The sequence below is a fragment of the Ranitomeya imitator genome, chromosome 9 (genome assembly GCF_032444005.1).
Source record: "Ranitomeya imitator isolate aRanImi1 chromosome 9, aRanImi1.pri, whole genome shotgun sequence".
NCBI classification, from domain to species: Eukaryota; Metazoa; Chordata; class Amphibia; order Anura; family Dendrobatidae; genus Ranitomeya; species Ranitomeya imitator.
The window spans coordinates 28,981,188-29,094,947 of record NC_091290.1 but is presented as its reverse complement, the minus strand read 5'-3'; the positions used below and the strand labels follow the sequence as shown (position 1 = coordinate 29,094,947).

The 113,760-nt window shown below is 42.6% G+C and overlaps 1 protein-coding gene across 1 annotated transcript; it reads left to right on the top strand.

Moving 5' to 3' along the window:
• The first annotated feature begins 2,084 nt into the window (after window positions 1-2,084).
• LTBP3 (latent transforming growth factor beta binding protein 3) lies at window positions 2,085-86,922 on the top strand. Its single transcript, XM_069739287.1, has 24 exons — window positions 2,085-3,013; window positions 6,675-6,965; window positions 10,068-10,282; window positions 34,883-34,988; window positions 39,279-39,371; window positions 41,016-41,138; window positions 43,692-43,850; window positions 43,947-44,171; window positions 46,414-46,433; window positions 47,547-47,613; window positions 50,203-50,298; window positions 51,286-51,411; window positions 56,963-57,094; window positions 58,798-58,926; window positions 61,499-61,627; window positions 61,725-61,853; window positions 63,538-63,705; window positions 65,573-65,656; window positions 76,215-76,343; window positions 77,150-77,287; window positions 78,343-78,498; window positions 79,068-79,151; window positions 84,961-85,092; window positions 86,654-86,922. The coding sequence occupies exons 1-24, from the start codon at window positions 2,770-2,772 to the stop codon at window positions 86,803-86,805; spliced, it is 3,327 nt and encodes a 1,108-aa protein (XP_069595388.1). The 5' UTR covers window positions 2,085-2,769; the 3' UTR covers window positions 86,806-86,922.
• The last annotated feature ends 26,838 nt before the right edge of the window (window positions 86,923-113,760 follow it).

The window sequence follows — 113,760 nt, the reverse complement described above, 5'->3', positions numbered from 1 at the left end:
CAGAGCACAGCGGTGACGTCACTGCTGTGCTCTGCTTTACGGCCGGCCGGCGCTGACACAGTCAGTGCGGGAAGCTGACGCCGGGGGACGTGACAGACAACGGAATGTGAGTATGTACTGTTTTTTTTTTAACTTTTACAATGGTAACCAGGGTAAATATCGGGTTACTAAGCGCAGCCCTGGTTACCAGTGAACACATCGCTGGATCGGCGTCACACACACCGATTCAGCGATGACAGCGGGTGATCAGCGACCAAAAAAAAGGTCCTGATCACTCCCAGCGACCAACGATCTCCCAGCAGGGGCCTGATCGTTGGTCGCTGTCACGCATAACGAGATCGTTAATGATATCATTGCTACGTCACAAAAAGCAATGATATCGTTAACGAAATCGTTATGTGTGAAGGTACCTTTACCGATGTCAGTAGGAATGTGTATGAAGGGGGCTGGCTAACTGGCTCATTTCAATAGCTAAGACAGACTCCTTCTATGTCTCTGTATTGGGTTTCTCTACTTACAGCTATCAATTCTTGAAGGAATACCGCACAAACAGCTAACAAAAGACAAAAGTCCCTTGAGCAGCAAGAAAGATTGCTGTGTGCACACGTTGCAGATTTTTTGCATTTTTTTAGCGTTTTTCGCTATAAAAACGCTAAAAAAACGCATACATTATGCATCCCATCATTTAGAATGCATTCCGCAATTTTTGTGCACATGATGCGCTTTTTTTTCGCAAAAAAAACGCATCACGGTAAAAAACGCTGCATGTTCATTAATGTTGCGGATTTTTTTGTGTGGATTTCCCACTATATTATTGCATTGGGAACCTCCGGAAAAATCCGCAAAAAAACACAGTAAAAACGCAAGAAAAACACGCAAAAAACACATGCGGATTTCTTGCAGAAAATGTCCTGTTTTGCTCAGGAAATTTTTGCAAGAAATCCTGAACATGTGCACATAGCCTTAAAAAAAAAAGTGACGGTACTGGAGCAGGAATCCTACAGAAGTCATGTGCAAGTTTTAGAAGAAGCCTCGTAATGCCATTGCCAGCTGATCAGCATGTGGGACAAGGGATCTTGGATTGTATGAATTTTCATTGGTAGAACATAAAATATAAAAGATTTTTCAAGGGAATAAAAAGTTTGTTCAAAGATCAAAGTGTTTTCTGAAGTTCCTATCTTCCGGAGCACACTGCTCCACAGCCTCCCAGCTTTCTGCTTACTGGGGGCGGTATGCTCATGAAGATAGACAGTTCAGGCTAGCGGCATGGCTGAACAGCTGGTTCGAACTGCAGCATTAGGGGAGTGCAGAGCTGCTGATGCTGACCAGATCCAGTAGTCCCACTAGCTTCAGAGCAGCACTTGCAAGCTGTATAGAAAACAGCTTGCAAGTGCACCCTCCTAGCCTTGGAAACGAGCCACCTCAGAGGTGGTCGATAACCTTGGCGATGAGAAAGCCACTATAGCATTAAAAACCCCTTTGTCCTAGAAAATGAAGAGGATTTAAATAGCAAAATTGCTTATGTTTACAAACACTTTGCAATTTTGATTACCCAATTAATAAGATAACTCCTTTAAGAAATACATAATAGAATTTGTGCATTTTCAGCTATCCAAACATTACTATAGAGGGGGATTCATTATAGCAGATTCCTTTTAATAATATGAGGGATGAAAACATTTTTCGAAGGATTTTATAAACATTCTTTATTTCATTTTATATGGTGTAAAATAATGAATAAACATTTTATTATACGTAGAAAGTTGCACAAATTTGATACACTGGACTCCACATCCCTCTGTAGGAGACAGAAGTTTGGCACATTTTTCATTCACAATCCCCGATGTCGTGTTCTGACTGTCTAATTGCTTTACCTGAATCTTTACCCCAACAACTGTTCTCAATAGTTAGATTTTAGTATTGTGCCACCAGGTTCACACTTAGCTTTTTCTCTTTGTGTCTCTGAACTTTTACTCTAAACTTTTCGCTCTATGTAACTTTTTTTTTTGTTCTCCCTCTTTTCCAGACTACTCCCACCTTCAGTGCCTGTCCCTCCTCCCCTGCCTGCCTCTCTTACTCCCTTTTTCCCCCTCCTCCGTCTTCCTGTTTTCTCACTCTCTATTTCTTCCCTGGCTGCTCTCAAGACATTGCTCTCATCCGGAAAAACCTTTCTACCAGAGCCTCCGGCTTCAGTGACTGTCACTGTCTATGTGTATGTCTGCATCTCTCCGTGAAAACTTTCCCTTTGTTTCTTTCCTCCCTCTAGTTGGCTTCTTTTTTTATTTTTCATATCTCCTCTTCCCATTCCTTCGTCGTCATTTTTCACATTCCAGTCTCCTTTTCTTTTCTTTTTTTTTTTCTGAGCCAGTCTATATTTTACTGGTAGGTAATATTCTAAGTGTCGAAGGCTACGTTAGATCTTAGAAGCAGGTATTACCTTAACTCCATAGTCGTTATATGGGACAATATAGTGACAGCAGAGACAGATATGTAGGTGAAGAGACTTTGAGCATCTGTCCAGAAAGTATACGCAGCTAGCTAGGAGGTTCGGTAGAGGATTCTTCACTATGCACAAGGACACATAGCACTCTGCTGTGCTTTTCGAGAACAGTCAGGTCAAGTTAATTCTTCGACATGAAAGTTAAGGTCATCATGAGAGGTAACAGGCAATGACAACCGGTGACATCGAGGTGTCGAATAAACAAGACTAGATACACGTAGACAATCAAACAACGCACAGGGAAAGTTCTTTTAGGGGGAATTTTGAGCATGGCTCCTACACGTTCCTGCCCTTCTTTTTCTATCTTGATCCTCTGGTTGGGAACATTTTTCTGTTACTTTTCTTCGACTGCTTCGCGTGAGCGCTTCAAGGTGGTGTTTGCCCCCGTGGTCTGTAAAAGGACATGTCATAAAGGCTATTGTCACGATGTCTGCAAACCAGGGAGCAACATGACGCTGATAGCGGAGAATGGAGGTTCCACAGACACCCTCACCGGCTCTGGATTTCGAGTGGGTGAGTATTTGTTCCAGTCTTGTCTATCGAAGGGCATACGGAGAGCAGTTTAACCCATAGTGGCTTCTTTGCTTTCTAGTGGCAAGGAGATAAGAAACTTTACTTTTATGCATTTTACTTCCAATTCTATGCATCCAAAACATACCGTTGTGTGCATAGGTGCGAAGAAGGTCTCGACGTTGAGCAGTTATACTGTAAAAGGAATGCTAGACATTGCACACAATACGGAAATAATGGTTTTCACTGCAGCCCACTGATTAGAATTGGCTGTCCTCCAGCAGGGTTGGCACCATGACACAATCCAATAGGAATTTCCATGTCGGTGATGATAATGATAGAGAATTGTAAAAAGGCATAAAAATATACCTGGGCTACAAAAAGGAAATGCATTTCTGAAATCTTCAGTAAACACTACAGTCGTCCCTGTCGTGTGATTAGGCCATCAACTTCTCTTCTTTCCTGTGTCGCAGTTTTTATAGTAGTTGATTACAGTCATTTTGTATAGAAAACGGGGTTAATTGTAACCTACATTCGCTTTGTCGATTTTTTTAAGGCTTAGATTTTAATGACTTACACAGTCTTGGACACTTTTAATTATTTCCATTATTCACTCTCTCTGTAAAGCACCAAATAGTACATTAATAGCAATAATTGACAAACAGTTATTACATTGAACCCCCAAAGAAGAGAATAGCAAATATAAGGGAAAAGTGTTAACCAGGCCTGAGAGGGAACCTGCTTCCCTGAATATTCTTTTTTTTTTTTTTTTAATCCTCCATATGCTTACAGAAATAGGGTCCTTTTTATTTAGAGAGCGGTGCTCACAGGGTAATAATGCAGATTAACCTAAAGACACGCCCCAGAGGATCCTGTGAACCACGCCCCCTTTAAAAAGACTGTAATGATTAGCAGTTAATGTAAAGGTCCATATTTCTGGAACCATAAGGCAGATTTTTTAAAAAAAAAAAAAGATGGGATTATTCAAGAGAACAGTGGGAATAAAATAAGAGCAAAAACTGACCACTTTTGACAGGTCCAAATTAAAGAGATCATATTATTATCACATTATTACATTTGAGAGATTCTAGTTATTATCTTAGACAATCCCAGCATTGAATATTGTTATACTGGCTTTAAATTGAATATGCAAGGAAAAATGTTTCGGACATCCATGTAAGAAAGGGTTCTTTACAGTTAGAGCTTTCAGAATGCGGAATCCTATACTTTAAGAGATAGTAATTGTAGATAAAGCACCCCAGAGTCCTGGTCGTTGCAGTGATGTTGCTCTCCCACCAGGGGGAGTGGTTACGTCTGATGGCACCAAAGGAGTTAAACCCTGCCAGGTATCACAGCGACACACACATTTCACACTCCAGTCCACCAGGGGGAGCTAAGGGTTCTATCTACTAGGCCACTCCTCACACATGGGTAAAACTGGTGGGTTGGAAAGGAAGTTAGTCAGTTGGAGGAGAGAGGAGTTCCTGGCTGGAGACTAGTGAGAAATGTCTCCAGGCCGAGCTGGCTGGAGCAAGGCCCAGTCAGATCCAGACTACAGTCTGAGGAGGAGGACAGAAGGCACAAGGAGCTGCGCCTGCACCTGATTGCGGCAGCCTCCTAGGAAAGGACAAGAAGGGAAACGTGTCATAGTGAGTGAGAAACAAAGTCGTAGCAACAGGTGTAACAAATCAGTGGGAGACCAGCTAGAAGCAGGCTGCCTCCCCCTGAAGCGCAGTGCCGGTGGCCGGAGCACCAAGGGAGTAATAGACTACGCTTTACTTCAAAGACCGGCAGGGCAGTCAGTTCCAAGCTGGCTGTCCGACCTAAGAGCCTAAGCAGACAAGGTCACAATGCGGAGGAGGGGCGACACTAGGGTCCCTATAAAATAGCCTCAGGCCACCATCGTCATACGGGTTTTGTCCTATCCATCTGAGGGACAGGAGAAGAGTAACAAGTGTGAGGACCCTATTAGGAGCTAATGCAAGTAGGGACCTACTACGTTACTGTGCGCAAAGGGAAGGCTACTGATTTCCACCTGGCTCAGGGGACTCTGGAAGTGCCATCAGACCGGCCGGACCCTGCCGACCCTGTAACCTGGTACCCCGGACTGTGGATGCTGAAGCCTCCAGTAAAGGTAAAGAGACTGCACCCACTGTGTCCTCGTTATTCACCGCGTCTCGCATCAACCACCATCAACATCTACACTACTGGGAAGCCCTGGGGACATACTTCACCTGTGGGAAGGTATACCATCTAGCTGCCATAACATCACCCCAGTGGACCCCTAAGCAGCGTCGGTCACCCTGACCAAATACCACAGGTGGCGTCACGAACACTTGACAAACTTACATCACCTTTAATTGGTCGTCCCTTAGCAGGGCCACGGACCGGGTCGGGCCACCGTGACATCCCCAGACAGAAGGGACCGACGGACCCGGTACCGAGTACCCCATTGCCCTGCGCCTGTGGGCGATCCATAGATACTTAGCACTAGAGTGTTATTTAATGAAAAGTGTCATTGGGATGGTTATACATAACTGATCTGAGAAAGGTGTTGCATGTTTTGATGCATTTTTTAAATCTATGTAACCATGTATTTCTACCATATTTCCATCTACCTTTATCAAGGTGTAATAATAGTTGCAATTGGACATTTCTTTTTCGTGATTGGTTTTCCAAATGACAAAACTCTATTGATCTCATTGACGCAGCTTATTTATTCATTAAAATTGTTCCTAAATTTAAAAGTAATATTTTTTTTCTTTTAACAAAAATAATTATGCGTTTTTGAAAATGTGAATCTGAGATATCTGTACCATATTTCGATTAGATTTTGTTATTGATTTTAATTATATTTAATTTGTTTGGCGCTCATGCTGATGAGTGATAAAGTATACTTTCTATTATTTCTCTTTTTCTTTATTCCGGTTTGATTTATACGTGTGGCAGCTTTAAATACTTTTTTTATTTTAAAGAAGATAAAAATAAATTCACCCTTTTATATTAGATTACGTCAATTTAACCCCTTAGATGCTGCAGTTAACAGCTTAACCCCCTAGATGCTGCTGCAGCCAAACGGTTAGACAGAGAAGAGGCTACCCTTCTATGACTCCTTCGGCCGTCCGCAACTTGATTGTGTGATGCCAATGGTTTGACACCGCTGCACAGCCACAGGCCGGACTTAGCAGGAAAAAAAAAAGTTAAAAAAATATAAACAAAAATATACAAACCACAAAAATCTAAATAGCCTCCCTTTTTCCATTTGTCATATAAAACATTCAAAACAATGAAAAATAAATGTATTTGGTATTGTCGTGTATGTAAAGGTCAAAACTAACAAAAGGTCATTTATCTCATCCCTCCAAAAAATGGAATAAAAAGTGGTAAAAAGGTTGTATGTACGACAAATAAAAAACTATAGATTTGGTACTGCAGAAATTGTACTGATCCATAGAATAAAGTTCAAGTCAGTTTTACTACAAATTGATTGTTGTAAAAACGAAGCCCAAAAGACTGTTGAAAAAAATGTATCTATATTATATGGTGAATTAAATGGTACCATGAAAAGTCTCCTGACTTCATTTAGGGCTCATTAAGCTTTATACTAGGATGTGATTGTGTTGTTATTAGGGAGTTTTATATGTCATTTTTCTCTTCTTCTCAGTGGTTTGCCCCATACCATGCATGAACGGTGGCCAGTGCTCCTCCAACAATCACTGTCTGTGCCCTCCAGAATTCACAGGGAGATTTTGTCAGTTCCCTGCTGTTGGAGGAGGTGTGGGGCGAAGTCCGAGTGAGACGGGTGAAGGAGAAGGAATGGAGGCATCCTCCGGGAAACATGCAGTCTATGCTGTGCAAGTCATTACAGGAGAAGATGATCCTGAAGGCAAAGGGATGAAAATTAGCCAGTCTGCCCTTACAGTGCCACTGGGGCCTGGACACAGCTCTGCTGAAGGTATATATTTTTTACAAGCCTTAAAAGCTGAAAATGATCTACAAAATCCAAAACCTAAGTTATATCATTGATTCGAAAAATTGCAAGTCATCCAAAGACCAAAGGATAAGGAACAACTAAATGATCACTGAGGGTCCAACTACTAGGACCTCCGGCAATCCCGAGAGCAAAGCTCGGGAGCCCAGGAGCAAGTCTTGCAGAGCTCCATCTTGAATGAAGAGTGGGTACACATGTTTGACGTCCACTTTATTCATCATCTATGTTCCTGCCAGAAAACAAATTGAGCTGTAGTCGGCTTTTTTTGGCAGTCCCATAGACAATGAATAGAGTAGAGAGGGAGCATGTGCATCACTGATCCATTCAAAGTGCGTCTCCTCAGAGCACGGTTTCTGGATTCCAGAGCTCTGCTCATGGGTTACATCTCTTTGTTCTCAGAATCGATGGAAGCACCAGTGGTCTGACCCCATGCGATCAGTAAATTATCTTAAGGATAACATAGGATTTTGGGAATAACCATTTAAAGCTATTCTTTTGGTCATACCTTAAAGAACCAGGTCTGTTCCCCTCATAGTAAAATAATTGCCGGCGGCTGTCATGTGCTCTTTTTGGTGCCGCTCCAGTCCCGCTTCGCCATTTTGCTTTGTATTGGTCACAAGCTCTCAATGTAAGTCGCATACTGACTGTCATGGTTCCACCCCTCAGTATGTCTGGGATGCAGTTCCTGACAACTCGGCCATCCAATCTGGTATAGGGCTGTCCTGAAGCTGTCAGTACTTTGATTGACAACTTGGCCATTCAGTCTAGTACAGGGGCGTGGTGAGCTGTCAGTGTGTTGATTGACAGCTCAACTGTCCAATCTGAGACTGTGAGGTGTTAGCTGTCTCCAAGTGTTTATTATTCCAGGTAATTGCCATGCTTCTTAATTGAGCAGTGTCTCCCAGAACTCAGATGTACATTCAGCTTGTGAGGTTTGTGCTTTCCTGTGCCTTGAGTTCTGTATGCTTGATCTGTTGCTTGACCTTGGACTTCGTTCTGACCATCAGCCTGTTTAACCCCTTCAGCTCTGATCTGTTATGCTCCCTGTGCTGATCTTGGAACGTTACCAGACTACACTTTTGTCTCTTCCTTCTGTTTATAATGTACTCTCCTGGCTTCTGACCTTGGATTCCTTGACCACTATGACTCGCGACTTGGCCATAAGAAGTTACTAGCGTCGCACTGACCCTTAGTTTTACATTGAGAAATGACCTTCAGAATAGCCCAGCAAACACTGGAGCGATCCGGCAGGTCACATCCAGCAGAAGAGGACTGGAGAAGCACTGAGAACAGCAGAAGATGGCGATTGGTAAGTATTTTACTACAAGCAGGAAACATACATTAGTGATACCACTCCAGGGATGAAATAAGAAAAAAAATCAAGGGTGCTTTAAATACTCCCAATGAACAGCTGTAAAATATGGGGGATGTGGCAGCAAGTGTTCAATTCTCTTGCAGTACTACCACACATCGTTAGGAGTCACAGAAGTTGTTCATGTCATACATGGATGTGGAGACACAGCAATGTATCTTAATTAACCAGATGACAATTTGTCATGCAAACCAAGAAGAAAAGACTGTTATCTATAAGTTGGCTTTGGAATTTATGTTTTGGTCAAGAAAACAGACTTTTGCTTGTGTAAGCCTGTAATATTGACATTTCATATAACATATTGTGCTCTTATCTTTGATGACTATTGATGCTTGCTGATATGCTAATTATGCATTGTGCAGTCTGGATAGCTTGGTGACTATGAAAACAGAGGTGAGGTGCAAAAGCTATGCAAATAGATTAAATAATCAAGTAATGCTACTTGATGTCATCTCCATTCTCACACTTTATGTCAACACTGAATGAAGGATACTTGTTAAGTACAAAAAGAGGTTACATGCCACTATAGACAGAGACAGCCAGAGATTCTGCCAAGACATCCAAACAGCTAATGGACCCTACAGGACTGCTGCCAATACATCATGGCTCCATCAAGAGGGACATGGATCTATCATTCTAGAGGACACAACCTAGGGGACCTCGGCCACGGTTGGAAGAATACAGATCTGCTCCATTAACCATCATTGAGCCATGGATACGTTTGGAAAAAGCCAGGAGTGGGACCCGCCGGTCACCTAGCTCCATGGAGATGTTCAGAGAAACCAGGTTGTGACCCTCGCTTCAACTGGTCTTGTACCTCAATGAACTGTCATCTTCCTAAGCTTGTCATTACCTCTTCTCTGTGTGTGCCACAGGTGGGGTAGTCGACCCAGGAAGATGAAGCCAGGTTGTTACCCTTTGGTCAACTGGCCTTGTACCTAGACTGTCATCTTCCTACGCTTGTCGTTACCTTCTTTCTGTGTGCGTGCCACAGGTGGGGTAGTCGAGCCAGGGAGCTCTGAAGTAACAACTGCTATTATCCTGACGAGTCAGCGGAAGGGTGAGACTGTAATGTGCACCATCTTGGGGTATTTTGCTGGGACTGTTCTATTTGTTAGCTGCCTGTTTTGTGGTTCAATAAAGCATTGCCACACTGTTTTACCCTCACCCTGTGTTATCTGAGTAGCATTATGCCGACATTAAAGGGAGCGCAGACATTCTGTGGGACAATCCCTGGTCCATGCGTTTTCGTATAGCGGACCGGGGTGCCTGCCGATCCCCCGTGTCTCCACAATGGACATCTTGGGTCCAGCAGAGCTGTAGACACTGCTCAAGGTTCTGCCTAATCGATGCCAAGAACCACCCTCTGATAACAGAAGATTGAGTGGCACATGGCCTACCTTGCATTCAATCAAGTGGTGTCGGGAGTCACAGTGGTCAGACCTCCACTGGTTAGACCCTGGTGGTATATCCTAGCAGTAGGTCACCTTTGTATTTGTTGTATCAACAACTTTAAGGCAAACTATTGTACTGGAATTTTTCATGTATCGAATAGATTTTCAGAAAATTGATGAACATTTTAGCCTCTAAGAGGCTCATTGCTTTACTTTGTCCATGTATCACCATCCTTTCTTGTTTTCCTATGTTTTCCACCTCATTCTGAAGTATACATTTTTTATTCTTTCTTCTCAAAGTTCAAGTGCTTCCACCTCTATTAAATGTCCGAGTTCATCACCCTCCCAATGCAACCATCCAAGTTCATCGTATCGAAGGGCTTGGAGCTGAAGGAACAGCAGGAGGTGGTGGTCAACACTTACTCCATCATCCTGAAGGAAAGGCAGCACCATCCCGTCCTGTCACTTACAAACCTCTAGGACGATGTTTTCAAGACACCCTACCCAAACAAACTGTAAGTAATACTGAGAAAAAGTAGTTGGTGAGGAATCTCGTATTCAAAGCGTCTATACACTAAATCTGGTCATACATGAGAAAAGTTGGTTACAATCCAACACGTCATAGAATATTGTTTGCTATAAAGATCCTTAACATGAAAGGGCATGTGTAAAAAAGTATTCCTTATAAGTTACATGCATGCCTCTGATCCTCATATATTTAAAAAAAAATGGGCATCCTCTACGTCTAGAGGAAAGAAAGTTTAATCAACATCACAGATGGCGATTCTTTACTGTTCAAGCAGTGAGACTATAGATTCCTTACTGCATAAGCAGTGAGACTATGGATCCTTTACTGTACAAGCAGTGAGACTGTGGATTCTTTACTGTATAAGTAGTGACGCTATGAATTCTTTACTGTATAAGGAGTGAGACTATGGATTTCTTACTGTATAAGTAGTGACACTATGAATTCCTTACTGCATAAGCAGTGAGACTATGGATCCTTTACTGTACAAGCAGCGAGACTATGGATTCTTTACTATACAAGCAGTGACACTATGGATTCCTTACTGTATAAGTAGTGACACTATGAATTCCTTACTGCATAAGCAGTGAGACTATGGATCCTTTACTGTACAAGCAGCAAGACTATGGATTCTTTACTGTACAAGCAGTGAGACTATGGATTCCTTACTGTATAAGTAGTGACACTATGAATTCCTTACTGCATAAGCAGTGAGACTATGAATCCTTTACTGTACAAGCAGCAGAGAGACTATGGATTCTTTACTGTATAAGCAGTAAGACTATGGAACTCTCTGCCACGTAATGTTGTAACTCATTAAAAAATACAAGGAGGACATTAGATTCTGTGATGGGACATTGATCCAGTGAAATAACCTGATTGCTATATGCAGAGTCGAGAAGGAATTTTTACCCTAACGGGCAATTAGCACCTGCCTCATGGACTTTTAGCCATCCTCTGTATCAACATGTTAGGCTATAGGTTGAAATTTATCGACTCTTTTTCTACTTTCAACCTTAAAAATTATGAAACTATGAAATGTCATAGCTATAGCTTATGTAATGTTGCAATGCGATTGACATCTGACCAGTTGGGATTTATATTAACATACGACATGGAAAAAGTGATTAATGACAACAATTTTCTCTGAAATTAAAGATTTTTTGCTTAACTACAGAGTGTATAGTCTATTGCCGTGCTAGCTTTTAATTTTATTAATGTTGATCTGGCCAAGAGTACCTTTAAGCCCCCCATACACATTAGAAAATATAAGCAAAACCCGATGATATCGATAGATCCGGCTGACAGTCTAATGTATATGGGGGTCCTCCATAATTGATGTTGGGAAGACAAGAATCTGCCTTGTCTGATTTTGGGCTGCTGGTCCTTTTGAGATAAGCCACCGCCAGAGATGTCTGGCAGTGATTCTCCCAGTGAACAAAGGAGCGCTCAGCAAAGTAAGAGCTCCTGTGTATGGAGAGTCGGGCGAGTTTGCTGCCGGCTGAACGATCGGTTGAACCAACGTTCGTCTGTCAGCTATCTCGGTGTACAGCCAGTTTTCCAAGTAAAGATTGTCCAATTTCTGTCCAATCAGACTCTCCTAGTTCCCTGCCATGGTTGTTCTCCTTTAGTTCAGTTGGTGCTTTGTGCTGCCCCTTTACACCTGCCTGTCCTTGGCCCTTTGGTCTGAGATGGTGACTTTATTCACTGTGGCTCCACCGTGGTTCTTTCTCCATTGCTCATGGTACGGGCGATGGCCAAGAAAAACTCAGTCTTACTGGACGTCAAAGAGCAAAGCACTTTCCGTTCAGATATCTACCATTAGGTCTAAATAACCATTCCTGGCGGGAAAGACTCTACACACTTATTCTTCCAGTCTCATATCCTCCATCGCCATACACACTTTGCGCCATAGACATATCACAGCATTTTCCATTTTTTTGTGAAAAACTATTGACCCTCGACATGCCCAAAACTCAGTGAAGAACGAGCACCAATCACATAGCAGGAAAAGTTTATGTTAAAGTATTGAACTTTTTGCTACTCTAAGAGGAAACGCAATAAGATTGGATACTCTTACCAACATTTGTGGTCACCAACATGGCGGAATACTTTACATAAAGGGGGCAAAGAAAAGCCTCACAACAAACAGAGAAAATTATCACATGGAAGAGAATGACCACTCTCCTATATGCCCATCGATTTACTGAAGGTTCCCACAAGTGTCAAAAAAAAGAGGAAATTTTCCACCAAAGACTCCAAGACTGCATTTCAGACAATGGTTTTTTTGATGTACTGAGAATGTTTGATAGATTATTTCTTATTTCAATATAACTTTTCACCATTTTTCTACTGTTAATACATTCGATGAGAACGTACAAACATGAAAATTGTCATTTTTCTACATTTCAGTAATTTGTTGGAACGCCATTGCAGAAACCGTTTGTCTAACTCTGCGACAAAGGGAATGAAATGACGGCCAGCTGCAGAATGGCGCCTTTGTCTCGTACAGTGTTGTCAGATTCACTTAATTTAGTTTTTGATGCATGCATGACTTAGTTTTAAAATGAGCCTGAGGCTTAGTTGAGTTCACATTAGTATGACACAGATCTGTGCTCCCTCCTGATTTATGTAACCAAAAACGAGATTAGAGGGACCAGATGGACAAGACGATAAAAGGATAAACTTTGTAAACCTTTCCTTTCTGCTACCGCTATCAATTCTGCTTTTCAGTGGAAAACATAATAAGGTAATGAATCACTATAATAAATATTGCCAATATAAATGGAGGCACAGTTATCTTATCGGCACTATTATAATACAGCTTTCTGAATTAGTGATACTTCTGCTTAGAATACATAGGGATAGACCGAAATAATAATTCTCACTAAATTAGAATATCATCAAAATGTTAATTTATTTCAGTTCTTCAATACAAAAAAGTGAAACTCATACATTATATACTGTAGAGTCATTACAAACAGAGTGATTTATTTCAAGTGTTTATTTCTGTTAATGTTGATGATTATGGCTTACAGCCAATGAAAACCCAAAAGTCATTATCTCAATAAATTAGAATAATTAACAAAAAACAGCTGCAAAGGCTTCCTAAGTGTTTAAAAAGGTCCCTTAGTCTGTTTCAGTAGCTCCACAATCATGGGGAAGACTCTGACTTGTCAGATGTCCAGAAGGTAGTCATTGACATACTCCACAAGGATGGTAAAGCCACAAAATGTCATTGCTAAAGAAGCTGGCTGTTCACAGAGTGCTGTATCCAAGCAGATTAATGGAAAGTAGAGTGAAAGGAAAAAGTGGGGTAGAAAAAGGTGCACAAGCAACAGGGATAACCGCAGCCTTGAAAGGTTTAACAAAAGGCCATTCAAAAATGTGGGGATGATTCACAAGGAGTGGACTGCTGCTGGAGTCATTGCTTCAAGAGCCACCACACACAGATGTATCCAGGACATGGGCTACAAGTGCCACATTCCTTGTGTCAAGCCACTCATGACCAAAAGACAATGCCAGAAGCGTCTCACCTGGGCCAACGAGAAAAAGGACTGGACTGTTGCTCAGTTGTCCAAGGTGTTGTTTTCTGATGAAAGTACATTTTGCATTTCACTTGGAAATCAAAGTCCCAGAGTCTGGAGGAAGAGTGGAGAGGCCACAATCCAAGCTGCTTGAGGTCTAGTGTGACGTTTCCAGAATCAGTGATGGTTTGAGGAGCCATGTCATCTGCTGGTGTAGGTCCACTGTGGTTTTTTTTCAAGACCAAAGCCAGCGCAGCCGTCTACCTGGAAATTTTAGAGTACTTCATGCTTCCCTCTGCCGAAAAACTTTTTGAAGATGAAAACTTCATTTTCCAGCAGGGATTGGCACATGTCAACATTGCCAAAAGTACCAATACCTGGGTTACAAACATCACTGTGCTTGATTGGCAGCAAACTCGCCTGACCTTAACCCCATAGAGAATCTATGAGGTATTGTTAAGAAGATGAGAGACACCAGACCCAACAATGCAGACGAGCTGAAGGCTGCTATCAAAGCAACCTGGGCTTCCATAACCCCTCAGCAGTGCCACAGGCTGATCACTTCCATGCCACGCCGCATTGATGCAGTAATTGATGCAAAAGGAGCCCCGACCAAGTATTGAGTGCATTTACTGAACATACATTTCAATAGGTCAACATTTCTGATTTTAAAATAATTTTTCAAGCCGGTGTTATAAAGTATTCAAATTTACTGAGATAATGACTTTTGGGTTTTAATTGGTTGTAAGCCATAATCATCAACATTAACAGAAATAAATACTTGAAATAGATCACTCTGTTTCTAATGACTCTATACAGTATGAGTTTCACTTTTTGTATTGAAGAACTGAAATAAATTAACTTTTTGATGACATTCTACTTTAGTGAGAAGCACCTGTAGGAATATGCTGAAATAATGCGGCCTGTAGTCTTAGAGAATCAAATTCCCATGTACATAAATATGAATGTTCAATATGGGAATTTGTCTAGGAATAATCATTTCTGTCTAGGGGTGTAACCATGGCAAGAGGCTATCCACTACATCTAGATCTATCATCATAGATGATGATTATTTACTGTAACAGCAGTGAGACTGTGGAACTCTCTGTCACAGCACTCTGTGATGTTTATTTCATTGAAAGAGGATCATGGTTGATTTTTCTTGAAATAATATCCCAAGTTAGAGCCCTTTCACACTGCACTCTTCGCCATGTTCCTTTGGTCCTTGTGACCGCAAAAAAAAGTCTGATTTCCCATTTATTTCTGTCTACTCTGATATAATCTAGCATACCAGAGGAGAGAGAAATGAGGTCCCACTAACCCCCCCCCCCCCGGTACCTCCAGTGTCCCAGGACCCTCCGGCTCTGTCCCACGGCATCTTCTTCTGGGAAAATGTCGGTCACATGCGCCGTGCTCTCGCAGAGATCTTCCGGCCGTCACCCAGCAACAATAGATATTTCCTATCGGTTCATTTTGATCACTATGATCACAGTGATCAAAATAAAAAAGTACATCAAACCCCACCTTATCACCCCCTTAGTTAGGTGAAAATAATAAAATAAAAAAAATGATTTACATTTTTCTATTAGGGTTAGGGTTGGGGCTAGGGTTGTGTTGGGGTTACGATTGTGGTGTTGGGGTTAGGGTTGTGGTGTGGGGGTTATGGTTGGGGTTACGGTTATGATTGTGCTGGGTTAGGGTTGTATTGGGGATGCGGTTGTGTTGGAGTTGGGGTTAGGGTTGGGATTAGGGATGGGATTATTGTCAGGGTTAGGGCTATATTAGGGTTGAAGTTAGAATTGGGGGGTTTCCACTGTTTAGGTACATCAGTTGGTCTCCAAACGCGACATGGCGCCCGCCACTGATTCCAGCCAATTTTGAATTAAAAAAGTCAAATGGTGCTCCCTCCCTTCTGAGCCCTGCCATGTGCCCAAACAGTGGCTTTCCCCCGCATATGGGGGGCATCAGTGTACTCAGGAGAAATTGCACAACAATTTTTGTGGTCCATTTTCTCTTGTTACCCTTGTGAAAATAAAAAAGTTTGGGTCTAAAGTAAATTTTTTGTGAAAAAAATTAAAATGTTAATTTTTTCCTTCCACATTGCTTTAGTTCTCGTGATGCACCTGAAGAGTTAGTAAACTTCTTGAATGTGGTTTTGAGCACCTTGATGGGTGCAGTTTTTAGAATGGTGTCACTTTTGGTCATTTTCAGCCATCTAGACCCCTCAAACTCACTTCAAATGTGAGGTGGTCCCTATAAAAATGGTTTTGTAAATTTTGTTGGAAAAATGAGAAATTGCTGGTCAACTTTTAACCCCTATAACGTCTCAAGAAAAAAAAATGATGTTTCGAAAATTCTGCCGATGTAAAGTAGACATGTGGGAATTGTTATTTACGTATTAACAATTTTGTGTGATATGACTCTCTGATTTAAGGGCACAAAAATAAAAATGTTGAAAATTGCAAAATTTTCCAAATTTTCGTTTTTTCACAAATGAACGCAAGTCGTATCAAAGAAATTTTACCACTAACATTTAATACAATATGTCATGAAAAAACATTCTGAGGAATTATAACGTCATAAAGTGACAGTGAATTGTAAAAATTGTCTTGGTCGTTAAGGGTTTAATAGGCTGACACAGTCAACGTGTTCTCTGTAGTGAATCATTTTTGGGCAACTACACCTACTGGAGGTGGACACTCAGACGCAGTAAACTGTGTCTGAGTATCTGCTTCCAGTAGGCATATGCGTCCAAAAATAATGCACGGCAGAGCGCACTTTGACTCCGTTGGCACAATTATAGTCAATGGCCTGGTTGGCGAATACACCCGAATCCCATTTTGTGGGGGGTTCGGACTTAAGACCTGACAGGACCAAGGAATGTAGGACAGAGGCAGTGTAAAAGCACCCTTAGGCCAGGTTTAGACGGGCGCATTTCACTCTCTGTATATGGACTGCAATGCCTGTATTGACAAGTATCCTGACCCGAACTTACAGTCTCTTATGTGCCTATGAGGCTGAATGTTTGTATCTGGAGACCAACAGTCAGTCCTTGCATGGAAGTCCATATACACACCGTGAAATCTGAACATCTGTTGCTGGCCAAATATGTACCAGATTTCTGGAAACAGATCAATGATCCTGGGATTCATGGATATTTGGAAATGGGAAGAGATTATTCCCCTATGAAGAGATTATTCCCCCACTTTCTCATATGGAGTTTTTCTGCCTGCCTTAAGATCGCCACAAATGGTGGCACTTGGAGGATTTGGGTATTTTTCCACTTCAATACTATTGTTACCGTACTTACAGTATATCGCATGTACAAAGATGCACAAGGAAGAAACAAGCTTGAATCTTGATCAGACAACCCCCTTTAATACAACTATGAGCTAAAAGGAGGGGAACACAACCTTGTAAATAGATTAAGTTGACTGTTGCACTAAAATCTACGGTTTCAATAAAATTAAGCAGTGCTGTATCCTGCAAAAGTTTATTAGTGACATTGTGTTCTGTCCCGATTCTGAAATCTACCTAGTAATGGTTACTAGACTGATAAAGTAGAGATGGAGACACAGAAATAGGCTCACACTGCTCCTGTATGGCATGGGAGGTGAGACTAGAGTGCAGAATTTCCCAGCCAACAGGTTTTGTGGGGGAAAGTACTCATAAGTAAAGGCTGCAGCTATGAATTTTGGATACTAATTAACTTACAATTAGAGTTTTCGGAAATCCTAGTTAATTGGCAAAGGAGTCGTCTAGACAACTTGTAAGGATCAGTAGTAATCAGAGTTATTTATTTTGATTGGTAGTTGATCAAATGAGTCATGAATTCCAAGAAAGAGTCATGGCTCCTTCTTGGCCGACTCAAAACCTTTTTGAAGCTGCAGATCTGGTTAACTTTGCTAACCCATTCCCGATGACCGGAAAGCTGATTCTGAAGCCAATGGAGTGAAATCAATGGTTTGCTTTAATGAGATGTGATATATTACAGTTTGTTTGCTTTAAATAGTTTGGGCAATGTGATGATATAAAAAAAAAAGCTTAAAGGTCGAATTTGTAACTTCTGTGAAAGTTTTTTTTCTTTAACTTGGGACCAATATTTGTAATGAAAGGGCAAGACCTCTAGATGATTGTGTAGGATTCTACCTGGGAGTTACATCTCCAGTAGAAATTGGAATTAGAGAGCTTGCAAGCATTCTGGGGTCCTATGTCACCTAGTTAATTGTTACACACCTCACCAAGGTCTGCTAGACTTTCTTGTGCTCCACATCGAGCTTTGCAAATAGTCCGACGGGCACCCATGTGTTTATTTCCTAGGCCTATATAAGTCCTTCCAAGATACACACACCTGTGTTTTGGTATTAAGACTTTCTAGTATGACTTAGTTTGTCTGTGCCCAGTCCACAAGATGCCTGTGGTTTCCAGTCACTGAACTACATATCTGAGGCTTTCAGTACCACGTGCTAACTGTCTTCTTGAACGTCTCCTATCTGCCAGTGCCTTCCATGGTTTTCAGACTTTTTTCTTACTCCGAAGTTCTATCTACTACCTGTTCCTGGTCTTCTAGGGGCCTCTGCTGCATGTCCACCAGTTTCCAGGATGTCTCCTAGCCACCTGCTGTTTCAATAGTAATTGGACTTTTGTTGTTACTCCAGAGTTATTTTTACTACCCATCTGCAGTCTCCAAGATGCCTCCTGTCTGCCTGTGGTTTCCAGTCCTTGAGTCTCTAGTCTGCATGCGGTCTACAGTAACTCTTCATTCTGCCTGTGGTCTTCACTAACTATGCAAACTGTTTACAGTCTTCAGGACGTCTCCTGCCTGTCTGCAGCTTCCAGTCCATATCTATCTGCAACCCTCAGTATCTCTGTTAAAGGTCTTCTGTCCACTATCTGTGTCCTGCGTGCCTCACCTGCTTGCTACACAGATGCTTGTGACCTGTATGCCCACTTGGACCTTGAACTTAGTGGTTCCACCTGACCCACCGCATTATGTAAATGAATAACTTGTAGTGGCTTTCATGAGGGTGTACGAAAGAGGAAAATCTGTGTGATCCCCGTTCTTCTTCCCATGATAGATGAGTATAGGACTGGAGGATGGATGGCGATCACAAAATTATGGTACAGTTTGGATATCTTGCTATATGTTATGTTTTTTTTGCAAACAGAACCTTCTCCAATTCTGTTGTGTCACATTTGGTATATTTTTTGGACAAGAGTTTGGAACAAGTGACCTTAAAATGTCAGTAATGAAGTGAGTTGGGAGCTTCCAAACAACTCACGGAGAGTGGATTTATTGGGGACACTATCACTGCCAAGCAAATGCAGAAAGTCACATTTGTTTAATGTGTCCCACATGTCTTCATAAGGTGAGTCCTTGTTTTTAAGGAGACAGCTAAAAGACAAGGAGAGGGAGGGAGCATTACATCTGGTGGGAGATTGTTACCGACTTTTACATATCTCTGCACTGTCAAAGAATGACTATCATTATAGAACCACGTCTTTTCAGAGGCTGAAAAATGATATGCAGCAGAACAGAATGAGTCATTTACAGATTTTTTTGGTGCATGGTGAGTCACAATGACCAAGTATCCTGTGCCATATAAACGCATAAATATATATATGGATGCAGCAGGCATAATTTTGGTAAAGGAATAGACCAATTAAGTAAACTGGTGCGGACAGACCGCTGCCCGCACTGGCAGTAGAACGTGGGTGGTTTCAATCCTGGCTAAGCTGTTAGTGGTCTCTTAAGACTAAGAGGCTTAGTGTCAAAAATATATAGAGTTAAGAAGTGGAAAAAGAATACTATAAAACAGAGTGTGGGACTGAGAGGGTGTATTTTAATTCAAATATGTAGAAATATACAGAAAACATATAACACGTTCTGTATAAAGCCACGGGAAGAAGAATTGGCACAAGAATAAAACTGATCTAGTGCTGAAAATACTGAAAAATATTTAGAATTGAGAGTCCTCAGTGGCTGATACCTTTTTAATGGCTATCTGAAAAGATGGCAACAAATTGCAAGCTTTCGAGACTACTCAGGTCTCTTCATCAGGCATAGACTAAAATAAATTCTGGAGAATCACATATTTATGCACAAAACATCACAGAAAAAAAAACAAAAAACAAAACATGGATAAGACAGGTGACATGAAGCAGAATTACCATGGGTGATAAACAGTTATGTCCATAAATATTGGACCAGTTCTTAGATAGGGAATGTTTTATTGTCCTCTGATTGGGGTCTGGTTCTGTTGTGATGACCCCACGTGGTCTGAAGGGAAAATTCCTTAGTTCCTTAGTTGATGTAAAAAGACATAAATCCATGCGACATATTCATTCCTGCACTAAGACTGTCAAAGGTCATCATCAGTTTATATTCCCATATTCTTCTGTCTCTTTGAGATTTGAAGTTACCTTTTAAAACAAGTAATTTCATGTCCATAATGTTATGATTGGGGAGACAAAAATGTATTGCCACAGGTAGATCCATTCTTTTTTCTCTTATTGTATGGCGGTGAGAATTCATCCTTGTCCTCGGTTTCTGCCCTGTCTCCCCCACATACAGGCCCCCAGTTGGACATTTAGTACAAATAATTAAGTACACCACATTAGAAGTGACGCAGCTGAAAGTACCTGGTATCTTGTAGTCCTGATGTGAATTGAGGATCTTTATCTTGTCCGTGGTCATTATAAATGGACAGGTTTTACATTTTTTCTGATTGCAAGGAAAGGCACCTGCAGCTGTTGGAGAGGACAGGGAGCTTCTGACAATGATGCTTCTTAGATTTGGGGGCTGCCTAAAACAGTAGTGGGGGGGTCTGGGAAAATGGATTGTAAGCGGGCATCTTTTTGTAGTAAAGGTTGTAATTTCCGTGCAGCTCCCCTTAGCACCTCCAGATTTGGATTGTAGGTGACTACTAGAGGCACCCGGTTATTTTCTTCTTTAGCTTTGTAATGTTATTATTATTATTTATTATTATTATAGCTCCATTTATTCCATGGCGCTTTACATGTGAGGAGGGGTATACATAATAAAAACAGGTACAATAATCTTGAACAATACAAGTCACAACTGGTAAGGGAGGAGAGAGGACCCTGCCCGCGAAGGCTCACAATCTACAAGGGATGGGTGAGGATACAGTAGGTAACGATAGAGCTGGTCGTGCAGTGGTTTGGTCGATCAGTAATGTAGCAGGTGATTCCTTGATATTCTGGTGGCTCTTGTGATTTGGTTTTCAATTGTTCTTGGATGGTAGCCCTGATTCAAAAAGGTCTTTCTGATGCGAACAAGGTGTTCATCCCTATCCATGGGGTTGGAACATATACAATTGTATCTGATGGCATGGCTGTAGACAATAGAGTTTTTTTTATGTGTTTTGGAAGGAAACTGTCCCATTTAAGGTATGTTGGGCGGTCAATTGGCTTCTGATACAAAGATGTCTCTATTTTATTGTTCTGCAGCTTAATGATGGTGTCCAAAAAGTTAATTTCAGTGCAGGAGTAGTTGAGTGTCAAGTTGATGGTAGGATGAAATTGATTAAACTGTTCATGGAACGTCTTTAGCTGTGGCTCAGACTCCGTCCAGATGAATAAAATGTCATCAATCTAGCGGTAGTAGGCCAGAGGCCTGATGGGACATGAGGACGAAAAGTCGCTCTCAAGCTTGGCCATGAAAAGATTTGCATACTGTGGGGCCATTTTACTTCCCACTGCTGTGCCAGTCTCCTGTAGATATATCTTCTTGTCAAATTCAAAGTAATTATGGGTGAGGATGAATTTTATAAGTTTGACAACAGAATCTGCATCAGTCACTGTGTTTTCCAGGAAGAATTTGCAGAAATATAATCCATCCTGTTGTGGGATATTGGAGTAGAGATTCCACATCCATGGTGGCCAGGATGGTTCCTTCTGGTAGAGGACCTATTGCTGATAGTTTATTGAATAGGTCAGTTGTGTCCTGAATGAAGCTGGGTGTATCCTTTACCAGGGGTTTAAGAATACCCTCTACCCATCCAGATACCTGCTCAGTAAGGGTGCCCACACATGAGATAATTGGTCTTCCTGGATTTCCAGATTTGTGGATTTTGGGAAGCATGTAGAATGTCCCTGTTCTTGGACTTTCTGGTATCAGGTCATTGGCTCTTATGTATTCGTCGGGCAGACAAGATACTAACTTGTTTAGTTCCTTGTAATAATCCTGTGTAGGATCCGACTCCAATTTTTTGTAGTAGCGTGTGTCCATAAGTTGTCTGTTTGCTTCTTTCATATAGTCTGATGTGTTCATCATGACTATTGCACCTCCTTTGTCAGCAGGTTTGATGATCATTTCTTTGTTGGTTTTCAGAGACTGTATGGCCTTTCTCTCCTGGGCACTGATGTTGGATGCTTGTCTCCTGTTAGTAACTATGATGGTGGATTTTATCAAATGTCTGAAGGAGTCTATATAGTTATCCAAATGAGGGTTGCGTCCAGGTGGAGGTGTCCAGTCTGACCTCATCTTGGTTGTCAGGATCCCTTTTCCTTCAGTCCAGGTGGTTTCTGAATCTTTTCTATCATTGAAATAGTCCCTCAAGCGAAGTCTCCTGAAAACATGCTCCATATCACTGCAGAGTTCAGTTTTATTCAGGGCCTTAGTAGGGAAAAATGAGAGTCCTCTGGAAAGCACGGCCAGCTCCACTTTGTTGGATTTATAATCTGAGAGATTAATGACACAGTTAGATGCTTTTGTGTCTGGTATGGAGTGGTTGTCCAAGTTGTCAGGTTTTGGCTTTGTTTTGCATCTGTCTTTATAGAGTCCTGAATTGAGGCGCAATCTGTGCAGTTTCGTTTCCTTGTTATGAATCAGAAGAGCCTGTAGTTTGTTGTAATATTGTTGTAATTTTTGTTCTGTGTCTTCTGTAAGTGTTTTCCTCAGAGTTTCAAATTGCCCTTGAACTTTACTCTTTATGCTGTAGCAGACATGTAGAAGGTGATTCCTTAATCTCTCAGAAGTCCTGTGACAAAGGTTTTGTGCATAATGGGTATTGTAGGTATGAAGAATTGGGTTTGTAATCCAGAGTCCTTTGGGAATTAGATTCTCCTTTTTGCATTTAGATAGGAAAAAAATGTCGCTGTCCATTTGTGCACGTTTCTTCAGAAGTGGTTTTAGTTCCATAAAGATGCGGTACAATCTGGTATCCTCCATTTTGATACAGGAAAGACGTATACTGAAAATACTGAAGACACTCCCAGCAGGTTTTTTTTTAAGGCTATGCCAGCTTTCAACTTGGGGTATGGATTTATTAGTTGCAAACATCAAGCAGCCCACACGAATTCAGGGAAGATGTTTTTAATTACGGAAATACCTTTTATAACCTTCGTACACATCCAATTGCATGTGGAGAATGTTTACAATGTATGGCCCCCTTTGAGTGCTATTTTACATTTAATCTATGAAAAACGTTTGTAAAAGGGAGAGCCAACAGTTTTGTAGCTCATTCCGCCATATGGCATTGAAAGCATTTTCTGTCCAGACAACCGGACCACCCACTTATCTGTGTCGACCACCATCGCTTTTCAAATTCCGGCAAATTCTGAGTTGGAATCACTCTTTTACTATTCTGCAGGATGAAATATCCCTGCATGCCCTGATGGTTTAAAGAAGCACTCTTAGTTTCTTTTTAATTCTATAACTGTACTCTCCACGTGATTGTCTATTCTGTTATACACAGTGCACTTATTTCAGTTTACAGTTCAATCTTCTGTTTTTCTTCTCTTCAGCCTTTATGCTCTGCTATAAATCCCATGTTGCATGAGATCATCATTAAATGACCAGCTAGAGCCAGTACAATCTATATTTGCTGAGATCAGACTGTAATCACCTTTCCTTCTATATTCTTTTAAATAAAATAATAGATTAGAAACGATACAATCAGGTAGGATCATACTGGGTATCATACATTATAACTGTGTGACAGGAGCTGTGCAATCATCATCAGAATCTGTGATAAGAACTTCTGCCCCCTACACCATCTGTAGTGAGAAAGATTGTGGTAAATAAAATAACTAAATACGGTGAAAAAAAAATATTTTGTAGGGTTTCACTCGCTGTTAGGAAGCTGTTAGCGTTCACATGTGAAGCTTTACTGAATTCATAAAGCCTCCATTGTTTTTAAAACAAAACAGCCTCTTCTGGGACAAATGTATAATAATAAAATAAACAGTTTATATGCCAGTCGGTAACAAACACCAAGGTGAGCTCACCCATCCAGATTAGTATCCACACATAATGTGGATCCAACCGATAATGCAGCGGATAAACAGGGATTATTGGCAGATCGAGAGGGTGCGGTGGAATTTTTTGCGGACTGTAACCTTAAGGACGAATTTCAGATAATTAGCACGAAAACTTTGGAAGCTAAAATCCACTCATTTGCTGAAAGAGAAATCCGATTGTTCTGGACTATAAAATCTTTAAAATCCTACATAGATTGTGAACGGGTCCTTAGAGGACTGCTGGTCTTTAAGGAAATCTCTCAATTTCAGGATGACCCTGCCTTCCAAGAAGAATGGGAAAAAATCCACCTACAATGTTCACGTAGTCTGCTTCATCTTGTGACTTCGCAAAATGAAATAGAATATTTAACCCTATGTGACCAACTAGAAAAATCTAAGTGGGAATTATCAACATGCTTAACCGATAGGCAATATAAGGACTTCTTGAATAAATTGGAGAGAAAATTAATATTGCTACAAATAGAGATCAAGCAAAAAAAGAAAGAAACATTTTTAAGAGACAAAAATGATTTTGACACAGGCCAAATTTTTTCCTGGAATAAAAACAAAAAGCGAACCTTTTTTTAATAAGAATCGCACTTCAAAAGGAAAAAAGAATTATAATAATGAAAAATTCAGTCACGTCGGATGGATTACTGATTCCGAGTCAAGTGCAGCTGAGGATACGAGTGAAGATCAACTTAACACTCCACCGACGGCGGGACCATCAGCCCCTTCAGGACGAAGATCAGACGAGGGGGCAGGAAACGCAAATCCCTGGAAAAAACGCAAGCAAGTGTCTTGGAGACGGTAACATCTAAAAAGAACGATCTTCAAATTGTAAACTTATCCAAGAGAACGCTGACAGCAGACCATATTGCACTGCTTTCAAAAGGACTTAATTTTTGTCTACCCGAAAAATTAGACTTAACGGACTTTAAAATCGAGTTATTTAAAAGTGTAAGACAACTTCACCTACAAAAATACTTTAGCAAGGATGAAAAACAGTGTACACCTTCCCAACCCACAACTGATAATAATTGGTACATTAGGTTTTATGGTATACCCACCTACAAGTTCGACAGATTCTGATGATACCTCTTTGTTATTGAGCATTAATGATCCCTCTATACTACAAACTGGTAATATTGATAAAACCTCTACTCCCCTAAATGCATGTTTTAAAGGAGGAGTGCCTTCAAATTACATGCCCCCAATTACACCAGGAAACATTATCGATCTTTTTCAAGATCTAGTCATGACGGCGTATGCCGAGTATGGTTTCCCATTGGGCGTAATCCTAAATACCGCCAAACCCATCCAGCATACTGTTCCAACCCAGTCTTTGAATAATAACACAATCATTTATATTCTTTGGATATTTTGGCCACAGCGGCCAACTTTTATTAACAAAATTAACATAAACAGTATTATAATCAGTATGTAAATTTGAGGGGAGGGTTCTTGGAGCTAAAAGATCTGGCAAAACCCCCAAATGAAGATCGACCACCATGTTACCCTCAGCCATGCATCACCAGCTCGAGGGCACCGTACATCCCGTTCCGGGAAGAGAAAAACCACCAACAGCTCCCAGGGTAAAAACCCCGTCCAGAGCCCATACCAAAATGCCAGATCAAACCCCACACCATTTTCAATTACCTGTAATTATGTTCCAATTCCTTCCCCCTACCAATCAGCGTCAACTCCGAGAACCCCCCACCAACACCGCCACTGTGACAATAACACAAATAAAGATATGCAAAATTATACCCAATATTCCTCCTTCATAACTATACATATATGTATATACACACATATCCTCTTTTCCTTTTTTTTTTTTTAGATAACTTACATAAATAAAGATATATCTATATATGACAGCTCCCCTCCTATGAAAAACCCAGGCCAAAAACGCAAAGGGGAGGGTGGGTGGGTCTGCTCGCTTCTGGTATAGGGGATAGAATGGCGGTTTTCCCGCACTTTTCCTCCCTAGATCCCCCCTCCTTATAGCTCCTTCCCCGCTACAATCCGCCTATCAAAACCCCCTTGCATTATTTAAAACCTCCCAGCCAAATGCGGTCATGGGGGGCCTCCATATAGCTGCGCCTTACTCCTGCCCCCGACTTTAAAGATGTAGTGGCAATATTTTACCACACACCCAATTAAAATCTGACTAGTGGTGAATCAAAAGATTTGGGAGAATTGAGGAAATGGGACGATACAGTAATTAGGAGGGCAGATAACGGGGGCAATCTGGTTGTTCTAGATCGAGAGTATTATGTAAATGAAGCTCTCTCACAGCTTAATGATCACACTACATACTGTCCCTTGGAGCATAATCCTACTCAGAAATATAAGGACAAATTAAGATCATTGCTGAGAAAATATGTAGAAAAAGGTGTCTTATCAAAGAAGAGAGCAGAGAATTTACTGTACTTCACGAATTTCCACAATTCCCACATTGGTATAGCATACCTAAAATCCATAAATGCATTGAAAAAACCGCCGGGACGGCCGATAATATTGGGTATCAATTCTATAACAGAGCCGTTATCTCAATATATGTTGATTGGCTATTAAAACCTCTATGACCATCGATCCCTTCTTTTATTAGAGATTCTGGAGATTTTGTCCTTGCACTAAAAGAAATTGATTGGCAGATTAGCTTTTCGCTAACATCCATTGACATAGTGAATATATATACCCGCATTCCTCAAAATAAGGGTATCGAAGCCATTCAAAAAATATTAAGAAATACTGACACAAATCCAGATCTGACTGCATTCATTGTAGAGGGCTTGGATTTTGTTTTATCACATAATGCCTTCAAATTTTTGGACAAATGGTACGAACAGAAAGTCGGGACTGCATGTGTGTTTGCAAATTTATTCTTAGCAGCCTTCGAAGAGACATACATAACTAACATATCTAATCAATTTTTGAGACATATACGATTATACCTGAGATTTGTGGATGATATTTTTATAATATGGGATGGCACAAAAGGAAGAATTTGAAAATTTTGTTGATTATCTAAACATAACGAATGTGGAAAATATGTAATTCACGGCCTGCTATGGTTTTATAGTCTTGAGTTTTTAGACGTTAAAGTCGATATTATTGACAGTAGCATTAATACACAAGTATATAGAAAACCTACAGCGACAAATAACATGTTGCATTATGATAGTGCACCTCCTGCACACACAAAAAGAGGGCTGCCATACAGCCAGATGGTGAGATTACGAAAAATTAATAACAACCAGGAGATTTTTAAAAAGCAGACTGACGATTTGAAAATACGATTTGTGAAAATCCGTCGCTGTTGTTAGATGAGGCTGAAAGTCGTATAAACAGGACGACACAAATGTATATATTAAAAAGGAAGAAGAAAGTGCACTATAGAAATGGAGTCACAAATCCAAAAGAGAGATTCGTTTTTTGCTTTAAACACAATACTATGGATAATGCAATACATTCAGCAATTCACAGGAATTGGGTCACCAGATTCAAAGAACATTATAACTCCATAACCTCTGGCAAAGGGTGTTTAAGATTAATTCAACATATGAAGGAGAAGCATAATTCTAACCCTGACTTATTAAAGTTTGCTGGCGTCGAAGTGGTTAAATATCCCATACAGGGAGGCAACCACAATAGAGTATTAATGCAACATGAAGCCAGATGGATAATAGAAACTGGTGCACAGGGTCCGATTGGTCTAACTGACAGGTTAGATCTATCAGTATTTTTGTAAAATGCTATTAATCCGCAATAATGATGTTATCACGTGTTTTTAATCATGCACATATGTTAATGTTTTGCACTTTATCTATGCATCCTTGCGTACACACGTCAAAAGCCTTTAAAAGGAAATTACATGTGCTAATGAAGCACCTGGACCCATTGAAGCGCAAACCGCGCAAAAAGGCCGTCGTCCACCTTCCTCTCCCCGCATCCCTTTGAACACCTGCCGCTCCCGTGGATATTGTTTGTTGAATCCTTTATGGTGCAATAAAGATAACGACTCTACTCTACGACTCTTCAATTTCCACACATGTTTAGACTCTGGCTTCAGACTACAGCAACACAAGAGGTCTTCCCACTTCTACTCCCAGACTAGGAATGAAGCAGCTGAGTCACCTAAAATAAACTGTTCAGATCCCAAGATGGAGACATGAGAACAACTAGTCCCACCCATCTTTGCTGACCGTTCCTAAAAACCTGGACCCGTGCTGCCCTATTAAAAAACCCTCTCAGCACTAGCCTGCTGGAGCCTGCTATCCTGGTTTCACATCACCAAGGCTAGCCACCTAGGTGACAAATATCTCCCATCAAGGATTTTACCACCTATTCTTTTTACAATATACAGTACATACACAGTCCTGTGCAAAAGGTTTAGGCAGGTGTGGAAAAACTGCTGCAAATTAAGAATGCGTTCACAAATAGAAGTACTCATCAATTAACAAAATGCAAAGTGGAGGAGCAAAAGAGAAATGTAACTCAGATCAATATTTGGTGACCGACCTTTGTCTTTAAAACAGAATCAGTTCTTAGGCTACGTTCACATTTGCGTTGTTGGGCGCAGCGTCGTCGATGCATACCAACGCATGCATCATGCGCCCCTATCTATAACATGGGGGGCGCATTGACATGCGCCGTTATGCGTTGTATTGCGTTTTACGACGCATGCGTCAATTTGACGCACCAGACAGGGTGCGGAGAACGCTACTTGTAGCTTTTTCCCTGCGCCAAAATTCATGACCATTACTATTTTATGTCAACGCATGCGTCAAAAAATGCAGCGTTGTGTATTGCGTTGTTGGTTGCGTCGACGACGCTGCGCCCAGCAACGCAAATGTGAACGTTACCTTAGAGGTACACTTGCATACTGTTCTTGAAGGAACTCAGGAAACAGATTGTTTCAAACATCTTGGAGAACAACGGACCTTCTGTGAATATCGTATGTGCAAATCCTTCTGTCTCTTCATGTAATCTCAGACAAACTTAATGATAGAGCTCTGTGGAGCCAAACCAACACTTCCAGAGCTACTTGTTTATCTTTACTATTTTTAATGACATTGGCTGGATGTTTGTGGTTGTTGTTCTGCTGCAGAATAAATTTGATGCCAATGAGATGTCTCCCTGATGGTATTGCATGATGGATAAGTATCTGCCTGTATGTCTCAGCAACGAGGACACCAAGAAATGGGCAACACTGAAGTACGTACGTGGCGTGGTCAGCCAAGGAAACTTAGTGCAGCAGATGAAAGATACATCGGTAGAAAATCGGTAGATGTCCAGCAGTTGCATCAGCTCACAGCTGGGAGCAATCAGTGGGACTCAGCTACAACCATCTACTGTTCGAGGATGTCTGGCCAAAAGTTGGCTTCTTGAAAAAATTGCAGCCAAAACCCATATCTTTGACATGAAAAATCACCATATAGCCTTATTTTGACACAAGCTACTTATTCTTCTGTATCTAAGTTTTATTACCTATGATCACCTCACTCTTCCTTATACAGATCCCATCTTTGCTCCTCAAGTTTTGCTTCTACTCTTCTCCATGCCTTCACGTATTTTTTTTCTTTTTCGCTGTAGTCATTTATTTAGCGACATCTATCTGCCTTCATCCCTTACATTTATTTTTAGTTTTATAGACATTCCTTAATTTGGTCTGATAGCTCTCTGAGTATTTGTGACACATGAAATCATGGTAGAAAAATGCTAAAAATAACACCAAGTAGAACAGCAAACATAGCCTGTGCTACTTTTCCTTCATGTCACCATGCTTCTGGCACATACTCAGTGGTACAGAGAAGGAGAAGGTCATTCAGACAGCCTTCTTCTATTCCCATAGCCTTTGCTGGCATCATTTCCCAAATCTTACTAAAGCAAAATCAATGCATAAACCATTGTTTGTTGAACAGGGAACTACCCCTTGTGAAAAGTAATGCCAAATAGAACAAGACCTCACAAGCACAAAGTTTGGGCTCTAGTGGAAGTAGTGTGAAAAGTAGCCCAATATTTGTGCAGTACCAAGCTCAATCCTATTAGGCTACATTCACATTTGCGTTGTTGGGCGCAGCGTCGGCGACGCAACGCAACCAACAACGCATGTACACAACGCAGCGTTTTGCGACGCATGCGTTGTCTTAAGATCCTACAGATCAGGAATTTTGGCGCAGGGAAAACGCTACAAGTAGCGTCCTCGGCGCTCTCTCTTGTGCGTCTATATGACGCATGCATCGTAAAAACGCAATACAACGCATACCAGTGCATGTCCATGCACCCCCCCATGTTAAAGATAGGGGCGCATGATGCATGCGTCAGTATGCGTCGCCGACGCTGCGCCCAACAACGCAAATATGAACGTAGCCTTAGACAGTTAATGTACTAAAAATTAGACACTTCAAGAACAGAGTACTAACGTGTATTTACACTGGCCAACCCTCAGGTGTTAAAAGACCACCAATTCGCTGTCATCTAAAAGACTGTCTTGACAGGTTAATTTCAATTCCATATTCACAGAACGATCATTAATACGATCATTCTGTGAGTATAGAATATCACTGTTCTCGGCAGCACATGTTTACCCATGATTATGCGCTAGAGAGAAGCGAGATTTTTAAGCATGCTTAAAAATTATTTCAACTAACAAACCTTTTTCTCATTCGTTTGGGTGATTTGCAGCCGACTTAGACTACTACTCGATTATGAAAAAAGGAGCATTCCTGAAAAAGTTTTCATGTTTGCATCCATCATGCACTGGGCAAAGCTAACTGACAATTCATTGTGGTTTCAAGGGATCTACTATTGATGACCGTTATCAAATTGGTGGAGGTCTGACACTTGGCACACCCAACAATCAGCTGTTATTAGCAGTAAGATGTAAACATTGAACCAAGCTGAATAGCACAGCTCCATGCACTGCGTAGTGCTCGAAATGGAGAACTGCAAATCAGTTCCTACTCAAAAGAACAGTCTCTGTTCTGCAGTACCTGGCAGCGGCTGCTACACATTGAATGGAGCTCCATCTGCCAAAAGTGCTAAAAAAAGCTGATCGCTGGGGATGCCACTGGTGCGACCCATCTGATGTGGATGATCTATCCTGAGGACACGTAATCAATGTTAGATGCCTCCCCAAAAAATCCTTTCAAATTGGTTTCTTCAGTAAGCACAGAGCCAGCTGATAGGGAAAGCAGTATTCGATGGTCAGTACCCAAAATAGGAAAGTTGGCTGCCACGTGGTGAACTGTGTAGTCTTGTCACTGGTGTAGTGTCCCTGCCTGCCAAGTTCTCTTGGAGGGACACAACAACAGGAATTTCCAAATTAAACATTCCTTACCCTGCCCCTCCAGGCTTGTGAAGAGAGAGCCGGAAGACTGGCAACAGACTGTACATGGATGAACAAAAACAAGAAATGTAATACAGTGCAAAAAAATTTATATTCCTACTAACTGAAGTAGCGTGTCCTGTCAGTAATGTAAGTCTTACTAGCTCCGACGGTATCCGTATCCCCCAAAAAATGAAACCCTAAAAAGGTAGGAGATTTGGCATTGTACAAAGCACTAAGGGACATTAAGACTCGTTCTACACATTAGGCTACGTGCAGATTTTATTTGCAGATTTCTCCGGACACAGGCAAGGGATCAGTGCATTCTGATCACTATTCATATCTTAATTGACATCGCCTTAAATTAATCACAGCATTGCGGAAGACCAGCCATGTTCAGTGTCAGTGTGCACTGTCATCGCTGGCTCCTGTCTGCAGCACAGTACTCAGCGGTGGCCACAGTCAGGAACCAGAGATGAGGACGTTCGCTGACACCACAGGAGCCAAGTGGCGCACTGCTCACGAAGTGTCAGTGTGCGCTCTTCTTGATGGCTGATGCTTGCAGCCACCCCTCGATATTGTGCTACAGACAGGAGCCAGCGATGAGAGTTCACACTGACACGGAGCACGTCTGGGCTCCTGCAGTGTCCGTGTGGAGGTACAAAGCCCGATTGAGTTCAGGTAGTGCATAGAAACTAAATACCGCAGTGTTTTGTTTTTTTTTAGCTGGCAACTAACCCACTAAAATCTAAACTACAGGTATGATGACTATAGAGGTTAAGTCACCTAAATACTGTGGTGGTTTCTAAATACGGAGTTTATTCAGGTAAAATCTGCACCAAAATCGCTGCCGCCTCACCAACCACCCGAGCTGCCGCCTCACCACCACCAGAGCTGCCGCCTCACCAACCACCCGAGCTGCCACCTCACCACCACCAGAGCTGCCGCCTCACCACCACCAGAGCTGCCGCCTCACCACCACCAGAGCTGCCGCATCCCTGACCTTCTGTCTCTTCCCCAGTATCCCGTTGAATGTAAGTCCGCAAGGACAGGGTCCTCTCTCCCCTCTGTACCAGTCTGTCATCGTAAATTTGTGTACTGCAAATTATATCCATAACCCTGTATGTAACCCCTTTCTTATGTACAGCGCCATGGAATTAATGGTGCTATATAAACAAATAATAATAATAACATGTGAACTTAGCCTTTGATAACTGTCCATTCGAACTTTTTCCGCCAATAGTGACCTCTCCAAACCGCCATACACATTCAGCTGAGCGGTCACTGACCGCAGGAAGACAACTGACACCGTGGAAGTGGTGGAGAGCCGCTGCTAGGCTTGGGAGGATAAAATACTCATTTTTGTAATTAATCATATGACAAAGTTTTCTAAAACAAGTCAACACCTTTAAGTTGTGCCTCTTTTTTAATCCTTGTAGACAAAATAATATGATTTGCCAAGAATAATTCAGCATTCCGGTACCATGGAGAGATAATTGTAATCATGTTTCCCTCTCTATCCAATACATTCTGAATCAGGAGGAGACCATAAACGTGAATGAAATTGTTCCAAATGGCAATTAGGTGTTACTTCAGCCTCACGAGGAACATGAAAACTTAAGTTCAAGGATCACAAATATAAGTTTTTGAAAATGCATGTTTAATACAGATAAGGGCAAATAGTTTTATTAGAAGAAATGAAAGATCAAAGTTATTCTACGGCTACGATATAAAAAATACTTACTGTGACTTGTTCTGATGCTACAGTCATGGCCATAAAATGCAGAGGGGTCAAAAGTTAATATCCCCTAATATCACCTGGAAATAATAATTGCAGAAAGATGGTTTAGGATATCTGTAAATGTGAGTAAATAGTCAAAGACATTTTCAATATGCCGTGACACATAGAAAACTTGTCCCAGACTGATTTTTGGAATTGTTTTTTAATGGAAGATGGCATATTCTCATGTATCCTATTGACAAAGCTTCCAGTTGCTGTTCTTCCACATTACTCATGCAGAATGTAGAAGGGTTTCCAAAAATGTTTTTACAGCATTTACTACTTTAATTGCCTTGCTCTATCACATAAATTCAGATCCCGCCATGTGAAACTTTTGTGCATTAGCCGCAAATATTTTTTTGCAGACAAATAACAAATGTGTGACTGATGTGTTATGAATGTAATTTAGTGTAGGAATGTGTTCACATTGTGCTTTTTTCCCACATTCATGGGGATGGCGTCCGAACCCCCCCCCCCCCCCACAGAGCGGGATTCGGACTTATGCACTGATAAGGCCAGAGACTGTAATGGTGCCAACCAAGTGAACGTGCACTATGACATGCATGATTTTTTGGGGTATACACCTACGGGAGGCAGACGTAGTAGACCGCATCTGGGTTTCCGCCTCCAGTGGGCGTATATGCCCGAAAATGATGCACGACAGAGAGCACGTTCGCTCTGTCGCCACCATAAGGCTGCTTTCACATTCAATTTAGTTACACGTTTAGTGGCCCCATCGGACAAACGTCCCAATCCCCCTGTAAAACGGGATTCGGATGTATGTGCCACAGGGGCCATAGACTATAATGGTGCGCTGATGTGCCTCATTTTCAGGTTTAAACACCTACTAGAGGTAGACACTCACATCTGGGTGTCACTCTCCAGTAGGCGCACAAGCCCGAAAATGATGCACGTTATGTCAGCGCATATGCCCAAATCTCGTTTTGCAGAGGGATCGGATGCAATCCCCGATAGGACCCATGAATGGGTGCCTGAACACAATGTGAAAGCATCCTTATAGTTTATGGCCTGTCGGCGCATATGTCCGAATCCGTTTTTTTTTTTTTTTTTTGGGGGGGGGGTTCGGACACAAGCTAGAAATGTAAGGGTGCTGCCACATTAAGCTTATCTTCACATGGTGAGTCCTGTCGGCGCTTGTGTCCGAACCTCCCCCCCCCCAAAAAAAAATCGGATTCGGACGTATGCGCCGACAGGACTTACTATGTGTAGATAAGCTCAATGTGAAAGCCCCCTTACATTTATAGCAATTAAGGCTACATGCTGAAAACCATATACTCTTCACCTGCAGTGTTAAACATTATCCCAGAATGCTGCAGAATGTATGACCTGCAGTATGTAACACCTCCCCGACAATTCACAGACGGCAGCGAACACTTACAGTATATACAATATGTGCATACCGATTGCTCTGCATGTATCTTGTGCAGAAAGACAAAAATAAGCTATTTTATACGGTTTATGGAACAGGTAAAAAAAAAAGTAAAATGAATCACAGTAGTAGTATGTTACCGGTTGTACGCCTTCATAGGTTCAAAAGTTATGGACTCCATTGTTTTCTTTTTAATGGGGTTCAGGCTGTGGTTCAATGGGTCCGTTCAACCCTAATAATTATGTCTTGCATCCTAATTATTCTGTTTGATTTAATGTTTCCTCCTATTGCAGTGTGGCTCTAACCCTCTACCTGGACTAACAAAGGAAGAGGATTGTTGTGGCAGTGTGGGAACATCGTGGGGACACCATAAATGTAATAAGTGTCCTCAGTTTCCATGTAAGTATAAAGTAGAATTAAATAGCACACTTATTTTTAAATGTGTCTATTTTTCATGTTCAATTGGACACACAATGCAATAGTGGCTGCAGAGTGGAAAAAATGTTTGTTTTTTGTTTTTAATTTCACCTATCTGTTAGGAAGATATTAGCAATCGAATTATTTGGCACATTATGAGTTAACTTTTTTTTTTTTTTTAAGTCCAAGTGAGTTATTTGATACATTTCACTAGGGGTGTGTACTTCTTCTCCCTGTATGATGCTGACCAATCATAAGCAGGCAGCCACACACTAGAGAAAGAACACACCCCCACTATAGGTTAGACCAGGTTTCTCAGCGTGTTAAGTGTAATCACTTATGTTTGATATGATGAAGCAGCTTGTAATCTCTCTGCAGTGAGACCAGGGCGGTCACTCCATCTCACACAGGAGCAGCCTGTTCTGGTCTACTCCTGTGTGAGATGTAATGAGACCCTGTATGGATCTGCAGAGCAGTTACAAGTTGCTGTGAGCACAAGAGACAGTAGTGTGATTACTGACAACTCTGGAAAGGCAGTGTTGGGGGAGGGGCAGTACAATAGTGCTGAAATTGCTATAAGAGGCAGAGATCTGATAGCAAGGATTGTAATGTGACATAGATAAAATCAGCTGTACTGCCCCTCCCTCACAGGGACCTTATCTGAAAGATGGTAGTCATCTGTGCTTTCTAATCATGCAGGAGGTAAGACCAGAGATCAAAGCTGTCTGTCATATATCTCACACACTGAGAAACTTGCTCTTAGCTATAGCAGGGATGTTCTGTACTGTGTGGCTACCTGTTTATGATTGGTCAGCATCATACAGGAAGAAGTGCAAACCTCCAGTGAAAACGATCTGATATCTGAGCTCAAAGTTGGTTTAAGACGTATAGGCAATGCATTGCTCCCTGGGCAAATAGACTCTTCATAGAAGAAGAGAGCAGGTTCTCTTGTGCAACATTGGAAGTAGCAAACCCGGAAGGCAATATTGACCCATGCAATTCATGTGACTAGGCTGTTTAAAGATTTCTATAAATGATACTTCTAATAGGTGGCACCACAGAACCTGGTCTCTTTCTCAGTGAAGAAACAGTTTCCAAATTTCATGGCCTTGACATTCTGCTCAGATGGAAGAAACACTGTTTGTTCTAGCTTTTTCCTGTTCGGACAGATTCTGAACTCTGCAGCCAAATAACGATTGTCAAGAGGCTGCAGTGGTCATTTGATCCTCCTGCCAAACTATAAGTTTAGGAACCTGGCAGGATGGTACCAGAAGTGGTTTGATTGATAAATTAATGTTTGCCTCTTTTTTATTTCTTCTAAACCACCCTGAGCCAATTAAAAGTGTTGTCTCATATAATTAAATTGTTAAAATTGCAAAGTGCGCTGAAAAATTCAGAGCTGCTGGTCTCCAAGGCAAGGAGTGTGATCTTTTAAGCTGTTTGCTACAGTATGTACCTTGCCCACCACCTGAAATAAAGCCGAAAGCGGTATATACTGTTTAGTATAAAATGTGCTGCTTACCCATGATATGTAAGGATAGATGAGCCCACCACACAGCCCCGACGCGCGTTTCGTGTAATTGGTTTCTCAATGGGAAGATATATTGGAACGGATTCAGACTCTACACTTGATAAACATTTATTCAAAGTGACCTATAGGTAGATCCTCATTTTAGGTGTAGCCTTAATGGTTTCATAACAGAGACCTACCTTATGAATTGTTAGTTCCCATGCCTAGACTATAAAATGATGAATATGAAATGTTACATACCACAAAAGCAGAGTAAAAATGCACTTTCCTATTGTACAGTCATGGCCAAAATTTTTGAGAATGACACCAAAATTTTATTTTCACATGATCTGCTGCCCTCTGGTTTTTATTAGTGTTTGTCTGATGTTTATATCACATACAGAAATATAATTGCAATCATATTATGAGTACCAATAGGTTATATTGACAGTTAGAATGAGTTAATGCAGCAAGTCAATATTTGCTGTGTTGACCCTTCTTCTTCAAGACCTCTGCAATTCTCCTTGGCATGCTCTCAATCAACTTCTGGACCAAATCCTGACTGATAGCCGTCCATTCTTGCATAATTAATGCTTGCATTTTGCCAGAATTTGTTGGTTTTTGTTTGTCCACCCATCTCTTGATGACTGACCACAAGTTCTCAATGGGATTAAGATCTGGGGAGTTTCCAGGCCATGGACCCAAAATCTCTATGTTTTGTTCCATGAGCCATTTAGTTATCACCTTTGCTTTATGGCAAGGTGCTCCATCATGCTGGAAAAGGCATTGTTGGGCGCCAAACTGCTCTTGGACCGCTGGGAGAAGTTGCTCTTGGAGGACATTCTGGTACCATTCTTTATTCATGGCTGTGTTTTTAGGCAAGACTGTGAGTGAGCCGATTCCCTTGGCTGAGAAGCAACCCCACACATGAATGGTTTCAGGATGCTTTACAGTTGGCATGAGACAAGACTGATGGTAGCACTCACCTCTTCTTCTCCAAATAAGCTGTTTTCCAGATGTCCCAAACAATTGAAAAGGGGATTCATCAGAGAAAATGACTTTGCCCCAGTCCTCAGCAGTCCACTCCCTGTACCTTTTGCAGAATATCAGTCGGTCCCTGAAGTTTTTCCTGGAGAGAAGTGGCTTCTTTGCTGCCCTCCTTGAAACCAGGCCTTGCTCAAAGAGTCTCCGCCTCACAGTGCGTGCAGAAGCACTCACACCAGCCTGCTGCCATTCCTGAGCAAGCTTGGCACTGCTGGTAGTCCGATCCCGCAGCTGAAACAGTTTTAAGATACGGTCCGGGGGCTTGCTGGTCTTGCTTGGGAGCCCTGGAGCCTTTTTGACAACAATGGAAGCTCTCTCCTTGAAGTTCTTGATGATGCGATAGATTGTTGACTGAGGTGCAATCTTTGTAGCTGTCATACTCTTCCCTGTTAGGCCATTTTTGTGCAGTGCAATGATGGCTGCACGTGTTTCTTTAGAGATAACCATGGTTAACTGAAGAGAAACAATGATACCAAGCACCAGCCTCCTTTTAAAGTGTCCAGTGATGTCATTCTTACTTAATCATGACTGATTGATCGCGAGCCCTGTCCTCATCAACACCCACACCTGTGTTAATGGATCAATCACTAAAACGATGTTAGCTGCTCCTTTTAAGGCAGGACTGCAATGATGTTGAAATGTGTTTTGGGGGTTAAAGTTCATTTTCTGGGCAAATATTGACTTTACAAGTACAGTAATTGCTGTTAAGTTGATCACTTTGACATTCAGGAGTATATGCAAATTGCCATTAGAAAAAATGAAGCAGTAGACTTTGGAAAAATTAATATTTGTCTCATTCTCAAAATTTTTGTCCATGACTGTAGAGGGGCCAAACTAAGGGAATCAGTCTTTATAATTGGAAGCAGATGCGATACAGACGAACACAGCCAACATGTAATTTACATGATTATCCTGAAAATGCACATTATGCAACATGATGGAGCGGAAGCATTGAATCAGGACCTCAGATAAAAGAAATATAACACTTGTGAATATTACATACATTTTACGTGGAATATCTTTATCTTACTCTATACATTAACACAATTCAGACCTAATATTCAAAAGCACCATAATGTTAAAATCCTAATATATCAAAAACTATAAAAACTTTCAAAAATGGTCAATAATAAATTACCGTACTTGACTTTATGGATATATTTCTTGGTCAGAGACTGTAAAGCAGGCGTACTGTAGATGAGCTGCCAAGGAAAGGCTGATACCACATAATGCCTCGAGGGATCAGCTCAGGATATTAGGATGCTGCTTGAATCCGAACTGGAGTAAAGTTACTATTTTGTCTCGTATACACTTTTTACTTTTATCCTTTTTTTGCTCTTTTTTTTGCAGCTTTGACCTTATTGGATTCTGTATTTTAATGTTGTTACAGGCAACTGTTAAACTAGAGTTGAGTTGAGTTAAAAAAAAAAAAAAGTTCCTGAAAATCGAGACCCATGAAGAAAAAAGGTTCAAGAAGGCTTTGGCAGAGTAGAGCCGGTAGAACGCAGATCACTTTCTCTGCTTATACATATCCTTTCCTCCATCCCCTCCCTTTCTTTTTTTCTCACTTCTCTCAGAATTTGGATTCAGATTTTCCAGAGCTGTTGGAAGTAAAATACATCAGACAATAGCGAGGGGGATGGAAGGGTGAATGAGGTGTTTTTAACTATTTATGCATAGTGTATATAACTTTTTTTTTTTCACTTTTTTTTTTATAGATTCTGGCACACAGAAAACTGCACCATTCCGAGGAGAGCTTGGTTCAGACTGTATACAGGGCTATAAAAGACTCAACAGCACTCACTGCCAGGGTAAATATCACATAACCAGTGCCTGCAGTGTACTATATACTGTATGCTAGCCAGTGTCCACTATATACTAGAATATATGAACACATTATTGATATATGATCATTATATGTCATTTGTTGTGAACTCCCTATACTTACGGAAACTAGATTCTAGTATGACTGTTTATACTGTTTATAGTTAAAGGATTTTCTTGGGTTAAAAAATGTTTCTATGTTGAAATGTACAGCCCCAATTCAAAAAAATAGCTGGGATACTGCCTAAAATGCAAAAAAACAACAATGATTTGGAAAGGTCCACAGTAGAATATAGAACGCAGATCTGAAATTGAAAGTTACACATTTTCTACTTCATTTGAAGAAAAAAACTAATTTAGAAACCAATGGCAGCAAAACATCTAAATGAAACTTTGAACTGGGTTAACTAAAAGTTGGAAAAAGTAATTTATAAAAACAGATAAAGGGACATTTTTAAACTAAGTCACATGACTTTATATAAAAGAGCATGTTGGAGAGGCAGAGTCTCTCGGAAGCAAAGGTGGTCAGAGGTTCACCGATCTGTGAGCAACTGCATATAAAATTTGTGGAACAATTTCAGAAAAGTGTCCCTCCCCAGAGTACAACAATAAATGTATACTGGACTCCTAAATTAATAAAGACTAGTGATGAGCGAGTATACTCATTGCTTGGGTTTTTCTGAGCATGCTTGGGTGGTCTCCGAGTATTTTTTAGTGTTCGGAGATTTAGTTTTCATCGCCGCAGCTGAATGATTTACAGCTACTAGCCAGGCTGAGTACATGTGGGGGTTGCCTGGTTGCTAGGGAATCCCCACATGTAATCAAGCTGGTTAGTAGCTGTAAATCATTCAGCTGCTGCGATGAAAATTAAATCTCCGAGCAGTCATAAATACTCGGAGGACACCCGAGCGTGCTCGGGAAAACCCAAGCAACGAGTACACTCGCTCATCAGTAATAAAGACCCCAGGCCATAGACAATAAATAGAGATCTCAGACTTGGCTCTCCAAGACCTATCTGGCCAAATACAGACACCAGGACATGATATTAGAGTCCGGAATACATGACTGGCACTTACTGTGTGACATACCTTTATGCTTCCATGATTGAGACTCTCAAATGCCAGAAGTTAGCCAGACATCTTTGGTGCAAACTGACCCCAGACTCCTAAAATATACCAATTTATAGCATGTATTAACATTTAAAGAGGTTGTCCTGGACTTTAGTATTGATGGTCTATCCTTGGGATAGGTCATCAATGTCTGATTGGTGGAGGTGCAGCACCCAGGACGATTAGCTGTTCCCAGTGTCGGCTGTAAAGCACAGCTCCATTGATTGTACACTGGCTGCGGCCGGGTACTGCACATACGCCAACTATTAAAATCAATAGGGGTCGGACGTGCAGTACCCGGCTACGGCCACTATTCTGTTAACGGAGCTGGGCAGCCCTGCAACTTACGCCGGGAACAGCTGATTGGCGTGGGTACCGGGTGTCGCATCCCCACAGATCAGACATTGACGACCTATCCTTAGAATAAGCCATCAAAGTTAAAGTCTTGGCCAACCCCTTTCAATGTAATGAAATATTTGAGTACATTAAGCCATGAACAAATAATATCTGCTCTTCTGTCAGATATAAATGAGTGCAGCATCCAAGGAGTATGCCAAAATGGAGAGTGCCTGAATACGCAAGGAAGCTTCAGATGTGCGTGCAAACATGGATATGTCTTCATCACTTCTCAGATGCGTTGTACACGTAAGTGTCCCAAAATGTACTCTGGATGACAACACATTCATAAAAGATTTTTGGAAATTCTACTTGTGGTATACATGTGGAATTTTGATAGCTTTTTATTCGACTTGATCAAGGTGATCAAAAACAGCAATGCTCGCATTGTTAAATGTATTTACTGTATAATACTGCTTATACTCGAGTATAAGCCGACCCGAGTATAAGCCGAGGCACCTAATTTTGCCACAAAAAAATGGGAAAATTTATTGAATCGAGTATAAGCCTAGGGTAGGAAATGCAGCAGCTCCTGGTAAATGCTCTATACAAAATATGCCCCATATAATGCTGCATAAAGGTTGATGATCGCCCCATAAGATACTCCATAGAAAAATATGCCCCATATAATGCTCCATAAAGGTTGATGATGGCCCCATAAGATGCTCCATAGAAAAATATGCCCCATATAATGCTCCATAAAGGTTGATGATGGCCCCATAAGATGCTCCATAGAAAAATATGATCCATATAATGCTCCATAAAGGTTGATCATGGCCTCATAAGATGCGCCATAGAAAAATATACCCCATATAATGCTGCATAAATGTTGGTGATGGCCCTATATAATGCAGCATCATATCAGTGCAGTTTATGCTGAAAAGATTATATCCTATATTGCTGCTGCTGCAATAAAAAAAAAGGCATACTCACCTCTCGTCGCTGACCGCTGCTCCTCAGCGTCGCTGGCTCTCTGCAGTGACTGTTCAGGCAGAGGGCGCGCACTAATCACGTCATCGTGCCCTCTGACCTGAACATCACAGCCAGAGGACGTGGAAGACAAAGCGTGGCGGTGGAACGGGGACAGGTGAATATTACAAGTGTTGGGGTCCTGAGCAAGTGGCGACACAGGCACCTGGCCCCCATAGCACGCCGGTGTCCTCGCCTGCTCAGGACACCGGCACTTGTCCTGCTGCCAACGCCGACCGCCGGCCCTGTCAGCAGCCACCGGGAATACTTACCGAGGCTGCAGGGAAGCGCGGACATGTTCCAGAGATGCCGAGGACCTCCGCACTGGGACCGTGACTCATGTATAAGCCGAGGGGGGTCTTTTCAGCCAAAAAAAGAGCTGAAAAGCTCGGCTTATACACGAGTATATATGGTATTTATTTTTTACCGTGTGAGCTACAAGATAAGATTTCATAACATGGTCGTTACATTACAGATGCCAACTACATATTTTATATTTTTAGATTTTTTCCCAACTATAAAGTATTTGACAAAAATGAGAATTGCTGTTTTTTCTTAATATTTGTACTTTTTTATTTTATAAAATACATTTTTTTTCTTTTTTTGTTTTGTTCCACCAGAGTTCATGAACATTTAATGTTTAATTGCAATACTTATGTATTGCAGTGAATTGCCCTTCTAATCTTTACACTGACAGGCAGCCTTTTAGACCTTGGTTGGGCCTTTTAGACTTCTGAAGTTGACAGTCCCAGAGACCATTGTTAGGCCTCCGACTGCCATTGCAACCATATGTAAAAAACTTAAATGCTACAGTGGCTATTGACCTTAACATTTCACTGCTTAGACCATCCCTTCTCATTTTTCATGTTTAGCTCGTTAAAATAAAAACACCTATACTCACCTTGGATCCAACGCTGTTCCAATGGTGTCGGCACTCATGTTCTGAACTTCCTAGTGCTCAAATGAGGTTGTTACGTCATGTGAGATCTTCGGCCAATCAGCGCTGGCGTAAATGTCCCTGCCTTCAGACAAATCAAATATCAAGAGGAAGTCAGAGAGCAGCTGCAGCCCTGACTTCCTGTTGATGTTCAATACATCCAAAGGTGTGGACGGTAACGCCAACACTGATTGGCCGAAGGGCTCAGGTGACTTAATAACCTCATGTGAGCTACAGGAATACATTGCCACAACACAGACACCGGAGGAGAGTATGCATGATTTTATGTAAATGAGGATTGAGAAGGGGCTGTCCAAGTAGTGAACAACCCCTTTTAGGGGTTACATAGCCAGGTTTTCTGCATGATAAATCTAGGTCAGCGTATGAGTATTCCCTCTTTGGTATATATATATGCTGGATGCAGGGGTTAAAATGAATTCCCTGCTCTCAGGATAGGAAATTAGATTATTGGGGATCTGTACGGATAAGGCATGGTAGGCAATAAATCGACCTATCCAATTTGCCCGTGTTCTATTAAAATTGATGACATATTCTAAGCATATATATATTATTGGGCACCTCTTGCAACTACTAGGCCCCCATGACACAATATGTGACAGCGCCATGCCTGCTGACTATACTTCACTTGATGTCACAGAGTTGAGAGCCTAGTAATCGTAGGAGGCACCAAGAATACCATTATTCCAGTGCTGGCCAAGAAAGTTTGCACTATTAGGGTGGCGTTAATTTTTTTTGCTCTCACTTGAGCAACAGCCCTAAAACCTGATCTCTGCTACAACTTTTTATCCTAATGTATGGACTTCATCTGTGGAGTACCAGATGGAAAAGGCAATTTAATTCCTATATACCACACTAACCATTATTTCACCTCGCAGAGGAAAAATCAGATGTGAAGAGTCTTTGCTACAGGCTTATAGGCCAAGAAGGACAATGTCAGCATCCCATTTCCATTAGGATGACTCAACAACTGTGCTGTTGTAGTGTTGGAAAAGCTTGGGGTCCTCAATGTGAAGCATGTCCCTCTGAAGGAACAGGTAGGCATGGGCAAATAACTTACAAAAAAAACCCTGCAATCATTGAAAGTGACCATTAGGTATATTTCTAATTCCTCCTACTTGTTTACTTTGCAGCATCTTTTGCAGAGATATGCCCGGCTGGAAAAGGGTATCACATCTTCAGCACTCATCAAACGTTTATGATTCATGGTCAAAGTGAAATCACTCTGCAGTTACAGCCAGATTTAGGGGATCAGCAGGCTATTCCTCCAAGAATACCGGACGTGATTCCACCTCCAAATATCCCGGAATTTCCTCCACCTCACAGGATACCAGAGTTTGATTCTAATGAAGGGCAACGTGAGTCTTTATCACATTTTCTAATTTCTAACGACGCATGGCCATATTTTAAACAGAATGGCTAATGCCAAGGATCTTATCAAAATACATTGTGTAGAAGATCACAACATTATAATTGTCTGGCATGTTCTATATTCTAGATGTAGTTACAGTCAATGCGATATTTACTCCATCAGAGTTTCTTTGTTCAGAAAGGGTGATTACTATGTCATAAATGTGAAGAAGTTTGTGTATGTATGTGTGTAGGAAAAAAAAACAAGCTTTTCTCACTGTACGTCGCTTACTAGTCAAAATAGTAGAATGTAACCAGAATCAAAAAGCAAATTGCGTGTCCATTCCTCTCCTCTACATCATTTCTGTAAGCTCGGTTTCACACGTCTGTGAAACACAAACACTTTTTGGATCAGAAGAACAGGCCTGACCACCGGGTATCCAGACCTTAGCTAGCGTGCCCTCCGTTTTTCAGAGTGTAAAACCGGCCTAAGGACACTTCATCGCATCGGGGCATCTACCAGCCAAAATTATAAGCATAGCCAATTTTTGCACAATTTTTCCAAGTAAAAATTTAGATATTACCATCAAAATTGTATGGCCATTGGCAATAGTTTCAGCTGCATGAGGCTACGCTGCGTAGACACCCAGATTGATGTAATTAAACTAACATAAAACAAGTACAGATATCAATATATATATACATATATATATATATATATACACAATCAATCTATTAGAAATGGAGATGAATAATTGAATAGTCAAGTCAGGGCTTCAAAGTGATTTCAACAACATACCAGAACATGAATGATTGAAAGATAAAATCTATGTAACATAGAAAAGAACTGCACATAAAACGTTTAAAGGGTAACTGTACTTTCAATTATCTTTACATAAATCCGTAATACATGGGAACTTAAATAAAACTTTGTCATGTAATCTTAGCAGAGAAATTTGCTTCCTTCCCCACTTAGGAGCTCGTCATCCACTGTGGTGTCTTGTGATAATCGTTCATACTCTTGAGACACGAGGAGCAGAGTGAGGAAACAAGCAGAGGAAAGAGACATGCAGATTGTGCGGAACTTTCTAACGAGTGATTTACGTCACATTAGAGTTTGTTTCTTAGGGTGCAGTCAGACGGCCGTATAAAAAAACGGATGACGATCACATCGAAGTGAACGGACTGGCCGGCGGCTCTCCTTACCTGAGCATGATAGCATGCATTTCTATGCAGCTGTGATGCTTGGGTCAGAAGAGCCACCGGCCAGTTTGTGCACTCCATTGAATTTGTCGTCCTTGTTATACAGCCGTCTGATTGCGCACATTGATCAGTACTGCTGTACAATGTCATCAATACCGCTGCTGCTTCTCTTACTACTGAATCACTACATTTCCCTCCAGTGAAATAATAACACTTTTGCTCACCTCTGGTGCCGTTCCAGTGGTGTCGGCACTGGTTCTCCTGGGGATTGTGTGATATTTTTATGCCACTCTATCCCTACTTCTGGCTTCACTCTTTCCTCCTTTGGACAAATCAAGATATCCAGAAGAAATGAGAGCTGCTGCTGCCCTCTCACTTCCTCCCTATGTCAATTATGTCCATAGGAGAGAAGAGTAAAGTCCGCACTCATTGGCTGCAGTGATCGAGTAACACAATGTCACACAATCCCCGGGAGAGCCAGAATCCACACAGTTGGAACGTCGCCAAGCAGTGCAGGTTAGTGCAAGTGTCATCATTTTACTTGGGGGGGATACATAGGGATTTCAGAAGGAGTGCAACCCCTTTAAATTTTTTTAATTCGTCCTGGCATGAAGGATGTCATTTGTGTTCGATACATACTTAACTATTTAAGGAGTAGGAAAAGCTAAGACATATTTTCTTCACGTGAGAAAAACGGATGCAACAAGGTTTGTAAAAGTTGACACGTGTGGCAAAAATGGGTCCAGCACACTAAAAAAAAAAAAAAAAATACTTATGGAAAAAATATATGAATCCAGCCTAATAGGTAGGACAAGCTTCAAAATTGTTTCTTTTGCATACAAGAAAAACATATGACACGCCAATGGGAAAAATGGACACAGATTCCACAAAAAAAAACTAAAGAAAATTTATATAAAAAAAAACTGGCTGTGTGAATAAGGCCTTGTGCTATCCTATCAAGGTGAATTTTAAGTATCCTACAAAGTTTTGCATCTTTAGCACTCTTCTGCTGTCCCTGATTAAATGTATATATCTTTTATGTTCTAGGTGAAGTTACGGAATCTATGGTAAGTATTTGTTTTAACTTTTCAGTGACAATGATGATGAACATTAAAATAGGACCACAAGTCAATTTATCAATGAGGTTTGTGGGAACTTCTGATTCCATGATATTTACCCGCCAAACTGATTCCATAGTAAGGGCTCTCTCACACTGCTGTATAACATGGGCGAGTACTAACCGGTGTTTTATCGGATAGCACAAGGACCAATGTTATACTCTGAGGGAGTGCAGATCTGCGATTACTTTCTTATACCGATTTGGCAGGAGAAAATAATCTCAGCGTGCCGTGGGTGCATCTGATGATCGGATAACTCGCACCCATACAAGTCTATGCGTGCGTGTGAAATATCGGACTGAACTCGAATGTCGTCCGATGTACACTCACAGAGACAATGGAGAAGATGGAGAAATCAAGTTCTCCATCTTCTCCACACCTGTGCTGCGATTCTCTCAAGCGAGAGAATCGGATCACACTAAGATGACACTTAGATCAAACTTTGATCCAAGTGACATAAGCATAATCGGCCCAATTCTCTCATCTAAGGCTGAAAAAAAAAAGACAAACATTCCTCTAGTTCAATATATTATGGATTGACGCAAAGGGAGACAAATGAACTGTATAAATTAGTTGTCCATTTTCCCAAAACAAAAAACCTACTTTCTCACCCTGTATATGACAGCCCATCGGAGCAAATTGATGGATCTAGTGTTGATTTGCAGGACACGTCAGTAGTCTGGAGTGACGTGTCGTTCTGCAATGATGATATCAAGCAGGACCTACTAATCTGTAGAGGAGCTGGGGATGCCGGCAGATAGGAGGAATTTTGAAGGACTTTCCTCCGGCGGGCAAGGACTACCAGCGAGGCCATTGCTCTAGGGTCCTGTAAATTATTTTGCTATGTCAGAGGAGAGCTTCTTTATGTCTGTGGGCAGGTATCTTCCATACTGTTACCCATGAGAGTATTTAAGTACACTAAGCATAAATACTTTTAACGTGGTGCCATAATTTTCCTATATCCTGCAAAAGCAAAATATGTCCAGACCTGAAAGCAAGTGTGTACTACAGCAGGATATTGTATATCTTGAGTTATTTTCCATTTATCTGTTCATATTCCAGCTTCCAGTATTCATCCCAAACCTAGAAGAAACTATGTCTTTGCCGTCCCTTATTCCACCAAAACCTGGTAATAAAACTATTTGAATATATATTTATAGTTCCAGTTATTTGCTCAAAGTTTCCCAAAAGAAAATGTACCGCAATCAATTATATTTATCAACGCAATTGAGCAATTTTTCTTTATTGAGGAATTGCATTAAAAAATAAATTACGTTTAGGCTGAACTTTCATTCAACACTTGCAAAGGGTCATTAACCAGTGTTGGTCGATGTGCCCAATATTTATATATTTTTGGCAGTAGTAAAATTAGAAATCAGATGTTCCAAAATGGGAATGATATTGTCAAAGTGTGATTCATATTTTTGTGCTTGAAAACTGCATGTATACGGTCTTCCTACACGTTACACAAAAATAACAATTGGGTGGTCCATAGGGTACATGTACACGGTGTCATTTTAAGCCCTGGAAACTATCTGAAAAAGCGCCACAAAAGCGCTCCATAAAATGAACGGAATGCACAGCAATGCCAAAGCGACGTTGTTGTGCACATGTTCAGTCTTATTCCGCTTCCTTCAACCACTTCAGGGTTCATAACAACTCCCAGTGTGTTCCTGTAGTGGATTCATCTGGGAAAATTCACTGTCTGGGCTGACATCTAAAAGACACCATGTGCACAAAGCCTAACGCAGGTTTTCGGAGCTAAAGCAAAGAGTGGATCCAGAGAGAAAGTCTTCCATTACTTTTCCCATTCCCTTTGAATTCACTTCTGACCAAAATGCAGAGTAAATTAGGTATTCTGAATCGACTTGTCTTTCTATAGTGCTCAGTCTCGTAGTATTCCATTCCTTTAGGCTATGTGCACACGTTGCGGTATCTGCCGTGGATTCTTACACGCAGATTCCTAAAAATCCGCAGGTAAAACACCCTGCGTTTTACCTGGAGATTTACCGCATTATTTGTGCGGTTTTACACCTGCGGATTCCTATTATGGAGCAGATGTAAAACGTTGCGGAATCCGCACAAGGAATTGACATGCTGTGGAAAAAACACCGCTGCGTTTCCGCGCGTTTTTTTCCGCACCATGTGCACTGCGGATTTTGTGTTCCATACATTTACATGGTACTGTACAACGCATGGAAAACTGCATCAAATCCGCTGCGGTTCGCAGCAAAATCCGCAACGTGTGCACATAGCCTTAGACTTTTTTCACATTTGTTTTTTTTTTACAGTGCCTGTTTTAGATTGCAAAAAATATCAATTTCATGTGAGTGTATTTTGTGAGCTTTTTTGATATACGTGCATTTTTTTCAGGTTTTTTTTTTCAATGGGAAAAAAGTGTACGAAATAAGATACTTACAGCAATCTGCATTTTGAAAAATAAAGTAAAAATGGACAAATCCGACAACAACAGCAAAAAAAAAAAATGTGCTTCACATTTCTTTACTGACTTCAGGATAACTTTAGGAAAAATGCAAAGTAGAACATGCTACCCATACTTGGCATTTTTTGTTCCAATGGAGCACTGCCTTGAAAATAAGTCTCCATCCTGAGTTTGGTCTCTTCAATAAGCACCAGTATTCCCTTGAGCTACAAGTTTTGGAAAAATGCCACAATTTGATTACAGCTTTTTGCTTCAGCATAAGAAGTGTATTCAAAAGAAAAGGGCAAAATAAGGGGAGGACTAATAATACTGCTGGATCCACTTGTGACTTTGACTGTAATAGACATTCGGCTTCTGATCTGCTGCGAGTGTCAGCGCTCCGTGCTCCGATTCTCTCACATCAGAGAATCACAGCACAGCTGTGGAGGAGACGGCTATAGTATTCTCCCCATCTACCGGCGGCATCGGGAATCACACTGCAATCGGGTGATGTCCGAGTGCAGTGCGATGTTTCACACGCACCTATAGACTTATATGGGTGCGTGTGATCCAAATTTGGCATGTAGTCACAGCATTCTGCAATATTTTTCCTGTCCAAACACGATCCGATTGGAGCAGAAAAAAAAAAACGCCATTGAGAACAAAAGCATAGGATTAAATTGGTAGGAATGCAATCCAATTGGGAGCGAGCCCTTAGGGTATGTGAACAAGACGTCTTTTCTAAGCGGATTCTGGCGCCCGATAAAATTAACATAATGCACAGCAATGTCAAAAGGACATTGCTGTGCGCGCGTTTTGTCATATATCACTCCTTTTAACCACTTGGGAAACCGTGAAATGGTTCAAAGAAGGGCTCATTCATGTATCAGATTTTGACGTATGAGCGCTACGCAGGTTTTTTTTATTGATAACACTCGTACCTGATAATCTATGGGGCTGTTCACATATCAGGTTTTTTACTTAGACAGAATGGTTAGTGCAAAATTGAAGAGACATCTCTGATACTGATCCGAGTTTCGGAGGAAATTGGCAATACAAGTCTATGGGTCGGTGAAAACAAACAGCATTTTGGATGCCATCTGTGTGCTGATGAAATTCTGACCAAACACTGGTGAAATTCAGTCAGCTTTTCTCGTACGTCAATTTTACTGGAAAAAATGTCAGCATGCTGCACAATTTCTTCTGTTAAAAATTACAGAGATAGCCAAGGGAGCCATTGATGGGCAATGCAAAGTTAAAAAAAAAAATTATATACTAATATGCCTTAATTTTCAGCAATTGTTTTGGAGCCCACAACCGTGGCGGTGCGGAAAATACCTGCCGAGTATGACACACGGAGCGCTGTCGAGATTGCTCCCACACAATTGACCGGTAAGTTACTAAGTGACTGCTGACATTTAATGGGTTTCCTATTACTTAAACATTAAAAAGGTTGTCCACTACTTTATCTTTGATGACCTATGCGTAGGATGTCATTAATGTATGATCGGTCGGGGTCTGGCACCCAGAACCCCCAACAATCAATTGTTCTCTATATTGGCGTCTGCTGGCCGGAAATACTCAATTGTGGAGCTACTCCATCTTCTAATCGTGGCCATGGCCAGATACTGCACATCCGCCTCCTATTGATTTTAATAGGAGATGGATGTGCAGTACCCATCCACGGCCACTATCAGAAAACAGAGCAGCTCCACAATGAAGCTTTTCGGCCAGAAGCCGCTGAAAACTGCTGATCATTGATAGGTCATCAATGATAAAGTAGTGGACAATCTCTTTAATGGCCTCTCCATGCTTGATTGTGGAAGTCCAATCATAGGACACCTGATGATTAGTGATGAGCGAGTGTACTTGTTGCTCGGGTTTTCCTGAGCACGCTCGTTTGACCTCCGAGTATTTGTTAGTGTTCAGAGATTTAATTTTCATCACGGCAGCTAAATGATTTTCAACTATTAGCCAGGCTGAGTACATGTGGGGGTTGCCTGGTTGCTAGGGAATCCCCACATGTACTCAGCCTGGCTAATAGCTGTAAATCATGCTGCTGAGGCGATGAAAACGTAATCTCCGAGCAGTCACAAAATACTCAGAGACCACCCGAGCAACGAGTACACTCGCTCATCACTACTGATGATCAGAACGCTCCAACAAGTACCACCCTTGTTTACACAGTCAAACACATGAGTGTTGGGGAATTGGTTCTCAGTCCCATTCATAACCCTTTTATAGAGCATGGGTCCCATTGGTTAGACTCCAATGAAACATTTATGGACGATCCTAAGGAAAAGTCATGGAAAACACCTTAAATGCTTCATAAATTATGAGCTACCTTTGATCAATGACCTGATTTTTTTTTCTACCTAGAAACCGATGAGTGTAAAATGATTAGAAACCTGTGTGGACATGGAGAATGTATCTCAACCCCTACAGGTTTCTACTGCATTTGTAATCCGGGATACTTCCCAGATCCGGAGAAGAGAGTTTGTGTAGGTAAGTAAAACATCCAATTCTCTAGGCTTAGCTCATGATTCCTTTAGTAACCTTTGTTAACCCGTCAGGTCCCTCCATCCTGCCAAATGCCAACTGTAACCTTAAATTCTTTTATTAGAGCACTATATTGTAAAAATCAACTTTATATGGGATGTATCTTATAAGCAAGCAAATTGCCTCTTCTGAGACTTAAACTATCTCAAAGTATCTCAATACTGATTTGGCTTTTATCCTAAGTCATATTTCACGACTCGTTAGGCCGGCTTCACACTCAGCGTATGAAAATACGGTCCGTATATTACGGCCGTAATACGCTGAAAAGTCCCGAAAATAGTGGTCCGTAGCTCCTCCGTAGGCAGGGTGTGTCAGCGTTTTTTGCGCATGGCATCCTCCGTATGTAATCCGTATGGCATCTGTACTGCGTGGTTTTCTCGCAGGCTTGCAAAACCAACATACCGCTATAGAAATGATCCATGTGTCCCAAAAAGAAAAAAATATATATATATATATACACTGTCTATATATATATATATATATATATATATATATATATATATATATATATATATATATATATACACACAGTTAGGGCCAGAAATATTTGGACAGTGACACAAGTTTTGTTATTTTAGCTGTTTACAAAAACATGTTCAGAAATACAATTATATATATAATATGGGCTGAAAGTGCACACTCCCAGCTGCAATATGATAGTTTCCACATCCAAATCGGAGAAAGGGTTTAGGAATCATAGCTCTGTAATGCATAGCGTCCTCTTTTTCAAGGGACCAAAAGTAATTGGACAATGGACTCTAAGGGCTGCAATTAACTCTGAAGGCGTCTCCCTCGTTAACCTGTAATCAATGAAGTAGTTAAAAGGTCAGGGGTGGACTCCAGGTGTGTGGTTTTGCATTTGGAAGCTGTTGCTGTGAGCAGACAACATGCGGTCAAAGGAACTCTCAATTGAGGTGAAGCAGAACATCCTGAGGCTGAAAAAAAAGAAAAAATCCATCAGAGAGATAGCAGACATGCTTGGAGTAGCAAAATCAACAGTTGGGTACATTCTGAGAAAAAAGGAATTGACTGGTGAGCTTGGGAACTCAAAAAGGCCTGGGCGTCCACGGATGACAACAGTGGTGGATGATCGCCGCATACTTAATTTGGTGAAGAAGAACCCGTTCACAACATCAACTGAAGTCCAGAACACTCTCAGTGAAGTAGGTGTATCTGTCTCTAAATCAACAGTAAAGAGAAAACTCCATGACAGTAAATACAAAGGGTTCACATCTAGATGCAAACCATTCATCAATAACAAAAATAGACAGGCCAGACTTAAATTTGCAGAAAAACACCTCAAGAAGCCAGCTCAGTTCTGGAAAAGTATTCTATGGACAGATGAGACAAAGATCAACCTGTACCAGAATGATGGGAAGAAAAAAGTTTGGAGAAGAAAGGGAACGGCACATGATCCAAGGCACACCACATCCTCTGTAAAACATGGTGGAGGCAACGTGATGGCATGGGCATGCATGGCTTTCAATGGCACTGGGTCACTTGTGTTTATTGATGACATAAGAGCAGACAAGAGTAGCCGGATGAATTCTGAAGTGTACCGGGATATACTTTCAGCCCAGATTCAGCCAAATGCTGCAAAGTTGATTGGACGGCGCTTCATAGTACAGATGGACAATGACCCCAAGCATACAGCCAAAGCTACCCAGGAGTTCATGAGTGCCAAAAAGTGGAACATTCTGCAATGGCCAAGTCAATCTCCAGATCTAAACCCAATTGAGCATGCATTTCACTTGCTCAAATCCAGACTTAAGATGGAAAGACCCACAAACAAGCAAGACCTGAAGGCTGCGGCTGTAAAGGCCTGGCAAAGCATTAAGGAGGAAACCCAGCGTTTGGTGATGTCCATGGGTTCCAGACTTAAGGCAGTGATTGCCTCCAAAGGATTTGCAACAAAATATTGAAAATAAAAATATTTTGTTTGGGTTATGTTTATTTGTCCAATTACTTTTGACCTCCTAAAATGTGGAGTGTTTGTAAAGAAATGTGTACAATTCCTACATTTTCTATCAGATATTTTTGTTCAACCCTTCAAATTAAACGTTACAATCTGCACTTGAATTCTGTTGTAGAGGTTTCATTTCAAATCCAATGTGGTGGCATGCAGAGCCCAACTCACGAAAATTGTGTCACTGTCCAAATATTTCTGGCCCTAACTGTATATATATATATATATATATATATATATATGTCAGTAGACACATATATGTATATATATTACTATTTTTTCCAGCGCTATACAGCTTGAAATCCGGTAATTCAATTACCGGCTTTTTCTTTCTCCTTCCTAAAACCCGACATGATTTGAGACATGGTTTACATACAGTAAACCATGTCTTCTCTCCATTTTTTTTTGCAGATTCCACACTACTAATGTCAGTAGAGTGTATCTGCAAAATTTGGCCGTTCTAGCTCTTAAAATAAAGGGCTAAATGGCGGAAAAAATTGGCGTGGGCTCCCGCGCAATTTTCTCCGCCAGAGTAGTAAAGCCAGTGACTGAGGGCAGATATTAATAGCCTGGAGAGGGTCCATGGTTATTGGCCCCCCCCCTGGCTAAAAATATCTGCCCCCAGCCACCCCAGAAAAGGCACATCTGGAAGATGCGCCTATTCTGGCACTTGGCCACTCTCTTCCCATTCCCGTGTAGCGGTGGGATATGGGGTAATGAAGGGTTAATGCCACCTTGCTATTGTAAGGTGACATTAAGCCTAATTAATAATGGAGAGGCGTCAATTATGACACCTATCCATTATTAATCCAATTGTAGTAAAGGGTTAAATAAAACACAAACACATTATTTAAAATTATTTTAATGAAATAAAAACAATGGTTGTTGGAGTATTTTATTCTACGCCCAATCCAGTCACTGAAGACCCTCGTTCTGTGAAAGAAAAACATAATAAACCAACAATATACTTACCCTCCGCAGATCTGTAACGTCCAACGATGTAAATCCTTCTGAAGGGGTTAAAACATTTTGCAGCAAGGAGCTTTGCTAATGCAATGCTACTCCTCGCTGCAAAACCCTGGGGAATGAGGCTAAATATAGATCAATGAGCTATATTTAGCTTCATTGGCGGTGAGGCGCCCTCTGCTGGATGTTCATAGATCGTGGGAACTTTCCTAGAAAGCCTGGGAGAAAGCCTGGGAGCTTTCTAGGTGCAGAGGCATAGAGAATAATTGTGCCGTATTTTTTGCGAGTTTTACGGACGTAGTTTCTGCGCTCTTACGTCCGTAAAACTCGCAAGTGTGAAGCCGGCCTTAAAGGGTTGATTGTGACTTGTAGGATCGCTACTTCCAACAGGTGGCGCTATAGAGTTTAAGTCCTCTTTTTTCTCAAAAGAGGCAATTTGCATATTATATTTCCCAGAGGAGCATTGCACGGCGAATAAACCTCCTTACCTTGACAAGCCAGAGATGGTATGTCACTCTCCATAAGGAGAAACGATACCTCTTATAAGCAAATAAGCCAGGAATAATCCCCTAGACTAGTCTGACTTTGTATCATATAAAAGAGGGTATGGTTAAAGGGCTTGTCCACCTTTGGGGACATATTTTTTTGTTATTTAAATAAATGTATTTTTTGCTAAAAATAATTTTTGTAGTTGGGTTTGATTGAAAATTTTGCGCCACTTGCCTTTATTATTTATTTTACTCGCTGATATAGCAGCACCATTAATTTTCACAACACTTTACGAACATCATCATCAGTACTGTTCCCATTATGGTTCACAATCAGTATGCATTTGGAATGTGGGAGGAAACCAGAAATACCCTGAAGAAACCCACAAGAACACGGAACACGGGGAGAACATACAAACTGCTTCCAGATATTGTCCTTAGTGGGATTTGATACCAAGACACCTGCTTTGCAAGGCAACAGTACTAACCACTGAGCAGTCCTGCTGCCCGACGTCGTTTGCACTGTCACTGTCTGGAATGTTTTCTTTCTTTTCTTTTTTTTTTTCACAGCTGATTTATGGTCCACATTTAAGTTGACTGACCTTGCAAAAGCAAAACAATGCAAAATAAGTTAATGAAACCAAATTGCAAAAATTATTTTTACTCCAAATAATGCATTTACCGTATGTAAAAATAAAAAAAAAGTCCCGCAAATTGTTAATATCTTACACACAAAACACCGCATCTTACAACCTCCAGAAATCCCAACTGTGTCCTGCCTACTTATGTACAAAGAAGCTGGATGTACTCTCTTCAGCTTCATAGGCACGCTGCAAATTCCTGGGATCGCAAAGTGGAGCCTTGTGCACGCTGAGAAACCAGACAGCTTCTCTGTGACTGCTTGCTGAGCAACCTGGGAGAGCGGAGAGTACACCTGCGTTCACTGCACATGCCAAGGCAGGAAAGAAACCGGGCAGGACTACACGCAGGACTTCATTCACAACTGTTGAGCATTGGAAGTCAGACTGGTCTGGGGGTAGCGACACCCTTGAGGAACAGTCCTGGCTAATTTGCACATGACGAACAGCTCACATGTCATGCCGTTAACGGCGATAAAGGGGCAGGATGGCATACTGGGACCCGCATCTGTCCCTGCCACTATAATGGGGCCCTGGCTTTCCCTTATCTCAGGGGTACCTATAATGGTTAGGAGGCCCGAACCGCCAGCGTATCCCTGTCTCCTGTGCAGACCCTATTAGTGGTCCCCTCTCCCCCCAAGGGAGGTGGACTGCTTCAGTGTATAAATACAACAATAAACAGGGTATACAGACAAGGTAACTAAAAGTCTCAAACTCACGAAATGCTCACACAACCACAGATGTAACTCAGAGAAGGGAAGAGAAGGAAAAAAAACTATGAAGGAAAACAGGTTTAACATGCAACCAAAACAGCAGACACCAATCTCTGTAAATAAACCTCCAAGCTCCTAATACCACACTCCTTCAACCTCCAAGCCAGGCAGCTGAACTGATCACTGACAATAGCTATAGTCAAGGCTGGGTCTATATAGAGGAGGATATTACAAAATCCACTTCAGCTGAGAGACCCAGCTCTCGGCAACAAGGTTAACTCCTGCACTGCTGGCACAAAGCAGCCAGGTCAGAATACAGGAGAAGAGCTTCTGTTCACTGTGTGTGAACGAGGCCCAGAGCGCTGCGGTTCTTTGGAACCTCTCTGTCGCGGTAGCCCCGTGACATCATAAAAGTTGACTTTTACAAGAAAATAGCATTTTATGGCACTATGGGAAAAAGCACATAGTGGTGGTTTTTCAAACTGGAGGGCGCTGACAGGTTCCCTTTAGCCTTTGGTTGAACAGAAAAGCATTGCCTAATACTGCACCATAGAAGTTTCACATCTCAGCACTAGTATTTGGCGAAACATTCAGAGACAGTCCTAGTGCTAAAATATGTGTAAAAAGAATTGAAGACTCGCTATGGAATTTTGTATCGTTTGCTCTATGTCACTATTGTTTTGTCATTGGTCAGATTCTATCATATACTGTGTTTTTACATCTTAGATCTTGATGAATGTAAAAGTGAACCTTGTGGTCACGGAAAGGGCTTGTGTCTGAATACAGCTGGATCATTCAACTGTCATTGTCATCATGGATACAGACTAAATGTATCACATGGACAAAGATCTTGCGTGGGTAAGAAAACATTTTGTTTTCTCTGTTTTCAACCTTTAAACATTTTGTGTTCTTCTCTGTTTTCAACCTTTAAACATTTTGTGTTCTTCTCTGTTTTCAACCTTTAGCGTGGCTGACCTATTTTGGATGAGAATTGTTTTTTATGTTCAAACTGGAAAACCAAAAATGCAGAATGAATCATAAAATAGTAAAGATAATGTAATTCTAAACTCAGTTACTATAAAATATAAATAAATTAAATAATATTATACTCAGGACACTAAAACTGCAATATATGTTTAGAGTAATGTTAGGAATTGTGTTTTTTGTTTGTTTCATTTTAGAAATAAAAATAGGAATTCATGTAAGGAATGGATCTTTCACGTGTCAAACAAATTGACTTTAATGGTGTCTGTTAGGTTTCTTGAAATTTTGCTGGAAAAATAAGGCAGCAATGGAGGTTCATAAGGAGACCTCTGACACAAGTGTAAACAGAACCTTATTATCTATTTGTGGACCTCCCATCGTCTTAAAAAGTTGTGGGCTAGTACCAATATGGAGAACATACAAGGACATTTTAGAATATTCTTACAGGGTCAACAGCTGCATGGACATTATGCAGCTGTAGAGTTGGCCGGACTCACTCTAGAGAAGGCGGACATGGTTTATTACCATCTCTGTCTTCCTGATTTCTGTATACACAGACTTGAATGAGCCACGTGTATACAGTTTGGGAAACACTAACAGTACTCCCTCAACTATACTAGTCATGTGATCACCAGGGATCAGGAGGAAGAAGACCCAGACCAGCCTTATAGTGCAGGTAAGAGACCGTAACTGGAGACAATATGTCACCCCCAGTTAGGTTATGTTCAAAAGTTGTTGTTTTTTTTTTCTGTTTTTTTGCTGCATTTTTTAATGCAAATTTTAAAGTGCGTTTTACAGTACCAGCAAAGTCTATGAGGTTTCAGAAATCTCATGCACACACATTGGTTTATTTTCCGCACTGATTTGGAAAACTTCTGCGTTTATGCAAACTGTACCATGTCACTTCTTTCACCATTTTTGCAGCATTTTTTCACCCATAGGAAACAATGGGTAAGTGCAAAAATGCAGGAAAAAAACGTTATCAGTTTTTGCTGCAAACACCTAAGGAAGTTAAATCATGCTTTTTTGGTGGGTACACTAAACTTTATCAACATGCATAAGAGACAACAAAAATGCAGCAATAAAAACACAGCAAAAAACACAGCAAAACCTGCTTTTTGTCAGCTGTTTATTTACTGCCAAGAGACAAAATTTTGCCTGCAGAAAAAAAAAAACACAGCAAAAACGCAACGTGTAAACATAGCCTTACAGGGGAAATCAGTCATAAAGGATGGATTAACAATGCGTGAAAAAATGTACAAAGGAAAAGAAAGAAAAAAGGAATGAAACAAAATTAGGAAAGAAGAAAGCTCCATCTTGCGCAAAGTGCTGTTCTTAACCCTGGTCGCAACCAAAAAATCTATATTACTGATATTTTTTTAAAAATGTACCGAAAGAGGAACGCAATTGAAATAGCTCTTTGCGTGCTTAAAACCATGGGGTGGTAACAGCTAATTTTTTAAATATGGATACAAAGGCAAGAGTTTTGAACAGAAAGTTGAAGGTGAAAATAAACCCCTGCAAATATGTACTGACCGGTTTGTTTCCTTTCTCTCGATGAAACTGTCATCTCACAGATGTTGACGAGTGTTCACGCTCCGGAATGTGCGGCGACTCTCGCAGTTGTGTTAATTTTCCGGGTTACTACAAATGTGAATGTCAGACCGGATTCAAAATAAAGAATAGAAGACCATTGGTATGTGAAGGTAAGATGACGGGTGAAGCTTTGGACGTGCTAAAAATCTAAATTTGCAGATCAGCAAATAATAAAATGAAGACATCTCAATCAGTTTTAGAAAATTAAATTTCAAAAAGTAGAAGCTATTGTAAGATATTATATTGGAAAGGGATAGATCAAATCTGTCAGTCTCAGATGTCCACATATTTTGGGAGACAAAAGGGACAATATAAAAAAAGAGGTCCTTGAAAGCACATGGATGCAATTTGACTGCTATCTGTTTTTGTCTGTTTGGTAGGTAGGAGATGCTTGCATTTTTTTTTGGCCTACAAGAAAAACAGATTAAAAAAAAAGAACTGGTGTATAAGTTGGTATACATGCAACATGTAGGAACATGTTCACACTGGCCATTAAACAGACAAAACCTAAGATAGAAACCAAATGAGCATATAAATAACACAGGGTACTTGGAAAAGCATAAAAGCCATCCCACCACGATAAGGTGAACCCAAATCGGAACAGTCATATACTGTCTGGCATTAAAACCTTACCATGTGTCAAAAATGACCTTAATGTGAAAAATAGCAAAGAAAAAAAGATATCACGTTGATGGTAAAAATGGGACAAAAATTGTTGAAAACTTTATCCAGCACACGGATGAAAAGCAGTCCTTGTTATTGGCTCTACAATCGTTTATAGAGGAAAATCCTAAGAAAAGGCATTTGCTTTGCGTTATCCCTGTATAGTAATAATGCGTATGGCTTTAGGTGGTCCTGATGTGACTACTTCTTTTAAGGGGATATCAGGGACTTTACAAAAAAAAATGCATCTAACACTAACAGGCAGGTAATTGCAACTTACCTGCCTGTTGTGCACGGCTCCATTCTCGCCCAGTACAGAGCGGTCACAGACGCTCCTGCCGGGGAATCAGAAGCCTCTGCTGACGTCATGTCTACAGAGCGGTAGCTTCTTTTCTGCTCTGTAGACTGGGCGGGACTTCCGAGCTCATTCTGGTTGGCAGCCGCATCCCCACTGCCTAACTGGTTGAGCTGGCCGTTAATCAGAATGACCTTGAAAATCCCAGTCCGTCGCATCAGCAGAGGCAGTGGAATCCCCAGTAGGAGCCGTCTTTGACAACTCTGCGCTGGGAAAGAACGACGCCGTGCACAACAGACAGGTAACGTTGTAATTACCTGCCTGTTAGGTTCACATTGCGTTAGGGCAGTCCGTTTAGCGCATAGCACTACGGACTGCGCTAACGCAATGTCCCAAAAGGGATCGCGTTTGCTGTTCCCGCTAGCGCAGATAACCGATCTGCGCTAGCGAGGAACGGACCTCGGACGCTGCAAGCAGCGTCCGCGGTCTGTCCAAAACTAACAGGACATCGCTAGCGCGTGCCGAAAATGGCATGCGCTAGCGATGCGCTAGAGATCCGTTAGCACATTGCCATCAATGGGTGCGCTAACGGATCCGTTGCATGGCGTTAATTGCGACAATTTCGCCATGTAACGGAGTCCGCTAGCGTTAACCCATTAACGCAATGTGAACCTAGCCTTAGTACTTAGATACATTTGTTTTTGAAAAGTCCTGGATATCCCCTTTAATTAACACTGGAACAGATTGAAACATCACGATTTACCGACTGGAAATCGTCATTTGATTATTGTTTTTCATCCGATTTTCATCCCTGTGTTTTTTTACGTCTGTGTGTTATCAGTGTTCGCTTTTTACATCTGTGTGATCCATTTTTATATATCTACATTAAAATATGTACATGATCAAATACAATTTCCTAGGTTTATAATAGATATGTAGCCATTAAAATTGGTTGCCTCAAAGATGTTGTGTGGGATAAGATTTTTTATGCACCAATTGACTTAAATGCTGTAATTTCTTCCTCACAGAGAGTAGGGCAAAGAGAAAAATCGTTCATCTGAACAGAACTACTGAATAACATGTAACATGGGTCTGTGTGCTGTCCTTGTAGCTAATGAAAAATCGGGCAGCACATTTCCAATTTTTACGCTCGTCTGTATGAGCCCTAAGGCTGCATTCACACATCTGTGTGACACGTCCTAGTGTTGTTGTTTTACAGGACAGCCCTTGAGTCAATGGAGTACAATGGTTGTATTCATGCATCCATTAATATCTCGGATCCAAATATGAGATCCGTGAGTCTCCGAGCATGTCTTGTTCTAATGCAATTTTGACGATTAGACTCAACCATTAAAGTCTATGGTGGTCCGTGAGACAAGTCGAGGCTTCTGATTTGCTTCAGTGTCTCACAGATCTGTGCTGATACATTGGATAAAATCATGTGACCGTCTAGATGCCTATTTATTGGGCTGTAAGCAAGCACAACTCTTCAGTAAAGAAAATTTTTAGTATTTTCAAGCAAAAACACCTAAAAAATATACATCTTGCTCTTTTTCCTCTACGTATAAAAGAATAGGAAGCTTATTCAAAAAGTATTTGAAGCAGAATCCACTCCAAATTCCAGTGTGAATTTGCTCTAAAAAAAAAAGTTGATCTTGTGGATGTGAAAGTTGTCAGTCAGAGACAGGACAATTTATTATATCTGTTGAGTTATTACATTGCAGACGTCAACGAGTGCATAACCCAACAGCAGTGTGTTGGAGGACAATGTAGAAACACTCCAGGCTCCTTCCAATGTATCTGTCCTGAAGGCTACAGATTGTATAACCAAGGAATCCAACAAATATGTCAAGGTACTTTATAAGCCTAGTCTCCAACCATTTTGTTTTAATGGCTCTTGGATGTTTCTTTGTTCATATATATATATATATATATTTTTTTTCATTTTAGATATAGATGAGTGTGCTCTCTTCCCGGAAATCTGCTCCCCTCATGGCAAGTGTGAGAATCTGGATGGCTCGTACATGTGCGTCTGTGACACGGGCTATGCACCTAGTGAAGATCAGAAAAAATGTGAAGGTAATCACATATTAGGTTGAGCACTTCCTTTGCAAGTCACTACTATTTCATGCAGATTTCTTCTCTAAAGTATCTTTCCTACAAATTTGTCATTTGCATTTTAGAAAAATGTTTTGTGGTGCCATTATACACAAAGAACTAGTCACAGGCAATCTCTCAAATCTAAAAGTTCTGGAAACAGATGATTTTGCAGTGGGAGATTGAGTTGGCTCCAGTCTGCAGGACATTGCAGTGCAGGACCCCCTTCTACGACATCGGTGTACCTTAACAGTGTTGTCACGATGAGAAAACCTATTGAAAGGGGCTTTCAGACTAATGTTTTGCCGACCTAGTCTCAGGGTAGGGTCACATGACCCTTTTTCTTTCGTTTAAGAAAATTGGTCCGATTATAATTTTGATAAGAGTTTGATCAGAAGGCGATCCAATTTTCTCGGAGGTGGAGAAAATTTCCCCTCCTTCTCTGTATCGTCAATCCATTATGTCATCCAAGTGCGTTCCAATTTTCTGCCATGGACCCATAGAGTTGAATGGCCGAGTGAAAATTGGACATGAGCACAACCTCATAGAATAACATGAGGATGAGCGCTATCTGTCAAAATGACAGATAGCACTCGCCCAATTTTTACAGTCATGTGCATGAGCCTTACGGATGGGTCATCGAAATCAGACCGGAGTGGGTCTGACATCTAGCACCTTCCACCGATCAGCTGATATCTGATCCTGCAGCTGCTGGCAGGACATAGTGTGATTTCGATCACCACAGCTCCTACACTGTAGCGTCCATTCACGGATACTGCTGCTTAACTTCTATTTAAGTGAACGTGACCTGAACATCAGTACCAGGGAACGGCCACTACAGTGTATGTAGCTGTGGTATTCCGGCTCTGCCCACTAGGTAGCCGTGGGACCTAGTTCCCCCCCCCTCCCCCCCGAGTGGAGGTGATCGGTCCGATACCACCGATTTGATACCTTGGTCATGAACTATCCCTTTTTGCTTGACCAGAAGACAGATACATTTGGGTAGCAATCTCTGATCTAATGGCTGATATTTGTCAAGAGGGACCATGCGATAATATTTTTGTGTACGCACTACAAATCCACATTTAGGAAAAGACAATTTGTGCCAAATTTATATCGGTGTAGCTTTTGCTGCACGTCCCAATGATAAGATCCTGAGACCATATTAATTGATGCACTTCCCAATGATGGGAACGGAGACCAATGTGTCAAATGGTAACGTAGAATTCTGCGCAACTTGCGACTTTTATGGATGTTAAAAATGATTGCAACCGAAATGTATTCAGTCTACTGTCTGCACTATTTTTTTAAGATTGCTAAGACCTGTCTACGATAAGTGACTTTTTGTTTTTTTTGACTTTTAAGTAGAAATGCAATCATAAATTTTGTACCTACCGTAAAAAAGTTAATCACATCCCCCTTTTTCATAATTTTTCCGTTTTGGTGCAGCAGGTGCTAAAAACTGAAGTGATAAATGTTGTACAACATTGACACATTTTGACGAACCTTTTACAACAATATTAAATCTCCCCCAAGCAGTTTTAATGCACCGTATTTTTTTTTTTTGTGTATTACTGGTTTTGTGACACATTACATTTAAAAATGTGACACGAGTCATCTTCTAGTTATAATTTGTGATCATTTCTTTTCAATTTCATTATTACAGAGGTTTCTCGTGGCTTAGATCTCAAAGATTGCTTTTTAAGTCTGGATGACACTCTGTTCTGTGACAGTGTTCTTGCTGTGAATGTTACGCGAGAGCAGTGCTGTTGTTCCTTGGGTGCAGGATGGGGAGACCACTGTGAGATCTATCCCTGTCCCGTGCACAGCTCAGGTACGATCTATCGCTATCCTTTTTGCTCTGAATACGTTTTCTTAAAGTGTTGTTCTCATGTTCTTTAATGGGTAAAATTACACAGTGCAATTTAATTATTAAAAATCCTCTCCATTCTCAAAAATGGAGACATTTTTAGAGGGAACCTGTCAATTGACCCTTTTTTCGGTCCGATGGGCGGTGTTTTCGGATCTTTTATTCATCTCTTCCTTTCCCACTGGCCGCAATATTGTCTTGAAGTTGATTCGCCTTCCTCTGTAGAACACGCGTGCGCAAGGCAATCTTGCCTTGCGCACACGCAGTATGCTTTGCCCAACTGCGGGCAAAGCCGAAAAGCATTAGTGTGCATGCGCCAGCACACTATGTCCCAGAAGTATTTTGCTGTGTTCCGGGACATAGTGCGCCGGCGCATGCGCACTAATGCTTTTCGGCTTTGCCCGCAGTTGGGCAAAGCATACTGCGTGTGCGCAAGGCAAGATTGCCTTGCGCATGCGTGTTCTACGGAGGAAGGCGAATCAACTTCAAGACAATATTGCGGCCAGCGGGAAAGGAAGGGGTGAATAAACGATCTGAAAACACCGCCTATCGGACCGATAAAAGGGCCCGCCAAATTCAGGTGACAGGTTCCCTTTAATTTTATTATTTACTGCTCATTGTCTGGGTTCCTGGATCCTGCTGCAGTCTCGCAGTGGTGGCCGAATATGAACAGTTCTTTCCAAGAGCTTGTAAGCACTGCTCAAAAAGCTGAATAAATTAGTTGTGCGCAGTGAAAGCTCCTGATCTAGATCATTTTAGTGCAACTACGTTCTTCTGATGCTGCAAAACTGTCTCCACTTGCAGCATCGGAGAGTGGCCATGACCCCTGTCACGCAACCACAGTTCACCCAGCACCACTGCTAAATAGCAGACAATACAGGTGAGTGGGTTTGGGTACTGCAACTGCAACAAGTAAGTCGTAAAAAAAAATCCAACAAGATTGGACTCCTTGCAACTTGCTTGTCTCATTCGCATTACCCTTGGGGTCGTGAAAAAATTCCAACGAGATTGGACTCCTTGCAACTTGCTTGTCTCATTCGCATTACCCTTGGGATCGCAATGTGATCCCATTAACTTATATCGGGCTGCATTGCAGAAGTGGCACCAAGTTTGGTTCTGTCCAAAGTTTCTGCATAGCCCTAGTCTTAGGCCACATTCACACATTCAGTATTTGACATTACTATTTGTAAGCAAAAAACAGAAGTGGGTGAAAAATACAGAAGTGGTGACGTGTTTCTATTATACTTTGCTCCACTGCTGGTTTTGGCTTACAAATACTGATGTAAAATACTGACCAAATACTGGACGTGAACGTGGCCTTCAAGTAAAATACAGTGAGAGAGGAATTGGAAATTGTTACTCATATTATGGGTTTCCCGCTCACAGGGTCGCACTACAGTCCATAGCGATTTTCTAATGAGCCATGACACCTTCTGGGAAAACTCTTTCACCTTGTTGGACAAGCTCATAAAAGATTTATAAGAAACATATTTCAAATCATGAAAGTCAGTTTTGTGTACAAATTACACTAAAATTCTGGAGCATTTGGATCGATAATTTCTCTCCTATGGTGTCTCCAAAATTGGTCTTAGATTGCGTAGATACCATTGTTCATCTTGTTCTGTGCAACTTCACACGTCCTAGTTGTAACACTGAGCTCTTATGGATCACAATGAGATGTCAACGTATAATAATAATTGTATGCTTTCATGAGTATTTTCTTATGCAAATCTCATAAAATTAAAAAAATGGTTGTAAAATCATCACAAAGAGATTCTAACTCTAATCAACACGTTTTTATTGCAATGGAACCTGTTTTATGTCTCTTCAGCGGAGTTTGTATCACTTTGCCCAGACGGGATTGGCTTCATTGTTGACCTTGATATTATGAGTTATGGCATTCCAACGTATCGAGGTAAGATGAGATGTAATTTCAAAGCAATTACATAGATGATAATGTGACGCCCAAGAGACCGGGGTACCCAGCACCGGACCAATGGGGTCTGTCTCTTGAGGGGGGTGTCACGGGTGGCTTGACCCGGTGCTGTGGCCTCAGGCAATGCACAGTGTAAAGGGTATCGTGAGGGAACAGGCACTTACTTGATCAGCAGCAGGTTCTCCCAGCGGTGATGATCCCAATCCTGGATAGATGGCTATTGTCCAAATGAAAGACTGAGGCACTGAAACGTTTAACCAGTTTACTTTAACAAAAAAGGATTTACAACCAGTCCTGTCACCGGAGTCTGTATGGGAACTCTGAGTTACTTTGACCCTGCCGGGGTCTTCGCCTCTTATTGTACGCAATATCTGTGTGGCCCTGCTGCTGTATGTGAACTGGCTGCCGGCCCAATCTGTCCCCTCCGGGTCCTGGTTCGACGGGCAACCCGAGTCCTTTTATCGGCTTACCCCCTCCAGGAGTGCCGCTGAACTCTGTGTCTGTTGCTGCGTCCGACCCTAGTGAAGCTGATATCACCTCACGTTTTTCCGGTTGCTGTATTATATGTAATGAATACAGCCACGGATCCGGTATCCGTCTTTGCGCCTGTTCTGGGTAGTGATTAATGCTACCCGGTTCTCACAATGTCCTTTTTCTCTATCCCTCTTCTCCTCAGGCCGGTAATTTAGGCCTGGTAACAGTCACAGGGCTGTTAGAGATTCAACTGTATGACCTCTCACTTTCAGCTCCTTAGCCCAACTGCCAGTTCTTCTCTCAGACCAGAATGGATCAAGGGGAGTCTCTGGAGCTCCCCCTTCTGGCCGGAGGTGGTAGTGCAGTCTTGCTATTTTAGTATTTGCATTTACTGTCAGTAACTATTTTTGTGGCAAATACCCCTAGGGGTGCCACATTCCCCCTTAGTTAAGAACAGTACTCCGGGACTGTGGGACAATAACATTTTGAAATAACACTTAATATGTACAGAGTCTTAAAAATGAAAAGTTACAAAAACCACTCGAGGAAACAAAAATATAGTTCTGTACAAAGTCACTTCAAATAGCGTCCATTAATACAGTTCTATCCTTGAAGGTACTAGGAAAGGCACTGCACTTTGTGTCCAGGAATTTAGTTCCATTTTTCCAACGGAGTTATCAATATAAAGTCTAAAGAAAGTTCAAAAAGAGCGAGGAGCAAAGTTCAAAAAGCAGTCTTTCCGGAGCTTTGATTTAGTGCCTCCGGGCTGATAAAAAGTTCAAGAATATGCAAGAAGTTCATACAGACAAGTCTCTGTAGGCACTGGGCTTAAACGTTGCAGACTGATAACAATGACTATACTACATTTTCTGTTTAACTATATACGGCATAACATATATACAATTCACATTATGAGCTTTATAGTTGGTAATCTGCATACCTGGCCGGTAATTGACCCTGGGTACTACGCTGTGATCTACGTAATAGCGGTGTCTCTTCATGTGGTGTACTACTGTCTACTGCGGATGTAGTATCTGCCCGCTCTGCTAAAGATAATTCCACGACTATGGAGTTGGCAAGTCCACCGTGAATGGGATTACTCTGACCAGGAATCTGTTCTTCCTGGCCTGGAACCTCCTGTAGTACGGGGTCAGCCTCTTCCTGTCTTGGGACTTCTGGTATTGGGTTTGGTGTTGGGTAAAAGGCCACCATGGGAACCACTACTGCACCATGGTATGTTAGTAGGGTTTTGGGAAAGTCTCCTATACAGGTGTGATACACTTCCTCTTCTTTTTCCTTTACTGGTTGAACCTGTATGGGTTGAATAACTTCTGGTTCTGGCTGGACAACGTCTGGCTCTTTCAATGCTTCCGGACATAATTTAAGATTGTCTCTTGACACTAGTACAGATGTTAAGCCTCCGTTTTTGCTAATGAGACACATTTTAGGATTATCCACTCTTGTTGGTAAAACTGTGTAGGGTACGGCTTCCCACTGATTGTCCAGTTTATTGGTTCGACGATTTCTCTTGAGCACTTGGTCACCTGGTCTTAATGGGGTCGCTAGAGCATTCTGGTTGAAAGTTCGCTCTTGTCTTTCTCTAGTTTGCTGAAGGCTTCTTTCCACACTCTCTTGCACTTGGCGATACTGCTTTTGCCGTATGATATCTCAATTGGAGTCTTGGACTTCTGCGTCTGGTTTCAGAATTCCCATTTCTAGATCGATTGGTAATTGGCCGGGTCTTGCACGCATAAGGTAAGCTGGGGTGCAATTGGTGGAACTCACCGGGACATGATTATACAGATCCACCAAGTCAGGCAATTTCTCTGGCCATTGATTCCTTTCTGCCTCAGGTAAAGTCTTTAGTAGTTCTATTACAATATGGTTCATCTTCTCGCATAAGCCGTTTGTTTGTGGATGATAGGCCGTCGTCCGGATCTTTTTGCAACCATACATATTACAGAATTCTCTGAAGATCTCTGATTCAAAGGCTGTACCTTGGTCGGTGAGAACCTGTTCCGGATATCCATGGGGTCTACAAAAGTACGTTTGGAACGCTTTGGCTGCTGTTTTTGCTGTCAGATCTTTTACGGGTACTACTACCAAGAAGCGTGAATAATGGTCCACGATGGTCAAGGCATAGACATAGCCAGACCGGCTTGGTGTCAACTTCACGTGGTCCATGGCTACAAGTTCAAGTGGTTGTTTGGTGATTATGGGCTGCAGTGGTGCTCTTTGGTTCTTTTGATCGTTTCTTCTGAGGTTGCACGGGCCACAATTTCTGCACCACTGTTCGATTGATTTTCTCATCCCGACCCAATAAAATCTTTCTCTTAGAAGTACTTCTAACTTTTTCCAACCGAAGTGACCAGCACCATTATGGTAAGCTTCGAGGACCATCTTGACATCTTGTTTAGGCACGATAATCTGCCAAACCAATTCATGTGTTTTCGGATTGGTGTACCTTCTACAGAGCTTCCCTTGATACAGGAACATTTTGCCTCTCTCTTTCCAGAGTTGATGCGTCTCTTCTGGGGCATCCTCATCGGGATATGCACTTTGCTCAGTTAACAGTTCCTTCACCAACTTCACAGCCGGATTGCTGTCTTGGGTGTCAGCCCATCTATGGTGTGCTAACGGATTTAAATTCACCTCTTGTTGTTTCTGATAGGTACTTGACTGATGATGTTTTGCCTTGGGATGATGGAAGGCTGGTAGTTCAATTTCTTCAAGCTCCCCCATTTCTTCTTCTACATCTCTCAAGTGTGGCATCCGGGATAGGGCATCGGCATTTCCATTCTTGCGACCTGCTCGATACTTGATCTTGAAGTTGTAATTAGATAACCGGGCTATCCATCGCTGTTCTAACGCACCTAATTTGGCTGTGTCCAGGTGGGTCAACGGATTGTTGTCAGTATAGACAATAAATTCTGCAGCGGCCAGATAGTGTTTGAAACGTTCAGTCACAGCCCAAACTACTGCCAGTAGTTCCAATTTGAAGGAGCTGTAATTTTCTGAATTTCTTTCAGTAGGCCGGAGCTTTCTACTTGCAAAGGCGATGACTTTCTCCCGACCTTCTTGCTTTTGTGACAGCACCGCTCCTAGTCCCACATTACTGGCATCAGTGTAGAGGATGAAAGGTTGATGGTAATCTGGGTATGCCAGAACCTCTTCTCCGGTTAGTGCCTTCTTTAGCTGTTCAAAGGAGTCTTCCCTTTCGTCGTTCCACTGAAAAGGAGGGTTTCGGTTTGAAGGTTTCTTTGTCTGCCCTACCAAGGTGTCTTGCAAGGGTGCTGCCAACTTGGTAAATCCTTTTATAAATCTGCGATAGTAACCCACCAATCCCAGGAATTGTCTCACTTCTTTTGCGCTGGTAGGTCTTGGCCAATCCCTTATGGCGCTTATTTTCTCGGGATCTGGTGCTACTCCCTCTGAACTCACGATGTGTCCCAGGTACTGTACCTTTGGCTTGAGAAGGTGACATTTGGATGGCTTGACTTTCATGCCATACCTGGATAAGGCTTCGAACACTTCTGCCAGGTCTATTAAGTGTTGTTCGTAAGTCTTTGAGTAGACGATCACATCATCTAGGTACAGGAGGACGGTCTCGAAGTTCTTGTGTCCGAGGCAGCATTCCATCAGCCGCTGGAAGGTACCGGATGCGTTGCAGAGTCCGAACGGCATGCGATTAAATTCACATAGACCCATTGGTGTGGTGAATGCCGTCTTTTCCTTATCTCGCTCAGCCACAGGGACTTGCCAATACCCGCTTGTTAAGTCTAAGGTGGAAAAATAATTAGCAGATTTCAAAGCAGTTAAGGACTCTTCTATCCTAGGCAAGGGGTAGGCGTCTTTATGGGTGATGTTATTAATCTTCCGGTAGTCTACGCACATTCTCATGGTTCCGTCCTTTTTTTTGACAATCACTAGAGGGGCCGCCCAGGGGCTACAGCTGTCTCTTATTACCCCGGCCTGTTTCATCTCCCTCAGCATATCTTTTGCACATTGATAGTGAGCGGGCGGTATGGGTCTATATCTTTCTTTTATTGGGGGATGGTCACTGGTGGGGATTGTGTGTTCTACCCCTTCTATCCGTCCGAAGTCCAATGGGTGTTTACTGAAGACTTGTTCATATTCCGTCACTAGCCTATACACCCCTTGTTTTTGATGGGTAGGTGTTGAATTTATGCCCACGTGTAGCTGTTGGCACCAATCCTCCATTTCTCCATCTGAGCCATTGCCTTCCACCTGACAGGTTGGTTCTAAGGGCTCAATGGTTGTGATGGCATTGTTGTCAACAGTATATAGCTTTGTCATTGTAGCATACCTTGGCAAAGTGACCTCTTCCTCTCCACAGTTCAAAAGTCGTACCGGCACTCGTCCCCGGTGTACCTCGACTATCCCTCGTGCTGTGAGTATAGTGGGCCTGCTGTCGGTGTACACTGGTTCTATTAAGGCTTGATAATCTCGTCCCTTAGTACCAATGGCTGCTCTACACCATACCAGCATTTCTGTTTTTGGTGGGATTACAATAGATGTTGGATCACTTACCCTCACACTGCCGATTTCTCCACCTGCAACTTCTACCTGTTGCCTTAACATCAATACTTTTATTTCCCTCCGGAGAACTCTCTGCTGGCAGGATTGGGCAGTTTCAGCAATTTGCTGTAAGACAGAAATGACTTCGGAAAAGCAGTTCTCTAACACATTCATTCCTATCAATACAGTTGGTTCACAGTTCCGCCGGTCAACATCAACAACAATTATACCCTGTTTCTTCAATTCTACTTTACCAATCTTTATGGTCATCTCCCTGAATCCTAGTTTCGGTACCAACTTACCATTACTGGCCCATATATCTAGTTCAACATCAGAGGGCCCTTTATCAATATCTGCATCAGCCCAGTACCTCTTATAAAGGATATACGGTATAGATGAAATCTGGGAACCTGTGTCCAGCAAAGCGTTGAGGGGGATTCCGTCCAGCACGATAGGGATAATGGGTCGTCCTCCGATGTACCTGTCGTGCCAGGGTGTTGGGCCTTGAAAGTTCATTCCTGCGAAGCGGCCCGCATTCCCAGGGGATTCCCGTTTAAATCACAATCTTGTGCAAAGTGGCCTGGCTGCTGGCAACGGCGGCAAATGGGCTGTCCATCCGGTTGGTAGCGGTCGCGGGGTTGTCCTCTCCATGTCGGGTATCTCCGGGGTCTCATCCATGGAACACCTTCTCTACGGTTTGACAACTCCATCTTGGGTCCTCTCATCTCCTGCATGGTTTTAGCCATTGAAGCAACAACATCAGTTAAAGAGTCAAGCTTTTGTTGAAGAGCCTCATTAGTACTGGGCCCCAGGGGCTTAGCAATGGCCCCGGACATAGCTGATGTCACTGGTACTCCATGTTGTTGAGGAGCCTCTGCCATGAGTTGCGCAGGATCCTGATCCCGAGGTGCCTCTGCCAGCTGGAGACGTATAATGCTCTCCTTTAATTGGGCAAATGTCAATTCAGGGTTCTTAAAAACAAGCATGCTCACATGCCCCCGGTGAGAAGGGGTGTAGAGTCCCTCAATAAATTGATCTCTTAGCAGTTTATCCGCTCCGGTGTTAAAAATGGGTTCAGCCAGTGTAAGTGATTTAAGGGCTTCCTGCAGGTTTAAGGCAAAGTCTCTCACGCCCTCATTAACTTTTTGTTTGCAATTAAAGAATCGTACTTTAGCTTTGCTGCTGGCAGTGGTTTCAAATGTAGCTTTTAATCCAGCAAATATGCGTTCAACAGTGCCTTTTAGATCAGCTGCCCATGCTGTGACTTCTCGCTTAGCATGGCCACTTAACTGCATCATCAGGAGACTAACACGCTGAACTTCACCCACAGGGAACATGTCAAAATGGGCCAGCATCTTTTCTCTGAAATCGTCAAGGGTATTAGGCTCACCTTCATACATTGGAAGCCATGGGCCATCCGGGGTATATGGCATCAGCACCGGCATGATGGGCGCCACTCCTTGCACCGCTGCGCTACCGGACTCTCTATCGACACTCTGTCTTTCAGCTGCATTAGCGTCGCCGGGTGCTGCGGCGTCTCCGTGCTGCGACATACTGTGCCCCCTTAGTTAATCCGGACCCTTCCGGTCCTCCGCTTCCGTCGGGATAGTGTAGATTCGTTCCGCTGTGCAGCAGGATCGATTTTCCCCTTGCTCTGATGTCAGAGCGCTCAGCTTGGTGCCACCCACAATGACACGCCCCCTGCTGCTCCCACCCACCGCGCTCTGTAATGGCGGATTCTGAAGTTTTTCAGTTAGACTGGGGCTCAGGTGATGGCGTAGCTCAATTAACAGTCTCGTGCCTAACGGTTATGAAGTGATTACCTCAGGGGATGGCGGCCATCTTTACTCCATTATAACCAATGGGGAAAAGTCACTTTCAATAGTTTTCAATGGAGAATGGATTTTTCTTTAATAAAGTCAATTTTCAAGATTTTTCATCCAAGTTTTCACAGTTTTGGGCTCCAATCACGGCACACAATACCCGGTATACGGGCTGGCTAGATCCTGTTCGTGACGCCAATTGTGACGCCCAAGAGACCGGGGTACCCAGCACCGGACCAATGGGGTCTGTCTCTTGAGGGGGGTGTCACGGGTGGCTTGACCCGGTGCTGTGGCCTCAGGCAATGCACAGTGTAAAGGGTATCGTGAGGGAACAGGCACTTACTTGATCAGCAGCAGGTTCTCCCAGCGGTGATGATCCCAATCCTGGATAGATGGCTATTGTCCAAATGAAAGACTGAGGCACTGAAACGTTTAACCAGTTTACTTTAACAAAAAAGGATTTACAACCAGTCCTGTCACCGGAGTCTGTATGGGAACTCTGAGTTACTTTGACCCTGCCGGGGTCTTCGCCTCTTATTGTACGCAATATCTGTGTGGCCCTGCTGCTGTATGTGAACTGGCTGCCGGCCCAATCTGTCCCCTCCGGGTCCTGGTTCGACGGGCAACCCGAGTCCTTTTATCGGCTTACCCCCTCCAGGAGTACCGCTGAACTCTGTGTCTGTTGCTGCGTCCGACCATAGTGAAGCTGATATCACCTCACGTTTTTCCGGTTGCTGTATTATATGTAATGAATACAGCCACGGATCCGGTATCCGTCTTTGCGCCTGTTCTGGGTAGTGATTAATGCTACCCGGTTCTCACAATGTCCTTTTTCTCTATCCCTCTTCTCCTAATGCCGGTGATTTAGGCCTGGTAACAGTCACAGGGCTGTTAGAGATTCAACTGTATGACCTCTCACTTTCAGCTCCTTAGTCCAACTGCCAGTTCTTCTCTCAGACCAGAATGGATCAAGGGGAGTCTCTGGAGCTCCCCCTTCTGGCCGGAGGTGGTAGTGCAGTCTTGCTATTTTAGTATTTGCATTTACTGTCAGTAACTATTTTTGTGGCAAATACCCCTAGGGGTGCCACAATAACATAATTTAATAAATACAATGGCATGTAAAAGTTTGGGCACCCTGGTCAAAATTAATATTATTGTAAACTGTTAAGCAAGTTGAAGATGAATGATCTGTAAAAGGCCTAAAGTTAAAGAACACGCATTTTCTTTGTATTTTAGGCAAAATATTTTTAGGCATCTTTTATATTTTAAAAATTACAAAAAGGAAAATGGGCCAATGCAAATGTTTGGACACTCTTGGAGATTACTTGTTAGATAACTATGACCAAGGTTTAAGACATCAGTTAGCCTGTTAGGGTTATGGCTTGTTCACTATCATCGTTAGGAAAGGTCATGTAATGCAAATTTCCCAGCTTTATAAAAACCCAGCGTCCTCTAACCTTGTGCCAAAAACCAGCAGCCACGGGTTCTTCTAAGCAGCTGCCTGGCACTTTGAAAAAACAAATAGAGGCCCACAAAGCAGGAGAAGACAATAAGATAGCAAAGTGTTTTCAAGTTGTCCTTTCCTCAGTTCGAAATGTAATTAAGAAATGGCAGTTAACAGGAACAGTGGAGGTCAAGATAAGGTCTGGAAGACCAAGCAACATTTCAGTGAGAGCTGCTTGTAGGACTGCTAAAGAGGCAAATCAGAATCTCTGCTTCACTGAAAAAGACCTTCAGAAAACGTTTGCAGACTCTGGACTCCAGACTCTGGAATTGTGGTACATGGTACTACTGTTCAGAGATACCTGAACAAATATGGCCTTCATGGATGAGTCATCAGAAGATTTTCTTCATGGAAGTCATCAGAAGAAAACCTCTCCTGCGTCCTCACAATAAAATTCAGTGTCAGAAGTAAGCAAAAGAACATCAAAACAACCCTGATTCATTTTGGAAACAAGTCCTGTAGATCGATGAAGTTAACATAGAACTCTTTGGCCCCTGGGTGAATATAATCTAACCTCTTTTTCTTATCTCTCAGGATACATTGAGGGGGGGGGGGGGCTTATCTAAAGCATTCCAGAATGCTGTAGATAAGCCCCTGATGCTGGTGGGCTTAGCTCACCATCGATTTTGGGGGTGACAGGTTCCCTTTAATCATGGAGGTGGATCAATCATGCTTTAGGGTTGTGTTGCAGCAAATGGCAAGGGAAACATTTCACGGGAAGAGGGAAGAATGGATTCAATGAAATTTCAACAAAATTCTTGATGCAAACATAACACCATCTGTAAAAGAGCTGAAGTGGAAAAGAGGATGGCTTCTACAAATTGATGATTCCAATTACAACGCAAAATTTCACAATAGATTACCTCAAAAGGAGCAAGCTAAAGGTTTTACAGTGGCCCTCACAGTCCCCTAATCTGGGACTCGAGTATAAGACTGGTATGCATGGCCTGTCAAAATAATAGAACTATCAAGTATTTTACATACAATGAAAAGTTGTATTGGAGCTTCCACTATACGTAGGTTTTATGGAATTTAAAAAAAAAATTTCATCAGACCTGTTTGTACGTGTTTGTGGACTGCAATCGAATCAGAATACCCAGCACGACCACTGGGACTCCTGATCGGACCTAAGTGAATATAAGGCCTGTCAGGAAACCCACCAGTCATGCAGGGTATTCCAATCCGAGCATGAACAGTGTTTCATGGACATGTAAAACTGGCCTTATGGTGCGCTACAAATGAAAATACTAGTTAGGCTGCTTTCACACATCAGGTTTTTGGAGTCAGGCTGAATCCGGCGAATTGTGAAAAAAATGGATCCGTTGCAAATTGTGAAAAACTGATGCGACGTATCCATTTTTTTGCTGGATCCGACTACCTGATATCCAGGGTCTAGCTGTACCGGGAGAGAGGGAGAGAGAGAAAATATGAATCTCCCAGACCGGAAATCGCTACTAAGCATACTCTCAAAAAAAAAATTGGAGCATGCTCAGTTTAAGAAACCGGAATACGTCGCCGGATTCCGTCTTTTGACTGATCCGGCGCCATAGGCTTCCATTCTAGCAAACGCCGGATGGCGCTGGATCCTTCACTGTCCGGCAAAAAACGGATGAAATGTGGGGCCAATCCAGCGCAAAACAGCGCTAATACAAGTCTATGAGGAAAAAAAACAGACCCGGCGGAAAATTTTGCCGGATCCGGTTTTTCCAAAATTCTCCGGCTTGAGCCTGCCGGCAAAAACCTGATGTGTGAAAGTAGCCTGAGATGTAGCAACTTCCAGCATCCTGGTGATCACAAGAATCAATACAGAAAGGAACATTGCAGATACCCAAAAAAAACGTTTTCCTGACTTTCACAATCAAGTGTCTTACATTTTGTAATAGCCAGCACCAGATCTACAACTAATACTACTTTTAGGGATTGTAAAAAAGGAGGATTTTTTTTCTACCCGTGTCTCACTAGTTTCCGCGACCAAGACATTTGGCACTGTCCTGCTGAATTAAGACCGGGGCTGTGCCTCACTGGTGAAGCTTACCTTACAGTTTGAGAAATCGAGAAATAAAAGTTAAAAATTAAACCACATAGTTACTTACATAGTGTCAGAAAAAAAACACTATCCGATGCATTTGACCAGATTCATAGGTGCATGCAATATTTCCAGAAACTTGTTTCTAATTTTGAATTTCATTTTCTATAGACATTGATGAATGTGAGCTATTTGGGCAAGAAATTTGCAAGGAAGGAAAGTGTGTGAATACACAACCCAGCTATGAATGTTACTGCAAACATGGGTACTATTACGATACTCGATTACTGCAATGCATGGGTAAGAAAAAAAATGAAGCGTTTCAGTAAAACATAACTTTCCTTGGTTTGTCAGAACCATTAGCTATGTCTTTATTCTCAGACTGAGATAAGGGGGCAAGAGTAATTCAAATTTATGGGCGGTTTATTTTTTAATATTTTTTAAACCTTTTTTTGTGTTTAGTTACCCTTTTATTTTTAGTCCCTCTAGGGGACTTGAGCCTCTAACTTGAGCCCTAGCTTATAGTTTCATTACTTCAATTATATACTGCAATATCTTATTATATAGTATGGAATATCTTAGTTTATAGTAAAGATCACATTTTCCTATAAATACCAGCCACAAGCAGGGATTTATGGAAGTACAAAGGTGGTGACAACAGGGGCATGACTGATTGTCACGGCAATTCCTTGGCACCCCAAGATTGCTTTTTTTGGATAACAATGGGCACCGGAAAGGGTGTGTCAATGGCACTGAACCACTTCAGCGCATCCAAGGGGTTATTCATGATTGTAGCTATCTCTGGTTGCTGTTATTCGAGACAGGTGATGGCTGTATATCACAGATGGCACCTGTGTTGTATGGTGCGGACACAGCTCCTGAGCTGACGAAGAGCTCTTGATATGTCCTACATTGGGAAGAGTTTTTCTATCCCTCTGCGTAGAGTAGTGTACTTCACTATGCTATTGTCAGGTCTACAAATGTAAAAAGTCAAATTTTGATACTACAAATTCTTATTTTTTTTGTAACCAGTAATAATTCCTAAAATGCATATAATTACAGACTGTAACCAGAGGCATAACACCTTTTTGCATGTTGCCCTACAGACGTAGATGAATGCGTAGATGAGTCGAATTGCATAAATGGCCAGTGCATTAACAACCGCGGCTCCTTCTACTGTCGCTGTCCTCTTCAGATGCAATACCACGCTGAGCAAAAGCGCTGTATACCCAATCCTGAACTAGGTAAGAACGCCGTAAACATCTCAGAAATCCTGCCTTTACCATGATATCGACAACCATAAAATTATCTTTGAATAGCTGTAGAAGAGAGTTTCGCAGACCAGTCCTCCGGGATCCCCGACAGGTCACATGTGCAAAACCACATGTAAATGTATGCGGTCATTGTAAATCGCCGACAAGATGCGACTATGAGCAAGATTGGAATTCGTCAAAACAAAGATGTTTCTCGATTTTTTTTTTTTTAAAGGGAATTTGTCAACAGGTTTTGTAATGTAATCTAAGAGCGGTGCAATGTACGGGCCGAGACCCTGATTCCAGGGATGTATCACTTGCTGGGCTGCTTGGTGCAGTTTTGTTAGAATCCCTATTTTGTCTGAGCTGTGTATAACCCCGCCCACACCACTGATTTGTAACTTCCTGTTTACACTGCGAGCAAGCGGCAAATCAGCGTTGGGGGCGGAGTCACACAAAATAGCTGGACTGAGCTGCACATAAGGTCAGTGATAATCTGCAGCTGATAAAATATTGATTATATTGAAACTACAGCACGCAGCAGTGACACATCGTTGTAATCAGGGTCTTTTGTCCTGTATTATGATGCTCTCAGATTAAATGGCAAAAACCTACTGACAGATTCCTTTAAAATATATGGCATCCTGTCAAACTGCTCAAAATAAGCTTCAACTGAAGCAGTCTGTCACTTAGCATGTACCTTTCTGACAGCAGCATATAACAGAGGGAGAGATGTGATTGTGTGGGCCATCGTAAAAAAAATAAAGGGATCGTCCAGGCATATAATATTGATGACCCATCCTGAAGATGCGCGAGAGGCAATGGGAAGGACAATTGTTTTTTTTTTTTACCATAAGTAATGTCCCACATGCAAAGCTGTGATACAACCGGGTAAAGCCTAAGAAATATTACTTCTTTTTAAAAACAAAGTATATTTAATCTAATTATATATTATTTATGTGCCTCATGTGCAGCACCTGAAAATAATTGAACTGCGGATAGAATCCAGAATGGAAATCAATCTTAAACTATATTTTCCACTTTAGATCGCACCGAGGGTCTGGACATCTGCTGGATGATACGAGGTACAGACGGGATATGTTCTCATCAAATGAACGGCCCTCAGCTGTCACTGAATGAATGTTGCTGTCGACAAGGTCAAGGTTGGGGTCTTAGGTGCCACTCTTGCCCTCCCAGGCATGGTAAGGATTTAGCAAAGAAAGAAGAAAGAAAATCAATCCGCGTTCATTTTTAGAATAAACTCAAAATTAACAAAATTTGATCAAAAAATCCAAAATAATTTAACGGTTAATTAGAAGGAACTTCCAATTACCGTAATTTCTACCTGTTGTTTGTGACACCAATATTACCCAGGACAAAAAAAAGGCCCATGTTCGATCAATATAAAAGGTATAATATTCCCAGCTAAAGCGACAAACAAAAACGAATGTGAACCCATACAAACATTTTAGGGCAGGTGCAGACGGCCACAGGTTGTCTCATCCGAAAGAATTGGGATGATTATGCAAATGACACTCGGATCAAACTATGATCAGATTCTCCCAGGTGAGAAGATGGAGAAAAAAAAATAATCTATTGTCTTCATTCTATCAGTCGAACTGTCATCTGTATGTAATCCTATGTCTTCAACACAACCATTGACTTGCATTAATCTATTTTTTTCATAAACCAGACTGTATTCTGTATTGAATCATAACTTCTTGTAACATGAAAAAAAATGACATCTTGTTATTTACTATGTATTTTTCAGCTTTGGCCTGCTCAGTCTCTCACAGCGGTGCAAATTCATTCTGGGAGTTTAGTGCACATCATGTAAAAAGAAAGTCACGGAGAGGTATTGTATAAAAGTTTCCCTATTTATTGTCAGTGGGTTATATTTATATTTAGGGTAAGTTCATTGCGAGCTTGCGGCATATCATTCTGTGATTCTTCGGTCCCAGCAAATCCTAGCCTTCCGTGCCAGCATTTGATCCCACGTGGAGGTCAAGATGAGCAGAGACTAGCAGAGAAACCTTACTGGGACCAGAGAAATCAATAGAAGAGATTACTGCAGTTTTATAAAACTCAGCTTCTCTACATGTCGGACAGCCATTCCAATCCAGTGTCAGGTGACTTCCAACCAGAGTACACCTCATTCTACTTAATGTGCTTCTGATTAGGTGATCACCGGAACCAAATCTTATTTAATGAAGGAAAGTATAAAAAAAACCTGCTGTGGTGTTCACAATCCTTTTGCAATAGGACAATCTGGATGGCAAAAACAAGTGCTAGTAATATCCAAAAGGTAATTGGAATGAAAAAATAATTTTTAACCCTGCCAAAGGAGTTGAAACATCTTGAGAGAGGAAGAGAAGGGCTCAATTCTGGCTTTACTAGCAGAGGGACACAGTAAGCGTCATATGTTGCCTCCATCCTTAAAATTTCCATTACAACAAGGTCAAGCAGCAGACATTGGGGACAACAAAGCTACAGACCGGCAGAGGGCGAAAACGACTCTGCACTGACCGGGATGACCGTCATCTTATTCGAATGTCACTCAGCAAAGGCAGGATGACATCAAGTGACCTACAAAAGGAATGGCAAATGGAAGCTGGGGTGAAGTGCACGGCAAGAACAGTTTGTAACAGGCTCTTAGAGGCAGGACTCAAGTCATATAAAGCTAGAAAAAAAAAGCCTTTCATCAATGAGAAAATGAGAAGCAAAGGAGAGCCAGGATGAAGTTTGCCAAAGACCATAAGGATTGGACCATAGAGAACTGGAGTAAGGTAATCTTCTCTGATGAGTCTAATTTTCAGCTTTGCAAAACACTTGGTCGTCTAATCGTTAGAAGGAGACCTGGAGAGGCGTACAAGCCACAGTGTCTTGCACCCTCTATGAAATTTGGTGGAGGATCGGTGATGATCTGGGGATGCTTCAGCATGGCTGGAATTGGGCAGGTTAATCTTTGCGAGGGACGTATGAATCAAGTGGCATACAAGCTTATCCTGGAAAAACAGTTGATTCCTTCTGCTCAGGCAATGTTCCCCAACTCTGAGGACTGGTTTCTCCAGCAGGACAATGTGCCATGCCACACAGCTAGGTCAATCATGGTGTGGATGAAGGACCACCACATCACATCCCTGTCATGGGCAGCCCAATCTCCAGACCTGAACCCCATTGAAAACCTCTGGAATGTAATCAAGAGGATGATGGATAGTCACAAGCCATCAAACAAAGAAGAACTGCTTACATTTTTGTACCAGGAGTGGCATAAGGTCACCCAAAAACAGTGTGAAAGACTGGTGGAAAGCATGCAAAAACGCATGAAAGCTGTGATTAAAAATCATGGTTATTCCACAAAATATTGATTTCTGAACTCTTCCCGAGTTAAAACATTAGTATTGTTGTTTCTAAATGATTATGAACTTGCATTTTTTGCATTATTTGAGGTCTGCAGGCAATGCATTTTTTTTTGTTATTTTCACCATTTCTCATTTTCAGAAAATAAATACAAAGTTTATTGCTTGAAACTTTGGAGACATGTTGTCAGTAGTTTATAGAATAAAAGGACAATTTACATTTTACTCAAAAATATACCTATAAAGAAAAAAAATCAGACAAACTGAACATTTTGCAGTCGTCTCTTAATTTTTGCCAGAGCTGTATATAAATATATACATTGCTCAAAAAAAATAAAGGGAACACTTAAACAACAGAATATAACTCCAAGTAAATCAAACTTCTGTGAAATCAGACTGTCCACTTAGGAAGCAACACTGATTGACAATCAATTTCACATGCTGTTGTGCAAATGGAATAGACAACAGATGGAAATTATTGGCAATTATCAAGACACCCTCAATAAAGGAATGGTTCTGCAGGTGGGGACCACAGACCACATCTCAGTACCAATGCTTTCTGGCTGATGTTTTGTTCTCTTTTGAATGTTGGTTGTGCTTTCACACTCCTGGTACCATGAGACGGACTCTATAACCCACACAAGTGGCTCAGGTAGTGCAGCTCATCCAGGATGGCACATCAATGCGAGCTGTGGCAAGGTTTGCTGTGTCTGTCAGCGTAGCGTCCAGAGGCTGGAGGCGCTACCAGGAGACAGGCCAGTGCACCAGGAGACATGGAGGGGGCCGTAGGAGGGCAACAACCCAGCAGCAGGACCGCTACCTCAGCCTTTGTGCAAGGAGTAACAGGAGGAGCACTGCCAGAGCCCTGCAAAATGACCTCCAGCAGGCCACAAATGTGCATGTGTCTGCACAGTTAGACACCGACTCAATGAGGATGGTCTGAGTGCCCGACGTCCACAGATGGGGGTTGTGCTCACAGCCCAACACCGTGCAGGATGCTTGGCATTTGCCACAGAACACCAGGATTGGCAAACTCGCCACTGGTGCCCTGTGCTCTTCACAGATGAAAGCAGATTCACATTGAGCCCATGTGACAGACATGAGTCTGGAGACGCTTTGGAGAGCGATCTGCTGCCTGCAACATCCTTCAGCATGACCGGTTTGGCAGTGGGTCAGTAATGGTGTGGGGTGGCATTTCTTTGGAGGGCCGCACAGCCCTCCATGAGCTCGCCAGAGGTAGCCTAACTGCCATTAGATACCGAGATGAGATCCTCAGACCCCTTGTGAGACCATATGCTGGTGCGGTTGGCCCTGGGTTCCTCCTAATGCAGGACAATGCCAGACCTCATGTGGCTGGAGTGTGTCAGCAGTTCCTGCAAGATGTAGGCATTGAAGCTATGGACTGGCCTGCCCGTTCCCCAGACCATAATCCGATAGAACACATCTGGGACAACATGCCTCGCATCATCCACCGTCACGTTGCACCACAGACTGTCCAGAAGTTGGTGGATGCTTTAGTCCAGGTCTGGGAGGAGATCCCTCAGGAGACCATCTGTCGCCTCATCAGGAGCATGCCCAGGCGTTGTAGGGAGGTCATACAGGCACATGGAGGCCACACACACTACTGAGCATTATTTCCTTGTCTTGAGGCATTTCCACTGAAGTTGGATCAGCCTGTAACTTCATTTTCCACTTTGATGTTGAGCATCATTCCAACTCCAGACCTCCGTTGGATATTAGTAGTGATTTACGATGATCATTTTTAGTTTTTTTTTTTCTCAACACATTCCACTATGTAATGAATAAAGATTTACAACTGGAATATTTAATTCAGTGATATCTAGGATGTGGGATTTTAGTGTTCCCTTTATTTTTTTTGAGCTGTGTATATACATATGTATTTTTTATATTTAATTTTTTTCAATTCTTTTATTTTGCGATATCACTTACTCATTTCGCTGCGGGTTCGCAGTGGACTCCATCCACTATGTTGCTTATTTATTGCAGATTTTAGCTACCCATTCATGACAATGGACAAGATTAACAATCAATTAGCAATATTTACTCAGGTGAAATTGACACGCTACAGATTAGAAAATCTGCCAAAACAAATGTGTCTGAGGCAAATCCTTAAGGTACCGTCACACTAGACGATATCGCTAGCGATCCGTGACGTTGCAGCGTCCTGGCTAGCGATATCGTCCAGTGTGACAGGCAGCAGCGATCAGGCCCCTGCTGGGAGATCGCTGGTCGGGGAAGAAAGTCCAGAACTTTATTTCGTCGCTGGATCTCCCGTAGACATCGCTGAATCGGCGTGTGTGACACCGATTCAGCGATGTCTTCACTGGTAACCAGGGTAAACATCGGGTAACTAAGCGCAGGGCCGTGCTTAGTAACCCGATGTTTACCCTGGTTACCATCGTTAAAGTAAAAAAACAAACACTACATACTTACCTACCGCTGTCTGTCCTCCAGCGCTGTGCTCTGCTCTCCTCCTGCACTGACTGTGAGCGTCGGTCAGCCGGAAAGCAGAGCGGTGACGTCACCGCTCTGCTTTCCGGCCACTGTGCTCACACAGACAGTACAGGAGGAGAGCAGAGCACAGCGCCGGGGACAGACAGCGGTAGGTAAGTATGTAGTGTTTGTTTTTTTTACTTTTAGGATGGTAACCAGGGTAAACATCGGGTTACTAAGCGCGGCCCTGCGCTTAGTTACCCGATGTTTACCCTGGTTACCGGCATCGTTGGTCGCTGGAGAGCTGTCGGTGTGACAGCTCTCCAGCGATCAAACAGCGACGCTGCAGCGATCCGGATCGTTGTCGGTATCGCTGCAGCGTCGCTAAGTGTGACGGTACCTTTAGAATTGTAGTTCTGCACAATAATATCACTAGACTATTGTGAGAAATTAGATTTAGATCAGGAAACGTTTCCCTTGTTATTTTCAGGAGTTATCTGATAAGGAATTTTTCCTAGGTTAATTATTAACCTATTACTCATGTTTTGTTATCAATCAAAATATAAAAACGCATGAAAAAATATGTGAAAAAAGTACCATTCAGAAGAAGCCTATGCACTTATTGTGCTTTGACACAAAACATATGTCAGACATGAGGCAGCCTTTGCCATCAGCAGCACAGACTGCACTTTCGATATTGTGCTCTTTTGTCTGTGTGCAAATCCATACAGAAGTAGAGAAAATGTAATGACTGATGCTGGTACAGAAAGGCCTGGTACCAGTGTGTTCATGCCTAGGAACAGTGAAGGTTTGGTTATAGCACCATCAAATTCGAGCAAGGTTCTACTGAAAAGAGATGTTCTCCATTAAAGTACACTCCTCAACATTGAAATTATAACACCTTGAAGGAAAAATTGTGGAGATCACTAGATGAGTAGACATATTACTGATATGCAAAAGATTTAAAAAAAAAAAAAAAATGGCAACATTTCCAACAAATCTCGATTTTTCTTTCAGTATGGAATACACGCGCCACTACAGATATCCCCACACTTACAACCTTGGTTATCATCAATGAGGTTATTTAGGTTACCTGAGAAATGTTTTGCCACAATGAATGCACTTTGGCAAATCATCGAGATCCGCTGCTGGCAGCATCTTTTGCAATTGCCGATCAATGATGTCCCAGATGTGCTCAATAGGAGACAAGTTCGGAGGTGCTACAGGTTAAAGAAGTTTATTATTGCCATTTATGGAAACAGGAACACATGGGCTACTTGCACAGTGAACAAGTCTGTATGATCATGTTCACACACCACCAAGAAACCTGAAGACACAAAAGAGAATAGTAAAACCAAAAACACTCAGTTTGAAAAAATGTTGCAGTAATCCGCAAGTGCTAGTAAAAGATGTAAAAAACAGGGTATTTGGTTGATACGTTTTTTGCAAAAAATGTATACTAAGCTGCTCTACCAAACTTCACGGTATACCCTTATCAGAGCAGTCCTAATTAATGTATGCAATCCCTATCTGATGTATTTAAAAACCTGATCATCTGTATATTACCTGTGTGAACAGGGTTCAGAGAGGAAAAATCCATGTGTGCATACAGGGTAGAACAGCTTTTGTGCAGATAGCCCAAGAGGAGTGGTGGAACTCCCCAGTCTTGTAGACACAAGAGAACAATTATGGAAACAGGAACAGATGGGCTACTTGCACAGTGAACAAGTCTGCCGATCAATGATGTCCCAGATGTGCTCAATAGGAGACAAGTTCGGAGGTGCTACAGGTTAAAGAAGTTTATTATTGCCATTTATGTTTATAAAACACAAATGATATGTCTCCTTTTAGATGGGGAGAGCTCCGAGGAGGTGTCTGAGGAGTGCCATTGTGCCAATGGTCGTTGTGCGAGAGGTACTCATGGACTTTCATGTGAGTGCCAGAGTGGCTTCCAACTGGATATCACTAGAACACGCTGCACTGGTGAGTCAAAACTAGTACTAGATAAATGTGTCTCTTGCTTTTAGTTGCATTTCTATTTTCCTGTCCTATCTGGAATTCCAAAGAATTACTGCCTCTCAGTGTAACAATGACAAGCTATCTATAAAGTAAAGAATGTTATCTAGCCGTTTGGATATAAAACCTTACCAATTTATTAGTTCAGCTTAAAAGATTCCAGGTTCGTTAAAAATACTGCATCAAGGTGAAAACAGACGCGTTTCAGACATTGAATTGTCCTTAGCCATGGTTTTAAGCAATTTATAGGCCATTCCTTTGGCAAAGCCTAATGAACAGGTACTTTTGGTAAACTTGGGGGTGTTTGATAGGCCCCTGGCTGCCATTGTAACCTAATTTGGCACCAAAGGAAAGAAATCTCCGTAAATAATGAGTTTCCTTTCTCTGTCAAACACCTTACATACCACATTAACTATTGACTGCAGAAACTTTCCATGATAAAAATATACAACATTCTGTGCCAAAGTGTATAAAAGGTATCATGGTTTTAATTAATAAGTTAAAGGGGCTATTAAAACAATAAAGAAATCAATTATCCCTTTTCCACAGGATACATGATACATGTATAATCACTAGAATGGAGTTCTCGAGTCTCCCATTTATCTTCACTACACAACCACATTGAGGAGTTGTAGGTAGTGAAGCATGTTTCTCTCAAGCCAACATACATCCAAAGGAGCGGAAATGTGCAGGTGTGAACAGTTTTCCATTGAAACTCCTACTCTCTGTGGTCATAAAGTGAGCAGGAACGGTGGGTTGGAGAATCCCCATCTACTAAGCAGTGATGGAGCATCTACGGATTTAGACATTTGCTCTGATGCTGAGTCAATTCTCACAAATAAGCTGTGGATCAGGATAGTCAAGAGGGTCCGAGGTCAATAGCCAGGAGAGTATGTCAAACAGAAGAGAGAAATGAAGGGGTAGTCAGGTAATGATCCAAGGTCAAAATACCAGGAGGATAGCGAATCGGAGCAAAGGAGTTAAACAAACAGATGGTCAGAACGAAGTTCAAGGACAGGCAGTGTTATATCAACAAGCAAAACACTAGGCATATAGGAAACAAACCACACTGAGCTGAAGCTACATTTGGCACCTATTTAGGGCTGTCAGCCCTGTTAAGTAGCTGACAAATCAAGGGAACAGTGAGCATCTGGCAAGAGCTCAGCACCACCCAGTATCAGATTGGATGGTCGAGCTGTCAATCAAAACACAGACAGTTCAGCACACCCTTGACCTGGACTGGACAACTGAGCTGTCAATCACTGCACAGACCACTCAGCATGCCCCACACCATACTGGATGACTGAGCTGTCAATCACTGCATCCTAAGACACACCGAGGGGAGGATTTGTTACAATTGCCACCTATCCTGTGAATAGGCGATTAATATTTTTTATGAGATAACCCCTTTTAGGGATAATCCTAGAATATGTAGAAAATAACTAATAGTACTAATAGTGGAAAGATGTATACTAATAGAATTTTGACAGTTTCATATCAGTGTTTTGAATTTTGCTTGATCTGACAGATCTGGATGAATGTAGACAAAAGAATCCAAGAGGAGCTCTCTGCAAAAACAGCCGTTGTATAAATACAATGGGGTCATTCCGGTGTGTGTGTAAAGCAGGTTATACACGATCTCGACATCCTCACATATGTGTGCTGCAGAGGAAAAGATAGCACGATCTCAGCACCAGATCATTACCTGTCAATACTGACGTGCCTCAACAAAGTAAGACTCACAAACTCTTCATCATGGAAAACGAGATGTGATATGGATTAAAGTATTGAGGAATATGTTCTTTGCGGTAAATCTCTGTTCAGCAAAGGCTCATGCTTATAGTGTCTGGATATTTATGAATAGGGGACCTATATACACCCCTCTTGTACAGGCATAATGCTCTCCACCTATATCCAAGTAGTAGGAAAAGTGTCTATATGTATATAGGCATGCACACCGATGCAGAATATATGCTATCTGTTTGCATGTGGATTATGGTATTCCAGATTTGAGTTTCTCTATCATTTAGATATTAATGTACATATAAACCTATAATATTTAAAGGTTTCTAACTATTTTATATAAGCCAGTTTCAAAGGCAAATGCACTTTTTTTTAGGCATGTGGATGTCCACCAATAATAAATGGTTCAGCTCCCAACTGAGAAGTAGGAAAGTTGGTGTGTCATATATATATGCAACATTGGCAAATTTCTATTTAGTTCTACCATATTTTTCGGACTATAAGACGCAGCGGACCATAAGACGCACCCCAAATTTGGGGTGAAAATTGCAGAAAAAAATATTTTTTATAAGATTGGGGTCCGTCTTATTGTCCGAATTTACAGTATCTTACCTGAGGGCTGGCGGTGGCAGAGCAGGGTCACAGGAGGCATGGTTTCAGCAGAGGTGGGGTGATGCGGTACAGCGTGCACCTGAGCAGGCCTGGTCTCCATGGGGGGGTTGCAGCAGTGGTGTGGCGATGGCAGAGGTGCGGGGATGAGCGGTATGGCGTGCGCAGGCTCCCTTCCACAGGTGAGGTGATGCAGCAGCCCGATAAGCAGCAGAGCCAGGTTAATTACCGGTTTATCGGTGGCGGCGGCCATCTTCCTGAGGCCATGCGTGCGCAGATGGAGTGAGTGCTCTGCTTCCCGGGGCTTCAGGAAAATGGCCACGGGAGGCCACGTGTGCGCAGATGGAGATCGCGGCGGCCATTTTCCTGAAGCCGAGATCTAAATCTGCGAACTCTGCTTCAGGAAAATGGCCACCGCAATCTCCATCTGAGCACACGTGGCCTCCCGCGGCCATTTTCCTGAAGCCCCGGGAAGCAGAGCACTCCATCTGCGCACGCGCAGCCTCAGGAAGATGGCCGCCGCACCAGGAAGATGGCTACACTGATAGCAACACCGCAGAAGAAATGCTAGCACAGGCTTCCAGTATCCGTTGTTTCAGATGCTGCACATCTCGTATCTTCACAGCATAGACAATTGCCATCAGATGACCCCAAAGATAAAAGTCTGAGGGGGTCAGACCGGGAGACCTTGGTGGCCATTCAACTGGCCCACGACGACCAATCCACTTTCCAGAAGACAAATATTAAGTTATACATTCCCTTTAACAGATTTGCTGTGTAACTACCGTATATCCAAACTCCCATAACACCCTGCTATGAAACAAGAAAAATAAGAAAATTATAAATAATTTTGCTACAACTCTAAATTTAATCTAAAAACAGTGGTTTAATTAGAAGCTAACTAATATTCAGTAATATTCATACTGTAGTAAATGTTTGCTCTCCATACAATATCTCTATTATAGACGTATATATCTATAAGCACATTGATACAAACATGTTTAAGATGGAACATGATTTTTGGGGGATGTTCATTAAAACGTTAGATTAATATTAGAAGGGAAGTCTCATAGGTATTATAAACCATACACGCTCTCTTCATTGTGTTACTTTTGTGACTATTATTATTATTATTGTGTTGAACTTAAGAAATACCGGTATTTATTATTGTTTTGCAATGTAATTTTTATGATTTATGCACTCCTATGCATTGTGATAGATCGATGAAACATTTATAAACATATATTACAATATATCACAATAAACCGTGCTATTTTTTTAATGACAGAATACTATAATTTCCTTTTTTTTCCCCCCTGAACTTTGTCCTATTGTTTACTGTGATGAATGATATTTTTATAGTGAGTTTGACTCTCTCTGTGTATGGTCAATTTGGAAGATAACTTGCAGTTAAAGATTTGTTTTCTTTATATGACAGGTGCTTTCTGGCTTCGATCATTGTTTTAAGTAAAGTTTTACTAAATTATTATTGCTTTTGCTTGTTTTTGTTTGTTTTTTTTCTCAATAAACATTTTTGTTTTTAATTAACGTAACTTTGGGGTTGTCCAGGAGGATTGATCCTCAAACAGGTCATCAATTTCAGATCGGTGGGACTCCGGCACCCCTATCAATCAGCCTTGGCAGTGGCTGGATATAAACAGTAAATGAAAGCGACACACGCGACTAAGTTCACTGTGTAGTCGCTGTTGCTGAGAACTATAGCTCCGCTCCTATTTTTTGCAGCCTTTGACAATGACCATCTCCGTTCACAGCTGGCCTTGAAGGTGCTCGGTGTCAGGCCCCCACCAAGATGATATTAACCCTGCTGTTGTCTTCGGTCAAAAACGACCGACCATGAACATCAATATTCTTTAAAATATTCAAGATGCGGCTCTGAAACCCGTGGCCGACCGACCCATCCTCATTTAAGTCAATCAACCACAAGTTTCAGAACCGCATCTTGAACACCCCCAAAAATACCGAAGTTCAAAATCAGTCTCCCCTGACCGCAGACAACAGCAGGGTTTAATGACCTGTCATAAGCCTAGTCGACTCCTTAATAAAATATTTGATATAGATGACTATGATTTAAAAAAAAAAAAATTGTAAATGATTTTAAAGAGCGAAGCAAGTGTTCCTTTTAAACTTTTGGGCATTAAAATAAAAATATCATTTCATATTGTCACGTTTCCATACGCTTCTACATTGTTTTCACAAATAATCAAAAAGATAAACAGGTATATTTGTCAGTACCTGCAGTAATCAATAAATATATACATATATTAACATCTCTCGTTCCTTCTTCAATACAAATGCTATATTATGTGGTTTAAGTTTCACTATTATACTAGCCTGGGCTTAAATAAATTCATACCCTTTATTTAATTAGAGACGTATTCTCATAGTGGCGCACAGCATAAGTGAAAATGTGTGATCGCTGGATCCAGTTCCTCGGACACAAAGGGGAAGTGTTTGCGTCGGGTATGAGTTGAGCATGTGTCCGATACGTCATTTAGTGTCTATGGGTCATCAGTGCCATTGCATTCGCTTTAGAGGAGCTTCCACTGGATTTTTTAATTTGTAATGATTTCTCCTCCAGTTGCTGCTGATCCACTGATTCCGAGCATGAAACAGATTTTCTTTTTCTTCTATTCCCTTCTATTTCAAAGTTATGCCCCTAGGTAATAAAAAGTGCTCAATATGCACATTTTCCTTTTGACCCACTAAACGTATACCATGGAACTTCTCTGTGGGCATTTGCTTTTTCTCCTATGTAATACCGACCAATCAGCACAGCCACGTCATAGAGAGGAAAACACAAACCCACAGAGTACACAGCTCCAGCCTGCTTCAGTGAGTTCTCCTGAGATGATTTGTCTCAAATGACCACGCTGAGAACTCCACAGTCGCCGCATCCCTTCCTGATGTGGGAGCTCAGGCAGTGTTGGAGCTCCGGACCTCAATATGTTACAGGCGATGCACTGGAATGCTTTTCTCCTGTGCTCTGAACCTCCAATGCTGCCGATCTTCTATGCCCTGCTGCTTCCACACCAGAGGCGACAACTGCGGGGTGAAAATATGCTAATAAAGGCTGTAGATTTTACATTCTCTGTCGGTTTTTGCTTTTTCACCTATATGACTTTTTGATTGGCCAGCATCATAGAGGAGAAAATGCAAATGCCCCCAGAGTTCTGTGGTATATTTCAGGGGTGTCAAACTGCATTCCTCAAGGGCTGCAAACAGGTCATGTTTTCAGGATTTCCTTGTACTGCACAGGTGATAATTTAATCACCTACACAAATAATGAGTTGGTGATTAAATTATCACCTGTGCAGTACAAGGAAATCCTGAAAACATGACCTGTTTGCAGCCCTCGAGGAATGCAGTTTGACACCCCTGGTATATTTCAAGTTGGTTGGACAAAAAAAATTGCATATTGGGTGCTTTTTTTTTAGGAAGTGTAACATAACTTTGGAACTGTAGGAAAGAAAAACTGTTCTAGAATAAGTGAAGCTGTAATAAAAAAAAAGAAATGAGAGTGCTCCTAAGTGTGATACACCAGTGATGGATAGAATAGGTGAGTGGTAATGTGCTCACTTAACGGTGTTGTGCAGAAGGCACAATACTGATAAAGGTATAATGATCAATCTCCCAGGAACTGCTGTTTCCACATGAACCAGGACGGTAGCCAGGAATCAAAGCACCAGAGCAAGGAAAAAATAACGTGGTTAAAAGAGTTCTTCCAGGCACCAGGAGACCAGAGTTGGTATTAGGTAAAAGGGTTATTTATTTAGGCAATGTGTTTCGGAGTCGATCTGACACCTTCTTCAGGCTACTGCCAACTCTGGTCCCCTAGGGCCTCTTTTAACCACGTTATTTTCCTCTTGCTCTAAAAATCTGTGAAGCAGCACTAAGAGATACTCAGTTTAAAGGGAACCTGTCACCCAGTTTTTTCAGATTGAGATAAAAATACTGTTAAATAGGGCCTGCGCTGTGCGTTACAATAGTGTATGTAGTGTACCCTGATTCCCCACCTATGCTGCGAAATACATTACCAAAGTCGCCGTTTTCGCCTGTCAATCAGGCTGGTCAGGTCGGGTGGGCGTGGTCACAGTGCTGTTTCTTCCTCAGCTTTACGTTGGTGGCGTAGTGGTGTGCGCATGTTGAAGTGACGAATCCACTGTGGGCACGTGAAGAAGCAGCGCGCGATCTGCGCTATTACCCCCTGTCATCGGTGGGGGCGGCCATCTTCCTGGGGCTGCACGTGCGCAGATGGAGTGCTCTGCTGCACGGGGCTTCAGGAAAATGGCCGCGGGATGCCGCGCGTGCGCAGAAGAGATCGCGGCGGCCATTTTCCCAAAGCCGAGTTTGCATCTCGGCTTTGGGAAAATGGCCGCCGCAATCTCTTCTGCGCACGCGCGGCATCCCGCGGCCATTTTCCTGAAGCCCCGTGCAGCAGAGCACTCCATCTGCGCACACGCGGCCCCAGGAAGATGGCCGCCCCCACCGATGACAGGGGGTAATACCGCAGATCGCGCGCTGCTTCTTCACGTGCCCACAGTGGATTCGTCACTTCAACATGCGCACACCACTACGCCACCAACGTAAAGCTGAGGAAGAAACAGCACTGTGACCACGCTCACCCGACCTGACCAGCCCGATTGACAGGCGAAAACGGCGACTTATAATAATGTAATAAGGTAATGTATTTCGCAGCATAGGTGGGGAATCAGGGTACACTACATACACTATTGTAACGCACAGCGCAGGCCCTATTTAACAGTATTTTTATCTCAATCTGAAAAAACGGGGTGACAGGTTCCCTTTAAATAAAAGTCACCGAAAGGCTCTCTGGGCATATCACTCAAACAATACTGTATCAAGATGGAAGGTGAGAGTAAAAGCACTGACATGGTAGCCTGCGAGGGGAGTGGGTGTACCACACTGGCTGTGTATATGTAGAGAGAAAGGATGGCACCCATAGCAGATTCTGCCGGGGAGGAGGAAATCGCACAATCCTAGGCATTAGTGTTTGTCACACCGTGAAATAAGAGATCTCTCATGCGTTAAACAAGAGTTGTAACCAGTACAAGTATGATACAAGGCACAGACATGAGACTTACTGATGGCAGCAGCCTCCTGTACACACAAGACATCATATTCCGCATGTAGTGCTGCGAGGGATATGCCTACATCCTACGATATATAAAAACTACAAGCAGATTGCAAATTGCTTATAAGGACTTAAAGATTGCAGCCTGAAACATTCTAACATATGTAATCATTAGTGATGAGCAAATATACTCGAGATTTCCCGAGCACGCTCGGGTGTCCTCCGAGTATTTTTTAGTGCTCAGAGATTTAGTTTTCCTTGCAGCAGCTGAATGATTTACAGCTACTAGCCAGCATAAGTACATGTGGGGATTCCCTAGCAAACAGGCAACCCCCACATGTACTTATGCTGGCTAACAGATGTAAATCATTCAGCGGTGGCGAAGAAAACTAAACCTCCGAGCACTAAAAAAAAAAAAAAACACTCGTCGGACACCCGAGCGTGCTCGGGAAATCTCGAGTACCGAGTATAATTCGCTCATCACTAGTAATCATTTTTACCACATTAAAATTGAATACGGGCTTTAAGATAGGCCATGACTTTGTAATCAGTTGAGCTTAATTAGCATGATCTACAGCGACCAGCAAAATGAAAGATTTCTGTTTATCTAGGCACAGCATATCGGGGGGAAGGAGGGATTTAATAAAGGTTGCACAAAATTGAAAACTGGGGAAACTAAATGGCCTGGGAAAGGAACTGATTCAATATTATGCATAAAGCCTCACTAGTAAGATAGCCTATTTCTTAAATATTTTTTTCTTACATATTACAACCTCATTGTTATCATTATAAATAGGATTGTACAGGATTAAAAATATTAACAGCTAATAGATTTTTATGAATACCAGCATACTCGTCGCCTCCAATGTCTAGACTAATTCTGAAGACAGCAGTCTTGAATGCCGTCTTTCTAATATTTTTGCCTATCATGCAGTATTTATTAAAACTTCCACACACACCAAGAATGTCCCAACAGGCTTCACTGCTTCCAAGCCTTCATCCCGCAAAGTTGCCTCCTATACATATACACATCATACCTTACCGCAAATTGCACGCACTTCCTGTTCTCCTCCTCATCTTTTAGAACAAGGACAATTGTGAAAAAGACCTTGGAAGGGTCGAAATGTCCTTGTCGTCTATGTCACCATACCTTACACCACACATTTTGTGTTTGTCACACAAATAAATATTCTTTGATAAAATACACAAAATATATTGTGAAAGTGCGGTTGTTTTGCTCTTCTAGTACATTTTGGGGAAATCACCAAGTTCAACTAGCACATCCCAACAGCGCTGAGTGAACACCAATTTTTCTTCACACTTATGTATGGCCTGTTATGACTGCTAAAGCACATTCACACGGTTAGTGTACAAACCAGGGGGACACATACCCGAACTTGGCAGCAAAAACGCTGCAGAAAATTCTGAGGCATTTTTTGCATGCGTTTTCTTCCTGTGCAATGTGTCAAAAACGCAGGCAAAAAAGAACAAAGAATTGACATGCTGTGGATTTAAACGCACAAAATCCTGATCATGTGCAGAACACATCAGGATTCTCATTGACATTGCTGGCATTAGGATTCCATAGCATTTTTGGGTCAATTCCACGCAGAAAAAAAACGCATCAAAACGCATTGTGTGCACACAGCCTAAATGTCCTTAGCAGATCCTAGAAATGATAGAGCGCAGTTCCATAAGGAATAAAGGAATCACAAATGAAAACAACTCTAACCAACATAAACTACAGCGAAGTGAATGAATACAACAAAGACTATCACGAGCAGGAAACACCAGCAGGCGAATTTACGGTATATAAAGCTGCACCCGAAAGTTCATAAGGCAGGCAAACTGAGTAAATTAAAAACACCTGTTACAAAAAACTGAAACAAAGATAATAGAACTAAAACACCAAAACAATAGGTGTATCTGCTATGGCTCAGTGGGAAGAGATGCCAACCACAGAACACAAGATCAATGGTTCGAATCCTGACGCATGACAGTATCTCCATTCTACGAGGGGACACTGGACCCACAGAGCTCCCCAACTGCTAATGCTGCACATAGAACTCCCTCACTAGGTGATCGGCATGAACCCGACAAAATTGTTTTTATATATCCATCTTGTATCTAAATACTGACTGATATTACTGATTTTTGTAACAGAATTTTAATTTCCCGACTAGCATCCCTCTTCCCAACAAGGGGCAATGGGTAAAGAAAGGTCAGCCGTCAGTGAGTGGCGCCATTTGCTCACGGCTAGGGTGCCATCCTCCACTGCAAGGTAGAAGCAAGGTTTAGATATTTTCATACGGGCAAATATAGTCCCAGACTGAATTATATATACATACATGTATATACTTATATTACCCAGTATCATTATATATGTTTACATGAATACTTTTTATTGACTGGTCACAGCTGGTTAACTTTTTGGAATAGTGCTAGCACCTTTTCCCTTCCCCAAGATAGGTTATCTAAGGCAGGGGTCCCCAACTCCAGTCCTCAAGGCCCACCAACAGGTCATGTTTTCAGGATTTCCTTTGCATTGCACAGGTGATGCAATTATTACCTGGGCAACACTAAGGAAATCCTGAAAACATGACATGTTGGTGGGCCTTGAGGACTGGAGTTGGGGACCCCTGATCTAAGGGACAGCAAGGTTATCTGCTGACGAGTGGAGGCACCACTGCGAAAGTCTAGGGTGCCAACCTCCCCTGATAGGCAGGAGTAAGGTTGAGAGAATCAATGGGGACGATATTACACTCCCACCTTGTATGTTCATGGTGTTTGCCTTATATAAGCGTCTACATTTTTAAATAATGAAGTAAAAGTTATATTTTAATATCTTCTCTAATGTACTCTAATTTTCGGTGAGTCTGTGTTTGGTTACGAGTTACATTCACACGTGTAACGTACAAACCAGGGGAACCTGACACAGCCCTGTTCAGACTAGGAATAACACTCTCCTCTGACCCTTGTCTGTCCCTGATTGACCGCAGGGGCTGGCACCCAAAATAACGCAATGGTGCCCCCACTCGACAGCGGCTTACCCTTCATATCCATAGCAGCTCGAAGTATCGCTAGAGTAGCAATTCCACAAGGAATAAAGGAATCACACATGAAACAAACTGTAACCAACATAAACTACAGCAAAATGAAGAAATCCAACAAAAACTCTCACCAGCAGGGGAAGGTACGTAAAACTGCACTCGAAAGGTGATAGAGAAGACAAAGAGAGTAAATTAAAAACACCTGTCACCCAAAACTGACAGAAACAAAGATAACAGAATTAAAGAAAAGGTGTATCTGCTAGGGCTCAGATGGAAGAGACGCCGGCCACAGAACACAGGATCAAGGTTTCGTATCCAGGTGCACGACATGGCCTAAGTTACCTCATAAGGCTGCGACTTAAAGATTTATTGCCACATAACTCAGGTTGCTAGGTGCGGCTTTATTTAAAGAGATAGGATGGGCGCACACCTCTGAACTATCCACCGCCAGTAAAATCACAAATTGACATAGTCATATTATTTGCCAATGACGTGCTGAAGACTCATCAGAAGCTCGGCAAAATCAAAGAACATACCGATTATGATGAAAGCACTCTGGCTGTGGTCCAGACTTCACAATGAAATCAGGAGATGCAGACTTACAATATTATCCTGCCTTACAGATGACAAAATAAAGAGAAATAAATTATCTTTCTTCGCTACATCTTTTAGTGATAATAACATTTAGATAAAATTGGCAATTAACACAAATAAGAATTAACTTGTAAGGAGGACGAGAATATTGGGTGAAACTATAAATTGATATATAATCAAACAAATGTAAAAATAAATCAATGCGTATACAAAATATCTGTGAGATAAAATTAAAACAAATGGCTCCATAGAATTATTGCCATATGAACTTGCATGTAGAGATAATCTCTTCCTTCATTACACACTGCTCGAAAATATAAAGGGAACACTAAAATATCACATCCTAGACATGACTGAATTAAATATTCCAGTTGCAAATCTTTATTCATTACAATGTGGAATGCGTTGAGAAAAAAAAACATACAAATGATCAATGTAAATAAAAATTAATATCTCATGGAGGTCTGAATTTGAAATGATGCTCAAAATCAAAGTGGAAAATCAAATTAAAGGTTGATCCAACTTCAGTGGAAATGCTTCAGAACAAGGAAATGATGCTTAGTAGTGTGTGGCCTCCACGTGCCTGTATAACCTCCCTACAACGCCTGGGCATCGTCCTGATAAAGTGGCAGATGTTCTCTTGAGGTATCTGCTCTCATACCAGGATTAAAGTATCAGTCAACTCCTGGACAGTCTGTGGTGCACGGTGGCATTGGTGGATGGGACAAGACATGATGGATTCAGGTCTAGGGAACGGGCGGGCCAGTCCATAGCATCAATGCCTTCATCATACAGGAACACTCCAGCCACGATGCCTAGCATTGTCATGCATCAGAAGGAACCCAGGGCCCAGTGCACCTGCATATGGTCTCACAATGGGCCTGAGGATCTCATTCCGGTACCTAATGGCAGTCAAGGTACCTCTGGCTAGCACATGAAGGGCTGTGCGGCCCTTCAAAGAAATGCCACCCCACACCATTACCATTCCAATGTCAAACTAGTCATTCTGGAGAATGTGGCAGACAGCAGAACGTTCTCCACAGTAAATCCAGACTCTGTCAATTATGGTCAGTGTGAATCTGCTCTCATCCATAAAGAGCACACGGTGCCAATGTCGAATTTGCCAATCTTGGTGTTCTCTGTCAAATGTTAATCCCCCTGCATGGTGTTGGACTGTAAGTTGTGGATGTGGGGCCCTCACACGACTCTCATGAAGTCTGTTTCTGACAGTTTAAGAAGATACATGAATGTTAGTGGCATGCTGGAGGTCATTTTGCAGGGCTCTGGCACTACTCCTCCTTGCGGAGGAGGTAGGGGTCCTGCTGCTGGGTTGTTGCCCTTCTACGGCCCCCTCCACGTCTCCTGGTGTACTGGAGTGTGTCCTGGTATCTGCTCCATGCTCTGGACACTGTGCTGATAGACACAGTGACCATTCTTTCCACAGTTCGCATTGATGTGCCATCCTGGATGAGCTGCACTACCTGGACAACTTCTGTGGGTTGTATACACTGCGTTACGCTACTGTACAGTACCTCTAGGGGTGAGAGCAGTGACAAAATGCAAAACCAGAACAAAAAGGTTGATTTCACAGAAGTGTGACTGACTTAGAGTTACATTGGGTTGTTTAAGAGTTTCCTTTTTTTTTTTTTTTTGAGCAGTGTACTATTTGAAAACCAGAAATTAGGATTCAGAAATAATATTATCCTATTATAAACGGTAAATGCCTATTTTTTTTCCTCCACAATGGAGGTATCATTGAATCTTTTATAAAGGTTTATTATAATTAGTTGACAACAGAAAATATCAAGAAGAGATTTTTCTTCACTGGATCTTACAGAGGTTAAATGTACAGTATATGGCTAGCAGTTATATAAAAAAAAGAATTGCATGTTTAACAAAGACCAAAATCGTAAAAACCTATACATTTTAGAAAAATGCAATAGCATTAAGCTACTTACTGGTAGCGGCATTTTTCGGAGGCCCATGACAGCACTACGAGAGAGGGGATCTGCCCTTCAGGAACAGGAAACCTACAGATACAAAAGGGCGGTACCTCTCCCCATGCATCAGTTGTATATTAGAGCCTGAGAGGACTACCGCGGTTAGTAGCACACAAATATACATTATATCCAGTTTATGTACAAAAATAATCCATCATATTGAACTATATACCATACGTGAGATCTATCTATCTCATTATATATACTATAGGAAGTGCAACCCCCACGTGAATAGGGAGGGAACTAAGGGTGCTGTCATGGGCCTCCGAAAAATGCCGCTACCAGTAAGTAGCTTAATGCTTTATTCGGACTCCCATGACAGCACTACGAGAGAATTACAGAGATGTAAACTACCTTAGGGAGGGACTATAGCCTGCAGCACCCTTAACCCGAAGGTGAGATCAGAAGAGAACCCCAAGTCCAACCTATAGTGTTTGAAAAAGGTGGAAGGGGATGACCACGTAGCCGCCTTACATATCTGGTCGATGGAGACTCCAGATCTCTCAGCCCAGGATGCAGCCATGGCCCGAGTGGAATGTGCCCTCAGATTCTGCGGAACAGGACCTCCACCTGCAGTATAAGCCAGAGAGATAGCCTCCCTAATCCACTTTGCTAACGTGCACTTTGACACTCTAAGACCTTTCCTGGGACCTTGGAAGGATAGAAACAACGCCTCCTCTCTCTTCCAAGCATCAGTGACTGATATATATTCTAAGAGACATCTCCTAACATCTAACGTATGGAGTAACTCCTCTTTGGAATTAGAAGGATTAGGGAGAAATGATGGTAGAACTATCTCCTGAGATCTATGAAAATCTGAGGCCACTTTAGGTAAATAAGCTGGATCTGGTCTGAGGACTACTCTGTCCTGTAGAAACTCTGTATAGGGGGAGAGCCTAGAAAGAGCCTGTATGTCTCCTACCCTACGAGCAGATGTAATTGCCACCAAGAATGCTGTTTTGAGGGATAGTAATTTAAGTGAGGCTGAATGTAAGGGCTCAAACGGTTCTTTAGTCAAGGCTGAGAGGACTAGGTTGAGATCCCAAGGCATTGACCTATTCCTGTGTATAGGTCTGGATCTACTAGCTGCTTTGATGAACCTTGATACCCAATAATTACCAGCAATGTTACAAGAAAATAGAGCCCCCAGGGCTGAGACTTGTACTTTTAGAGTACTTGTGGATAGATTTAGCTCTAGCCCCCTCTGCAGGAATTCTAGAATCTGGTTAATTGGTAAACCCTCTTCGATATTAAAATTTGAAGAGGCCAGAAACTTCCTCCAAGTTCTAGAGTAGATCTTAGTTGTTATGAGTTTTCTACTCTTCATAAGGGTATCAATGAGATTTGGAGAAAATCCTCTGTTTTTTAACAGTGACCTCTCAAAGACCATGCCGTCAAATGGAGACCCTTCACTTGTGGATGGTTGATCGGACCTTGATGAAGTAGGTCCGGGATGTCCGGCAGTACCCAGGGGTCTTCCACCGACATGGTCCTGAGCCAGGAGAACCAAGCCCTTCGGGGCCAGAACGGAGCGATCAGTATGATTCTCGCTTGATCCTCCCTTATCTTTCTGACCACCAGAGGCAACAGGTTTAGCGGGGGAAACGCATAAGCCAACCGGAAATCCCATCTGATCAGGAAGGCATCCACTGCCAGCGGATATTCCCTGGGATTTAAGGAACAGAATTTTTTCACTTTTCTGTTGTCCTTGTTGGCAAATAAGTCCACCTCTGGATGACCCCACCTGCGAACAATCTGGTTGAAGATTTTTGTGTTCAGAGACCATTCTCCTAGTCTTAAGGTGTTTCGACTTAGAAAGTCCGCCTTTATATTTTCCTTCCCTTTTATGTGTACTGCTGTTAAAGATAGAAAATGGTTTTCCGCTATCTGAAGCAGGCGGTCCGCTATTTCCATCAGGGACTCGGAACGTGTTCCACCTTGGTGATTCACGTAGGCCACTGCCACCTGATTGTCGGAGAGGATTTTGACATGGTGACCCTGTAGATACACGAGGAGTTCCTTAATTGAGGATTCAATTGCCATCAACTCCTTCTGATTGGAAGAGGCAGATGTTTGGGGGTCCCATAGACCCTGGACTACAACGTCACCCATGTGTGCCCCCCACCCCGTGGGGCTGGCGTCTGTTGTGATTACCCGAGTCACCTGAGTCACCCAGGGAACTCCAGCTGACAGATTGTCTTCCTCTAGCCACCATCTAAGAGATGCAAGAACCCCTGAACTTAATGTCATCTGACCCTGCAAGGAACCCTGTAAGACTCTATCATAATGTAGTACGTCAAACTGTAAAGGCCTGGAGTGGAATTGGGCCCAACGGACGGCGGGGATACAGGAAGTTAGGGAACCTAACAAAGACATAGCCTGTCTAAGGGTCATGGATGGTTTATTAATTGCTTTTAACACCTGTTGTTGGATATGAAGTAATTTATCAGGTGGAAGACAGCATTGTTGAGACTCGGAATTTAACAGCAGCCCTAGGAACCTCTGGGTCTTTAGGGGTTGCAAACGGGACTTATCGTAATTTACGATCCAGCCCAGATTTTCCAGTTTAAATATAGCTGTTTTAACCTGAGCCAGGCAATGGTCTACTGAGTTCCCCACTATTAGGAAATCATCCAGATACGGGACAATGAGGATATCGGATTCACGTAAGTGCGCCATAACCTCCGCAACTACTTTAGTAAATACCCGGGGAGACGCTGAGAGGCCGAAGGGAAGGGCTCTAAATTGAAAATGGCGAACAATACCTCCCATAGACACCGCCACACGTAGAAACCTCTGAAAGTTTTCGTGGATAGGAACATGATAGTATGCATCCTTTAAGTCCACAACTACCATGAAGCAGTGTTTAAACAACATCTTTATTGCAGAACTGATTGACTCCATTTTAAACGTGGTATTAACCAGGTATTCATTAAGGGATTTAAGATTGATAATAGTCCTGAACGACTTATCTGGTTTTTGAATCAGAAAAAGAGGAGAGTAGAATCCTCTTCCTGACTCCGGAACCTCAATCAGTACATTTTTACGGCATAAAGTCATGACCTCTGACTCTAGGGCCGTCTGCTCAATAGTGGAGGAACGCAAGGGGGTTAGCATAAACTTATCCCGAGGCCAGTGAACAAATTCCAATTTTAGGCCTTCCGATATAATACCTCGGACCCAGTCACTATTCGTGATGTTAGTCCATGCGGAAGAGAAGGTTGACAATCTCCCTTCCACAGGGATTGCTAGTCATTGGTCTGGTTTCTTACGTTCTTTTGAGGAACGGCGAAACATGTAACCCGTACCTTTCCTGCGTCTATCCTCCCATCTAAAATTTTCTCTAGAGGGTGAGGACGCGCGCTTCATTCCACGACCAAATCTCCTCCTGTTGAATGGACGCCGGTAAGAAGCTGATGACAAATTAGGGAATTTTTTCTTATCATCCCCAGCCTTTTCGAGCAGCTCATCCAAAGTTGGCCCAAAGAGATATTCCCCTTTACATGGGATAGCGCATAACTTGGATCTTGACTGGATATCCCCCGACCAACACTTCAACCATAAGGCTCTACGAGCCGCGTTGGAGAGTCCTGCTGCTCTGGCTGCCATTCTGACCGAGTCCACCGATGCATCCGACAGGAAAGCCGCAGCATCCTGAATCACTGGAAGCGCACCTAGAATAGAATTCCTGGAAGCGCCTTCTTTAAGCTGGGATTCCAACTGTTCCAGCCAGACCATTAGGGATCTGGCTGTACAAGTCGCAGCCACTGCTGGCCTCAAAGATCCGGCTGCCATCTCCCAGGTACCTTTAAGGAAGGTATCCGCCTTCCTGTCAAGGGGGTCTTTAAGGGAACCCATGTCCTCGAAAGGTAATGCTGCTTTCTTAGATGCTTTCGCCACCGCAGCATCTAATTTAGGGGCCTTGTCCCAGGTATCCACAGCCGCATCTTCAAAGGGATACCTGCGCTTTAAAGCCGGTGGCAAAGAACCTTTCTTCTCCGGTTTTTTCCATTCCCGGAGAATCAGGTCTTGAATTTTATCATTCACCGGGAAAGATCTGCGTTTCTTGTGTTCCAAGCCGCTGAACATTAGCTCCTGACGGGAAGGCTGAGTCTTAGGCTCTTCTAGGCCCATCGTGCCTCTGACCGACTTGACCAGTTTATCCACCCGGTCTAGAGGCAGACAGAATCGGCCAGAGTCCTCTTCTGATGACGAGGAAGAGCGAATCGAGCCATAAGAACCCTCCTCTTTATCTTCCTCCGAAGAGTCTGAGATCACCGAAGCTCTTTGTTTTGAACTTCCCGCCTGGGACAAAGACCGCAGGGATTCCTTAACTTCCATACGGATCATCTCCTTTAGACTAGCCGTAGAAGCAGATTCTTCCGCTACCTAGGGGAGGACAATAAGGGAGATACCATCTATCTAGCCTGATGTCACTCAACCCCTCCACTCCTGTAGACCTCACCGTCTGTTGTATACAGGAGGCACACAATTTTTTAGGGTAGGAATCTGGTAAAGGAACTTCACATAGGGCACACTCCTTATGTTTCGACTTTGCACTTCTCTTCCCCTAGAATGACAAAGTATAAGGGGCCGCGTCACTGAGTGAACATTCACGTAGATCACTTACCAGTGTACGCCAAAGAAAAAGGTACCGGAACACGAGGGGGCTCCTTGCCAGTCGAAGCTCTAGATCCTTGCCTGGACGAGCTTTTACGGCTGGACTGGTCACTTCTGATATGCTCCTTTCCCACGGCTTCCTGCCGCACTTTATCCAGAAGCTGAGGCTGCTGCTCACCATCATCTGCCATGATGAGACTGTGGCCAAAAGCAGGGTTCTATCGCCAACACCTGCTTATATCCCCTGTATTCCGGTCAGCAGGCCACCTGGCGTGTTCCCCATTGGTTCCTGATGATCAGGCTGCAGCTGGGATGTTAGCGGTGGTAATGCAGAAGAAACCGGCGACCGGACCATGGGCGCCGCCATTTTGGAAAAGACCGCGCATGCGCAGCCCACCGCAAACCGGAAGCGCCTGCCGGCTCCACCCCCCGGCGCCCCAGCGTTCCGGAAACGCTCAGTGAGCGATGCAGGACGCCGGGAATGCCCAGCAGTGCTCCGGACGGCGCTCCACTTCCGACGCCGCAACCGCACCACCGCACCTCACCGCCGCCGCCTGACCCAGGGGGGGAAATGAAACATACCAACGCCGGCTTCCGGAGACAAGGAATCCTCCGGACCCTGCTCCCTGCTGCCAACGCCACTGACGTGCAGTCCAGCCTGGACCACCGTGGCGTCTCCAGGACTTTCCGCACCGGTCGAGGTAGGAGACCCCCCCGCTACCAGATTCGACCGGCCGGCCTGGGTTCCTTACGAGATGAAATCTGTAGGATCCTGTCCCTCCAGGAACAGGAAACCAACTGATGCATGGGGAGAGGTACCGCCCTTTTGTATCTGTAGGTTTCCTGTTCCTGAAGGGCGGATCCCCTCTCTCGTAGTGCTGTCATGGGAGTCCGAATAAAAAGGGGTTTTTCAGTTTTAGAAATGTGGACTTCAAACGTTTACTAGCTTGTAAAATATCAAAACCAGCTAGAACTCCTCTAGTCTACCGCTGGATCACCTCCACTACACAGTTTTGGCTGCACAGTGATATAATAGAGCGCATAACCACTACAGCCGATCACTGAGCACAGCGACTTGTGCCGTCTACATCAGCAGAGCCACTTAGCTCAGTGATTGGCTGCAGAGGTAATGCAGAGACTAAAACATCGGGTAGGCGAACGTGGACGATCTGTGCATCACAAACAATACATGGATGTGTGAATGCAGCCTCACAGATACATCATTGTACAGTATGCAATCAACAATCCATGAATCTAACAAAAAGTTTAAAAATCTAATCAAACTAAATATGCAAAGGAAAAGTGTGAAGAGGGAGCAGCCACAATCTTGGATATGGGGCATAATGCTGGCCTCCTATCAGAGATTGGCCTGACTCCATTTTGTCTCATATCAGAATTCACCTGGTCACACGTCTGCAGGGACATGAGCACTCCTAGCCCCCACCTTTTTCCTACTTGAATGAAGACCCTTTAGTATGGTAATGGACTGAGACCAGTGTAGCAGGCAGATGGCACTTCAAAGCTTTACTGAGGAAGCCACGCCAGCAGGGGGCATGGAGGTGCCTGGGGGCTCAATTAAAGCCTACATGTCAGGTGGCTACAGGAGGACAGGTCTAATTGTCTTCCCAGCCGGACCGTCTACAACATGAAATTATGAATTATGGACGCATTGTCCGAGGTACAGGCTCATAAAAAATATCATCATAGCCCTGAAGAAATTGTGCATCTGACAGTGCAACTCCCGGGTCAGTGAGAGTTCTGGAACCTGAGCTATAGAGATCAGCCTCCCACAGCGATCGAATGGGTCCAGGTTTGATCCCTGTACGACCGGCAAAACAAACCATATGCACTGGTACTGCCCGTGTACTGATCTGATCATCCTGAGTGAAGTTATTCCATTTATTAGATATTGGGAATAGCTTCCGCAGGGAAGCTGAAGGGTGGAGATTGTTAGCCCACTGAGGTACAGGGGGGAGGGACCCAGAAGGATTAAGAGCTGAGGACACATGGAGAGTCCGACACAACAGAAGATGATGAAATAAGGAACAGGGCATATGCCAGCCAGAGGGGAGCAAGCACATGCTTTTTGGGGGCTGCCCGGCAACTAGAAGTCTTGTACCTGTGGAACGCAGAGCTCCCCAGCCTCCACAAGCGACCTTCAACCTGGTAAATTAACCTCCAGCTTTATACCTCTAAGGCCGGCGTCACACTAGCGAGTTTTACGGACGTATGAGAGGTGCAGAAAATACGGATTGCACACGGTACAATGATTATCTATGGCCCAGCTCCTATCTGCCGTATTGTACGGATCCGTATTATACGGTCTTCTACGGCCGTAGAAAATTTCAGCATGCTGCGTTTGTCAGCGTATTGCGCAAAAAAAAAAAATCGCCAATGAAAGTCTATGGGGGCGAGAAAAATACGGATTACACACGGATCAACAGTGTGACTTGCGAGAAATACGCAGCGGTTTTCTAGAGAAAAGCCGGCAATTCAGTGCGGTGTACAGTAAAATCACACTGACAGGTTAGAATAGAATAGCTAAAATAAATGTCTACACATAGTATAGGGGTATATATACAGTATATATATATATATATATATATATATATATATATATATATAGACATTATATATGTTTTAACGAATAATTGAGGCCATGGATCCATTATATGTCCGTTTTGCAAGCCTGCGAGAAAATCTCGCAGTACGGATGCCACACGGATTACATACGGAGGATGACATGCGCAAAATACGCTGACACACCCTGCCTACGGATGACATACGGATCACTATTTTGGGAACATTTCTGCACATTACGGCCTAAAAAAGGACCGTATTTTCATACACCGAGTGTTACAACGGCCTAAGCCTTGTACTATTATTGTTATATTTTACTCTGACTGTAACTCTTGGTATATTTTTACTGTATATTTCTTGTAATTATTTAGTGCACCCTTAAGGCAACTAAACCATAAACCATAACCTTCTCACATTCTCATCTCTCTCCACTCCATGTCTACAATCCCCACCCCACAAACTTTCACACCCTCGCAGAAATCTTAAACATCCTGACCTACATTCATTCTCTGAATCCCTCCTCCCTCTCACAGACATAAGTTCCATACACAATGCGGATGACGCTGCCGCTCTATATAACACCACAATAGCTGTAGCTTTGGAATCTGCTGCCCCACTTACACATACCAAAGCTCGCAAAATCAACAGAGAGCCCTGGCACACCAGCCTGACCAAAGAAGTGAGGCGAGCTTCCAGGGCTGCTGAGCGCAGATGGAAAAGATCCCACTCCAACGAGCACTTCATCGCATTCAAACAGTCCCTCACTACTTTGAAGACCACACTCGCCACAGCTAAACAAACCTACTTCTCATCTCTCATATCCTCCGTCTCACAACCCTAAACAGTTATTCAACACCTTCAATTCTCTCCTCCGTCCCCAGCACCTCCTCCTTCCCCACTTATCTCTGCTGAAGACTTTGCCTCATTTTTCAAGCAGAAGATTGATAGCATCAGAGACAGTTTTGGTCAACAACCCTCAGAGCCTTTCCTCCCGACTTCCCAGCCCTCCACCTCCAAAACCAACTTCTCCACCATTACAGAAGATCAACTCTCCACTCTACTCTCAAGATCGCATCTCACCACCTGTGCACTTGACCCGCTCCCATCCCACCTCATCCCAAACCTCACCACAGTCTTCATACCTACCCTAACCCATCTCTTCATCCTATTACTAACAACTGGTGTTTTCCCCTCAAGCTTTAAACATGCCTCCATCACACCTATCCTCAAAAAGCCCTCTCTTGACCCATCCTCTGTATCTAGCTATCGCCCTATATCACTTCTCCCTTATGCCTCCAAACTACTGGAACAACACATTTACCTTGAACTGTTCTCCCATCTCTCTTCTTGCTCCCTCTTTGACCGCTTACAATCTGGCTTTCGGTCACACCATTCCACTGAAACTGCCCTAACTAAGGTCACCAATGACCTCTTAACCGCCAAGAGCAAGCGACACTACTCTGTCCTCCTCGACCTGTCGGCTGCCTTTGACACAGTGGACCATTCCCTATTATTACAGACCCTCTCATCCCTTGGCATCACAGACTTGGCCCTATCCTGGATCTCATCATACCTAACAGACCAGACATTCAGCGTCTCCCACTCACACACCACCTCCTCACCTCGCCCCCTATCTGTCAGAGTCCCACAAGGTTCAGTCCTTGGGCCCCTGCTCTTCTCCATTTACACCTTTGGCCTGGGACAGCTCATAGAATCTCATGGCTTTCAGTATCACCTCTATGCTGATGACACACAGATATACATCTCTGGACTAGATATCACCTCCCTACTAACCAGAATCCCTCAATGTCTGTCCACTATTTCATCCTTCTTCTCCGCTAGATTTCTGAAACTTAACATGGACAAAACACAATTCATCATCTTTCCCCCATCTCATGCGACCCCCCCCAACGAACCTATCCATTACAGTAAATGGCTGCCCACTCTCCCCAGTCCCACAAACTCGCTGCCTCGGGGTAATCCTTGACGCTGATCTCTCCTTCAAACCACATATACAAGCCCTTTCAACTTCCTGCCGACTTCAACTCAAAAATATTTCACGAATCCGTTCATTCCTCAACCAAGAATCTGCAAAAACCCTAGTCCATGCCCTCATCATCTCTCGCCTTGACTACTGCAACCTCCTGCTCTGTGGCCTCCCCTCGAACACTCTTGTACCCCTCCAATCTATTCTAAACTCTGCTGCCCGACTAATCCACCTGTCCCCCCGCTATTACCAGGCCTCTCCCCTCTGTCAATCCCATCACTGGCTCCCCATTGCCCAGAGACTCCAGTACAAAACACTAACCATGACGTACAAAGCCATCCACATCCTGTCTCCTCCATACATCTGTGACCTCGTCTCCCGGTATTTTCCTGCGTGCAACCTCCGATCCTCACAAGATCTCCTTCTCTACTCCCCTCTTATCTCCTCTTCCCACAATCGTATACAAGATTTCTCTCGCGCATCACCCCTACTCTGGAACCCTCGACCACAACGCATCAGACTCTCGCCTACCATCGAAACCTTCAAAAAGAACCTGAAGACCCACCTCTTCCGACAAGCCTACAACCTGCAGTAACCACCGATCGACCAAACCGCTACATGACCAGCTCTATCCTCACCTACTGTATTCTCACCCATCCCTTGTAGATTGAGCCCTCGCGGGCAGGGTCCTCACTCCTCCTGTACCAGTTATGACTTGTATTGTTTAAGATTATTGTACTTGTTTTTATTATGTATGCCTCTCCTCACATGTAAAGTGCCATGGAATAAATGGCGCTATAACAATAAATAATAATAAATTAATTTTGGGCTGATACTTTTATTCTGATTGCGAATCTTAGAATACCAAGCGTGGGTAACAGGGCAGTCTCCCCGGCAGCCATTTGCTCTAGGTGCAGTTCCCTTATTGACCTGAGAGACAAAGGGGGCGTCGGAGAGCTGTTCCTGTGTAGTTATGTCACGGATTGGTGATGTGGGAGGAACCAGTTTCCTTCACAAAAAGTATGCATACATTCCCTAAATGAACTATTCACCATAGGTGTATCCAACATTGAAGCTAGTGTGGGGGAGTCATTATTCAAATTTTTTTTTAATCTGTGTTTATTTTTACTACTGGGTTAGTAATGGGAGTGTTTGACTGACACCTCTCGATTACTAACCTCAAAAACAATTACCCCGATTGCCACCACACCAGGACAATCGGGAAGAGCTGAGGTTAAGCGTCAGAATTGGCGCATCAAATAAGATGCACAAGTTCTGGGGTGGCTGCAGGTTGATATTTGTAGGTTGGGAATGGCCCAATAACCATGAGCATTCCCAGTCTATTAACATAAGCTCAAAGCTGTCTGCTTTCCCTTAGCTGGTTATTAATAATAGGGGGGACCCAACGCCGTTTTTTTCATTTATTACTAAGAAAATAAATGAAAAAAAAAAAATGACATGGGGTTCCCCTATTTTTTAATAACCAGTCAAGGGAAAGCAGATAGCTAGTCTTATTATTCTCGGAAAGGGTTGATATCCATGGACCTCTCCAACCTATTAATATCAGCCCCCAGTTGTCTGCTTTGCCTTTGCTGGTTATTAAAAATGGCGGCACCCTAAAAAACTGATGTGGTGTTCCCCCTATTTTTAATAACCAGCTAAGGCAGACAGCTGGGGGCTGATATTAATATACTGATAAGATCCATGGATATTGCCCCCTTCCCAGCCTAATAAGACCAGCCCTCAGCCGATCCAGAAACGAAGCCTCCATTAGATGCACCAATTCTGGCACTTAGCTCTGGTGCGGTGGCAATCGGGGTAATGGCATGGTGGGGTTGATGTCAGCTGTGTAATGTCCGCTGACATCAAGCCCACGGGTTAGTAATGGAGAGGCATCTATAATACATTCCCATTACTAACCCACTAAATAAAAGGAAGAAAGAAAAAAAAATCTTTATTAGAAAAAAAACACAGAAAGACATCTTTATTTGAAAAAAAAACCTCCCCAACAATTTCACTCCTTCCAGCATTTATAAAAAGATGAATAAAAATAATAATCCCCAGGGTCCGCCGTAATCATTAATATGGAGGTCCCACGACGATCCCAGTCTTATTCATCCAGTCTATGGAGCTCCATTAAGAGAATGCAGCTCCATAGAGTGGAGCAACAGCCACCACCAGGTCTGATGCTATACTATGAGAGACCCGGCTGCTGTGAACTTAGGTGACGTCAGTAAGGTTATCTCAGTCCACAGAGGCCGGTTCTCACAAGGAAAGCACCACTCTGAACTGAGCTAACCTTACTGACATCAACTCAGTTCACAGCGGCCGGGTCTCAAGAGGGCAGTGTGAATACAGTACTCATCAGTGGATGCTGCTTCAGTCTATGGAGCTGTGTTCTCTGAACGGTGCTCCATAGACTGGATGAAGAAGATTGGGATTGTCGTGGGACCTCCATACTCCATATTATGGATTACAGCGGACCCTGTGGATTATTACTATTTTTTATTATTATAGTTTTTTAATAAAGGAGGGAAATTGTTGTGTTTTCTTTCAAATTAAGATTTTTTTGTAGTCTTTTTCTCTTTTTACTAAGTTAGTAATGGGGATGATGCTTTTCCATCACTAACCCGTGGGCTTGATGTCAGAGTTCATTACACAGTTGACATCAACCCCACAACCCTATTGCCACCGCACCAGGGCCATTGGGAAGAGCTGAGGCAAAGCGCCAGAATTGGCGCATCTAATGGATGTGCCATTTCTGGGTAGGTAAGGGCTGGTCTTATTAGGCTGAGAAGAGGCCAATATCCATGGAGTTTCCCAGCCTAATAATATCAGCCCCAGCTGTCTGTTTTGCCTCAGCTGGTTATTAAAAATTGCAGGGACCCCATGTCATTTTTTTACGGTCCCATTTTTAATAACCAACAAAGGCAAAGCAGACAGCTGGGGGTTGATAGTAATAGGCTAGGATAGTAATAGGTGGGGAGGTCCATGGATATTGGCCCCTTCCCAGCATAAGACCAGATCATAGCTGTCTGCTTTCCCTTGGCTGATTATTAAAAATAAGGGGTACCCTACGCCATTTTTTTTCATTTATTAGTATTTTTCAGTTGATTATTAGTAATACATAAATGAAGAAAATAAACAGCGTGGGGCAACCCCTATTTTTGATAACCAGCCAAGGTAAATCAGAAAGCTGGGGGCTGTTATTCTCAGGCTGGGAAGCTCCATGGATATTTGACCCTCAGCCTAAAAATAGCAACGTGCAGCCACCCCAGAAAGGGGGAATCCATTAGATGCACCAATTCTGGCACTTTTTCCAGCTCTTCCTGCTTGCCCTAGGGGTTGGCAAGCGGGATATTTTAGAGTTGATGTCAGCTGTGTACAATGTCCCAGATTTATTTTTAATTAATAAATGGGAAACAGGGGAGTGTGGGGTTCTTTATTCAAATAAAGTATTTTTTCCTGTGTGTCTGTTTAACTATTCACTTACAGGGTTAGTAATAGGCGTGTCCGAAAGACGCTGCCCCATTACTAACCTCTGGGCTTGAGCCATTCCTGCAACACCAGGTTTAGTATTTTGTCTTTCATTCTTCCTTTTTATTACATGTAATTGTATATACCGTATTGTTTTGCTCCCATTTTGTAACATCTTTTATATATTTTTTATAAATACTCCCTAACTTTCCGGATTAAAATATATAAAATTGAATACCCCCTTTTCCTCTTGCTCTGTAAACCGGAATCAGAGGTGTATATACCATACGCTCACTGTGAGTTCCCCAACAACCGGCTAGCAGCCAGAGCCTCGTCCATCAGTTGCCAGTCAACTGCGTAATTGTCTTGCCAATTGGAGGCAGCGGAGTGGCATCCCCTGATAAACTGTGTTATCTGTGACAAACTGGTGGCAGCGATAGAATCTGCGCGATCCCCCTGGATGTCCTCCATATAACGATATTCAGCAGTTAGCAGCTAACGGCTGTTTCACACACAAAGCGCTGTTTAAGGCTGGGGTCACTCTTGTGTGTGCAATGCGAGAGACTCTCACATCAATGCCTAGCACTGGGGACCGGAGCGTGCTGCTGCATGTATTTCTATGCAGCCGCATGCTCCGGTCCTGAGTATTGATGCGCGAGTTTCTCACATTGCACATGCAAGTGTGACCCCGTCCTAAAGGTACCACAATTTGCTATTATGTACTCAGTTGGGTAGCACTGCAAGTCCAGAAAACCCCGATCTAGAAAATCCATCAGAAAATGGAAATCTACACCAACACGCCTGGCCCTTGGTCCCTTGGATCAACGCTTTCGATCTGTGTAAGTGCGGTACATCCTTGGTTGTGATGTATGAAGTTAACTTTTTCCTCTGCAACCTTTATTCTCTTCTTCTCGAGAGCTGCCATGCATCTTCGCAAAAAGTGGGTTCATATACAATGACTGGGCTTGCTTTGCATCAGAGACATCACTGACTGGACTTGCTTTGCATCAGAGACATCACTGACTGGGCTTGCTTTGCATCAGAGACATCGCTGACTGGGCTTGCTTTGCATGAGACATCGCTGACTGGGCTTGCATTGCATGAGACATCGCTGACTGGGCTTGCTTTGCATGAGAGACATCACTGACTGGGCTTGCTTTGCATCAGAGACATCACTGACTGGGCTTGCTTTGCATCAGTGACATCACCGACTGGGCATGCTTTGCATGAGAAACATCACTGACTGGGCTTGCTTCGCTTCAGAGACATCACTGACTGGGCTTGCTTCACTTTAGAGACATCGCTGACTGGGCTTGCTTTGCATGAGAGACATCACTGACTGGGCTTGCTTTGCATGAGACGTCACTGACTCGGCTTGCTTTGCATGAAAGACATCACTGACTGGGCTTGCTTTGCATGAGAGAAATCGCTGACTGGGCTTGCTTTGCATGAGACGTCACTGACTGGGCTTGCTTTGCATGAAAGACATCACTGACTGGGCTTGCTTTGCATGAGAGAAATCGCTGACTGGGCTTGCTTTGCATGAGACGTCACTGACTGGGCTTGCTTTGCATGAGACGTCACTGACTGGGCTTGCTTTGCATGAGAGAAATCGCTGACTGGGCTTGCTTTGCATGAGACGTCACTGACTGGGCTTGCTTTGCATGAGAGACGTCACTGACTGGGCTTGCTTTGCATGAGAGACGTCACTGACTGGGCTTGCTTTGCATGAGAGACGTCACTGACTGGGCTTGCTTTGCATGAGAGACGTCACTGACTGGGCTTGCTTTGCATGAGACGTCACTGACTGGGCTTGCTTTGCATGAGAGACGTCACTGACTGGGCTTGCTTTGCATGAGAGAAATCGCTGACTGGGCTTGCTTTGCATGAGACGTCACTGACTGGGCTTGCTTTGCATGAGAGACGTCACTGACTGGGCTTGCTTTGCATGAGAGACGTCACTGACTGGGCTTGCTTTGCATGAGAGACGTCACTGACTGGGCTTGCTTTGCATGAGAGACGTCACTGACTGGGCTTGCTTTGCATGAGACGTCACTGACTGGGCTTGCTTTGCATGAGACGTCACTGACTGGGCTTGCTTTGCATGAGAGACGTCACTGACTGGGCTTGCTTTGCATGAGACGTCACTGACTGGGCTTGCTTTGCATGAGAGACGTCACTGACTGGGCTTGCTTTGCATGAGAGACGTCACTGACTGGGCTTGCTTTGCATGAGAGACGTCACTGACTGGGCTTGCTTTGCATGAGACGTCACTGACTGGGCTTGCTTTGCATGAGAGACGTCACTGACTGGGCTTGCTTTGCATGAGAGACGTCACTGACTGGGCTTGCTTTGCATGAGACGTCACTGACTGGGCTTGCTTTGCATGAGAGACGTCACTGACTGGGCTTGCTTTGCATGAGAGACGTCACTGACTGGGCTTGCTTTGCATGAGAGACGTCACTGACTGGGCTTGCTTTGCATGAGAGACGTCACTGACTGGGCTTGCTTTGCATGAGAGACGTCACTGACTGGGCTTGCTTTGCATGAGAGACATCACTGACTGGGCTTGCTTCGCATCAGAGACATCGCTGACTGGGCTTGCTTTGCATAAGAGATGTACAGGTGATTTACCTTTGTTTTTTTTCTCATGTAATGCCTAGGTTTAGGTAGTATCTGCTCTGTAGTGTTTGGGATTGTGCTGACTTCAGCCATTTGTTGATTTCACCTCATCCCTTTCACATTTCCAGTGGTAAGACCCTGTGGCGCGCACCCCCATCCCCATTCATCAAGATCAGCAAATTTCATTTCTGGTTTTCAAGGGTCGCCTTATAACGCCAAAATGCCATTCACTATCTCATC

What these genes read in the sequence shown, in the direction of transcription:
- LTBP3 (XM_069739287.1), top strand. Translation starts at nt 2,770, where the DNA reads ATGGCTCCTACACGTTCCTGCCCTTCTTTTTCTATCTTGATCCTCTGG. An exon ending in AAGACCATTGGTATGTGAAG is followed by an intron (nt 58,927 to 61,498) that starts GTAAGATGACGG and finishes ATTACATTGCAG; the next exon opens with ACGTCAACGAGTGCATAACC. An exon ending in AATCCAACAAATATGTCAAG is followed by an intron (nt 61,628 to 61,724) that starts GTACTTTATAAG and finishes TTTTCATTTTAG; the next exon opens with ATATAGATGAGTGTGCTCTC.